This window comes from Papio anubis, chromosome 3 (assembly GCF_008728515.1).
Source record: "Papio anubis isolate 15944 chromosome 3, Panubis1.0, whole genome shotgun sequence".
In the NCBI taxonomy this organism is placed as follows: Eukaryota; Metazoa; Chordata; class Mammalia; order Primates; family Cercopithecidae; genus Papio; species Papio anubis.
In genome coordinates this window covers 95,892,830-96,037,008 of record NC_044978.1, presented here as the reverse complement: position 1 = coordinate 96,037,008, position 144,179 = coordinate 95,892,830, and the positions used below count along the sequence as shown (strand labels likewise).

Below are 144,179 nucleotides of genomic sequence, written 5' to 3'. Positions count from 1 at the left end.
GTGTGTGCGCGTGCGCGCGCGTGCACGCACGTGTGCACGCGCGCATAAGCACAGGTGTGTATGCACATGCACACACACTCTCAGTCATATCTCACCAAATGAGATCTGACCACAAAATAATATAACTGATATGTGAAGATTTCTGAAGGCAATTCCAAATGTGGAATTTCGAAAATATTTTGAGCCATAGAAGCATTATCTGAAACAGTGCATAGGTGCCTGACTTGACTACTCTGAAGGAAAATCTACAAGTTTAAACTCTGGTATGAATATTTGGGGAAAACAACCCCACAAAATCATTGCTTTCCAAGGATATATCATGACTCATTGCCTTGGAATGCCAAATACAAGCTGGCAACCCACAGACCTTCTGAAGCTGGCTGAGTTTTCACTTTGGTCTTCTGCAGCTCACTGAGTTTTTGTTTTTTTTTAACTTTTCATTTTTTAATTGCAAGATTTTAAGTTTTTAAAAATCTCAATGTCTCACTAATCATGAACAATCAGGAAAACTGTGCAGTCATGATCAAGCATGCTCTGCAGCTGGACTGCCTGGGTCTGAATCCTAGTTCTGCCACTTTCTACTTCTTTGACCTTCATCAAGTTATTTAACTTCTCTGTGCCTCAGGATTGGAAGGAACTCCAGCTATTTTCCTCATCTGAAAAATGGAGATAATAATAGGACCTCCTGAATAGGGTTATTGTGAGCTTAAAATGAGATCATTGATTTGTTTAGCACATACTAAACCCTTAGTAAACATAATCTATTATCTCCAAACACCAAACTTTATTCCTGAAGGAGTCAAGCAGCATCTGCCCTGTGTACATGGTGGGAAAGGGGCTCCAGTTCACCCATTTCCCATCTGTTCCACTTCTTCCTTTTACCTTATCTGCCCTGCCCCCTGTGGGCATTTGCAGTTTGCAACCCCGACTTTAGAATCACAGATCTGGTCAAATGGCCAGGTTTAAAGAGAAAGAAACCATTCACTCCCAGTTACAAAGTTGGTTAAAGCCATGCTCACATCTCCTGCCTGCCCATCTAGTTCCATTCTGGGTGCTCCTCATGTCTATAATCCTGGCCAACAGCAAAGGCTCTCCTCTACAACTCCAGTGAATTATAGCAGGGTCATGACATTACTCACAAGGCACGCAGATTTGCAGAGGAAATGGAATTTCTTTCTTTCATCTATAACTGATCGTCTTCCTGGGGCCCCCACCACCCTGGATAGCAGAAACAACTGAGACTTGTCAATGAAAAATATTTCTATCACTTCCAATCTAAATGGTTTCATCTCTATTTCCAATTTTAATCTTAAAAATTCACTGAACTCTCTCTTTTAGGACTAGTCAAAGCAGCCTCCCTGGAATGACTCACCTCTCTGACTTGTTTCTGCTTCATTTTTTTTCCTGGGCTTGGCATCTGGATATATGAGGGCACACTTTGTTTTTGAGGCTTTGAAGCATAGGGCTTCTCAGAGGTGGCTTTGCAGGAGGTGTCGCTGGACTGCTCAGTGACTGCTCATCTTATTGTCAGTCTCTGGCTAAAAGCAACTGTCACTTGTTCTGGCTTTGTCAAGGCCTGGTGACCTCCCCTGACTGACCTGCCCCCACCCAGACTCCCACAAGCACTGTGACCTGTGAAGTCTGACTCTCACTTTCTTCTACTCCCATCCCTACAGCCATCTGACACTCATTGTGGAGATCCTCTTTGACAAGGTCCCCAGGCCAATCCCTAACTAACTTCAACACACATGCCACTTGAGGCTGGGCTGCCTGGAAAAAGAGTCTGCAGTAAAACTTAAAAGCCAGTGTATCACTAGGGTGGGGTGGGGGTCAATCCTGAGGAAGCCAGAATGAAAAAAAAAAGGTAACTAAAGTAGGGACCAAGGGAATGCAGATACAAAGTAATGCACAAAACTTTTCTGCACGTCTGTGCTCCCAGCCTCTCTAGGCAGCACTGAGGGAAGTCGAACCATGTTGCATCTGACTTTGAACATGGTGGAGCTCTGGCTTCAGCAACAATAGCTCCCATAGGGCACACAGCAGGCCATTAAGAGGTAAGGTCAATAGCATCACCTGGGGCAAGTCATGCTCCTCCAGGTCAAGTTGGCCAAACTACAGCCTTACTAGCCCAAGGTACCTAAAATTAGAAATGAGGGGAAGAAATGGAAAGGATTTCCCATGACTGGCCACAGCCTCATGAGTGGGTCCAGGAGCACGTGGCCAGGTGAACCTAGGGAGGCACAGAAATGAGGCCCAGTTCACTCTCATCCTGGGTCTGGGTCAAAGCCACACCACAATGGAGCAGAGAGCATCTCTGGACAGCTGGCTTCCAGCCCCCTTCTCCTTCACTGCACTGCACCACTGGGCTTTCTTGGCTGGGGTGGCCCCAGGTTGGTGTCTGAGGTGGTTGCCTTCCCAGAGTCCTGATGCTGTCAGCATTTTCCTGGTCTGCTCTAATCCATATGTCTACTTCTGTATTGAGAAAGGCCATCTCACTTCCTCTCTTATCACCTCCCACAATCCCTCAAGGCAGGAAGGGGCAGGTTCCAATCTTTCCCTCCCATTATTTCATATCCTCCTATTCTCAGCAGCAAGCCTGTGGCCCAGGCATCACAGGCAGAAAAGGGATCATCCCTATTTAAAGATAATTTCCTTATTTAATGGAAGAAACTACCCATGCAGGGTCCTCTGAGACTGGTTCTGGACATGCTGGGAGGGGAGATGGTTATGTGGGTCCCCACCAGTTCTTGCTGGGTATGCTAAGAGTGTGAGGCTCTCATGCCTGTCTCGGCCACTCCTAGGGGTTATGTTTGCAGAGAGGAGCCTAAGGGATAAGGAAACATCTTACCCCAGACAGAGAGCAGGCTTGCTGTGAAAGAGGTCAACTCCCTAAGCTCAGTGTTCCTTGGCCATGATATAAACCATCCTCAACCTGCCCTAACTTTTCTTGTGAGTGTTTGGTCAGGTTTAGTGAAGAACTTGCAAGTGGGTTCAAATCCTGTACCTTCTGAAGTTTCTATATTATTATGCTAGCTCACACTCTGCTGTTGCGGGAAGTCAGGGATTCCGAACGGAGGGACCAGCTGAAGCCGCGGCAGAAGAACATAAATTGTGAAGATTTCATGGACACTTATCACTTCCCCAATCAATATCCTTGTGATTTCCTATGCCTGTCTTGTCTTTAATCTCTTAATCCCGTCATCTTCTTCCTAAACTGAGGAGGATGAATGTCACCTTAGGACCCTGTGATGATTGTGTCAACTGCACAAATTGTTTGTAGAGCATATGTGTTTGAACAATATGAAATCTGGGCATCTTAAAGAAGAACAGGATAACAGCGATGTTCAGGGAACAAGAGAGGTAACTTTGAACTGGCCGCTGGTGAGCTGGACGGAACAGAGCTATATTTCTCCTCTTTCGAAAGCAAATAGGAGAAATATCGCTGAATTATTTTTCTCAGCAAGGAACATCCCTGAGAAAGAGAATGTGCCCTGAGGGTAGGCCTATAAATGGCCCCTTTAGAAGCGTGCCATCTTTTATGGTCAAAGGGATGAAATAAGCCCCAGTCTCCTGTAGTGCTCCCAAGCTTATTAGGAGGAGGAAAATTCCCACCTAATAAATTTTGGTCAGACAGGTTGTCTGCTCTCAAACCCTGTTTCCTGATAAGATATTATCAATGACAATGCGTGCCCGAAACTTCATTAGCAATTTTAATTTCACCTCATCTGGTGGTCCTGTGATCTCGCCCTGCCTCCATTTGCTTTGTGATATTTTATGACCTTGTAAAGTATATGATCTCTGTGACCCACACCCTATTCATGCACTCCCTCCCCCTTTGAAAATCTCTAATAAAAACATACTGGTTTTACAGCTCGGGGAACATCATGGATACTGCCGACATGTGATGGCTCCCCCAGACACACAGCTTTAAATTTCTCTCTCTCGTGCCCTTTCCCTTTATTTCCCAACCCAGCCAAGACACTTAGGAAATAGAAAAGAACTCACGTTAAACATTGGGAGTGGGTTCTCCCGATACTCTGCCTTTAACAATTAATTAAATATCTTAGTTGAATTCTTCTTGCCAACTTGTATGGCATCTAGAAGCATCTGCCCTGGGCAAGGAAGTGCTCATGGCCCACTGCTCCTTGGATGTGCCTGTTGATTTTTAAATTTCAAGCTAGTTGCTTGCCCTGCAACCACTGCTCCCTGAGAGGCTCAAGAACAGTAGTGAATTTGCAGTTTCGCTGACAGCTCATTCTTCATTTGAATAAAGTCCAAAATGTTCAAGAACAAGACCACAGTAAACCAAATGAATAAAATGTTTCAGTAGTAAACAGAGATAATTGGAGAATAAGCCATCAACTAACATGAGAAAGTGATTGAATATTAAAAATATGCTAAGGAGTGGATTGGGCTGGGAATGAGTGGTACAGATGACTTGGCTTTTGTTAGAAGACTTTCTGAATTATACAATTCATATCACTGTGTTCATCTATTATTTTGATGAATATATAGTCTGTTTTGTTTTTTAATGGAGACAGGGTCTCACTCTGCTGTCCAGGCTGGAGTGCAGTGGCAGGATCTCAGCTTACTGCAGCCACCACATCCTGGGTTCAAGTAATTCTCATGCCTCAGCCTCCCGAGTAGTTGGTGTTACAGGCACCTGCCACCACATCTGGATGTGTGTGTGTATGTGTGTGTATATATATATGTATATATATGTGTGTGTGTGTATATATATGTGTATATATATGTGTGTGTGTGTATATATATGTGTGTGTCTGTATATATACATATGTATATTAGTAGAGATGAGGTTTCACCCTGTTGGCCAGACTGGTCTCGAATTCCTAGTCTCAAGTGATCTGCCTGCCTTAGCCTCCCAATGTGCTGGGATTACAGGTTTGAGCCACTGTGCCCAGTCAATATTTTAGATAGATAGATGATAGATAGATAGATAGATAGATAGATAGATAGATAGATAGATAGATAGATTTAGAGACAAGGTCTCACTCCATTAGCCAGGCTGAAGTACAGTGGCATGATCATAGCTCACTGCAGCCTCAAACTACTGGGCTCAAGGGATCCTCCTGCCTCAGTCTCCCGAGTAGCTAGGACTACAGGCACATGCCACCATGCCCAGCTATTTTGTTAAATTAATTTGGTTTCGTAGAGATGAGGTATCACTATGTTGCCAGGCTGGTCTCAAACTCCTAGGTTCAAGTGATCCTCCCATGTCAGCCTCCCAAAGTGCTGGAATTAATAGGTGTGAGCCACCATGCCCAGCATGAAACATATTTTAAAGTTATGTAAGGAACACAGAATCTTATTGATCGCTAAGTCATGAACAATAGGCAAAGCATCTCAGTCATATGTTGTTGGTTGTTGCTGCATTTGGGGGACATAGCATCAAAACAACAGAAACTAAATCTGTCCCATTGAGAGAATCTGCAACAGCTCTCCTCTAAGAAACAGAAATTAAGTCAAGAAGTGATGACTTACTATAAAAAGAGTTATTTTTATGAATCTTCTTTATTTGATGACTGAAAATTTTTGAGTTGTTTGTGGCACCAAGTCAACATCTATGAGTATCCTTAAAATTAGTCTGCATATAATTAAGTTGCATGAGATGAGCCATAATTATCAGGTCTCACATGTGGAGATCACTGCCCAGGCAAGCAGAAATACTGCACGGGTTACAAAAATTCATGATGGCTTCATTCAAGCATCATTCTAGCAAACACTTTGCCATCTGCTAACACCTAACTGTTACCTGGGCTGGAACCATAGAGTCCCCAGACAGCCTGGCACCTGTGGACAATCTGAGCCAGGTCAGTGTTCTATTTGTCTTCCCTTAGTTTCTTTAAACCATCATTTCCAGAAACACATATTTACAGAAAGAAATGGGTCCAATGGTAGGAAATGCTAATATCTTAACTGTTAGTACATTCCTTAGACACTTTCTATTTAGTTGCTTAGAACTTACAGGGTCCCAATGAGAAAACTCTGATGTTGCAAAATGACATTCAATCTATAACCTCCCTTCTTCCCAGGGACTTAGGGTTTGACACTGGGCCAGCCTTGAGCAGAAAAGGGCTTTGCCAAGAAAGGGATCCTTCCACTGCTGTGATCAGGAGAATTACTTACTGTCACACCCAAGCTCCTCTTAAGTCAGAAGCTTCTAGTTGGTCAGCAGCTTTGCATGATTCCACATTTCCCCTGTGACTAGGCTGCAGGAAGGGTTTTCTATTACAAAGTTGCCAAAGTGAAGGCTTTCCACACAGATGAGTTTCTAACCACAGCCAACGGAGGGAAAAAAACCACAATATTTTCTTTGGGTAGAAAGAACATTCTTCCACTGCATTAAAAAAATGGTATTTGATACCCTTACTGAGTGTATATGCAAAAGCAGTTTGTGAAGGTGCTCATTAGCCTAGAAGAGCTAGCTATGTGGATAAAAGTTAAGAGTATGGGCTCTGTAGCCAGATTGCCTGGGTTCAAATCTTGCTGCCTCTTATTATTTAATGTGTGATCCTGGGGAAATAGCTTAACCACTCTGTGCCTCTCATGCTTTCATCTGTGTAATGAGATTAATAACGTCTACATTTTTGTGTAAGAATAATAATATCCTAACACCTACCTCATAGTGTAGCGAGAGCTAAGAAGTTATTGCCTTCAAAGAGCTTAGAACAGGGCCTGGCTCACAGAAAGCACTCAGAAGATGTTACTTATGATTATTTTGGTGTCAAACTTTTCCTCTCAATTGCTTGTGATCCAGGAGGTGCCCTCTATGAGGGAGAGGGACATTAGGGAGTTCTGTAGGGTATTTGTTAACCAAGCCTTCATCAAAGCCCCTACCCCATAATGGATTTTCCAAAATTGCTCTCCCCTGTTCTTTGAGATCCCTGACAGCTCTGTGATTCCATTGTGACAGTTCAGGGATCTATCTGGATGCTTCCCATACCACATCTAAAGCTCTATGTTGTACTCATTGGCCCCATTCTTGAGTTACATTAGGGTTTATACAGTTGCAGGATAAATCGTTGCTGCTTTACATGTAGAACAAGAAACATGACCAGTACTTATATAGTGATTCAAAGGTTTTAGAACTTCAGTAAAATGGGTAACTTTGTATGCTATCATGTTAATATAAACTCTTTTATGGAAGTAGAATGCATATACCAGAAAATGGCACAAATATTAAATATACAGGTTGAGGAACTGCCATAAAATGAAGAAACCTATATAACCATCACCCTAAGACAAATTACTACCAGTACCTTAGAAATCCACCTTCCATCCATTACTCTCTCCTCACCCCATCTCAGAGGTTACCAGTGTACTGACTTCCAACACCTTAAGTTAGTTTTCCTGTTTTTGAACCTTAAATAAACAGAATCACAGGGAATGAATTGTGTCTGGTTTCTTTTATTTGATTTTGAAATTGTGATAATCATCTATGCTGTTGAGGGGTAGTTTTCTCTGAACATTCATTTCAATGTCATTAGATGCACTCATACGAGCATTTCTGATGAGTACTATATATACCTAGCGGGGAATGAGTCATAGGATATATGTATGTTCAACTTTAGTATATAATGCCAAACAATTCTGCATAGAATTTCTACCAAAGTACACTCTACTAGCTACGTAGTGGCTCCACAGCCTCACCAAAACTGGGTATTGTCAGTCATTTTAATTTTAGCCATTCTACCGTTAGAAGTGTTTCTCTGGTGGGTGGGGGGGTTACTCATTTGCATTTCTCAGATGACTGAATGCTTAATCATATGAAATCTTTTTTACTGTGTCTACTGAGATTATTATATGATTTTCCCCTTTATTTTGTAAATACAGTAGATAGCATTGATTGATTTTCAAAGGTTAACCAACTTTTCATTCCTAGAATAAACTCAACTTGATGATGTTTATATTTTTGCTCAGCTGAATTTGATCATATTTTGCCTAAGACTTTTGCACCTAAGTTTACAAAAGAAATTGACTTACAACATTGTTTTGTGAAGTTCTTAGGGTACACTGATGTTATAAAACAAGTTTCCAAAGGTACTGTTATATCTTCCTTAAATGTTTGGAAGAATTCACTGGGCTTGAAGTTTTGTTGTGGGTTTTTTTTTTTGTTTGTTTTGTTTTGTTTTGTTTTGTTTTGTTTTGTAGGAAGGTGTTGCTGCTATTAACTGCTTATTAAGTAGAACATACAGAAAAGTGCACATAAATTTATACACATAAAAGTGCACGTAAACTAACTCACATGGTGCAATACATTTTCACAAACAGAATTCAGTCATGTGACCAGTACCCAGTATAAGAAACAGAACATTATTACCATCCCAGATACCCATTTCCTGTCCTCTTCCAATCATTGCATTCCTTCCCAAAGGTCATCACTGTCCCGACATCTAAGGCCATGATTTAGAGTTGCTGTCTTGGTACTTTATTGGAAGTCTGTTGGGACTTGCTTTTTGTTCCAGCATGTGGTTGGTATTGTTACTGTTTTGTGTACACTTTAACAAATTGTCTAATCTGAAATTGTTGAAAGTAGTGTGTTGTATAAGTCAATTAGGTCAAGTTTTGTAAGTGTGTCATTTAAATGTTGAATATCCATGTTGTCTCTTTGTCTACTTGTTCTATCAGATATTGAGAAAGATGTGTTAGTATCTTCAACTGTGATTGCAGACTTGTCTATTTGTTCTTTGCTTCTATAACTTTTTGCTTCTTATATTTTGAAGCCATATCATTAGGTGCATAAAACAGAATTGTTCTATTTTCTATGGATTGAACATTTTACCGTTATGAAATGTCCCCCCTTGTCTTTAATAATGTGAGTTATGTTTAGAAATGTCAGTTGCCCAAAGAATCGCTTGAACCTGGGAGGCAGAGGTTACAGTGAGTGGAGACCGCGCCACTTTAGTCCAGCCTGGGCGACTGAGTGAGCCTCCGTCTCAAAAAAACAAACAAAGCAAAACAAACAAACAAAACAGGGACAGTGAGCTCCTCTAATGGGGAAGACACGAAGATTCAGATGAAACAATACCGGTCAAGTGTTGGTAATTGCATGTTTGCAAATGTTCATAAGAAGATTTAAAAAGTGCTAGCATAGACTTTTTGAAATGTCATTTCTTTGATACTCTAAGTGCTTGTGGGATTTTTTTTTCACACAAAAGCAAAAATTTTTAATGCTGTAAAATATAAATTGTCCAAATTAAAGAAAATAAGAAAAAAAAAAAAAGAGAAATGTCAGTTGCCTTAAAACCTACTTTGATATTAGAATTGTTTTACCAGCCTTCTCTTTGTTAATGTTTGCAATGATCTATCTTTATCTACTCTTTTATTTCGTTATTTTGATATTTAAAATTTGTGTCTTGAAGGCAGCACATAGGATGTTGTTTTTGTTGTTCTGAGTGTCTTTGTCTTTTAAATAGAGTAATTCATCCATTTGTAATTAATGTAATTACTGATATATTTGAGTTTAATCTACCATTTTTCTACTTTATCATACGTGCACATTCATTTTTGTCTCCTTTTATTATCCTCATTTTGATTACTTTTTATTACTAAATTACTTCCCTTCTATCAACATGTATTCTTACTATTTATATCTGATAAGATTTTACTTCAGCCTGAAGAAATTCTTTTGGCATTTCTGGTACTGTAAGACTGCTAGGAACATATTGTCATGATTTTCAGTTGTTTGAAATTGTCTTAATTTCACCTTTATTCTTGAAGTATATTTTCACTGGATATAGAAATTCTGAGTTGAAAAGCTTATTTTTAATTTTACCACATTATGGGTATTGGTTCCGTACTGACCTTCATTATGTTTGATGAGAAGGCAGTAGTAGTGAAATTGTCTTTCCCCTGTATATATGTATGGGTTTTAAAATCCTGGTTGCTTTTGATTTTTATCTTTCATTCTCAACAGTTTGACTATGATATGCCTAGGCATGGTTTTATTCATATTTACCCTTTTTTGGGTTTTCTGAGCTTCTTAAATATGTACATATATGTATTTCACCAACTTTGGGGAAGTCCCTTTAATTCTATTTTTTTCTCACCCCTCCCCTTGTTTCCTTCTGAAACTCCAATTATATATATGTTAAATCTTTGATATTATCACATAGATCCCTAAGTGATGTTCATTTTTTCTGTTCTTCATATTGTATTCATTCATTGATGTATCTTCATTCACATGAAATATTTCCCCTGTAAGTTTTTTTTTTAAGGTATCATATCTCTTGAGCACCAGAATTTCCACTCATAGTTGTATTTTCTTGTTACTATTTATTTGCTGAGATTTCCTATCATTTCACTTATTATGATCACATTTTTCTTTATATTATTGAGGAGCAAGTAATGATACTGCTTTAAAATTCTTGTCTACAAATTCTAACATCTGGATCACCTTAGGACCAGTCTTCGCTGATAGTCTTCTCTTTGGAGATTGGGTTATATTTTTGGGTTCTTCAAAAATTAAATAATTCTGAATATTATCTTGCATAGTGTGTTTTGTGTGTGTGTGTGTGGAAACTCTGGATTATGTCAAATTCCTCCAAAGAATGTTGATTAATTTGCTTCAATTCAAATCGCAAACTCTGTTGAGTGGCAACTAAAAATTCATTTTAGTAGTTTTGCCTTTAGCTGGGCTGCTTGCAACTCACTCTGCAAATGTGTGGTGGTCAGAAACCACCTGAAGATTTGGGTAGAGTTTATACTCAGAATTCGGGAATTCTCTCTAGCTGTTTCTGGGATTCTCTCCCTCACTTTCTAGAGGCTTGTCTTGAAATTGTCTAGAGTTGTCTTGAAATTCGTCCTTTGGTTCTTGGAAATACTGTGAAATTTCTATAAAAGTTTTAGTCATGCATGAGGTGATGACTGTGGCATGACCTAGGCTATAAACTGTAAAAAATGGGGAATTCACCTGTGCCATTCTCTTGACCCAAGTGTCAACTTTCCGCTTGAATCTGGCCGTCTTTGTTTATGCTCCAGTGCCTTCAGGTAATAAAAAATAATCAGCCCTCCTAAAAAAGGATAACTTGTTTTAAAAGGGGAAAATCAATAGAAAAATGACTCATAAGAAATTGCTTTTAATTTATCCATATAGTTTCTATCTATGTGTGGCAGCTTATAAGGATTTTTGTCTTTGTTTTTCAGAAGTTTTACTTCTATGTGTTTTACTTCTAGGTTTGATTTCTTTATATTTGTCCTGGTTGGAGCTTTGTAGCAATTTTGAATTGGAGTTTGTTGTCTTTAATTGGTTTTGGAAAATTCTTGAACATTATCTCTTTAAATATTGCTTCACCACTTTCTCTCTCCTCTTTTTGCAGGACTTTAATTTCACATACTTTAGACCTTTACACTGTGTCATAAATCTCTTGGCTCTGCTCTGTATTTTCTTTTTTGGTTTTTCTGTGCTTTAGCCTAATTTCTTTCTGGCCTATTTTCTTTTCAATAATTCTATCTATATTTTATCTAATCTTCTGTTAAATATAATCTACTGAGTTATGAATTATATATTTTGAATATTCAGTTCCAGAATTTTCATTTGATTCTTTTTCATAGTTTCCAGTTCTCTGCTAAAATTCTCTGACTTATAAATTCTTATCCAAATTAATTTATAGTAATTTAAACTCCGTAACAAATAACCCTAACATCTGAATCTCCTATGAGTCATTTTAATATTGATTTTCCCCTTTTTAAAAAGTTGTTATCTATTTTAGGAAGGTCTGTTTATTTTTTATTAATTGCTAACATTGTGTATAAGGAAATGTAGACATGGGTTGGGGGTGGTGGCTCATGCTTGTAATTCCAGCATTTTGGGAGGGTGAGAAAGGCAGATTGCTTGAGCCCAGGAGTTTGAGACCATTGGAAATCCCATGTCTACAAAAACTACAAATATCAGCTGGGTGTGACGTTACATATTTGTGGGCCCAGCCACTTGGGAGGCTGACGTGGGAGGATTGCCTGAGCCAGGGAGGTGGAGATTGCAGTGGGCTGTGATCATGCCACGGCACTCCAGTGTGGGGAACAGAGCAAGACCCTGCCACCAAAAAAAAAAAAAAAAAAAAAAGAGAGAGACATAATGTGCGGTTCTGGAAGACACATATTTAATAAAAGAAGTTTTATTTTAAGACTTCCAATTGTCCATCTTATAGATATCCAAACACTTATATCAAAAAGCAGAACAAAAACAGCTGGGAAAACAGGTTCTGGACCTGGAACTGTGGCCCCTAAAGCTGTCCCATTCATCTCTCAGGGAACTGTGCAACATCTCATACTGCTGTTCTTTGCTAATCAGCTTTTGCTTCTGACTTACTGGCATATAAACAAGGTAAAATGTCAATCTACCCCAAATCTTCATGACCTCTCATGCCCACCATCTATCTTGGGACTGGTGTGTGCTCCTGGTCCAATCATCCTTAGCTGAGAAGGTACGAGGTCACGTGTCCCAAAAAGGCAGCAAGATCAAGCTTAGAAGTCACTCTTGGCAGAACCCAAATGTAATCATATAGTATGAGAAAATTCACATCAGCATCACTAGATTTTATTTTCCTCATCTGTTAGCTTTGCTGAAGATAAATTGAATCTCATTGTTTTAAATTTGAATTCATTTTTCACAAGTGAGGCAGAATTTTACCTCATATATGTGTCACTCATGGGTGATGTATTTTTCCAGAAAGAAGTCACTTGTTGTTCTGGCAGATAGTTGGACTACAGGCAATCACCCCAATCTCATCAGGGACTGAGTTGGTTTAGAACTGAGATTTTGCTGTGAGTATTGGAGTACTTCTACTTCATCCTTACATAGACACCGCTAGCTTTTCAGGGCCCTGATCATATGTCTGGGGGTTTACCAGATCCCATCCTTTTTCGAAGACCCTGAACTCTGGGTTTTGTCCCTCTGTCCCAGTGCAACTTTCTAAAGTTCTTCCGAGCTCCTCAGCCTCTGCTTTCACTTTCAGAATTGACAACTGCATGAAGCAGGGAAAGTGGCCTTAAAGGCTAGGCTCATCTCTCTTGGCTTCTTTCTTCTTCCAGACGTTTGCCCCACAAATCTTCCCTTCCTTAGTAGATTTTCAAGTCTTTCTGTTTTGCAGTGGGCAGGACTATGCAAACCTACTCCCAAAAGTCTGAGCGAACTGAGAGAATAAAAAGACTGACAAATCCAGTTTCTTAGAAGCATTTAATAGGGACTTATAAACAGAAGTCTTGCCTGTGTCTTGGGTGGCAGCAAGATAAGATGGTGGATCCCTGCACCATTAATCCCCAGCCCCAGGGCTTATATACCATAGTGTGGAGGTGACTCAGAAGGCATGTGTAGAACAATCAAAGTGCAATAACGTCAAAGTTGTTTTGGCCTAAGGGCAAGATTTACAGTGCATGTGCTCTTACACAAAGTAAAATAGATAAACTGGCAATCTTAGAGGACTTGCCAGAAAAAAGTTAATCAGATGTCAGCATGGCGGATTAGCATCCAAGATCGAGTTGCTTTGGCCTCCGCACCTTCAAACAGATGTTTGAAATATTTTGCTTAACTTTTTTGTTTATCTTATCGGAGGCTGTCCAAGAAAAGGTAGCCACTTTTGGAAGTAAAACCCCAGAAGTTATCTATATACTTCCTAAGAATGTCACCATTTTAGAATAATAATTAGTCTTCTTTCCCAGGTCATTTGGTCCTCCATATTATGGTGGATCTCATAACTAACTTTTACATTAACCATTGCACCTGATGGTTTTTCTCAAGAGCTTTCTGAAAACATAGGTCAATGTGGCACATTATCTGCTCTTGCCATAAATCAGGTTCAGCCTGAGCAACTCATGAATGTGACAACGGGTTGTGTAGTGTGATATACAGATCTTCCCCCACCACAACCACTGATTTTATCTTTCATAAGAGCTGTGACTTCATCCACTCTGCCTGAGGTAAGGTAATAACAAATGTTAAACTAACGGGATAGTTGGCACAAACTGAGAAATTGGGTGGACTCTATCCATCACCATGGTGTGGGACTCTATGTAAGAAACTGTCAACTAGTGCAATGGCTCATACCTGTAATACCAGCACTTTGGGAGGCTGAGGTGGGAGGATCACATGAGGCCAGGAGTTAGAGACCAGCCTGGGCAACATAGTGAGATCCCATCTCTATAGGAAAAATATTAGCTGGGTGCGGTTGTGTGCACCTGTAGTCCTAGCTATTTTAGAGGCAGAGGCTAAAGGATACCTTAGTCTGTGAGTTGGAAGCCACAGTGAGTTATGATTATGCCACTGCACTCCAGCTTGGGCAACAAAGTAAAAAGAAAAGGAAAAAGAGGAAAAAAGAAAAGAAAAAGACTCTTGCCCTTCCTGCTGTTTCCTTATATGCCCAACCCCACAGTGCATTCTGTCTGGTGTGTCTCCCACAGTCATAATCATTAGACAGTGGCTGTGCTTCTCATAGACTCTCTGGGCCTTCTGTGATGTGCCCTTCGAGATTTCTTACCAAACAGGAGATCATTTTGTAAAGTAACAGGGTGGGCCAGGCATGGCCTATAATCCCAGTACTTTGGGAGGCTGAGGTAGGTTCGTCAGCTGAGGTCAGGAGTCCATGACCAGCCTGACCAACATTGTGAAACCCCATCTCTACTAAAAATACAAAATTAGCCAGGTGTGGTGGTGCATGCCTGTAATCCCAACTACTTGGGAGGCTGAGGCAGGAGAATCGCTTGAACCCAGGAGGTGGAGGTTGCAGTGAGCCAAGATCATACCATTGCACTCTAGCCTGGGCAACAAGAGCAAAACTCTGCCTCAAAAAAAAAAAAAAAAAAAAAAAAAAAAAAGAAAAGAAAAGAAAAAAAGAAAGCAACAAGGGTCACTAGCTTTCATTTGACTTTTCATATTGAGGAAGCCCTTAGAACATGTTTTCCCACCCACCCCGTTTACTAATATAATACCTTGATGTACAACCTCCCATCTTCTGATGGACCTGGTATTAGGATAACCTGGGTCTGTGGAGTCCATCCAGGTAGTCTCCAAGGTCTGGAGGAGTATGGGGTTGGATGATGACAGAAGAGGTCAACCACTACTTCTTTCTGTTTCTTAAATACATTGCCATGGCTATTCTGATGTCACAGTCCTGGGATAAAGTCAACAGACCCATCCTTCAGTTTCCTCCAACTCTCTACCAGTTCCATTTCTAGATGGCTCCCCATAATGTGTCCGAAACTGGTGGGTTCTTGGTCTCACTGACTTCAAGAATGAAGCTGCAGACCCTCGCGGTAAGTGTTACAGTTCTTAAAGATGGTGTGTCCGCAGTTTGTTCCTTCAGACGTTCAGATGTGTCTGGAGTTTCTTCCTTCTGGTGGGTTCGTGGTCTCGCTGTCAGGAGTGAAGCTGCAGACCTTTGTGGTGAGTGTTTCAGCTCTTAATGGCCACATGCACCCACTGAGCTGCAACAAGATTTATTGCAAACAGCAAAAGAACAAACCTTCCACAGTGCAGAAACGGTCCCCAACAGGTTGCCACTGCTGGCTCAGGCAGCCTGCTTTTATTCCCTTATCTGGCCCCACCCACATCCTGCTGATTGGTCCATTTTACAGAGAGCTGATTGGTCCACTTTACAGAGAGCCAATTGGTCCATTTTGACAGAGTGCTGATTGGTGTGTTTACAATCCTTGAGCTAGACACAGTCACAGAGTGCTAGTTAGCTAGATACAGAGTACCAATTGGTGTATTCACAAACCCTGAGCTAGACAGAGTGCTGATTGGTGCACACACCATCCTCTGGCTAGATATAAAAGTTCTCCAAGTCCCCATCCAGTTCAGGAGCCCAGTTGGCTTCACCCAGTGGATCCTGCAGGAGGGCTGCAGGCGGAGCTGCCCGCCAGCTGTGCCTGCACTCCTCAGCCCTTGGGCTGTCCACGGGGACCGGGTGCCACTGAGCAGGACGGGGCGCCCGTCGGGGAGGCTCAGGCTGCAGCGGGGGAGCCCACTGCAGAGGGAGGAGCTCAGACATGGCGGGTGCAAGTCCCCAGCCCTGCCCTGCAGGGAGGCAGCTAAGGCCCAGGGAGAATTTGAGTGCGGCCCCGGCGGGCCAGCACTGCTGGGGTACTGGGCGCAACCTCCACAGCTGCTGGCCCAAGTGCTAAGCCCCTCACTGCCCTGGGCTGGTGGTGCCAGCCGGCCCGCTCCGTGTGCTGGGCCCCCCGAGCCAGTGCCCGCACCCGCCGGATCTCACACTGGCCCGTCAGCACAGCCCAGGGTTCCCGCCCGTGCCTCTCCCTCCACACCTCCCTGCAAGCAGAGGGAGGAGGCTCCGGCCTCAGCCCGCCCAGAGAGGGGCTCCCACGGTGCCGTGGTGGGCTGAAGGGCTCCTCAAGTGCCACCAGAGTGGATGCCCAGGCCGAGGAGGCACTGAGAGTGAGGGCTGCTAGCACATTGTCACCTCTCAATAGGAGTGGTTGTCTTCTACCTGGTTAGACTCTTGGTTTCCCTCACTTTCTATCCTCCAGAACACCCTTCAGGATCCCCTAATTGCCAAGTGAGAATCCAGCCCTGGAGATGATCCAAGGGAGGAAACTGGTGGTACCACTAGGTGAGTCCTGCTTACCTAAGTGGTCATACAGTGTCTTTCTACCTTAGCATCTCGTTTCCTAAGGCTTACTGTATCCTTGGGAGAATTTGACCTCTTTTGATGTTTATTCCAAATTAGTGAGAAGTTTTGTATTCCTGGTATTGCAGTGCTAAGATTTAGCATGAACCTTGTCCCACTCTTCTGTTTTAACCCACCAGGTCATCCCCTCCAGTGCCCCAGAATAATCCCACAGATGCCCAACTTTCACTGGGCCTGCAGCTCAAAAACTATGGAGAGTTACCAACTAGACTACACAACTCCAAAAACTTAGAAAGTTTCTCATGCTGGCCTCAGCCTTTCCATGCTCTTTCTTACAAATGAGGTCATTCTGCCCAAGCCTACTGACCATTCTGCAAGGACTGTGCTGGACATAGGGCTGGTATGAGTTTGAAGACTGGTGGGAAGAGGAGCTCAATTCAACTCAGGAAATTTCCACTTTGTTTACCATCCCTTCACCTAGTAAACAATGCAAAGTATATGCAGTATTCAAGCATACATACATGATGGCTCGAACTAGTGAACATTGTTTCATTGTGACTTCCTTATTTCCTCAGAAGGCATGTTCAAAGTTAGGTGGTCTCAGCAGTTTGTACAGAGGGAAACATTTTCTAAACCAGAGGAGTTCAAAGCCCAAATCCTCCTGCCTTTAATGCCAATTTAGGTTTTGGACTGGAGCCTATCAGCTCATGTCACCTTCACCTAATGTCCAGGTTCTGAATTCATAAGTTCATTCTGTACCATAGTTACATACCTAGTCTCAATTCTCCATTTTATTTCTGTCTGGGCAATTAGATTTATTCCTTATCTTTTCTTTTCTTTTCTTTTTTTTTTTTTTGAGACAGAGTCTCGCTCTGTCGCCCAGGCTGGAGTACAGTGGCCGGATCTCAGCTCACGGCAAGCTCCGCCTCCAGGGTTCACGCCATTCTCCTGCCTCAGCCTCCGGAGTAGCTGGGACTGCAGGCGCCCGCCACCTCGCCCGGCTAGTTTTTTGTATTTTTTAGTAGAGACGGGGTTTCACCGTGTTCGCCAGGATGGTCTCGATCTCCTGACCTCGTGATCCGCCCGTCTCGGCCTCCCAAAGTGCTGGGATTACAGGCGTGAGCCACCGCGCCCGGCCTCCTTATCTTTTCTTACTCTTTTCAGGGGCATTTCCAAACTTTCACCTCTCTCCTTGGACTTTCTACCGTCTTCTCCATTCTCCCTCCATTATAGACTAAAATATGTCCATTGAAATCTATATGTTGAAGCCAAAACTCACAATGTGACTATATTTGGAGACAGGGCCTTTAGGGAGGTTTAAAGTTAAATGAAGTCATAAAGACGATAGGGACCTGTGATGGTAAATTCTGGGTCAAGTTGACTGAGCTACAGGATGGCCAAGTGGCTGGTAAAACATTATTTCTGGAAGTATCTGTGGTTATTCTAAAATATATTAGCATTTGAATGGGTAGACTGAGTAAACCAAATTTTCTTCTCCAATGTGGGGAGGCATGATGCAATCCATTGAGAGCTTGAGTAGATGAAAAAAGTGGAGGAAAGAAGGATTTGCTGTCTCTGCCTGACAACTTGAACTGGGATGTGGATCTTCTCCTACCTTCAGCACTCCTGGATCTCAGGCCTTCAGACCTAGACCAAAATCTACACCATTGGCTCTTCAGCACTCAGGCTTTCAAACTATACCACCAGCTTTCCTGGGTCTCCAGCTTACAGATAGCAGATGGTGAGACTTCTCAGTCTCAAGGATCATGGAAGTCAATACCTTAAAATAAATCTCTTTATATATACATATATAAAAAAATATATAAAATAACTCTCTATATAAAATATATGTATTTATATATGGGAGATTGGAATATTAGACTATATGTATATACACACATATATATGTGTACATATATATGGTCTAACATTGTAACTATATATAAAGTATATATATATATAGTCTCCTATTGGTTCTGTTTCTCTAGAGAATCCTGAGTAGTACAGATTTTGGCACCAGGAGTGGGTCTAGAGGAACAGAATTTTTTAAAGAGTGTTTTCTGAATTGGTTCTGTAGTTTCTAGAATCGGCTCTCTATTGTGATTAGATTTAAATATGCTAATGAATATATTTCTAGTAGTAAAGAAAGCTCTGATTGTCCATGTTGTAATCTGGCAATAGAGATATGCAAGATACCTGCACTGGATACTCCTAATCCACTGCTTATGAGAAGCAAGAAGCTGGGTGATTGTGTATATGATACTTTCCAACATTTTTCAAAAATTAATGAATATGCTAAGGTTGGCTGGTTGCTCTTAATGACACTGGAAAACGTGGTTAAAAAAAAAAAAAAAAAAAAGCTCAGGGATTTGTATTCCAGCTCAAGTGCCATATAAATGATCTGAAGGCTCTGTGTGTTTCCTGAAAGAGACCCTTATTTTCTGTAGCTGCAAGGCTGAGATGATTGAAATATCAAATCACATGCAGAATCTCATCCTGCAACTGGCTGAATTATAACAAGTTGAACTCCCAGCCTTGCAGAGTGTCTACCGTTAAAGTAGATTGGGATTAGGAAACAATGAGATCCTACAAATTGGAATAGTGACATGTGGGATAACCTTGATGAATGAAGCTGGGAACACTGAGTTTCATCAGTGAGTTTGAAGACTCATCAAAATTCTGATGAGTCTTTTCTGGAGTGTAAGATTTCTCCTCATCCCCAGTACAGGCAGTCTCCCCATCCCCAGTGGCACTGGTGTTTTCACCTCTGACTGAGGAAATAAACCCTGCAGTGACTGAAGAAACTACCATGTTCTCTCCTGAGGCAGTTGCCATGCAACACAATGCTGAGTCTCCTCAAGACCCATCCCTACCAATCCTCTTTGCTTCTAGACCTATAACTAGACTCAAGTCCCAGTGGGCCCATAAAGGAGACTTAAAAATGTGACCCATGAGGATGTGAGCTACACTCCAAAAAACCGACTCCAGTTTTCTAATTTATACAGCTAGACATCTGGGGAATGTGTGGGAATGGATATTAAGGGTGTGGGGGCCAGGCACCTTGGCTCACACCTGTAATCCCAGCACTCTGGGAGGCTGAGGCAGGTGGATAACCTGAGGTCAGGAGTTTCAGACCAGCCTGGTCAACATGGTGAAATGCCATCTCTATTAAAAATACAAAAACTGGCTGGGGCTGGTGGTGCATGCCTGTAGTCCCAGCTGCTTGGGAGGCTGAGGCAGGAGAAAATCGCTTGAACCTGGGAGGCGGAAGTTGCGGTGAGCCGAGTTTGCGCCACTGCACTCCAGCCTCAGCAACAGAGGGAGACTCTGTCTCAAAACAGCAACAGAGGGAGACTCTGTCTCAAAAAAAAAAAAAAAAAAAAAAAAAAAAAAAAAGGTGTGGGTTAATGGTGGAAGGAACAGAAGGAAGTGGAAGGAACAGAAGGATCAGGTTAAATTTACTGAGATAGCTTCACTAAGCAGAGATTCTGCATTTAATGCTGCAGTTCTGGGAGTTAGAAGGAGCTCTAAAAATTGGTTTGGTTGGGTATCTGAAACATGGACCAAAAGATGGCCCACAGTGAGCAATCTGGAAGTGTCCTACCTGCCCTGGTTTAATGCAGAGGAAGGGAATCAAAGGTTTAGGGAGGTTGATATGTTAGAATGGATTTGTTACTTAAGACATAGTCATTCACCCTGGGAGGATTCAGAAATCATACCTTTCATCAATAACATGAGAAATGAATTCGTGTGGGGAGCCTAACATTCTTGAAAAAGTTTGTGATTGCTCTTCTCTGTAGATGGGACCTCACTATGGGAACTACAGCCACTGAATTGGGAAACCTAAATGCAATGGGAATAATTGGATCCCAGGGAGGCAGGGGCCAAGTGGTGGGGCAGGGACTAAAGGTAGGTGGGCCTGGTAACCATAATGAACAACAGAGTCAGAGAAGCAATCAGAATAGTCTGACTCTCACTAACTTCTGCTATTGACTAGTTGATCACAGTGTGCCTAGAAGTGAAATAGATAAGAACCTACTAAATTCTTACCTCATCTGTATAAGCAGAAAACTTCCAGGTCAGGTAAACAAAAATCTAACCTGAATCATAAAAACAGAGAATGACAGCTACTCAATCAACCCCCAGATTTCAGCTAACTAGGATTCATGGGTCCAGGAGTCAAAGAGTAGAAAAGGGAGTGAAACAATTCAATATTAACCCTAGTGACAGACCCAGAACACCTTGAATAAAGGCGACACTAAATCCCTTTGAGGAAGGACTCCAGTACACTGTCAAAAATTTACACTATTAAGGCTGGGCGCAGTGGCTCACACATGTACATGTAATCCCAGCACTTTGGGAGGCCGAGGTGGGTGGATCATGAGGTCCAGAGTTTGAGACCAGCCTGGCCAATATGGTGAAACCCCATCTTTACTAAAAAATTAGCCAGGCATGGTGGTGCATGCCTGTAGTCCCAGCTACTCAGGAGGCTTAGGCAGGAGAATTGCTGGAATCCCAGAGGTGGAGGTTGCAGTGAGCCGAGATCACGCCCCGCACTCCAGCCTGGGTGATAGAGACTCCATCTCAAAAAACAAAAACCAAAAAACAAAACAAAACAAAAAATTACACTATTAATCTCCTAGTCTTCCCCAAAAGAGCTATGGTCTTTTACCAGGATAACTGCATTGAAAAAAAGGAAATAATCAAACATCTGTGGGACTACTGGACTCTGACTCTGAACTGACACTAATTCCAGAAGACCCGAAATATCTATATTTGTGGCTCACCGGTCACAGTAGGGGATTATGGAGGTCAAGTAATCAATAGATATTGGAGAATAACAATGGATTATCATAAGTTTAACCAGGTGGTGATTGCAATTGCAGCTGCTGTACCAGATGTGATTTCATTGCTTAAGTAAATTAACACAAATGATTTTGAAGGTTGGTGGGAATGGGGACTTAACTATGGAAACTTCCATTTTATTTACCATCCCTTCACCTAATAAACAATGCAAAGTATATGCAAATATTCAAGGATACATGATGATTCGAGCCAGTAGACATGGTTTTGCTGGGACTCCTTTTTTTCTCAGAAGGCATGCCCAAAGTGGAGTTGTGTCAGCAGCTTGTACAGAGGAAGAAATCCTCAAGGTCAGAGGAATCCAAAGTCCAAAGCCTTTTAGATTTGTCAATTTAAGTTTGGGGCTGGAGCCTGTGAGCCCATTTTGTGGGGTGACATAAAACACATTCTCTGGTGTCTGATTGACAGCCCCACTAGGCAGAGATTCTGCATTTAATGTTGCAGTTCTGGGAGTTAGGTCTTGTGATGGTTAATGTTGAGTGTCAAATTGATTGGACTGAAGGATGCAAAGTATTGTTCCTGGGTGTATCTGTGAGGGTATTGCCAAAGGAGATTAACATTTGAGTCAGTGGACTGGGAGAGGCAAACTCATCCTAAATCTGGGTAGGCACCATCTAATCAGCTGCCAGAATAAAGCAGGCAAAAGTTGGAAAGAGCAGACTTGCTGAGACATCCAGCCTTCTTCTTTCTCCTGTGCTGGATACTTCCTGCCCTCAAACATCAGACTCCAAGTTCCTCAGCTTTTGGACTCTTGGACTTAACACCAGTGATTTGCCAGGGTCTTTTGGGCCTTCAGCCACAGACTGAAGACTGCACTATCGGCTTCCCTATTTTTGAGGTTTTGGAACTTGGGCTCACTTCTTTGCTCCCCAGCTTGCAGACAGCCTATTGTGGGACTTAACTTTGTGATAGTATGAGTCAATACTGCTTAATAAACTTCCCTTTTTATATACATCTATCCTATTAGTTCTGTCCCTCTAGAGAACCCTGACTAATGCAGGTCTCTAACAGTTTGTTTGGTTGGCTGTCTGAAACATGGACCTGGTATCTGATATGCAGCTATTGATCTGATAAATTCCTTTCTCCATCCCTGCCAATAATCTCCACCAGAAGTTGTTTGTTTTCAGTGGGCAAAGTCAGCAATGCACCTTCACTGTCCTACTTCAAGGTATGTAAACTCTCCAGCTCTATGTCATAATTTAGTTTGCAGGGCTCTTCATCACTTTTCCCTTCCATAGCATATCACACTGGTCCATTACATCGAGGACATTATGTTGATTGGACCTAGTGAGCAAGAAGTAGCAATTACTCTAGACTTACTGGCAAGACATCTGTGTGCCAAAGATCAGAAAACAATTCAACAAAATTTTAGGAGACTTCTATCTTGGTGAAATGTTTCAGGGTCTTGTGGTGTGAGGCTTGTTGAGATGTCTTCCTAAAGTGGAAGATAAGTTTTTGCATCTAGTATCTCCTGCAACCGAAAGAGGTACAACACCACCTACTTCCTTTGTAAGAAACACTATTGGCCTGCTAGTGGGCCTTAGGAAACCTAGAATGGTTAACACATTACCATGAAACCTGGACTGTCCATCATGAACTTGGTGTTCTGTCCCACCAAGCCATAAAGTTAAGTGTACACAGAGGTACTCCATCTTCAAATGTAAGTGGTGTATATGGGAGACTGGCTTTGAGTAGGCCCTGATAGCGTAAGTTACGTGAAGTGACAAATGCCCATGCTTCACACTCCTGCTACACTGCCTTCTCTCTTCCAGCCTCTACCCAAGGCCTCATGGGGGGGTACCCTATGATCAGTTGACAGAGGAAGATTCAGGACTGGTGTACAGGTGATCCCACACAATATGCAGACACCACAAGAAAGTGGACAGCTGCAGCACTATGGCCTCTCTCTGGGACATCCCTGAAGGACAGTGGTGGACAGAAGTCCTCCCAGTGGGCAGAACACCAACCAGTGTACCTGATTATTCACTTTGCTTGGAAGGAGCAATAGCCAGTGATATACCGATTCATAGACTGTGGCCAATGGCTTTGCTGGTCAGGGACTTGGAAGGAACATGATTGGAAAACTGGCAACCAACTTATTTCCCCTGGAAATATGGGGAAGAGGGATGTGGTTAGATGTCTCTGAATGGGGAAAAAACATGGGAGTTGTGTGCTATTACCAAAAGGTGACCTTGGTAGAGGAGGACATGAATAAGTGGATAGATGACTGTTCTGAGACTAGTCAGCCTCTTTCCTCAGTCACCCCTGTCATTGCCAGTGGGCTCATGAATGAAGTAGCCATGGTGGCATGGATGGAGGCTGTGCATGGGCTCTGCAACATGGACTTTCACTCACCAAAGCTGACCTGGCTATGGTCACTGCTGAGTGTCCACTCTGCCAGCAGCAAAGACCAACATTGAGAGTCCCTGATATGGCACCATTCCCAGGGTGATCAGTCAGCTACCTGCCCATGGGTTGATTACATTGGACGACTTCCCATCAAGAAAACAACACCATTTCGTTCTTAGTGGAATAGACACTCTAGATATGGATTGGCCTTCCCTGCATACTTCTAACAAAACTACCATCCATGGACTTACAGATTGCCTCATCCACTGTTATGGTATTCCACACAGCATTGCTTCTGATCAAGGAACTCATTTCACAGGCAAAGATGTGCAGCAATGAACTCATGCTCATGGAATTCACTCCCTGAAGCAGCTGTCTTGATAGAATCATGGAGTGGCCTTTTGAAGACACAAAGTGGGCACAGTACCTTGCAGGACTGGGGCAAGCTTCTTCAGAAGGGTTATATCTTCTGAATCAGCATCCTATATATATGGTATTGTTTCTTCCATAACATGGATTCACTGGCCTAGGAATCAAGGGGTGGAAATGGGAGTGGCACAAATCACTACCACACTAGTGATCCACTAGCAAAATTTTTGCTTCCTGTCCCTGTGCCCTTTGCTCTGCTGTACTAGAGATCTTTGTGCCAAAAGGAGGAATGCTTCCATCAGGAGACAGAACAACGATTCCATTGAACTGACAGTTAAGACTGCCACTGAGCCACTTTGGATTCCCCATGTCTCTGAATCGACAGGCAAAGAAGGGAGTTACAATGTCAGCTAGGGTGACTGATCCTGCCTACCAAGGAGGAATTATACTTCTGTTCCAGAATGGAGGAAAGGAAGAGTATGTCTGAAACATGGAAGATCCCCTAAAGCATCTTAGTATTACTAAGTCCTGTGATTAAGATCAATGGAAAAGTACAACTCAATCCAGGCAAGATGACTTAGCCAAGTAGTGGCTAAGACCCCTCAGAAATAGACTGGGTCACCCTGACAGGTAAAGAACCATGACCAGCTAAGGTGCTTGCTTAAGGCAAAGGGAATAAAGCATGGGTAGTGGAAAAAAGTAGTCAGTCACAAGTACTACCTACGACCACATGACTAGTAAGAGGAATGAAGACTAATTCTCATGAGTATTTCTTCCCTATCTTGTCATGGATCTTTGTGTCAGTTTTAGTCTTACTTCAGGCTGCTGTAACAGGGTACCATAGACTGGGTGCCTCATAAACAACAGAAATGTATTTCTCACAGATCTGGAGGCTGAAAGTTTGAGATGGTACCAGTTTGACTGGATTCTGGTGAGGGCCCTCTTCCAGGTTGTAGACTACTGACTTGTCCTTATATCCTCACATAGCAGAAAGAGGTTGAGGAGCTCTCTGGGGTCTCTTTCTGTAAGGGCACTAATCACATTCCTGCAGACCCCACCCTCATGACATAGTGCCTTCCAAACGGCCTTATATTATCACATTGGGGATTAGGATTTCAACACATGAATTTTGGGGAGTCATAAACATTCAGTCCCTAACACACTCTATATGTTTGTTTTCTTCCTCCTCTTATTCTCTTACCTTGTGATAGATGTATTGATATAATAACATTTAAGTATTAATTTTATATCATATTATTTAAGTAATGGGATATTATGGAGAAGAGTAAATATCACTCAAATACCTCATCTTCTCTTCTGGGAAAGGAGTTGGTGTGTTTTCAGTTGTATGCAAGGTAGTTGTTATCGTGAAGTGAAATTACGACATTGTTATTGTCTTTATTTGGAGTTTATGGTTTAAGGAGATGTGTATGGGTTCCAAACTGACAAAGGGTGGACTTGTGACAGTTAATTTTGTGTTTCAACATGACTGGGCCATGGAGTGCCCAGACATTTGCCCAAACATTTTTCTGGGTTTATCTGTGAGGATGTTTCTGAATGACATTAACATTTGAATCTGCAGACTTGAGTAGATGGCACTCAATAATATGGATGGGTCTCATCCACTCAATTTAAGACTTGAAAAGAAAAGAGTAGAGGAAGAGGGAACCTTTCCTGCCTGACTGCTTGAGCTGGAACATGAATCTTTTTCTGCAACCAAACTTGGTCTGAAACATTGGCTCTTCTTGGGTTTTGAGTCTGCTGGCTTTTCAACTGGAACTACATCCAGTTCTCCTGGTTCTCAGGTTTTCAGATTCAAACTGGAACTTATGGGTGCTTGCAGATTTTGGGACTTCTCGGCCTCCATGACTGCATAAGCTAATTCCTTAATAACCCCACCCTCTACCTACATATGGTACATACCTACACATATGGTACAAACACACGCAAGCACTATTGGTTCTATTACTCTCCAACCTCCCACCTTGCCTCACAGCACCCTTTGAATCCCCTGTCTAAGCTTGACTTAACAGGGTACAACCATTCAGAGCTCCTCCATGGGTCTAAGCTTAAGAGCGGGGACCAGGTATTATCCCTAGTCCCTAACCCTCTGCCTGACAGTCAGTTCCTCCAGGGCTCACCTTCTGCTTTCCTGCCTGCTGAGTACTTGGCTGTCAAGATTTCTGTGCTGGCTCCCAGATGGCTTCGGCCAGACTATACTGAGGGCTGCCTTGTGCATTTCCTTTACTCCTTTGAGTGATGTTGCCCTTCGTCTCCTCAGAGCAGCAATGAGATCCTCCAAAGCTCTTTCAAAGTAGGGCCTAGTGGAGCCAAACGCAGCTTCCAGGATGTCAGGGCTAGACCTGGCCATCCTTAATTGGCCTTCAACATTTCACTTGGCCTATGGCTTTTAGCACTAATCACAGAGGAAAGTTGCAAAAGCACAGGGCATGGGGTTGGGGTGGCATGGAAGCAAGCACATAGGATTCAGAACTAGAAGATGCAGGCTCCAGGCATACTTCTTTCAGTTACTAAGTGTGAATTTGAATAAGTCACTGGAACTCTGCAACCCCTTTGTTTTTTTGTTTTCATTTGTTAAATGAAAATAATAAAATCTACCTCATCGGGTGGTTGTGTGACTAAAATGAGACTATGTAAAAAGCACTTTGTCAACTGTGAAATATAATTATAAGCCTCTCGAAATGGATCTATCCTTAGAAGTTTTCCAAAACTAAAGAAGGAAGAATTTTAGTGACAGCCTTTGAATTCCAAATATGTATGAGTGAGCCAATGAGGAAGAGAAGGCTACAAGGACACAGTGAACAAAGTGGACCAGATAGGTGAATATAAAATCTTATTTACATTGAAATCTATGTGGACAATCTCTAGTTATCAAATTATAGCTCTTCTTCACAAGAGCTGAAAAGGAGCAAGAAACATTCCAAAATACTCAACTACTATACTCTGAAGTAACAGACTGTCTGTAACCATTAGCTGGGAAACATGTTACTACAGACCTTGTAAAACATGTCACAGGATACTGTGTTTATTCGGTTAATCTGCAGAGTATGTTTGTTATAAAAAACTGAATTTGCTCAAACCATAAATGAGCTTACCAACCCTGGGTTAATTTGCTCATCACTATGTATTTGATGTATTTTGCAAGTCAGAAAGCATTCAGTACATACCTATGAGAATGGCTAAAATTTTAAAAACTGAAAATACTAAATGCTGATGAGGGTATAGGGAGCCACTAGAACTTTCATACATTGTTGATAGAAATGCCAAATGGTTATGACTTTGGAAAATGGCTTGGCAATTTCTTACAAAATTAAACATACACTTATCCTTTGACCCAGCAATCCTATTTGATCCCAAAATGGTCTAGAGAAATAATAGCGTATGTCCACAAAAATATTAATAATTGCCCTGAACTGGAAATAATCCAAACGTCCACCAACATTTCATAGCACATCCATTCAATGGAACACTGCTCAGCAATAAAAAGCAATGAATCAATGGTGCATGGCTAAATCCGAAAAGCATTACAAGTGAAAGAAGCAAAAACAAAAGGCTACATAACATAGGATTCCATTTATATGACATCCCAGCAAACGAGAAAAAATTAGAACTCACTGGATGCCAGGGCCTTGGGTTGGAGAGAGGGGATTTCCTGTAAAGGGCACTAGGAGACCTTGAATGAGCCAGACAGCATACAGACCTACAGAACTCAATCTTCTTAGCTCTTGTCAGACTTTTGTTTATTTCTTGGGGCTCCCCAAGGCGCTGGGGTGGAGACGGACTTTAGCTTCAACCTCAGCTTTCCAACTTTCCAGCTATGTTGACTTTAGACCAGTTACTTAAATTCTACTTCAGGTTCCTCTACATACTTCACCTAAGTGTTGAAAGGTGTTCAAGGAGGTCAGTATAAAGCACACTGGCTGGACACTTTTTCTCAAAGGAGCTAAATGATGTCAATAAGCAACCAACTGGTCTTCTTGACTACATCTCTAAAATCCATTAGAGCTTGCTGACCCATCCAGGTGTTGGAGCACCAACAAAACCAGATCCATGAGTATGCAATGTGGCATCACACCGATTCCTGATCTCTCCCTATTATACCATACTCTCCAAAAGGAACTCTCAGCTCTAGCCCAGTTGGTGTTTCTGGTCTACCATTTCTAAGTGTCTAAAGGCACTGACACTCAGTGGGCATAAGGCCTCCCATTCATAGGTCTTTCCTAATTCTTCAGTCTCTTGATTTTTTACTCCAGTTTCCTCTATGCACTCTTGTAAACTTTAATGCCTCTGTTACCAATTTCACATAGGAATTCTGCCTAACACACAATTAAAGTTTGTTGATACAATGATTATATTGAGAATCTGAAAACCTGATGTAGGCAAAATAAGGACTTGGAGGATTTATGAGCACTTTGAGACACACAGAACACAGACACACAGAACACAGACACACAGAACAGGCTGCTAGAAGGCATCTATTACTTTATTCAATAATTTTGGAAATGTGATAGGATTACAAACCTTGTCCAGGCCCTACTCTTACAATGGGATACATAGAAGTCACTACAGGTAATGAAGCTAAAATGAACAATAAGCAAGTAGAGACAAAGAAAATGCAATGACTTTCAACATGCTATTGAAAGTTGGCCCAAAACTTTTTCATGAATTATTTCACTGGTAATGAGTACAGCTGTAGCTTTCTATACCATCACACATGTATCCTAAGATTTCTAGAGAACACTAGTTTGTAATTTTAGATATTCACACTTAGGCAATTCTGAGATGTCTCTGCTGCAAAGTGTCAGAGGGAAAAACAAACCCTTTTCAGCTTCCTTTCTCACAGCCAGGATTCTTTACAATCTATATTCTTCAGAGAGTGATTGCAAAGGAATTTCTTTCAAAGGACCGAATACACTTATTGGAGAAGAGATTCATATTTTAAATGATGGTTTTTAAAGTTTCCATTTAATTACTATAGTCAATCTTTGTTTTTCAGTTTCCAATTATTATTCTCGGCATAGCCTACGTACTAATTCACCATGATTTCTAAGCAAGTACTTATATACATGGGATGATTTTATTTTTTGTTAAGGCAACTGGAAATAAATGCTAGGAACAAATTCTGGCAGAGAAAAAGCTAAACATTTTTCTGCTGAACGTGCCAAAAGTGGTGAACATGCCGATTTTGAATTACCTTCTGCCTTACCGGGCCAGAAAGCTTGATGTGTTACTTCCTCGCGTGATAGGTTTTTTTTTTTTTTTCTAGCTATAGTAAAGTCCCAAAAGCAATTCTTTTGTAAAGGAATCAAAAGCTTTCATCTTTTGCTTACTCTTCATGTAAGGATTTGGAGGTAACATTCCAATAACTCATTTCTATTTGATGCAACCAGTGACCATAGAAAAAGCATGTCCTGCCTTCATGTATGCTCAACAAATTAAGAAAGTCACTGTCTGCAAACAGCCAACTTTCTTCCTCACTTCGGTAGCCCTGGGGTTGAGCCAATCGTCTTCAATTTCTTCCTGTGGGTGTTTTTCATTTTTTCAGTTCACTTTCCTCTCCACCCCATCATTTCAAAGGGCTTAACAATGTCTTTCCTTTAGAGTGATCTTGTGTAAGTTTTTCCGTCATGGGTATGTCTGCAATTCATTTCTGCTGGGTTTTTTGTCTTGAGCCAGCATTCGTGGCTTACTCTCTCCTCAGTCTATCTTGTTCCAATTACACCGGAGAACTTTATTTCAATTCCCATGAATATACATGTAGAGTCCTAGTACTGTCCAGTGGAATAAATCTCATGTTCCTATTTTCTATTACTGGATAACATGTCTCATGAGTTTCTACTGTTTGCTCTGCCACAAGTTAAGAATTCCCTGTCCTAAGGTTTGTTGCCTCTCACTGCTATCAATTTGGCATTAAGCTTTTTCCTTTATCTCCACCTCTCTTGATGTCTAGAAGCAGAGGTATTTTCTTGGCGTGATGCTCAGCTTTTGGCCCAAATTATGGTTTAAAGAATCATCCACATTGACAATTTTAACAGTGTGCACCTGGATTCTAAGGAATCTTATTTTCTACTTCCTCTCTCTTGCTTTCAAGCTTATAAAAATAAAAATCATCCTCGATTTATTCTTGGATTTTCTAATCTTTACATGTTTCTTAGGTCCTGACAATTCTTTGCCCAGAGAGGAAATTCTGTTATCTGCTTCCTTCCATTTTCTGGCCATCTACTACATGGCCAGAGGTCCTCCCTCAGAAAGCTTACATTCTAGTATAGTGTAAGACAATTTTAGAAAGGGGTAGCCAGGGCTAATACACACATACAGATCAATTGGGTGGCAGCCTTGAGGGCAGTAAAAGTGGTCATTCCTGCCTGGCTTGTGGCCCACAGTATGTGCTTAATTCTTCTTAGCTCAATGTGTAAAAATATACAAAACACGGTGGGTTTTTAAAAAATCACGATTTGGCTAAGGAGTGACTGCACTATCTTTAATCAAAACATTTAAAATACTGTTTCTAGATTGGAAGAGACTAAAGAGGTGTAACAACTAAATACAATGCTTATCCCTGGATTAAAAAGATAACAGCTATCAAGACCATGACTGGTACAAATGGGGATATTTAAATCTGCACAGTTTATTATAGTATTGTACCACCATTAAACTTCTTGAGCGTGATCACTGTATCATTGTATCATGCATCATAGGAGAATGCCCTTATTCCAAAATATCAAGTGTGAAGTGTCATAATGTAATTTATTCTCAGAATCTATTTACAGAAAGTGAGAAGTACACACACATGTATAGCACAAGAGTAAGGCAGGAAATACGGTAAAATGTTAACAACTGAAAAATCTAAGTCACAGGTACACAGATGTTCATTATATTATTGTAGCTTTGGAAATTTTCAATAGAAAATTGGACAAAACAAACAAAAAAGGATGAAAAATGCTTTAAAGACTACCTTAAATGGTTTTTGAAGAGAAAGTCAGAAGAGAAGAAAAAATTTACACATCTGTTCTGAAACCAAACACAAATAATTTTTATTTATGGGATATCATTTTACATCAATTTCATTGAAACCTAAAACCAGTTTGCTTTACTCAAGTTAGGTGGCATAAGCTGGGAGTCACAGGACTTGCACACTTTTATGAATGTAATGCAAATACCGACGACATGAAGCATTCACAGTTATAGGTTACCTGCTGCCATTGAACAGTAACCCCCAATAGAAATTATTTTATGAAAAAAGCAACCCACGTTTTGGTCTCATTTACAGACACCCAACATTTTAGTTGGTCAATGAAATGTATACATTTATTATACAACATATGAAGGAATAAAGGATAAGGCTTACAGAGGTATTTTAGCAGTTGTAATAATAAAAACTAAGGACACAAACTAACTTTTAAAGCTTTCTGTATAAACTTCAAAAGCACTGTTAAAATGGAGAGTGAGAGACAAAATAAATCTATTGTGAAACCAGAATCTAGGTTTGTCTAGTCAGATTTATAAAAACGTAATTCAGAGTTCATGCTTCAAAAAAGGTGCATGTAACATTACAGTGGATGTTTGGGGCAAATCAAGTAATAAAATTTCTGACCTACTTCAGCAGCAAACATCTAAAGGTTGTATTCCATGACAACAGAGTATTGCAATGCGGAGTTCAAAACACAATAGAAAAAGAGAAAGGTTTGTAGACTTAGGTACTAAAGAAAACCCAGATGAAGGCACCCTAATTTATTCAACAGTAGCCAGTAAATAAGTTATTGATGATTGTTCAATTTTGTGCAACTTAAGAGAGGTTGTTAAGAAAATGTATTACTCTGACCCCTTTTTCTCCCCTTAGAAATAACTATATAAAATCAAGAAAACCAAGGGTAAGCACTCTGCCACTCTGCGGTCACAGAGGTTTATTTTTCAAGGCAATTTAAAGATTATTTGGAGCTTTCTTAATATGCAAGATTATCCCTTTGGAATACTTACTTTCTTATCATACATAATGCAATAGTTTTTATACAGTTTTTTCCCTACCATCAACATGTTGATTGTGGAGTAACTGTAACATCTCCCTCCTGTAACAATCCTCTCATTTTAGAATTAACTGTGCTTATTAGCATTTAAAAAAAAATCTATATTCTAGCATAATGTTTAAAATAACTCCATCTATGATTTACATTTGCTTTAAATAAAGCTACAGTTGATCAAATTTAAAGAACTGTATGACCTGTTGCCTTTAAAGTGTAATTTTTTAACTTTATGGAATGATTTTGAAAATGAATCAATTCACAGATCCAAATCTGCCTAGGCCAGCCACCACTGCAAAACAAATGCATCCATCACATCAGTTTTAATAGCTGTTGCTTGCCATCAACATGTTCTATTCTTTTCAGATATTGGTTTATGCAAACTGGTATTAATTTTTAAGGTTGAAAGTGAATCTGCAAACAAGGAGTGGTTACGTATGCTTAATCACTACAGGGTTTTTTAAACTTCTGGTTTATTTCACAGCAAATAAAACCTTTCGTTTGGTAGAAAAAGTCGTTGCATTCTACTATATCATGATTTTGTATACACACACGCACTGTATATACATACAAAATTTCTTTCTTTGGTGGGTTAGTTAGGGAAAAAATATGAAAATGTGAACACTGTTTGCAAAGAAATGGTAAAATAGTGGTCAAGAGTAGCATTGTCTGTGTGCTTTATTCACTTAATGCCATTTAAAGGATCACATGTCACCCACAAGAATTTTTAGCCAGACTTCCAAATAACCCAAACCTTTTCCAATCATCACATGCTTAAATCACGGATCTTGCTGATGACAGCATTTACTTCTTCAAATGCACCACTCACTCAAATCATTAGACTTTTGTGTTTTCACAGAACTTTAGGGACTGAATTAGTCATTCAATAGCACCAGATAGTTGGGGTGAAAATGTCATCTCTATATTTCCTCAAGAATGGCAAAAAAAAAAAAAAAAAAGACATAAAATACAAACCTAAAACTACCATTCTGTTTATTCTTGTTTCCTCATCCACAAAAATAATGGCCATCACCCTTCTGTACAAATAACTCAGGTAATGAAAAGTGGCCCCTCTAGGACAGGTCCTAGCATGTACTGGGTTAGCTCAATGCTGGTGGTTTCTTGTCCACTGCCTGCAATGGACATGCTGCCAGGAAAAGCCTAGCATGAAACAAACAAACAAGGAAAACAAAACAGAAAACAAAACAGCTCTCACTTATAGTATGCTTGTTTTCTCAAAAGGCTGGAAAATTACACACCATGAAAGCTTAATTGAAAATTCAAGCCACAACTAGAAGTGTGATGCAGTTATAAATAGCCAGCAAAACCATGAGGTTTTCATTGAGGAGGCAAAATAAATTTTACTTAGAGTGGCAAAGAAAGCATTAGCAGATCAATCACTGGCTAGAAGAATGCAAAAGGAAAAAAAGAAAACAAACGAACAAAAAAGTTAAAGAATGTTTACAAGAGTTTAAATCCCATTCTTTTAAGAAAAGAGGTGCAATTTGAGTTTGTTCATTGGTACCTACATTCAAGCTACTATAGTTTTAACACTAAAAAATAAACAACTTATATACCTCGTGTGGTGGAAATAATTTGTGGCATGTTACATATCTATATGTTCAAATAATTATAACTTTCATCATTTTAGAACACTAATATTGTTAAATATACCAAATGATATTTGGCATATGCCTCTGAAAAGTTATGACTCTTACCTCCTTCCAGAAGTTGGCCTCTTAAATAGTAAGGTTAATTCTGGCAATGTTTGTTCATGGTAACAGTTTTGTCGTGTTTTCTGATATGCTACATAGGAGACCAAATAAAGTATAATTGGTTCATTCAAAAAAGGGACTAGAAATGCCACAAAATTATTTTTACAATACATTTTTCAGAAATAATCTCTAGGTGAAGGTTTTTCCTTTTATACACATATACAAAATTTAAACAGCAATATACACATAATCACAGTGAGGACATTGGCAAATTCACCAATCTGTAGTGTAAATACAAACTGCAAAGCAGCCTTTGAAGAGAACAATGCCACACAGCAAGCAGAGCTGGCCAATTCAATAGCAAACACCAACATGTTCCTGCGAAAGGGAAACAGTGCAAGAAAAGCAGCATGCGCTTTGATACAAACAGCAATTTATGGCTAATGGGTGACATAACTGTGGTAACAGTGACTCTCTCGCTGCTATGCATAAAGTCCTAGGACATCTGTTTGTCTTTATACCATTCCACAAACTCGTCCAACAAAACTGGCCCTGGAGTGAAAGAGAGAAACAGTAGTAGTAGTAGTAGTAGTAGTAGTAGTAGTAATAATAATAATAATAATAATGATGTAGCCGAGGCTTTTCCCAATGAAGATGATATAGAAAGGTACATGAATGGCAGAAGGGTAGCGGCAGTACTTACATGCTCCATCTTCATCATAGTTGCTGAGGTCAAGATTAATCGTTCTGCTAAACTCTAGGACATTGCACCACTGGTCTTTATTAATAACTTTGTATTTTGATTGCTGATGGAGGGAAAAGTAATATGAATTACTGACACTTGAAAAAATGGGACGGTTTCAATTGCTCTATGAATCAACATTTAAGTTCATGTAAGGTTAACTCTTTGCATTTGAGGTTTGTTAAGCACCAATCTAGGAGGATGGTGAGGGAGAGTAAGAGTTGAATTTAAGATGACAATTGTCATTACAAAAATATTATAGGGTCTCAATACAAAATGGAAAGCACATCAAAATAACATGATTATACATCCCCAGAAGTGAAAATTCTAAACTGCAAAAGCTGTTTTATATAAAATGGGGATAACATCTACTTCATAAAGATATTGTAAGAATTAAAAGAGATGATTTACTAATTTATGTGAAACACTTCATTCAGTGCTTGGCACAAAGTAAGTGCTAAATAAAGAGTAGGTCCCATTAATATAACCCCTGACATAACCAGCACTGCCCATGGCCAAGCCTTTGGCTTAAAGCACACGCAGCAGCAGGTTACTTGATGAGACCAGTAAGTGCTGCAAGTGGTCTCAAAACTAGGTATTCTTGTCACAGAAAAAAATTACTGTTCTAATAATTCAAAACTGGAATCTGATCATAAAAGAAACTAGAATAGCTGTGAAATAGTTTTTCTATTCCTCTTGGACAAGAACTTTGCCATGTATCTATTTAAAAATACAGTATCCCTGTACAAAGATTCATAAATAAAATCCAGAACCAATGATTTTTAAATCCTCCCCACTAAAATCAGAAACATAGTAAAACAATACAAGTACATAAAAAGCAAAGAGATTTGGGCCAATGGTTTTGAGGATGCAAACACAAGAAAAGCTGAAATGAGAGGAATACTGTCTTTTTTAAAGAAAAATGCAGACTAATATAAGAGAACAAAGCACAGACTATAAGTTTAAGTTTCTAAGCAAGTAAAAGCAAAAACCAGTTCTGAAACAGTTGATGATGCACCTGGAATTATGCAAAGTCAGATTTCCTCCAGGCCAGGTCTTCCAGCTTAAGACTCTTTACACGCAGGTGCAAATCCAGCTAAACTCTCTGAGAACAGGAAACTATTTCTATTTATTTTTCCAAATAATGATAACTCATCTCAACGGATTGTCAGAGAAATCAGAACAGATTATATGTCGACATGGACTACTGGGTAAACAGATACTTACGTAAAACAAGTTTTTAAATTTTTGAGGAGTCCCAGTTAGTAATGTTAAAAGAAAATTTTAATAACAGTTCTCAAAGAATCCTATCAGATATTAAAATTTTCTGGACTATTACATAAAGTAAGTTGTGAGAAAGATTATTCAAGAGTGAAGCCAGAGTCATCATACAGCCCAGCATTTTCTCAAAGACCCAACACCCTCATCCTTGCAAACAAAGGACCGTTTTTAGAAGGGCTTGGGGTGGGAGGGAAAGGAGGATGCCATATATGACAACCCAAGTAACTCAAACTTGTATCCCATATACTTCCAGGTCCCACAAAATGACACTTCAACAAAACCAGTAGCTCAGAATTTCTGATCATTAATACTTAAAGCCCACAAACAATGATGGAATAAAGTGCTGGACTGTTTTGATACTGATCTGAAGACAATTTAAACTGAAGGAGATATTGTCAGTTTGCCTAATACTTAGATTGATCTAAGGTCCTCAAGTTACTTGGTGATAAGAGTAGATAAGAACAGATTATAAACTAATTTTGGTAAGAAGGCAGATGACTGTCTTTTAAACCTCTGCTTAATAAAAGTGGAAGTTCATCTAAAGTCAAAAGAAAGTAAATCTTCTTTTTCTATTGTTACAAAGAACAGAAAATATAAACAAAAGTGAAGCTTTAAAATGGGGATGAGAAAAGAGAGAAAAGGACAGAGCTGTGGCTGTTTTGGATGCATTTTTAATGTGGAATGAAGCAACACAACATTAAACGCATACACAGATGCACTCCAAGAAGACAGGTAGTTGCTGACTGACAGCAATTATGTCACCATAATTCCCACATAGACAGAAAAGTACAACAAACAAAAAATTACATACAATGGGTAAATAAAATTATTTGGTAGTTCTAAGCAAGCAAACATACATTTCATAAAACAACAATTTGGTACCTCTAAGAATTGGTGAAAAACTGGAAAAAGGGGCCAGATTTTTCCTAATAACAGTCCCAACATGCACTTGGCAGTGTTTATGTCTAGGCTGCGCTGGTCCTTTTCCTGTTTAACAAACAAAAACAAGGATGAGCCAGATGCCCCCAAATAATAAATTCCAATAATTGCAAATGTGTATTCACTTCAACAGGAAATTAGTAAACAGCTCATTTATCATACACCTTAAAGACCCTGCATCCACACTAAGGTTGGGGAGGGGAGGTAGTCAAACACAATGGAAGGCTTCTGCATTGCGATATTATATAAATTTACTGTGAGAAAGATTTATGTCAACTGAATGATCATCCTAACGCAAAATCAATTAGTTATGTTGTAGCAGTTTCTACAGTCTTTTCATGGGATTAATAAAAACTTGTAAGTCAATCACTTGCATGTTTGACATTTATGATAATTATCAAAATCCTAATTGTTGACCATAAAGCCTTTAACATAACTTAACGGAGCTTAAAGGTTTTGATGCCTATGATTAGGAATCAGGTTTCCTTAATAAAAATATTTTTTTCAACAATTTGATTTCATTGATAAATATTTTTCTTGAACCTAAACATGCTGGAATTAACTTCAGCTCATACCAAATGCTGGGGGCTCTGAAGTGTCTCTCTAAATCAAAGGATATATTCATCTACCCACTCTGGTGGAAGGCAGGAAGTCTATCAATACAGTCCTTCAATAGACAGATGGATAGATAGATTTCTAAGATGTAAATTTCCTAGTAGAATACACCTAACTAGTAACCAAGTGAAAGACAACATTCCGTAAGGACACCAGAAAAAAGATAAGAACATAAACCTAAATATGAGCAGGGTAAGCTCATTCCACTTACATTTGCAATTAAGGATCCTAATTTCTCATTCCCGTCCTTCTTATATGCTTCCATTCCAGAACTACAAGTGGTCAGTTTCCATGGAAAGGAATAGAGGGCCTGGGACCATAAGCGTACCTTACATATCCAAAGCTAGTTTTCATATGGTATCTTAACTACAGTGGAAATTTGTAAAAGTATTTTTCTACAAAGGGAGAAAGTGCCTGGCTAGTCCAGTGGAGTGGAATCTAAATGTTCAAATTAAGGGATGATGCTGTGACCACCACCTTAAGCCACATATGCAGCCATATATACCTCCTGATAAAATAAATCATCACTGCAAGGACTCTTAACAGTGAGGTACTCTTTAGCACACCATTTCTAGCCATGACCCTGAATTGGGACTTTATACAGCAAATGTAAGGGCCTCACTTAACAACAACAATCAAGGTAGATGAAGATAAGGAAACTTGTTGCCTAAGGAAGATGTGCAATAGATCTGGCCTTTTGGTCTAGGTTGTGAAGTGTAACGACTGTCCATGAATAGACCAGGTCAGATGGCTCCGCATCAATCTTCTTTCAGAGGTCACATAACTTAATTCTGATGAGGGCAGGTGTATCTCAGTTCCACAGTTCTATGCAAACAGGTGGGACCTCCTTTCCACAGGGTTCTCTGCCTGCCCCTTGGCCATATGTATTGTCCTGCTCAGGGCTGCAGTACGCACTCCCAATGGAGAAGAGGACAGGAGAAGAGGTCATCTAGAGACTGCCTGCCTTTTGCCAGCCAAACTGCATTGATTTGTTGTGTTTCAAGGGCTTACACTTCTGTGATGCACCGTGCAAGCAAATGCAAAACTTCCTCTTACCCTGTAACACAGGTGTGGCAGATGGCAACAGCACACCATACTATGAAGCAATCCACAAGATAAACGAGTAAACTGTTGAGAAACACACGCGGCACCACAGGACTGGGCCAAAGTCCATTTGTTGAACAACAGCTCATGCAGCACTGGGCTGACGACACTGGCGCTCTGGAAAAGTTTTCCCTTTGCCGAGTTTGTAATCATTCACTAAACCCCAAATCTCTAGTCTTGTTGTGATATATATTGTGCCTTCTTCCATCATCATCATCAATGCCTACGTCCCCGTCACAATGGACATACACTAAGGTGACAAAAAAGAAAAAAAAGATACAAAAGACCTGGACAGACTCTTTGCAACAATATAATCATCTGACAAACTGATGATCATGAAGGATTTCAATGCATATGTTTGGCAGTGATGCCAAAACATGGAGGAAAGGCATCAGACTCACAGGACTGGAAAGCTGAACAGCACTCACTTACTCCTGCTCTGCAAGGGTGCCAGCCAGCAGCTCTCAATCACTAACACCATCTTCGGCCTAGCAAATAAGAGAAAGATATTATGGATGCACTCACAATCTGAACAGTGGCATCTCACTGATAACCAACATTGCCTGTGAGTGGACTTGTGGCTATGTGCAAATGACCATGACTGGAAACACTCAAAATTCCCGGGAACAAGAGTCGAGAGCTCCCACAGCAAACATCTAATAAACATCAAAATTGGAGAAACTCGCAGGGGGTTCTCTACAACAATGATCCTAATGACATTCTCTGCAAAAGAGTTCCCAATTAAAAGTAAAATGAATCTCCCAGGATGCTATCAGGCAGCCATCGACTTTATAGGCATTTAAAAAAAAAAATCACCATAACAAATTCAAGGAGTACAGTGAAGACATCCAAAAGCTCTTTGTAAGAAATTAAAATTGTACGCTGTCAGCACCAATCCTGTGACCCTCTGCTCATGGAGCACCAAGGAGCAAGGGGCAGACCAATAGATTCCTGCATCCCAAGGTCAGAATCAGACAGAAGGTACCTTGAGAGCCTGCCAAGAGCCAACCAGCATCCCCAGAAGGCCCATCAAGGTTAAAGGAGAAGGAAATGAAAACATCTCTCCCTACCCACCTCTTGACCCAAAATGTGAATGTATTTCATAAACTTTAATTTACTAAGATAAAAAGAATTTTGTGTCATTTTTCAAATAGTAATACGAACTGAACAGGCTCTATACATGAAAGACATATCAATCCCCCACAATATACAACTAGATTCTACTTTGTGGTCTTCCTTAATGTAGATTAAAAATAGAAGTTACAGAATGATATAGTACAGCTGTAAAACCAAAGGATCCTACTCTAAATATTCTACGTTATGTTTTATAAATGGAATAAATATACTCCGTAAGCTAAAGACTAATAACAGCTAGTGTAAAGAACAGTGAAATTTTATTAAAATCTGATTTAGAGTTCTAGTATGAAATAAAAAACCAGTGCCTTTGTTTACATAATACTGTTTCTGTACAGGTCCTCCTGTTAAGAGGTGACAGTTAAGCATTTTTTTCTTAGATGACACAAATGACCTAACAACTGAAACAAAATAGTTAACTGTAAACATGTAAATATAAATATATTACAAAAATGACCTTTAAACATCTGAGTATCCAGATCTGTTAAATCAAAGACCTCTAACTATTTCAAAAGATGTATTTCCAATTTATACCAAACTTTACAGCTTAAGACTTACATATGAAAAAGAGGAACCCTGAATTATTAAAATTACAAAGAAAAAAATTCAACAGGAAAAATAAAAACCCAGAAGATTTTCAAGAGAGACTAGCTGGAATCAAGAAATAATATACAGGCAATCACAATTCCAAACATAAATGGTGAAGTCAGAAATTGGTACATGAAATCAAAAGGCCTTAAAAGTGAAGACCTATTACATGTGTCATGGTGTTCCAATTGAGGCCACAGGAAAAACAGACATAGAGAAAATGCAGTCCTCCTTAACCCAGCTACCTAAGTAAACAAAAGATAAAAATAGAGGGCTGTAAAGAGCTCATATCTTAAATATTGTGGCTCAGTTTATGAAACCAAAAATATAGCAAAACAATTTTTTGAATGGGAGTTTATGCTCTTAGAACTTAGCTAACATTAGTTGAGAGAAAACAATGTTTGCAAGGCAATCGATTAAGCTCAATTCTTGACACTTTCTTTAAAACAAAAGGAAAACATCTGCCAACTGGCACAGGAGTTCATTATTATTTTATTTGGTACAATCTGATTCTACTACTGTAAGCACTACTCTCAAAAAATGTCATTATTTGAAATGACATCTGCAGACACCTAAGTAATATCAGTGAAGAATTCAACAATTATTTCTAATTCTATGGTTAACTTTTCCTGAGAACTTACTTCAAGTTAGAAACTGTTCTAAGTGCCTTACACTTAAACTTATTTCACCTCTATTAGTAAACAGGGATTACTATAATCCCCAATTTATAAATAAGGAAACTGAGGCACAAGGAATTAAATACAGTCAACAAACGGTAGAGCTGGAACTTGAGCTAGGAAGTTGATTCCAAGCTGGAGCTCTTCACTGCCTACCAGGCTGCTTCCCTCAGAAGTAAGGAGGGAAGAGAGATTTCGATATGAAGAAACACACAGGCTAGTAGGCTCTACCAATAACTACTGAGCAAATTTGCCTCGCTCTGCAACAACTAAAGAGGAATCTTAAGGATAAAACTAAGATTTTCAGTGTAATAGATGTGGGCTTAGATGACTCCATGATATTCTTATTCTTACTATGACCCAGGTCTACCTTCTGTTTTCTTTGTAATTGACAATGAAGTATGAGGGAAAGTGTGAGGGGAGTGCGTGAGTGTGCACGTGGACACACGTTTGGGCGGTGGCGTTGTGTGGAGAAGGAAATTGGATGAATACATCAACTAACAAATGAAAGGCTGACTCAAATCAGAAGAGGAAGTGAATCCAAATGATTGCAGGAGATTTAGGTTAAGCTTCAAGACAAAATTTCTCTGATAACAGGGGTTGTTGAACACAAGACCTAGCAAAATTTTCCTTGGTGAATTCTATGAGTAATATCCATAATCATTTCTGGTTTGGCCATTGTGGTACTGAGAGGAGGACAGTGTACCAGCTTGAACCTGTGTGGTTGCTTACAGTTTCCTGAAACATGGCCTCAGAAACACTGGAGAAGAGCAGTCGGCCTGTTCTGCTGGGAAAGAGAGTACATGGAGGGGCTGACAGACTTGCTCTCTAACCTGCCACAAGATTATCTCTCAGTAAAAGCCATTCCCACTGGAGCGTTCTGCCTCTACAAGACTCTTCATGCAACTTCTTTAAGGTTTTATTTCAAGAAGTGAAAAGGTGACCTCTCCAGTGCCTCCTCCCATCTTCCCTTTCACTCGTTCCCCTTTTCCTGAAAGGCCTCCCTTTCTCTTCCTCTCTAGCAGCTTCTCCTAACTTTGCTTCCTTCTTGATCCTGTCTGGTTCACCTCGATCACTCCACCAGGGCTCCTCTCAAACTTCTCACTCTAAATCTGTCCCTTCCTGCATCAAGGCAGGACTGTAATGCTGGAAACACATCCTGCTCTGTGGAGAACAACAGCACTGCAAATCCACGGTCTCTGCTCTCACCTGACCCTCAATGCTGCTGATCAGCGCCCCACTCAACCCCACACACACCCTCCTCCAAATGCCACGCGCCAGCCTCTGCACAACCTTTGAACCAGCAGGCTTGTCTCCATCACAGAGAAGGTAAAATATCCAATGGACTGACACTTATAACTAGTCTCAGATCAATGAAAAATTATATAGTATTTTAGTCTATTCTCTTCACTTAATCTTGTTCTCACTAGGTCCTTTTTTAAAAAGGAAGCAAGGAAAAGTGGCTGCTTTATTTAAAAGAATCCATACAACAATACTTGTTTATATAATGAAATTTACATTGAGGGCCAAAAACCCTATGCATAAAAATACTGAGGCAAAATTCCAACTGTAGAAGAGAAATGATCATGTTGGCCCTTGTGTATATCCCACCGTCTTTTTCTAGCAAGATTCTACAGGGGGAGGAGAGCTTTGTGGAGGGAAAGGCAATGTGGCTCTGTGAAGGACACTGGCCTGGATGTCAAGGGCAGATGCAGGCCCTGGTGCTGCCCCCCCTCGCTGGCTCTCAATCTCATCATCCTACATTGATAGGCCTGGACCAGATGACTTCTGAGGATCCTTTTCAACTATAAGTAAGTTCAAGTCAAAGATAAATTAGGAGAAAAATAACACAACTTTATAGCCAAGTACTATTTTAAATTGGCTACAAGTTTCAAAGGGAAAGAAAGAAATGATCGGCTGATCATTTCTTGGGGCTGCAATTTTGGTAGAGAGCTGTTAAAGGGGCTATTTTATCATTTTCTGGTGTTGTACTGTAGTTTCTTTCCAGGCATATTAACGCAGAATTTAGAATAATTAATATATACCACCATTGTTAGTTGCAATATAATATTCAGGATATTAAAATTATATCATAAAGCTCAACTTTCATTAAAGTGTGATTTTTAAAAGGTTCACTGCTGGTTGAGTTTTTACCTCCAGGAGTTCACTTTTCTAATAGGAAAAAAAAAGATTTGAGGGGGAAAGAAATGAGGTTTGAGTTCTTCTTCCAACCAAGATAGGCTAACAGGCAAGATTTCCCTTTCCACTTAAAAACAACCAGCAAACTGGACAAAAAGATGAAATGATGGCTTTAGACGATGAAAAACAGGCAACACAAGACTGAGATCCCCAAGAAAAAGAAAATAAATAAGGTAAGCCCTAGGTTGATACCAGCTTACTCTGTGGAGGTAGTTTCTAGGCCATAGCAAGGGAGGGGGAACCCAAAACTGAGCCCAGCAATCTTGCTGAGTTGGACAAGACACAGCTTGGAGTTCGAGGTGGCAAAGATAACTATAATTTATGCAGCCAAATACTAGTGAGGTGGGAACTACACAAAGAGATGTGAAGGTCTCCAGAGTGGTCTCCTTGAGTCTTTGGCCATATAAACCTGTGAGAGGAAACAACCTGAGTCTGAAAAGAAACATTGCAAATGAGTGAGCCGAAGTCCCCAGGGTTTTTTCAGGACTGGGGACAGTTTGTAGTCCCACCAGTCAGCATGGAAAGATCTCATAGTACACAAGGCATTGGGTAGAATCCTCAAAAAAAATATTGCCTTAGTAGTGGGGCCAAATCATCCCTATCAAGACTGCTTTGGACCAGCCCTTCCAAAGGGTCAAGCTGATTCCAAGTAATTTATGCACTTAAAAAACAAACTCAACACTATCTAAAGGAATACAACAAAACCCACAGCAACCAAATACATAAAATTCACAATACCCAGCTCCAATTAAAAAAAAAAAAAAATACAAGCAATGCAAAGAAGCTGGGCAAGTGACTCACATAACCAAGAGAAAAATAAACCAACAGAAAGACACACAGAAATGACAGATGATGGAACTAGAACATAAGGTTATAAAAATACCTACTATAACAAGTTCTAGAAGTTCAAGGAAGCAGAAGAAAATATTATCATGATGGGGAGATAAACTGGAGACATAAACAAGACCCAAATGGAACTTTTGAAGATGAAAAATATAGTATCTGAAATGAAAAATATATTGGGTGAGATTAACACTGCAAAAGAAAAGATTAATACTGGAAGACATAGTAATAAAAATTATTAAAAATGAGACAGGGAAAAAACTGAAAAAATAAAAAGGAACACAGCATCAGTAGCTTGTGGGACACATTCAAGCAACCAAACATAGTTATAACTGTAGTCCCAGAAGAGCAGAGAGAGAACAGAAAAAATATTTGGAGAAATAACAGCAGAAAAAGTTCCCAACTTAATAAAAACTATAAATCCACAGATCCAAAAAGCTCAACAATCCCTAACCAAAATAAACATAAAGAAAATTATTCCAGGGAGTATTATAATAAACTTGCTAAAAAGCAATGGAAAGAGAATAAAAAGTCAGAAAACAAAAGACATGTTTAGAGGAATAAAGATAAGAATGACACCAGATTTATAATTACACATGATGAAAGATAATGCAGAGACATTACTGTAGTACTGAAAGAATAAAGTGTCAATCTAGAATTTTTTACCCAGAGAAGTCTCTTTCTAAGTTGAAGGCAAAATAAAAGCTTACAGAATTCATCACCAGCAGATCTATCCTATGAGAAATGTTAAAGAAAGTTTTTTAGGCAGAAGGAAAATGATACCAGATAGAAATCTGGATCTACACAAAAGAAATGAAGAGCATAGAAATGATATATTTGGTATATCTGAGTAACAATAAAAGACATTTTTGCCAATTTAAAGCAAAAGTTATAGCAGCATATTGTGAGATTTACAGCCTAAATAAAATATATGACAAAAACAGCATGAGGTATGAGAGGGCAAAATGAAAGTATACTGTTGTAAAAGATTCTTGCATTATACATGAAGTGGCATATTATATGAAGGTAGGCTGTGAAATTTAAAGATGTATACTTGAACGCCCAGAGCAACTACTAGGACAAAAAAGTTATTAAGGCAATAGTAAAAATAAAATGGAATGATTTAAAAAATTAATCTAAAAAGAAGGCATGAAAAGAGGAAAAAATGAACAAAAAATAGGTGGGATACATAGAGAAAAAATAGCAAGATAAGAGATATAAATTTTGACCATACCAATAATTACATTAAATGTAACAGTTTCAGCATCCCAGTTAAAACACATATTGTCAGACCCAACCATATGCTATCTATAAGAAACCCACTTTAAACGTAAAGAAACAAACAGGTTAAAAGTAAAAGATTTAAAAAAGATATAGCATGCAGACTTTAATCAAAAGAAAGTTGGAGTGAACACATTTGTATTGGACAAAGTAGACTTCAGTATAAGGAATATTACTAGAGATAAAGAGAGACGTTTCATAATGGTAAAAAGTCTCAATTCATCAAGAGGATATAACAATACTAAGTATGTCTAAACCTAATATCAGCGCTTCAAAACATGCAGCAAAAAAGTGATAGTGGTGACAGAAGAAATACAGGTGGAGAGTTCAACATTCCTCTCTCAGTAGTTGATAGAACAAGTAGACAGAAATCAGGAAGAATACAGAAGACCTGAACAACACTATCAACCAACTTGACCTAATTGACATTTATAGAACACTCCACTGACAACAGTAGACCATTTCATTCTTCTAAAGTACACATAAAACATTCACTGCAGCAGACCATATTCTGGACCATAAATCAAAGAGATTAAAATTATACAGGGTATGTTCTCTGACCACAACAGAATTAAACTGAATATCAATAATACAAAGAATATCTGGAAAATCCTAAATACCTGGAAAATAACATACTTCTAAATAATCAATGGGCCAAAAAAGAATTAACAAGGGGAACTAGAAAATATTTTTAACTGAATGAAAATGAAAATACAACATCTCAAAATTAGTGAAAATACAGCTCAACAAAACAAAGCAAAAAAGAACAGGATCCATTAAAAAATTTATCTTAGAGCATATTTTAGCTAAACTGAATCTATCTGGTAATTAGGCAATGATTAAATATGGTTGTTTTTATTTATTGTTATGTGAAAGGGCTTAATCCACCAATATTAATTGAGACTCTCCTTTAAAACAAAGGACGTACAAAGAAAGAAAGTACAGAGTCCCTCAATCTACCAGGAAAAATTAAGTTCTGTACTCAAACTTCAAAGTCAAGCAGAGGAGACACCAGGAGTATGTAACTGAAACCAGCACCACCCTGACAGGATGATCCCTGACAGGCTGACGGGCAGGCTGTGTGGAAGCAGAAGCACGTGGCTCAGACCCAGGGCCTGGATGGATACAACTATGCTAGTGCAAATGGGGTGCTAGGCAAGGGCCCAGCATGACCAAAGGCAGAATGCAGAGATGCCAGGAAGCAGGGCCAGTGAGCAACCGTTAATGCAATTTCATCACAATGCAGGCATTGCATGGGGAAGCTTGGGACTTAGTTGTGAGGGTCTGGAGTAACCCACACACTAGACCTGGAGACAGAAGGCCTCGGTTTGAGTCATGGATCTACTATGAACAACGTGGCCATTTCTCCCCTTTGCTGAAGCGCACTTTCTTACTCTGTGGACTGAAACCACCCCTGGCTGTCCCTCAGAGCTGCCGTGGGAACAACTGTGTCATACACACAGGGAAGTGTTGGGTCGATATAAAGACAGTGGGGAGGTACTAGAGGCTGTGGGGAGCAGGAAGGTGGCTGAGTGACCCAGGGGCTGAAGGAAGAGGAATGACACCCTAGTGATGTGAGCGCTGGGTAAGAAGTGAAAGAATGTGGACATGAGGCTACCAGAAGAGTGTTGGTAAGGAGAAGCACGGCCTCCACCGGTAAGGCTGCAGTGGAGGCACCAAGAAAAAGGTGGCCAAAGGAGCACTCATGAGATGGGCCAGGGTGACTGCCCCAGAATGGGACGGAAGCCAGGGAGGAGTAAAGCAGAACCTGGATCTAAAGCACATTGAATATCTGGGAGAACTGTGACCCCCCAATCAAGGAAGTTAGAAAATAGAGGTGATTTGAGTAGAGAAGGTATGATGTTTCCAAATGAATTTCTGCCCATACTATAAGAAACAGCTGACTTCGGGAGGAAAAAAAAAAAACCTCATGAAATAAACTATTTAATCCTAGAAATCAGTTAACTATTTTAAAAGCATTTAGCAAAAAAAGCATATGACAAATAACTTCCCTTTTCTTTTTTTAACCTCGAACTCCTGTTCTTAAGCAATCCTCTCACCTCAGCCTCCTGAGTAGCTAGAACTACAAGCATCATATCTGGCTAATTTTTAAATTTATTTTTTATAGAGACAGGGTCTCAGTATGTTACCCAGTCTGGTCCCAAACTTCTGGCTTTAAGTGATCTTCCTGCCTCAGCTTCCTAAAGTGCTGGGGTTACAGGTATGAGCCACTGTGTCTGGCCTGGCATGTAACTTTTATATACTATTATGTAAATGCCATTTTATCATACACTGTATCTGAATTTTACCTCATCATTTTTAACATCAATACATTGCTATGCATGGTGTGATTTTACTAGAAGGTTGTAATAATGGGAAAACACATGAATGAAGGCACCACAGAGAACGTTATTGCAAGATGTATCAAAATTCACTATCTCCTTTGGTGCTGAACTGGCAGAGCCAAAGAGAGTAAAAAGTGAAAAAAATCAATATGGTGGCAAGGAAAAAAGAATCATTTGTTACTGAGTTCTCTGCCTTAGAAAAAAAAAAATCATTAAAAAAAATGCAATCAAACAAGAAAGCCTAGTCACCTGAATCCACTAAACAAACAGACTTAACAGAAAACATCATTTCAGAATAAACTATAATTGTATGGGATACAGATTTTGTTTGAATTGAGTATGATGCCAGCTGGTGCTTCAAAATTCACTATGTGTGGTGACTAGGCTGAAAAGTAAGACTTTTATTTCACTCCAAGGGAACCACTTTCACATACTTCGACTTGACTCACTACGTGAGAAACAGGGTAATTGCTTTTCAAAACGATGATTAGAAAAATACATTTGAGTAATGTTCACTGAAAGTAGCTCAGGTCTAAAATTCACATGATTTCTAAATACAATAATAACACCCAGGGTGAATCTGAATTAGATATGATTAGCTTATTCTAGTAAAGTCAACAGGAGAAGGTTTGTTGTTCTGTGAGAAGGAAAGCTTTTCCAAGCTTATCTAAGAGACATTTAAGACAGTGTGTGTTGTATGCCCATGTTACTTCTAAACCAATTGCAAGAGCCAGTAAACGTCTGCCACTAGAGCTTTTTGCTGACTTACAAAATGTTTGCCCAGAATCAAACTTCGTTTTCAAAAGCATACATGTAGAAAGAAATGCTAACTAGCATCCTGGGAGTAACTTATTCAAGATTTTTTGCTGTGGCATGTAAAAACGAACCTCAAAAGGAAATTTTAAAAGCGGAGGGAAAAGAGGGAAACATCTCGATAGGCTCCAAAGAACTCACCCGTGCAAAGTCAAACGCATATCTGTAAATAAGTTTAAAGTTTGTAGAATCGTTTAAGAATGATCTTAAGTAATCCAAAGTATTTCTGAGTTTTTCTGTTGTATCACATCTAGAAAAACAAAATAAAAGCAAATTATGAACTGAGTTCATTTATTAATTTTTTTAATTGAGGCAGTAATATAAACCCAATACCAAATAAAGAACAAACCCTGAAGTTGAAACCCATCCATAATCTATTTTCTCTACACTTAAAAAATTTTTAAATGTACAGAAAAGTTGAAAGAATAGTAAATAACCACTCATATACTATCCCCTTGATCCAGCAATTAACTTTTTTTCTATTTATGCACTCTCTCTCATATACGTATACATTTTCTATACCATTTAAAAGTTGCAAACACAATGAAACTTCATCCCTAAACACTTCAAAACCATCATCAGTCTTACTACTGTATCAATGTTAACTTTCTTAGCTGATATACAATCCACATGCAAATTTCCCAGTTATTCCCCAATTTCTTTTATAGCTGTTTTCAACCAGGAACCAATCAAGGACCATGCACTGCTTTTAGCTGTCATATTTCCTTAGTCTCTAGAAGAGTGCCCTGCCTTTTTCTTTCTTGACAATGTCATTTTTGGAGACCAGACCACTTGCTTTTGCAGAATGTCCATCTGTCAAATAATTTCCCTATGATTATATTAGATCCAACACTTCCAACACTACATATGATCATAGGGAAATCATAATTTCCCTATGATTATATTAGATCCAATAACATTATTCATCATGTCTGTCTATCCCTGTCCCATTACTGGATTCCTGTTGTTACGGTGGTGTCTACCATTTTCCATTGAAAAGCAATTCTTCCTCTTTGAAATAGTAAGTATCTACAGGATGATCCCTTGAGACTATAAATGTCCAGTCCTAACAACCTTTCACTCAATGTGTATTGTATACTACTTAAACTTCCTATTTTCCTCCTGTCTCAATATCCCCACAAATAAGCAATGAACATCCTATCCAGGAGACCAGGTCCACTAGTGATAAGTCTGCCCCCTGCCACAGGGTCCCCTTCTTGCCCTCCCCTGACTATGACTGAGTGACATCCACACCCACCAATCTGACATCCAGGGAAGGAACTTGCCCATGGGTCCTCCCTCTCTCTAGGTTCCCCACCTGCTTAGCAGAGCCCACTCCCTGGGAGCTTCTCCCATATAGCTCCCTGTGTGGCATGCCATGCTTCCCTCTCTATAACCTGAGAATAAAATAAATCCTTTAATCTCCTATGCCTCTCCCAGTGGAAGTTCTGTGGCCATGCTGGAATGATCTTTAAAGACCTCACAAGGAGGACATACTCGGGACAACACACAACGCTTATAGCATCCATTGGTGATACCTGCCTGAATCAGTAACATCTGAAGATCCAAGATGGTGATTTTCTAATCCTATCATTCCTTTTACATTTATTGGCTATAATTCTTCTATAAAGAAGAGCTCCACACATGACCTTCTTATTTTCTGGACTTAGGATTTTTTGCGTTTAATTCAGTGTGTTATAATCTGTTACTGTCATTATTCTTTTTGACTGTACAAACTTTCCCCATTTGGGCAGTAGCCCCCTAAAGCTGGTTCTAGTTTCCTTCTGACATGTCCCCGCCAAGTCTCTGAGCATTACCTTACTTTCTGGAACAAGATGTTCCAGCTCACCCTGTTCTTACCCTATTCCAGACTTGAAATCAGCCATTTCTCCAGGGAGCCTTGGTGGTGATAATCTGTTTTTACCAGTAAGTGATACAGTGTTTACTTTTCATAAGCAAGCAGACTTACTGGCTCTTTTTACAAACTAATTTTCTGTTTGCAATATCTAGCCCTTAAAAATGAGAATCAAGAGCCACCATTTTCACCAGCAATATTAAAGATTTTCAATGCTGAATATGTATTGTGTTTCTCTATTATAGATCTTTAACCTACTAAGTACAGATAATACATATACCAAGTATTATCAGTATGTTTTATATACTGTATAAACTAAAATGGTTCATAATAGAGCACACTAATCTATTTTTAAAAACAAACCTGTTTTTAAAATCTGCTGCTTCTTTGTACCTAACTACAAATAAATCCTTATGATCTCTTTGTTGAGATGATAAACTAAGAACCTGCAATTAGGCTAAATGTTTAATTTCTATGAAACAGAACAATTTAGAAAGTCCTTTATTTCTTCCTAATGTGAAAAGTAAAAAAGATTAAAATTGGGTTATTTTAGAGTCGGAAAACACTTCTTCAAGAGAATGACACATAAGCTAAGAGTTGAGAGATAAGCAGGAACTAGATATTTTGGAGAGGTGGGAAAAGCTCTCTGTCTATTAGGAACAGCATATGCAGAGGCCTAGAAGCAGATAGGAGTATGGTGTAAGTCCAACAGACTAAAAGACAGCCACTGTGGCTGGAGGGTATAGAGGAAGATGGAAAGAGGTGTAAGATGATGCTGAGAGGAACACGGGGTCGGGCTCATAAAGGGCTTTTGTAGTCCAGAATGAGGGTTTTTAAAATTACATCCTAGGAACAAAGGAGGACACCTGCCGCTATGAGAAAGACCATGATCAGGGCTGCATCTTGACAAGCTCACTCTTGATCTCCATGGAGAAGGACTGGGGGGAAGGAAAAGAGATACGGAGAGCCAGTTAGAGATCTAGCGCCAGAATCCCAATGAGGGGGTCACAGGGACTAGAAAGATACACAAGAAAGCAGTAAACAGGAGTTAAGTCTGGAAGGCAGGGCTGAATTTACACTGGGTGCTTCTACTATAGGGTTAGTGTTTTTAATGGTGTGCATATAATAATATAATATTAATAATAATGGTGGAGGGTCACAGAGGAGGGAAACTGGGTAACCCAAAACCATAAAGTCCAGGTCCCTGTTCTTCACTGGAAAGAGGGTCAAGGACCAAAGCCACAGATTTGGCTGGCAGTTTAGTTTAGTCCTGTCTAAGAAGAAGAAGAAGAAGAAGAAGAAGAAGAAGAAGAAGAAGAAGAAGAAGAAGAAGAAGAGCAGTTGTTTGTTTTAACAGATTCAAGAGCAGGAAGCACTAATTTAGATAACTACCCCATAGTTAAAAGAAAATAAAGTTAGCTATAAATCTCCAGGCAGAGCTACTATGAGAAGAAATGTGAAGTTCTGCAGCATGCCTGGGAGCAAGTCCAACACCTTGGCAAAAAGATGTCCCTATGTTTGAAAGATGCTCAGAGATCCTGTCTGAAATGCAGGAAATGAACAGTTCTTGTGCTTTTCACATAAAATACACAAGTAATATTACTAACTCATGTACCCATTAAAAACCTGGGGTTGGAGCTAATATTGCCAATACAGAGTTTAATCTGCTTTAAAGGGGGTCTTGAACACACAAAGCCCCTGGACTGGCCCCCAATAGTGAAACAGGCCACTGAGTCACTCTGTCCAGAACCACAGGCTGCCATCTAGTGGCCAGTAAATATGCACATCTTCAGACTCGGTTCTAACAGAGCCTGGCTTGGGACATGTAAGCCACCAACGTGACTTTAGAAAGCAGCCACATCTTTAACTCAAATCTTCCAACATGTTTCTATGTACCATGTATAAAAAAACTTGTAGAAGTCACAGTGACAGTGCCACGCTTCTAAGGAACACCATTTCCCAACACAAAAAATGCACACAATGTTTTCTTTTTGAGTTTGCTGCTGTAACAGATTTGTAAGGACAGAAATCAACACAGTAATCTTCAAAGTTTATAAAATCAGAGGTAGCTTTCCCCTATTACCCAGGAAAAGGCCTCTGCCCCTTCACTTAGTCATCCCAAAGGTATTTTTCCAGGCCATCATCAGTTTATTGTAGTTACAATTCTCACTTTTTTTTTTTTTTTAAGTTTAAGCACCACAATTAGCTTAATTCATCAGACCAAAACAGGAGCTGTGTCTTCTCTGGCAGAGGAATGATCTCGGGAGTGCAAGGATAGATGTTCCCTACCAGCTGCCAGCCTAAGACCAAACTCTCACACCATTCACCTCCTGTTCCAGGTTCACAGGTCCTAGGGAAGCCAAGCACACAATTCCTCTGGAGAGCATCAAGGAGATTAATTTTTGAGAGCCCAGGCATAAGCCGTAAGCTGTACTTCAACACCCTAGTTTAATGATGCTACCAGAGACACCCAGGAAATGACAGAAACGATTGAAAACTCTGGTTTCACAGCCCATGGGCTTTCTGTTTCTACCACACTCCCACCATACGGTAACTTTTTTTTAAAATCTTTTTTGCAGCATTTTAACTAAATATAATGAATGGTCTGAACGTTTGCATCCTCCCTAAATTTGTAGGTTGAAATCCTCACCCCCAAGACGATGGTATCAAAAAGTGGTGCCTTTGTGAGATTATTAGGTTCTGGGGGCAGAAACTTCATGAATGAGATTAGTTAAGAGACCCAAGGGAGCTTGTTTGCCCCTTCCAACATGGGAGGACCCAGTTAGAAAGCACCATCTCTGAACCAAAAAGCAGGCTCTCACCAGACACCAAATCTATGGCGTCTTGGTCTTGAGCTTCTGGGCCTCCAGAGAAATAAAATTCTGTTGTTTATAAGCCACCCAGTCTAAAGCATTCTGTTATAGCTGCCTAAATGGCCTAAGACATGAATATATAAAAATAAAGATTTTGTTCTATACTTGTTAATTCCAGTTTGAGATCAAAATATTTCATTTAATACAATCAAAATGAGCAAAAATAGAAAAGAAATCCAAAACAGAAGACAAAGTAGTTTAAAAGATAGATTACTTTCTGCCTTTAGAGCATGTAAACGATTACTCTCTGGGTTTTCTTGAGTACTAGGTGCACATACCTCACAAATACAATGCTTATTTAGTTACTTTACTGGCATAAAGATAAGTGACCGTGTTACTTTTAGATCTTTTGCCTTAATATTGTTTATAAGCCCCTCCTCTTAATGGACTTTATCTTACTCATGGTTTTTGTTTCCCTAGGGTCTGGAATACTACACTTGGCATATCACTGCCATTCAAACATTTGCTGAACAAATGACTAATCTAGAAAGGCTGGAAAGTAGGGGTGGGAGGGTAGGCAGAGGTTCTTCAAACTTGAAGTTGGACTATTTTTGAACTACAAAGAAACTTAAAAGTTATTCTGAATAATTATCTCCACCTCATTGATGAGGACACCAACCTCAGAGTTTCACATCACAAAAAGCAAGCAGTTCCTCCATGTCTTTATAGTGGATCAGGCTTGTCACTAAACTCCGAATTGCAAGGATCAAGTGGCAATCACCCTGAGAACCCACCTGCCACCACCTGCATCATACAAAGTGGCAAGCAAGGTTCCCAACAAACAGCCTGAAGGAGTACCCTGCACTCAGAACGCGGACACAGACCTCTTCCAGGAAATTGCTTCTCACTTCCCAGGAGACATGGCCCTCAAAACACATGGGCAAGGTCTGGCATCAGGTAATATTCTTTTGCAGAGGGACATTCTTTTGTAAAGAACTTAGTACTATGCAAACTGGGTATCACACCTTCTTAAGACAAATAAAAATGGGCCTGAAAATGTTGATGGTGCCTCGTCTGAAGGCTGGAAATAAAATCCTGATATGCCCATGCATTCATCATCACAAGGACACTTTAAAATGGAGCCATCGGCTGCTCTACTCAGCAATGATGGCCAGGCACGGTGACTTACGCCTGTAATCCCAACACTTTGGGAGGCTGAGGTGGGCAGATCACTTGAGGTCAGGAATTCGAGCCTAGCCAACATGGCGAAACCCCATCTCTACTAAAAATACAAAAATCAGCCAGGTGTGGTGGTGCCCTCTTGTAATCCCAGCTACTCGGGAGGCTGGGGCACAAGAATCACTTGAACCCAGGAGGCGGAGGTTGCTGTGAACCAAGAGCACGCCACTGCACTCCAGCCTGGGTGACAGAGGGACATTCCGTCTCAAAAAAAAAAAAAAAAAAAGAAAAGAAAAGAAAAGAAAAGAAAAAGGAAGCAATGAAGAAAAGTGAGAAAAATAATGAAAGAGAGTGAATAGGATTAAAATCATCAGGAGCTGTTCCCCCAAAAGGACAAACAAGTTTTAAAACATTTCAGAGAATTTAACTCTAAAATTCTAGAACACACTCTGATAGGAAAGTATATTTGTAAAAGGGTGAAAAGGGTGGTTTGGCTTTTACCTAAAACTCGTTTGTCATCAGATAATATTGTTAGAAGGAAGAATATGATTTAAGAATGAGAAGTCTTAAGTGTTCTTCCCATCTCTGCCACATTCAGACATCACCGATCACCTCTTTGCCTCAGTTTCCTCATTTGTAAAATGTTCAGGATAAAATCTGATCTGTCTTCTTCACAAAGTAGCTATGAGGCATTCAAATGTGTGAACAGTGAAAAGTCTTCATAAACTACTAAAGCACAATGTGAAAGCACTCTTAACAATAACAAATGAACAGTGACATTAAAAGTGGACAAATTCCAAAATTATTTAAATAAAACCATTTTGACTCCAATTCTAATCCAGTAAAAATCAAGATCTATTATTCTTAAAGTGAAAAGAAAAAGATAAGTCATCCCAACTACTTTAGATTAAAATTACTATGTTAAGAATTAGCACTTCATCTTCAATGCTATTTGAAACATTTAGTCATCCACTTTAACTGCATCTTTCAAGGCCTAATATAGAATGACAATTTGTTTTCTTGAATGAAACTGAGCAAACACACAACACGCAGGCGCATGCACACACGCACATACTGTATGCACAAGGCAAATACATAAAACCACTGATTTTTCTTATCCTGGGTCAGGTTACACAAACCAAATCTTTATTAATTTTTTAAATCACTGGAGTAATGAAGTTTTACTTTTACCCAAAGCTAAAATCAGAATATATAAAGAGATATCAAATATTTTAACTTACAAGTTATATGTTACTCAACTTTTTCTCACTAACTATAAACCAGATGCCAGTAAGTCTTTGCCTTTTAATCTCTAAAACTGCACCGTCCAACTCAATAGCCACTGGGCACATGTGACTACTGAGTACTTGAAATGTGGCTAATACAAATGGAGATGGACCATAAAATACACCCCAGATTTTGAAGACTAACCATGAGAAAAAATAACATAAAAATATCTCATTGACTTCTTAAAAACACTGATTATATGTTGGAATGAAAATATGCTGGATTGTTTGGGGTTAATAAAATAGATTAAAACTGATTTTACCTGTTTCTACTTTTACATGCGGCTATCAAAAAATCTTAAATTACATAGGTGGCTTTGTCATATGAGAAAATGTTGGTCTATTTCTCTCGGAGAGAGCTGCTCTACAAGAATACCAACACACTCTGTCTCTCCACATACCTGTATAGACAGTTTATAAATTCGCCCAGAATAGTCCTCAAAATGGGTCTTAGTCTTTACATCCTTGGCCACTGAGGAAGCTTGGCCAGACCACCTGACTTCCTTCCACTCACTCAATCACCTGAAACCTGAAGTCCCAGGAAGAGGCAACCACCTGGGAAGGGCAGGGACCCCACGAGTGCAGCCTAGGACTTACTGGAGAGAAGTCATTCCTTTCAACCACTCCTGCAGAGTAAAATAGCCCATGTTTTGTGCATCCAATTTCCAAGCTAGGACAAGCATAACTACCTGTTAAAAAAATACACAATTAAAAAAATATATTAGACAAATTAAAAAAGAATAAACAAACAGATCTGTCATTAATACATTAACGTTTTGCCAAATGCGTCTGTTTACAGTAGTTCAGTCACTGAAATATGAGCAGAGTTAACTTCAAAAATGAGTTCTAGTTTGGCAAATATCCAAAAAATTTGACAATATCGTCTGCTGATAAGAGTTTGGAGAAGCATGTATTCTCCTGATGTACAATAGTGGAGGTGTAGGGTGATCACTCTCTCCAGAGGGCAGTATCAAATGTAAAACCAGTTATTGACAATTCCACCTATGGAAAGTTATCTTATAGGTCTACCTGTAAACAGACACAAAGATGAATAGTCAACAGTATTTACTGCAGTACAATTTGTAGCAGTTAAAGACTGAAAACAACCAAATGTCCATTAATAAGGGACTGGTTAAATACTTCTTTGCTGAATACATTCCATATAAAGGAATACTATGACACCACTAAGATGAACGAAGTAGAACTAGCTGGACAAATATGGAATAATCTCCAAGATGTATTAAGTGAAATAGCAAGGTGTAGAACAGTGGATTAAAACATAACAAGGTGGACAGCAGGAGACACGCAGTGGAGTTGTAGCACATATACTTTAATGTTTGTGAATTCACTATATACACTGGTTGGAAATTATTTTAAAGTAGTTCCACATTCCACTTAAGACAGCACTATGCCTGGAATGGGCCCAGGGTCTGTGGCATGGTCCCATCACTTGTAAAGGAGGGTCAGGCCCCCAGGTGCCACCTGTGCTTTTGTGACGCTTCTGAAACCATGCAGGTTTCAGAAACGGTGACAACTCTGGTTTATGCCACTGCTTGCTACTGTTTCACTTAGCTATTTTAGAGAAAAGATAGCACAGAGAACTGATGGTGAGTTTTAATAAATACCTGAAGGTGTAAAGACAAAATGACATTTCAAAGGTGCACCCAGTTTTAAGCTATCTGGAATGCTACATAGGGACAGGGCTGAGGCCATGTGTGACTGGGACAAGAGGAGGAAGCCTTCCTTCTCATCTACCTCAAAGAGCTAGAAGAGGTGAGAAGTAACTAAAAAAGAATGTCAGTCCTAAAAAGGTAAAGAGGAGGGACAGGGCCTTCTTAGGACCATTCTGCCAGCCACTCTGTAGAACTGGTTATCTCTGGACGGTCATTCATATATAAGGAACATCCAAGTCTTACAATGGGAATCAGGTACACACTGTTAACAGGCTCTCTCTCTGTATTGAAACAGAAAAAGGCAATGGGTAGAGATATATGTTTCTCCAAGGACTAGGATACCCAACATTGGCAGTTAATTCGATCTCTTTACTTTTAAACCTAAGGCTTCATTTCAGCTACTGAAAGAATCATTCAAAACCATTAAAACACCATCCCTGTGCCCAACTGGGTCAGCTGATGGCTGTGGTAAAAGGAACTAGGATGATATAAAAACATGAAACATGAGGCAAGAAATCATTTTTAATGACTTCTGAGCCTCCGAGAGCCAACATGTCCATTAAAAACTCTAGAACAAGAGTAGTTAGGAGATTCAGAAGCTCTTCTTAAATTGTCTGCCAATAAGCTAGGTTGTAGGCTAAAAAATCTCTAGCTTTGTCTAATTTACATCTAGAGTAGTAAGGAGAAGCTTTCTCTTGATGCTTTATGGTTTTCCTCACCGGAAATTAGTATCAGTGAGAACCTACGAAATTTTTAGGATCTTTCATCAAATAAATCAGTACATATGAATTTTTGAAAGTCATTAGGTTGTTTTAGATTAAAAAATTTAGATTACTAGGTAAATCACTAGGACTGATTAGTAATGATTGCTTACAAGGCTAAAACATGATTGTTAAATAGGTTAGAAAGTGGTGACTTAAGAGACCGAGGGGCTACTAAGAATTTCCCAAAACGATGGGGTTACAGTTCTTCAAATTATTCACACATTAGTGGATTTTCTCCTCATCCCTCAGGTGTCTAGGAATTCTGACTCTTGCATATCAATTTACCTAGGACAACTAACCAGCTCATATTTTCGAATGCAAACTAGGTATTCTCAAACCATCTCTATTCTACTCTCTACCAAAAAGATTTAAAAATTCTACATAAACACTTGTTAAGTTAAAAAAAAAAATGGTGGGGGCGGAGCAAGATGGCCGAATAGGAACAGCTCCAGTCTCCAACTCCCAGCGCTGCAGCCGCACACAGAAGACCGCATTTCTCTTTGCATTTTCAACGAGGTCGGGTTCATCTCACTGGGGAGTGCCGGACGATCGAGCTGGCCAGCTGCTGCAGCCCCACCAGCCAGAGCTGAAGGAGGCTGCAGGCATCGGCCACCTGGAAGCGCAGTGTAGCGGAATCCCTTTTCCTAGCCAGGGAACTGAGACACAACACCTGGAAACGTGCAACCCCACCCCAATATTGCTTTAAGCAAACAGGCAACACCAGGAGATCATATCCCACACCTGGCCGAGGGTCCCATGCCCACGAGCCTCCTCATTGATAAGCAAAGTACAGCAGCCCGCATCTACCTGCAAGGCAGCAGCCAGGCTGGGGAGGCTCGCCACAAGCTGGGAGGCTTGGTAGAAACGGGTGTCATGGGAAGCTCCAACTGGGTGAGCCTCACAGCAGCTCAAGGAAACCTGCCTGGTCTCCGTAGACTCCACCTCTGGGGACACAGGGCACAGCTACACAACAACAACAACAACAAAAAGGCAGTCCCTGCAGACGCAAACCACTCTGCCCTATTGCTTGAAGAGAGCAGTGGATCTCCCAACACGGAGGTTGAGATCTGAGAAGGGACAGACTGCCTGCTCAAGCGGGTCCCCTGACCCCTGAGTAGCTAATCAACTGGGAGACATCCCCCACTAGGGGCAGTCTGACACTGCACACCTCACAGGGTGGGAGTACACCCCTGAGAGGCTCAAAAGCGCAACTGTGATGGTGGCACACTCACACCAGAAATATTCTCTATCTCTGCAGCCTCTGCTGCCATACCCAGGCAAACAGGGTCTGGAGGACCTCAAGCAATCTCCAACAGACCTATTACAGCTGAGGTCCCAATTGTTAGAAGGAAAACTCTCAAACAGGAAGGACACTTAGCTACACCAAAAACCCCATCAGTACATCACCATCAATAAAAGTATCTCAGAGGCAGATAAAACCACAAAAGATGGGGAAAAGCAGGGGCAGAAAAAAGCTGGAAATTCAAAAATAAGCAGAGCAATATCTCCCCGCAAAGTGAGCAGCTCATCGCCAGCAACGGATCAAAGCTGGACGGAGAATGACTTCTGACGAGATGAGAGTAGTTATTAAAGGTCAGTCCATCAAATTCTCAGAGCTGTGCTGAGGAATTACGCACCAGCAGTAAGAAACTAAAAAATCTTGAAAAAAAAGTGGAAGAATTCAATGGCTAGAGTAATTAATGCAGAGAAGGTCATAAAACTAAAATGAAAGAGATGAAACCACACACTAGAAATACGTGATAAATGCAATGCTTCTAACCTACCCGATCAACTGGAAGAGTATACCAGCGATTGAGGATCAAATGAATGTGAAATGAAGCAGAAGAGAACCAAAAGAAAAAAAAAAAGAAGAAAAGAAATGAACAAAGCTCACAAGTAAGAAGTATGGGATTATGTAAAAAGACAAATCTACATCTGATTAAAAGTCTTGAGGGGGGAAAATGGGAACCAAGTTGGAAAACACCTTCAGGATATCATCCAGAGAACTTCCCCAACCTAGTAGGGCAGGCCAACATTCAAATCCAGGAAATACAGGAGAACGCCACAAAGATACCTCGAGAAGAGCAACTCCAAGACACATAATTGCTGATTCACCAAAGCGAAATGAAGGAAAATCTTAAGGGCAGCCAGAGAGAAAGGTCGGGTTACCCAACAAAAGCGGGAAGCCTACCAGACTCACAGCAGATCTCTCGGGCAGAAACTTCCAAGCCAGGAAGAGTATAAATGATATTCAACATTCTAAAGAAAAGAATTTTAAACCCAGAATTTCATATCCAGCCAAACTAAGTTTCATAAGTGAAGGAGAAACAAAATCCTTACAGATAAGCAAATGCTTAGAGATTTTGTCACCACTAGCCTGCCTTACAAGAGACCCTAATAGCACTCAACATGGAAAGAAACAAACTGCACCAGCCATTACAAAAACATGCCAAAATGTAAAGACCATCGAGGCTAGGGAAGAAACTGCATCAACTAATCCAGCAAAATAACCAGTTAATATCATAATGGCAGGATCAAGTTCACACATAACAATCTTAACCTGAAATGTAAATGGACTAAATGTCTAAATGAAAAAAGACACAGACTGGCAACTGGATAAAGAGTCATCAAGACTCCATCAGTCTGCTGTATTCAGGAGACCCATCTCACACGCAGAGACATACATAGGCTCAAAACAAAGGGATGGAGGAAGATTTACCAAGCAAATGGAGAACAAAAAAGCAGGGTTGCAATCCTAGTCTCGATAAACAGACTTAAACCATCAAAGATCAAAAGAGACAAAGAAGGGGCCATTACATAATGGTAAAGGGATCAATTCAACAGGAAGAGCTAACTATCCTAAATATATATGCACCCAATACAGGAGCACCTAGATTCATAAAAAGCAAGTCCCAGAGTCTTGAAGGCAAAGAGACTTAGACTCCCATACAATAATAATGGGAGACTTCAACACCCACTGTCAACATTAGACAGATCAACTAGTGACAAAGTTAACAAGGATATCCAGGAATTGAACTCATCTCTGCAGCAAGCAGACCTAATAGACATCTATAGAACTTCCACCCCAAATCAACAGAATATACATTCTTCAGCACCACATCGTACTTAATCTAAAATTGACCATATAATTGGAAGTAAAGCACCTCAGCAAATGTACAAGAACAGAAATTATAACAAACTGTCTCTCAGACCACAGTGCAATCAAATCCAGAACTCAGGACTAAGAAACTCAATCAAAACCGCCAACTACATGTGGAAACTGAACAACCTGCTCCTGAATGACTACTGGGTACAATCTAAATGAAGGCAGAAATAAAGATGTTCTTTGAAACCAATGGAGAACAAAGATACAACATACCAGAATCTCTTGGACACATTTAAAAGCAGGGTGTAGAGGGAAATTCTATAGCACCAAATGCCCACAAGAGAAAAGCAGGAAAGATCTAAATTGACACCTCTAACATCGCGAATTAAAAAGAACTAGAGAAGCAAGAGCAAACACATTCCAAAGCCAGCAGAAGGCAAGAAATAATTAAGATCAGAGCAGAACTGAAGGAGATAGAGACACAGAAAACCCTCCAAAAAAATCAACAACAAACCAGGAGTTGGTTTTTGAAAAGATCAACAAAATTGGATGCACCACTAGCAAGACTAATAAAGAAGAAAAGAGAGAAGAATCAAATCGACGAATTAAAAAATGATAAAGGGGATATCATCACCACCCACCCCACAGAAATACAAACTACCATCAGAGAATACTATAAACACCTCTTAAAGAAATAAACTGGAAAAAACCTCAGAAGAAATGGATAATTTCCGGACACTGTTATCCTTCCAAGCCAAACCAGGAAGAAGTTGAATCCTGAATAGACCAATAGTAGGCTCTGAATTGAGGCAATAATTAATAGCCTACCAACCAAAAAGTCCAGGACCAGATGGATTCACAGCTGAATTCCTACCAGAGGTATAAGGAGGAGCTGGTACCATTCCTTCTGAAACTATTCCAAATCAATAGAAAAAGAGGGAATCCTCCCCCAACTCATTTTATGAGGCCAACATCATCCTGATACCAAAGCCTGGCAGAGATTAATAATCGAAAAAGAGAATTTAGACCAATATCCCTGATGAACATCGAATGCAAAATCCTCAATAAATACTGGCAAACCGGATTCAGCAACACATCAAAAAGCTTATCCACCATGATCAAGTGGGCTTCATCCCTGATGCAAGGCTGGTTCAACATTCGCAAATCAATAAACATAATCCAGCATATAAACAGAACCAAAGACAAGAACCACATGGATTATCTCAATAGATGGTGAAAATAGTTTTGACAAAAAATTCAACAGCCCTTCATGCTAAAACCAATAAATTCGCTGGGTATTGATGGAACGCACTCAAAATAATAAGAGCTATTTATGACAAACCCACAGCCAATATCATAATGAATGGCAAAACTGGAAGCATTCCCTTTGAAAAATCCCAGCATAGGATGGCTCTCTCTCACCAATTCTATTCAACATAGTGTTGAAGTTCTGCTAGGGCAATTAGGCAAGAAGCAAACAAAGTATTCAAGCTTAGGAAAAGAAGAAGTCAAATTGTCCCTCTTTGCAGGTGATGACATATGATTGTATATTTAGAATAATTCCCATTGTTCCCAGCCCAGAATCCTTAAGCTGATAAGCAACTTCAGCAAAAAGTCTCAGGATACAAATTAATGTGCAAAAATCACAAGCATTCTTCCATATACACCAATAACAAACAGAGAGCCAAATCATTACCAACTCATTCACAATTGTTTCAAAGAGAATCAAATACCTAGGGAACTAAACTTACAAGGGATGTAAAGGACCCTTCAAGGAGAACTACAAACCACTGCTCAAAAGTGAAATCAAAGAGGACACAAACAGCCTGAAGAACATACCTATGCTCATGGATAGGGAAGAATCAACATTTGAAAATGGCCATACTGCCCAAGGTAATTTATAGATTCAATGCCATCCCCATCAAGCTACCAATGAGTTTCTTCACAGAATTGGAAAACTGCTTTAAAGTTCATATGGAACCAAAAAGAGCCCTCGTGATCTCCAAGACAATCCCAATCAAAAGAACAAAGCTGGAGGCATCACGCTAAATTCGACTTCAAACCATACTACAAGGCTACAGTAACCAAAACAGCATGGTACTGGTACCAAACAGAGATATAGACCAATGGAACAGAACAGAGTCCTCAGAATAATACCACACATCTACAGCCATCTGATGGACAAACCTGAGAGAAACAAGAAATGGGGAAAGGACTCTATTTAATAAATGGTGCTGGAAAATTAATAGCCATAAGTAGAAAGCTGAAACTGGATCCTTTCCTTACTCCTTATAATTTAAAATTAATTCAAGATGGATTAGAGATCTAAATGTTAGACCTAATACCTCATAAAAATCCTAGAGGAAAACCTAGGTAGTACCCACTCAGGGACATAGGCATGGGCAAAGACTTCATGTCTAAAACACCTGTAAAAGCAACGGCAAAAGCTAAAATTGGACAAAATGGGATCTAACTAAAACTAAAGAGCTTCTGCACAGCAAAAAGAAACTACCATCAGAGGAACAGGCAACCTGGGCTAGAATGGGAGAAAATTTTGCAATCTACTCATCTGACAAAGGGCTACCATCCAGAACCTACAAAGCAACTCAAAACAAATTTACAAGAAAAAACAAACAACCCCATCAAAAAGTAAGGCAAAGGATATGAACAGACATTTCTCAAAAAGAAGAGTACCCCATACAGCCAACAGACACATGAAAAATGCTCATCATCACTGGCCATCAGAGAAATGCAAATCAAAACCACAATGAGATACCTCATCTCACACCAGTTAGAATGGCAATCATTCAAAAGTCAGGAAACAACAGGTGCTGGAGAGGCTGTGGAGAAATAGGAACACTTTTTACACTGTTGGTGGGATTGTAAACTAGTTCAACCATTATGGAAAAACAGTATGGCGATTCCTCAAGGATCTAGAACTAGATGCGTACCATATGACCCAGCCATCCCATTACTGGGATACCCAAAGGATTATAAATTATGCTGCTATAAAGACGCATGCACACGCATGTTTATTGCAAGCACTATTCACAATAGCAAAGACTTGGAATCAAACTCCAAATGTCCATCAGTGACAGATTGATTAAGAAAATGTGGCACATATACACCATGGAATACTATGCAGCCATAAAAGGATGAGTTTCAAGGCCCCTATAGGGACATGGATGCAGCTGGAAACCATCATTCTGTAGCAACCATCACAAGAACAGAAAAACCAAACACCGCGATGTTCACTCATAGGTGGAACTGAACAACGCAGATCACTTGACTCAGGAAGGGGAACATCACACACCTGGGCCCTCCATCATGGGGAGGGGGAGGGGGGAGGGATTGCATTGGGAGTTATACCTGATGTAAATGACGAGTTGATGGGTGCAGCAGACCAACATGGCACAAGTATACATATGTAACAAACCTGCACGCTATGCACATAAAATCTCTACAACTTAAAGTATGATAATAATAAATAAATTAAAAAAAAAAAAAAAAAAGAAAAAAAGAAAAACCTAATCACAAGAAAAAATAAAAAAAAAAAAAATAAACAAATAAAAAATAAATTAAAAAAAAAAAAAAAAATGGTGAGGTGCAAGAACACACACACACAAGTATGAATGAAACACATAAGCAGCCAAAACAGATACTCATAATGGGCAAGTTCCTAAAAAAGAGACTTTCATAAGTTAACTAACAAGAAAGCTAAGTACTTAAATAAAGAATTTTGCTGTTATCTTGGTAAATGAACGTAGACTTGAATTTTACAAGCCTGCTTAATTTCATAAGCTACAAATATCAGGCAAGGTGAGGGTTTTAAATACTTTAAACGTGCTTGCCTATCAATGCAGACAAGGCTTGAAAACACCATATTTCACCACTTGTTTTACAAACGTTAATGTCTTTGAAATGGGAATGCATCCACAATTGATATAGCATGTCAGAATTTATTTAGCAACACTTTTTCTTTCTTAGTGATATAAAATAATATAACTTCTATTGGTGACAGCTTGGAATTGAAGTACATACAGTGTAAATATTTGGATAATATTCTTTTTTTTTCTTTTTTGAGACAGAGTCTTACTCTGTTGCCCAGGATGGAGTATAGTGGTACGATCTCAGCTCACTGCAACATCCGCCTCCTGGACTCAAGCGATTCTCGTGCCTCAGCCTCCTGAGTAGCTGGGATTACTGGCACACGTCACCACACCCGGCTAATTTTGGTATTTTATTAAAGATAGGGTTTCACCATGTTCTCCAGGCTGGTCTGAACTCCTGACCTCACGTGATCCACCCACCCACCTCAGCCTCTGAAAGTACTGGGATTACAGGCATGAGCCACCACGCCCGGCCTACATACTTGGATAATATGGCCTTTTAGTCTTTAATATGATTCTAAATTTTACGGCTATTTCTATTCCTACAGAAATGGAGTTCTTTTTGTTTGTTTGGAGACGGAGTCCTGCTCTGTCACCCAGGCTGTAGTGCACTGCCATGATCTTGGCTCTGCTCACTGCAACCTCCACCTCCTGGGTTCAAGTGATTCTCCTGCCTCAGCCACCCAAGTAGCCACACCCAGCTAATTTTTGTATTTTTAGTAGAGATGGGGTTTCGCCTTATTGGCCAGGCCAGTCTCGAACTCCTGATCTCAGGTGATCCACCTGCCTTGGTCTCCCAAAGTGCTGGGATTACAGGCATGAGCGCCACCATGCCAGGCCAGAAACAGAGTTCTAAAGGACTCATAACCACCAAAAAAGAATGACAATAACTATCTTTTATTGAGTACTGGTATTTGGGGGTGAAGAAACTTGAAGAGCTGGGCCTCCCTTTCTTTTTCAGTTAGAATCAACATCAGTGCTCTCCCATCCTGACAGGCTTTTCTGCCTCTGAGACTAAATGCTCAGCTAATCCCTCACATACCAGCGAGCCCTTTGTCTCCCAATCTTCTCAGCCTCTAACTTCAAGCCCAGGCCCTGCTGCCACTCCTCTGTCATATACTTATTACGGTACCCTATGTGGAACCTCCAGAGCCCCTCTCAAGCCCAACTCACTCTCAGCCCTCTGACTACACTGTTTAGAAAACACTCTGCCACGCTTGGCCCAGCTCTCATAGAAAACTTCCTTCTTAAATTCAATGTAATGGTCTTTTCTTGTGCCTATGGCCCAGTCTATGGTAAAATACTATTGACCCAGGTGTCCCGAAACCTTCATGCCAAGTTGGGTAATTTATTGAAATACCTGAACTGGAATACATTTAAACACACACACACACACACAAGATAAAAATCTATGTAATAAGTGAAAGACATTCCAAAGGCTCTTTAGAAAATTTAAAGCATTGCTGGGGGCCGAGGTAGATGACAAAAGCACAGAAATGGTAAGGGTAAAATAAAAAGTTTAAAGAAAAAAATGTGATTTTTGCTAGTTTCTTTAAAAGCATGACATACATGCCTGGGCAGATGTCTTCGAAACAGCCTGAATAAAGGGAATGATCTCTTGAGATCTCTTCCAGATCATAAATTCATTTAGGGTCTTGTACATATTTGTTAAACTGGAGCTAATGTAATATTAAACTGCATAGTTAATGAGGCAGTGCATGTGTATAAGCATAGTTTTTCATTTTAGTATAAGAGAGGTGATGTGGGAACGGAAAAAAATATTCAACAATAACATGTTAAGAATTAGGCAAAAATAATTAAGCCTATAAAAATCACTCTAATTAAAAATAAATATCTAGGGCTTTTTACATTATAAAAAGCAATCATGGCTGGGTGCTGTTGCTCACACCTGTAATCCCAGCACTTTGGGAGGCTGAGCCAGGTGGATCACAAGGTCAGGAGATAGAGACCATCTGGCCAATATGGTGAAATCCCATCTCTACTAAAATATAAAAAAAATTAACCAAGTGTGGTGGCATACACCTGTCATCCCAGCTACTCAGGAGGCTGAGGCAGAGGAATTGCTTGAACCCGGGAGGCGGAGGTTGCAGTGAGCTGAGATCATACCATTGTACTCCAGCCTGGTGACAGTGTGAGACTCTGTCTCAAAAAAAAAAAACAATCACTTTCTGAACTAAATTCAATTGGAAGTAAAAGATCTGTGAAAAAGTCTTGATAATTACAATCTACTCAAAATCATGGTGAATAATTTTAAGTCCTACATTGACTCTACATTAGGCTGAAACAACTACTGAGGGGCACGAAGGTACACAGTGTACAATGTGGCCTCCAGTTGATCCGTCATTGTAGGCAAATGTGGCCACACCATTTTGTAAGCATCTGGCTTACTGTACCTTTTACATACAAGAAATCAAATGAGAGAAAAAATAACTGTAGTTACACCATATCACTTACAAGAATGGAAAATGTGCTTATAAGTCAAACTAGAATTGGAATTTATTTCTTAGATTGCTTCATAAAAACTAACATACCATTAGTTTTTATTTATTTATTTATTTATTTGCTAAAGAACAAAGATTTAAGTAAGAAAAATAACCAACGGATTCACCCAACTCAGTAAGTTAGACTCACATTTTCTGGTTCAACACCAATGTCTTCACAAAATTTCTCCATGCCTTCAGGGCCTACAACATCATCAGTTCCTGTGAAATACAATCTTATGTAAATTAAATCTGACCATGCATACTACTCTATTACCACTGTAGTAGTAATATACTGTCAACAAGTAAGACTTAAAGGCCATTAACTCCTTTTGGAGAAAAAAAATCAAGTATAAGTTGAAAAGTATTCTGGAATTCCAGTATCTTTGAAGGACTCTACTTTGTACAATCATTTAAATCAACTTATCACCATGTCCTTCAATCGTTGGAATATGGTATATACCATTTGTCTAAAGTTAAGGCTGAATTCAATTCCTCCTCTTTAAAACAGCTTAATCTTCAACTCTTACTTGGGTAATAATTTCAATACATAAAATAATTTTTGGAAACACAGCAAAGAACCACATAATAGTCTCTATAAAATTAAATAAGAAAAAACATAAATGTTTCTTTTACATAGAAAAAAATCAAGTTATCACTCTGTTCTTGATAAAGTCAGTAAGGTCCCCTTTTTCCGTTCTAGCATTAGCCCTGATTCTTCCTGAAGGAAGCGTCCACACATTCCATCTCTAATTTATCTCCGTTTCACTTTGCAGCCATTGGAATTTGGTTTCTTCTTCTCCTAGCTCTCCACTGAAATTCTTTTTGCCAAGGTCTCTGATAACCCCCTAAATGTCGAATCTAACAGACAAATTCGGTCTTTGTTTTAACTGACCATTGTGTGATATCTGAAAATCTGAAGCAGTTCTTTCTTCACAAAACTGTCTCTTCCCATGACTTCTGGAAGCACCCTCTCTCATCTGGTTCTCCTTCTTCCTCTCTTCTTTTGGCTTCTTTATGGGTTCTTCTGCTTCTCCCAGATGGTTAAATTTGATGTGCAAAGATTCATCCTTAAACCTCTTCTAGTGCTTGCTATATACATTATTCTCAGGAAATTTCAATCATACTCAAGGTCTCAGGTCCTACCCAAATGTCTTTCTAGACCACATTTTCCCCTTACTTTTGAACTACTTGCCACTTTATTCACTAGCTGCTCTACCTCCTGTTTAACTGCCATAACTACACTCTTCTTCTGCTTCACACCTACTCCTCCTGAATTTCACATTTTCAAACACTGCCTCACTAAAATGGAGCCCAATGTCTCTCCATATCAGGCCTGCTTATCCTCTGGTATGCTGTCCCAGCTGGTGGCACACCCAGAAATAGAAACCTGGGAGTCATCTTGTATTCCTCCTTTCTCCCACACCCAATCAATTATCAAGTGTACTACCAATTTTACCTTCTAATTATTTCTTAATTGTGCCTCTCCTGCACCATGCTCTTTCAAAGCTTTATTCTTGACAACTACAGCAGTCTCCTCATGATTTCCTAATTCCAGAGTCTTTCCCCCTTGACCCATCCTGCAAACAGCCACTGAAGGGATCCACTTCAAACGCAATCCCATGCTGGCTTAAAATCCTTCAATGGCTCCCTAGAGCCTAAAGATAAAATCCAAAGTGTCTGGCTTATCACATAAGGTTCTCTATGATCTAGTGCCTTTCTTCCCTCCTCAGTCTTATATCTTTCTAACTGTAAAACAAGTTTCTCAGAAATAAATGAATCAATAAATATTGCCGGATGAGTAAAAATCAAGGTCCAGAAACACCTACTTAAATGTGGCTTCACTCTGCACCACCACCGAACACACACCCAGCATGGTATTACTCTTTGTGTCTCTGCCTATCTTCCTCTAGTCCCCTTCCTGTCCCCTCCTCTCCCTTCCCCCAACTCCCCTGGCTAACTTATTCAACCTTTAAGACTCAGAGCAAAGGGGCAGTCCTCTCAATCTCCCCACCTGCAGAGGCTGGGTCAGGCGGTCCTGTGACCCCTCACAATGCTAGGAATGGTTCTCACACATTTAGCACACTGCATTCAAAGTCCTAGCTCATCTGTCTTTCCCTCTAAGCTCAAGAGCAGTTCTTTTATTCTTACAAGTTCAGCATACCATCTGGTATATAGTAGTTGGTCCAATAAAAACTGAATGAAGGAATAAATGAATGGCTGAATACCAGAATATATAGGAATCGCTCTACAATCCTCCCATACCCTCTAGATCTAGCAAGTCACCAAGTCCAGCAGAATCCACCATCTTAGAATGTATCCATTTCACCGTGTTAGCCAGGATGGTCTCGATCTCCTGACCTCGTGATCCGCCCGTCTCAGCCTCCCAAAGTGCTGGGATTACAGGCTTGAGCCACCGCGCCCGTCTCTACTAAAAAAATACAAAAAAACTAGCCGGGCTAGGTGGCGGGCGCCTGTAGTCCCAGCTACTCGGGAGGCTGAGGCAGGAGAATGGCGTGAACCCAGGAGGCGGAGCTTGCGGTGAGCCGAGATGGCGCCACTGCACTCCAGCCTGGGCGACAGAGCGAGACTCCGTCTCAAAAAAAAAAAAAAAAAAAAAGAATGTATCCATTTCATTACCATAACATTTACTAGACACATTCTGGAGCTATGCACTGCAGTAGCTGCCTAGGGTGCAAATGGTCCCTGCCCTCCATGAAGGGAGACAAGGCACAGGAGTAACTTCAATACAAAGTAACAAGACTTTCACTAACACAAAGTATATGGTGGCTGTTCTTAACAAAGGAGGAACATTAAAGTCACAAGAAGCTCCTGCTGGAAAGTCTTAAGTCATTTTTCTGCTTCGAATCCTTGGCTCTCCCTAAAGTTCAAACTCAGGCCCTTCCTCATAATCTGGCCAAAGCAAATACTTTTCTCTCCTTGCCATTATTTTCCTTTTAATCACAAATGTTCTACTTTGTTACACAATGTTTTGCTTCATATATTCAAATCTGTTACTTTTTTCTGGGATTTTGTCCCCTTTTATCCCCTTTTTTATATAAATGTATAAACATAAATATAAAAATATAAATTTTTATATAAATATATATATTTTTGTATTCCTAGTTTTCTTGATTATCAGAAGAAAACCAAGTAATATTTTAGTTTTGTACATTAATACATAAACATGATAAAAAGTTTCATTTGAAAATAAAAAATAAAGATGTTCCAAAAGTGAAGTTATCCCCCTCTAACTCCTCCCTACTCTGCAGAGACAACTATTTATTAAAGAGCTTCTTTAACAACACTTCCCAAAATAAGCCATCTCATAGAATTGTATAGGCATGGAATGTATACATATTTATTGTTTCTAAGTTTGCCCAGGCATTCTCTCTGGCCTTCCAAGTGTAAAGTAATTTAATCATTTCATCTGCAATGATCATTTCTGTCTCCTCCTTTCAAATATTTACACTCCTCCTTTTTCTTGTCTAACAGCAGTGGCTAGTAGCTTCCAAAACAATGGCAAATAAGAGTAGTGAGAGTGGACATTCTTATCTCATTCTTGACTCATATAGGACATTTAGCATTTTATCATACAATATATTGCCTGCTTTCTTTGGTTTGAGAGTGCATATATCCACATGTGCACATTCATGTATGTATTAGACACACGACACATCAATTCATTCACATGATAAAATATCCAAATAGAGAAGATACAGAGTAAAACAAACAGTTAAATAAGAAAGTTGCCTTCTCCCTTTCTTTACCAGATAGACATGTATCCTCCTGGACCTTTTTGCTATATATAGGCAAATATATACTAAAATGCAGTTTTCAAATTTGTACATAGGTTTGTGAGGTACCTGTAATTCTACACCTTGCCTTTTTCACTGTGTCTGGTAATCTTCCTGTGACAGGACCCATATATCTACTTCATTCTTCTTAGCTAATATTAATACATTTTATGTTATCCCATTGTAAGTGTATATGTGTGTATTTATTTATATGAATCAAAGTTCTTTTCATCATTCTACTACTGTAAAGTATTTAGGCTGTGAGATTAAATAATAATTATTCTGATAAGGAAATATTCATCTATTCCTATTTTGTGTTGTTTCTAGCAACAGATACTTTTTGGTATCTACTGATATAGCTTATTGAGAAGTAGTTGCATAGAGCTGGGGGCAAGTTACTTTGTAATTCTTTTAAAATTCTCTTTGGTTTCTATTCTTCCTGATTTAAAAAAGCTCTTTCTGTACAACTTAATTTTTTTTTTTTTTTTTTTTTTGAGACGGAGTCTGGCTCGGTCACCAAGGCTGCAGTGCAGTGGCGCAATCTCGGCTCACTGCAAGCTCTGCCTCCTGGGTTCATGCCATTCTCCTGCCTCAGCCTCCCGAGTAGCTGGGACTACAGGCGCTCACCACCACGTCCGGCTAATTTTTTGTATTTTTTAGTAGTAGAGACAGGGTTTCACCGTATTAGCCAGAATGGTCTCGATCTCCTGACCTCGTGATCCGGCCACCTTGGCTTCCCAAAGTGCTGGGATTACAGGTGTGAGCCACCGTGCCCGGCCTGTGCAACTTATTCTTGAGCCTAGCAAGCCGCCTGCATTTGCCATGCCTCTGCACAGGGCTTGGGTGTTACCCGGCTTCCCCTCCCCCTCGTGCATCCTCCAACTTGGCTGCCGCCGTCTCTTTCTGTCAATGTTCACTATAAAGATAATGTTTCTCACTTATTTGCCTGTTTGCCACATGGGAAAATGAACTCTGAGCAGAGTGCTTCTGCTGACTGCACCCCAGACCTCAACAAAAGTCTGCTGAGGTATACTTTGCAGGGGTTATGTAAATTATTCATGCTTTTTCTTTTTTCCCAATTTTATACAGTGTTGTTGTACTACTTATATATACGCATGTCTGTGTTTTAGAAGAGCAAGATTTTAGAGTATAATTTGCAATGGCATGACTGTCAAAAGTAATATCTTATCCAAAATCGTTAAAATAGTTTGCCAATCAACATTATTTAAATGCTACCAATAACCCTGCCATCTTAACACTTTTTTTAAGAGATGGGGTCTCACTATATTGCCCAGGCTGGTCACAAACTCCTTAGCTCAAACGATCCTCCTACCTCAGCCTCCCAAAGCGTTGGAATTACAGGCGTGACCAACTGCGCCCAGCCCTAACACCTTTCTTCTCATCTTTCCCATGCACACATTTAAATCTAGTTGTAATCACATGATTTGTTGGGATTCTAGTTGCATTTTACACTAAATTTACCTGTAGAATTAAGGTAATTACCTCTGTCAAGCAAGCTAACAAATATGCCACTGGCTAACACAAAGTAGGTTAGAAGTGAAGTTTGAGTTTTTTTTTTTAACTTATATCTAAAATAATAAGCTATAAAATGCCCTAGGTGACAAGATACTGGAGGTACATCTGGTAAGGCTGATATATTGACAATAATCCAGAAAGAAGTGGTCCTTCCACTTTCCCTGCCATCTTAAGCAGGGGCCCCTAACTAAAGGTATTTGACCTTTTCATGATGGCCCCATAATTACAGCACGCCACATCACGGAGGCAAATGGGGCCCACATGGTCTCTTTGGTAGTTTTTTTTTTTTTTTTTTTTTTGAGACGGAGTCTCGCTCTGTCGCCCAGGCTGGAGTGCAGTGGCCGGATCTCAGCTCACTGCAAGCTCCGCCTCCCGGGTTCCCGCCATTCTCCAGCCTCAGCCTCCCCAGTAGCTGGGACTACAGGCGCCGCCACCACGCCCGGCTAGTTTTTTGTATTTTTTAGTAGAGACGGGGTTTCACCGTGTTCGCCAGGATGGTCTCGATCTCCTGACCTCGTGATCCACCCGTCTCGGCCTCCCAAAGTGCTGGGATTACAGGCTTGAGCCACCGCGCCCGGCCCTCTTTGGTAGTTTTTAACATCTCTTCCTTCGCTATCAGACCAGTTTATTATTTGTTACAACTGTCCATGACTGACTTTATTTCTGGTAAACCAAACAATTCTGCTATAGAACTTAATCCAAAATAGACTAAGGGCCTACAGTCAGAACTTGTAGAACTATTATGACCTATGTATATGAGCTTTGGTATAACTGTAAAACCAATGTTGGCACCTGTGTATTTGGTTTAATTCATTATTCTTAGATACATTTCAAAAAGTGGAAGTTATTAGATAAATTATGTAAACTGGTTGCCTTCATTCTTTTTTTTTTTGAGACAGAGTCTCGTTCTGTTGCCCAGGCTGGAGTGCAGTGATGCAATTTTGGCTCACTGCAACCTCTGCCTCCTGGGTTCAAGTGATTTTCCTGCCTCAGCTTCCCGAATAGCTGGCACCTCAGGCGCATGCCACCATGCCCGGCTAATTCTTTGTAATTTTAGCAGAGGCGGGATTTCGCCATGTTAGCCAGGATAGTCTCGATCTCCTGACCTCATGATCCACCCGCCTTGACCTCCCAGTGTTAGGATTACAGGCGTGAGCCACCATGCCCGGCCTGGTTGTCTTCGCTTTAATGAAACAAAATGGGAGTCCAGGTTCAGATCAAGGTCTAAATAAACACTTCCCCTAAACCTCCCAGCTAATCCTTTCTAAAGTCACAGAGAGCTAAAGTACCAAAGTGCAAAAGGGAGTAAACCTACAATCAGACAACAGGAGGAAAAGCCCCCAGCGAAGGACGGTTTATTTATTACATTTCTGGAGATCAGAAATTGAGCTGGTGGAGATTTTAGAAAGTGAGAAGCTGCATTCTAGAATATGCAGTGGACGACTGGGGTTAACTGGCCAGACATAAGCTTGGAGGAGCTGGGCTCAGGCCTCAGGAGCCACGTAAAGCAGAGAGCAAGGTACAAAGTGGAACTGAGAATGCTGGAAAGAGCTGAAGGTCCATCCATGTGAAATCATCACACACCAGGACCCTGCTGCCCCTCCACTCCAGTGTCCTCCAGATTAAAAGGCAAGGAGTCAGCATTTATCCTCAGCCCAAACCAGCCTGCTCTCTTCTATGGAAAATGAACATGGCTCAAGTTCACTTATAAGCCCTCTTTGTGCTGGTATCTAGGGGGCCTGTGGTGTCACAGCCTGCTCCCACAGACTCATCCTACAGCACAACCTGTTAGTCACACTGGTTCTTCTCCCGATTCATTTTTCTTGACTAATACTGACCTACAGTTTCAGTTCATGTGGTTGAGAATACACAAAATGAAAACACATGCCAATGGGGCTTTCAGTTATTCCCAATGCCAGTTATTTTCCCCATGGACAAGCTATAGCAAAAGGGGGAAAAAGAAAGGGATGGCTAAGGGATGAGTTAAAATGAACGACTTAGCAGGGATTTCAAGGAACCTAAATAATGTAGCTTAATCTTTATGTCCAAAATGTCACCTTTCTGCAGTCAGAGAAAGACAAACAAGAAGAAAAGTCATCCCTTGCTATTTTCTTAGCTTCTGTTATGGAAAAATCTGTTTGCTTATAAAGGAAGGTACACCAAAAGATCAGAATAACTATGCTATGGTGATGGGATTAAGTGTACTTTTTCTTTGTTTAAAATTTCCTTCTAATAAAACATTTTCATAACAATAAATGTGAATCAATATAAGAAAGCAAGAGATCTTCATAATCAATGTGATAAGAATATGAGAATGCTCTTCATTCATTCAGAACCTATTTACAGAATACCTGGCAAAGTGTCAATTACTTTTGGTTTTTGGAGACAAAGTCTTGCTCTGTCACCCAGGTTGGAGTGCAGTGGTACAATCTCAGCTCACTGCAACCTCTGCCTCCCAGGTTCACGTGATTCTCCTGCCTCAGCCTCCTGAGTAGCATGGATTACAGGTGCATGTCATCACGCCCAACAAGTTTTTTTGTATTTTAGTAGAGACGGGGTTTCACCGTGTTGCCCAGGCTGGTCTTGAACTCCTGAACTCAGGCAATCCTTTTGCCTTCGCCTCCCAAAGTGCTGGGATTTCAGACATGAGCCACCGCACCCAGCTGTCAATCACTTTTACTAGAAATTCTAAAGGTTTCCAAGAGATTCGGGTTCAATGAATCAAACAAATTCATGTTTGTCTGTAAACATGAAAACAGACAAATGCTAAAACCATCTATGTGTTTGCACTAGTGTCCATGCCTCGCGAACAAAATCCAGATCAAAGTTGTTAAAGGAATGACGGAGAATTCATTAGAAAGATGTTGGGGTAGCTCACAAAAGTCCAAAGAAGAACTACAGGAATCGGAACTGTAGCCTCTCAAGTCCTCCACCAGAAGAGAAAGACATGCTCCTCCCAGCTTCAGTCTGAAAACCCCTGGGAAGACTTGTCTGACTGTCCTGGCCTGGGTTATGTGCCAGTCACCTAGACCAATCTCTGCAGACAACAGGGGCAAGGCTCTTATCACAAAAAGGGTTGGGTGGGAAGAGGAGAAAAATAGCCAGATCAGGCTACAGGGGGAATTCCTCATTTTGATACCAACAAAAGGGAACCAAAAAAAGTTATAAACACTATCCTGTGAAGTACAGAAAAGGCTACTAAGTTAATTAAGGGTTTAAAAGATGTATAGAGCATGTTAGATAGAAAAGTGGAGAAAATCACTTCAGGCAAAAGCACAGGGAGTTCACTGTCTTTTATCCTGCAGATAGCAAGGATTTTTTTGGCCAGGAGATAGGGTTGGGGTTGGAGGGGAGCGGTTGGGGTTGTTAAGGAATGCATGTATGATCTGCTCAGCTTAGTTTTAAAAAAATAAGACAACAGTGGCACATGGCAGGCTGTCTGGAGAAGAGATTGATGACAGGAAAATTGGTTTGAAGGTTGCTGGAATAGCCAGTTGGTAAGTTATAAAAGAACCTGAAGTAAGGTGAAAAAGAAGAAAGGTGAAAGAGTCTTCAGCTTGAGCTTGTTTGAAAATTTTTTCTTTTTTACACCACACAAAGCCACAATAACAAATAAGCCCCAGGTTGCAACATTATATTACCCAACCAATTATAGTAAGTTGTAAAAAGACAGCCTAAATTTAAGACATTTTAAGTGACAAAACAAATGTTTTCTGCCAAATGATCTTTCCAAATAGAAACACTTAATATAAAGAAATTTCACTGCTCTAGGGGTTCAAAGCAGCAAAGCTTATTTTAACAGAGGTGCTTTGACCAATAATCACCCACTATCAGCATTCTAAATAGTTTTCCTAGCAATCCAAAGTACTTCTCCCAAGTCATTTCATGTTTTCAGTTCCTTTCTAGTGTTCTGAATTATTTGGCTTAGCTGCTGGCTATAAAAATAGGCCATTTGGTGATTTGTTAAAGCTATGTCCCTCTCTCCCTCTAACAGGGACACACACACACACATACACACACAAATTTGAAATGTACACATTTTAAAATTCTTTAATTACTTCTAAGGTACTCCTTATTGTCATAAGGATCAGTCTTAGATGATACAAATGATTACCTACCTGCATATTCATAGAACCATTCTAAGCACCTTTTACTTGAAAAGGCTTCTTCTTCAGTCTTTATTCTAGTTGAATCATATTTTCTATACATGCTAGAAATTGAAAAAGCAGTTTTAAGTTATTTAAAGATACTGAGTTCTTTTAAGTAGCAGATAATTTATATTCTTTTACCCAAACCAGACATCTATTCAGTCAGTATTTTAAGTATACTTTAAACATTTTATTTCCTGCATTTGCAGGCTTCAGCTTTTAACTACGGAGTTTAAACACATTCACTCCTAATATAGAATTGGTAAGCACTTAATGTCAGTTTTTCTCTGATTAAGAAATAATCAGTAAGAACTGAGCAGAACAGGTATTTGATATACTCCCTTCTACCTCACCAGCCAGAACTAACTACAAAATAATGGTGAGATACGGCAAGAAATGTCTAAGGTGTTTTCCGCAATTAATAAGCCTACAACTCATGTCTGACTTCTGTGTCTTACAAGTTAGGCTGGGCACAGAACACAGTCTAAGGAAGAATCTCTCAATATTAGACAACTCAAGAGAACACTAAGCAAATAAAAAGAAACATCAAATCATGTCCAAGCTTCCAGGAAAAAAATAAACTTTGATGTAAGGCTGACAAAGACAATGTCCCTTGGGTGGTTTCTTGATTAGTATAACCTTAGAAACCTCAGGAGACAGAAGTATAGAGAATCCAGCTTCTGCCTTTGTCTTCAAATTCTAGCCTTGTGGACAGCCCAGCATAAACTGGAGAACTGAATCAGGAAGCACAGCAGCCTCCTGTTGCAAGTGTGACCTTCCACAAAAATGACATACTCATAATAACCAGGGGCTGAGGAAGGTAGGAAGGTGATACTCCCTACATGGAGAGGGAAAAGGAGGCAATAGCTTTAAAATGATGATCTGGATATAAAAATTGTAAGTATACACATTTTTGTATCCCTTATTTATAAATTACCTAGTTGTGTATATAAGCATTTATAAATACAGTTTTTATTTATACAGTATGTAAGAATATGAAAATAATATTCATTAATTCCCCAGTCTATGCAGGGGACTGGTTCCAGGACCCCCACCTATACCCAAATCTGCACATACTCAAGTCCCCCAGTCAGCCCTGCAAGACCTGTGTATACCAAAAGTTAGTGCTCCATACAGGTGGGGTTTCACATCTCTCAGTGGTATATTTTCTATCTCTGTTCGGCTGAAAAAAATCCACATAAGTAGACCCGTGCAGTTTAAACTTGTATTGTGCAACAGTCAACTGTATAATTCTTTTTTATTGAACACTGATTCATGATCTAGACACTCACCTGATTATCAGTATATACCTCTGATTAGTTTCTGGGTTTTAACACCAAAAAAAGAACATAGTTATAATAAGGTGTTAAGTTACTGAAACTGCAAACCAGCAGTTCTGTATTTCTTCTATAAAAGGTAGCCATACCACCTGGAAACAAAAGTGGATACCGGCCAAGTGTTCAAATAGATATGTTCTAATTCTGGGCCCAGGCATTCCTATTTCAGCTTGAAGCCTGTAACTGGTCAATAACTTGGAGACACTATATTAATTATTGAAAAATACATAAAAAAGAACCCAGAGTATACAATGTAATATCATTCAGCAAATAAAAGGAATGAAATACTGATATATGCTATTTCAAGCAAGAATCTCAAAAACATCCTGCTTAGTGAAAGAAGCGAGACACAAAGACCATATCCATAAAACGGAAATCTGTCGAGACAAAGTAAATTAGTGGTTGTCTAGGGCTGGGAGTGACTGAATGGGGATTAGGGATCTTACTGGGATAATGGAAATGTTCTATATAACTGGTTTGTAGTGATGGTGTGCACAACTCAGTTAACTTAATAAAAATCACTAAACTGTGCACTTAAAATGGATGAACTTTATGGTATGTAAATAAAGTTGTTTATAAAAATAAAGTTGTTTATAAAAGAAAGGGCAAGAATGAAATTCAGAAACTGTAACTATACTGCCAGTTTAAAATCTGGCTTTATCATACTATATTTTATTAGACTATGGTGAGAAAATACTAAGTGCTATAAAGTCACAAAATGTTGTGTGATTGTCAGAATTTAACAATTCTGACAGTAACATCCATACCACCAAAAAAGTATCAAAGTAGCCTGCCTTTGTAAAGTTGAAAAATCACTGGCCTAAAGATTGCTGGTGATTATTTTCTAAATCACTACTAGCTTCTTTTAGATAATATTTTCTATTCATTTGAGATATAAACAGTGACATTATTTTTACATTTTCAGAGTCTTTCTTATTCCTCTGAGTTGTAGTATACAAAGAATCACAGCTCGAAAGAAACAGAAAAATCCCACTTAAATTCCCTGGATTAACAGATGTGGAAATTCAGGCCCATTAGTGATGTGACCCACAAAGCCAGAATGGGGAAAGATAGAGAAAGGTAGAAAAGACTAGACAATGATGTTCGTTCATTGTTTCTAAAACAAGGAAGAAAAAACTACTTACTAGACTCAGGGTGAAACAATAAAGATGTTTGAAATAAATGAATCTAACATGCCCTTGGAGTTATCAAAATTAGCAAGTTCACTTATCTGAAAGAGAAGCAATTTAAAGAGTCTTGTTTTTCACAGTTCTATCAAATTCTCATCCATGTGAGAATAAACCTCAGCTTGGCTGATATTCTGGGCAGGCACAGACCATTAAGTACAGGCAGATCTCTCCAGCTCTGTGGTTGAAGTGAATGAGTGAGACCCGCTTAAAGAACAAGAGACCAATTCTGTGGTCCTCAGCAGGCACAGACAGTAAGGCTTTAAATGGAAAGAAATCAACTCTGCACCAGTTTTGGGCGATCAATGGATTAAGATAAAACTTTAACTTCTAAGAATTCAAATTACCGAATTTGTTTTTTTGTTTTTAAACTAAAACACAAAATAAATGTGATCAAATAATTACATTTTGAAAAATTGACTGGCAAAGCCAAAACAATATTCCACTTGACATCTGCACACTTAGAAGACCCATACTAAATTAGGTAGAAATGTGCATCTTCGACATATGTATCACTGATTCTGATCCACTGTCTCTACATCATACCTATCATGTCTACTTTTCTTGGCAGATAAATCATCTCCAGAGGCAGGTCTTCTCTTTTTCCTTGGTGGCATCACTTTATTAAAGCAGTCTGAAGAACTGCAAGACCGCAGACTTCCTACAAAACAAATTCAAAGAGCACAAAATTAAGGTATGCTACATCCTAACTTCATACTTCCAAAGAACAGTATTGCTAAATTAAACACTTCCACAGCTTGTATTGTAAAGAATTTAGATGTTAAAGAAAAGATGGGCTTTCAGTTCCTTTTTGAAAAAAATGTTATGGTCAAGAAATAAACCTAGTGATGACACAAATAAGTTAATACGTCCACCAACCCAAATCACACTAGAAATAGAAGTTATTATAATTTCAATTGACTCTCCAAAAATACTCATCTAAGTCATTTAACCTTTCTGTTTCTCCTATGTCAATGTTCTCTCAAAACGAACTACAGAGGTAACAGGTCAGCTCAACGAGTAACCCTGACTCTAAAATACATGTAGGCACAACAGTCCCAGTACTCTTAACCTTCAAGAGATACCTGATTTAAAAAAAAAACAGGATTTGGGATTTTTTAAGCAGAAGTCTGACATGACCTTCAGCAAAATGTCCACAACAATTTTGTTGATTTCTGCCACTTGAAGATTTTGCCATGTTCAGTCAGGGTTTTCAGTAAGGAAACATAACTTGCATTTGGTAATTGTCTGATATTAAAATGTAATAACAGATAATAATAGCCACTGAACACTTATGGAGGTGGAGGGGGTTAGGTAAATGGCAAAGCTCTTGCTTCAGGCCGTCTTAAATTATAAATTACAAGACAACTATAAGATGATTAAAATACCCCATCTTGGTACAAGTGCCCTCAAATATATTATGTCATTTGGTTTCTACAATAATCATGAATGACAGGCAGGGCAAAGATAATTATTTCTACTTAACAGACAGGGAAAACTAAGGCTTAGGCATTCGAGTGACCTCCTGAGGTCTCAGGAGTGAAAAGTGGTGAATTCTGAATCCCATGCCTTTCTTCCTTGCACAAGCCCTTGGCTGAAGACCCACAGCTCTCAGGGAGTGATGAGGACAGGAGACCGTGAAGGGTGCTGGCGACTGAATGATCTGCAGTCAATGAGTGAGTTTCAGTTCTTTACCTATGGGGTTCTATCAGTCACTAACCTACCTGGGGTCTCTCATTCACCATTTGAAGAATAAGAATTGTTATATAGCTACCTCTCAGGATTTTTATGAAGGAAAAAAATATCCATTCAATAAGTGTTTAGGCACCAAGTGCTGTGTTCAGGTGTTGCTGAAATAAAGAAATTGGTTCCGAGCGGCACCGTGGAAGGAGGCATGCGCACTGACCTTATGGCGGCCTTCAGCATTCACTGAACTCTCAGGACATGATTCACCAGCATGTAACATATTTTAACAAACAGGGAAATCAACGCAGAGATAGATTGAGTGACAGCTGGAAAGCAGCACGTAAAGCCAAGGTATGAACCCAAGCAGCCCAGCAGCAAAGCCCAAGCTCTCAGCCACCATTTGCTGCCACTTCTATGAGGCCATAAAAGCGGAAACTGGGAAGCAGAGAACTAAGGACAGAGCCCTGGGAAAAGAAGGTAAAACCTAGGCAGGGAGGAAATCCAGGAGAGTGTCATGTCCTGGAAGCCAAAGGAGGAGAGCATGCTTTGAGAAGGGAGTGTCCAATTGCAGCACAGAGGTCAACTCAACTAAGGAGTGAAGGCACACATGAGATTTAACAATCAAGTACAGTGTCCATGGATCGGTGGGAGTGCAGGCCAGATTGCAACGGGCTGTGGAGAGAAGTGAGGTGAGGAAGTGGACACAGTGAATGTGAACAGCTCTTTCCAGATACCTGCTCTGAAGGCAGAGAGAGCTGTCAACAGCCAACAGTCACAACCCTGCTAAGAGCAATGATCAGAGCTGAAACCCAAATCCCAGTTCATATCTGGGTTTCTATCACTGTGCTAAGTTCCTGGGGTGACATGCTTCAGCAACATAACAGTCCAAAGCACCTTTTCCATTATAAATTGTGACTCTGGCCCAGATGAGGGTCCTTCCCAGACCCCAGTCTTGGACAGTGCCCAGGCTCAAGGATCCTGCCTGCTCCTTCAGCACACCACCAGTTCAGGTCTAAACAGATGACCCTCAGTCAACATTCCTGGGGACCCAACCAGGCTCTTTCCTTCCAAGGATAGGAGTAGAGGGCTCTTCAGAGACACTAGGCACCCCCATATCTCTCTTCCCACACCTGCAATGAGAACTGGAAAAGAAAGAATCAGGGAGAGTGCTGCCTACCACCCCACACACCCCATTCATCTTCCCTGTAAAATGTTGCCCCGTTCACAAACACCACTAAAGCATACTAAAAGGTCCAAAGAATTGCAGTGATCCAAGCTTCTGCAGATTGCCAACATACAAAAACAAAGATTTATTCATATCTATTAATGCCCTAGGGCAGGGCTTTCAGAATGAAAAACATGCCCTGCTCAGCTGTAAAGCGTGTTATATTGCCCAGAAATGAAGAGTCTGTCCTGATCCTCAAGGCTGGCGTCTCCCTCCTTAGTGGTATATGTGGGAATAAAAGACATTTTCTTCCAATAGCAAAATCATGGTTTGGTTCTTAGCTTCTGGTCTAGCAGTAACCCCTCCCCTTCCACATGTGCAGAACACAGAAGAAAATGCATTTGTCTCCTCAATCCATAAGAAGAGAAACACTGTTTAAAATACTGTCTACACCAATATTCACCAATAAAAGTTCATTCATTAGCTCCTCTACCACCTGCTTCTTCCTAGACACACACTGGTACAACATTTGGTTTCCACTGAATCCTACTTGTCAAGATTAGCATGTTTTTGGTAAATACACAAACATCATAAGTTAACTAACATTTTCAGCTTTCTCTTATGTTTCTTTCTTATTGATAAATGCTTTCTATTAAAAGTTTCACAAATACTTTTTTCTTGTGTCTGTGGAAAACTTACTCATCTTTGAGACCCAAATCATCCCAGATTAGCAAGTGATCTGTCATTTATTAAATTTTTTATCTCCTAAGAGGCATGACTTTTTTTTTTTTTTTTTGGTAAATCTCTCCACTCTAATCATCAGCATAAGCAAGTGACAGTTAAGGGGTCATTTTTTCACAAAGAAACTGTGTCTATCCACCTGCCCCAACAGTCATTTAAGTTCAGGCACTGACTCGCTGACTCTCACACAGCTGGCCGACAAGGAAGATGAAGCAAACTCAGACCCAGGAAAGGGAAGGGAATTGACTGAGGACCACACAGCACAGCTGGTCAAGGTAGAGTCTCCCTGGAACCCATTCAGGCTACAAAAAAAGCAACTTTTTAATGCTTGGGAAAACAACTTTACTTAAAATAGTAATTTGCCAAAGTGAACTAAATCAACAAAATACACAGAAAACACTCAATTCAAGTCTGTTTGCCTCAATCCTGCTCCCCCAATAGTTGCAGGGATCCCAACTAAGCAAGAGCAACAACTAGGATTTCTCGAGTGTACGTAAAATGGCACATACTGCTTTACGGGGTCCTACTTGGTTCATTTGTGCACACTCATCATCTAATACAGTATCTTATTACAGTAATAATAAGATACATCATTACTGAGTCATACGGTAAACTCTCAATAAATATTTGTTGAATAAATGCTCCTAAAACATATATAAATCAGATTCTGCTAAAGAAAAAAAAAAAAGTACATTTCCAGAGACTTAAAACACCTATGAGTAAATAAAACACCATCATTTCATATTTATTCCCCATGTGTCACTAAAACAGTTAACTTTAAATTTCTTACCAGATAGGATTTTTTAAAAGACATATTCAATGAATGTTTGCTTCTTAAAATAACTCTGTGATGTTTTTATGATAAAAATACTTAAATAGAAATAATTTCTACAAATTTGTATTTATTTGTATCATTAAATTTAGACTTCACTGACTCAGAACTTGTATCTTTGCATTACTTGACTTCACAAGTTTATCTTTCAGCTACAAAAAATATACAAATAACATAAACAAGAATGTTATGGAATATTTATCTGCTTCAGAAAATGAGCTATTTTAACCATTTTAAAGTACCTACTTAGGTACAAACATCTGGCATTAGAGGTAGAAGCAAGACATTAAGGCTGATGTTTTAGTAAATCTGAAATCAATCCTCCTATCATTAGAAGCTCTTTCTTAATGTTTTGGTGTTTACATGACACTTAGGAAAGCAATCAAAATTGTGTGCAATTTTTGCCCAAAGATTACTGTTTAAGTTCAGGTTCATTTCTTTTGGGTTCAGTGTTTCAAGAGAACAAATTAAATATTTTTTAACGGACCCCATCTGATTTCAAATAAATCAGTCAACGAATATAGCTTTTCTTCCCACATTAACCAGAAATACTGCCAACATTTTTTTCAACAGGTCTATCCTAGTATTTATGACAGAAAGTACATTTTAAAGGGCACCTTGAGTTCATCTGGTTCAGACTAAAGGCCCTTTATCATCTATCCAGTTTGCTATTTTCATAATAATTTAATTACATAGCACATTTTTCTTAACGAATAGTGCCTAAATATGTGATTCACTTCCTTTTTTTTTTTTTTTTTTTTTTTTTAATCTTTCTGCTCCGTGGTCCTCAGGTAAAAAAGAATACAAGAGGTCTACAAAATTAGAGAATATTTTTTACTTCTCCAAACTTAATACAAATAGATGTGCCAATACAAAAATCTCACTGTCTCATGTTTCATTTTAGTGAGCTGATTGTATCATAGCCTTGTTTCATTTGCTAACATTTTACAGAGTTCATTCTGCCACTTTAGTACTTTTTATATAGCTATTTCACCTCACTTTTCATTGAACAATGTCACAAAGATAGTTATTTAAGTTGATAAATAGATTGCCTCTTAAGATCTTACCAGTAGCTAATATTTTTATTTCATTTTCTTGAACAGATCATTGAACTGCTAAAGACAAAAGAATTTTTTCCTCTCTCTAAATACTTCTGACATCTATCATCTTCATCCTTACTCATTTATTTATTTATTATTTTTTATTTGAGATGGAGTCTCTCTCTATAGCCTAGGCTGGCGTGCAGGGGCGTGAGCTCAGCTCACTGCAACCTCGGCCCCCCGGATCCGGGTTCAAGCAATTCTCCTGCCTCAGCCTCCCGAGTAGCTGAGATTACAGGCATGCACCACCATGTCCAGCTAATTTCTGTATTTTTAGTAGAGACGAGATTTCACCATGTTGACCAGGCTGGTCTTGAACTCCCGACCTCGTGATCCACCAGCCTTGGCCTCCCAAGGTGCTGGGATAACAGGCGTGAGCCACCGTACCCAGCCTGATTGGCTTTTTAAAATTCACTACTATTTTGTGCTCTTTCTCCAAGAGTAGCCACTAATTCATTCTGTCTTTTTCCTTTTGGTGGGATGAAGACTGGGACACACAAAAGAAAGGCATGAGAGGAGGCAGAGCAGGAAGATACCCAACCTCTGTGACTTAGGTTTGGCTCTTCTGCACACAGTAGCATTGCCCAGACTACTGTTAGGTCGAGAGACTTAAAGAAGTACTACAATGACTCAACTTTCTCAGATTTCTAAACATCATAGATTTTATGTTGCTCAGTTTTTAAAGTATACTCTGTTGGGTACAGGAATCACAAGCGATGCTATAACCAGATGGGAAATGTTAATGAAGTTGACTACTCCAAGAAATTACTAACTGACATTGACTGGGCACTTACAAGGTACCAGGCAATAAACCAGCACGTCATACTGATGGCAGCAGCAGCCGCCTGGAGCAATCACTGTCATGAGGTGGGCTGCAAAGGAGGAGGAGCAGCAGGTGCTGCACCCTCCACGGAGCTGGGAACAGGCAGGAGCCCCACCCCGTTCTGAGCTGTGGGGGCAGGAGTCTCGCCCTCCCGGCACAGCTGCAGCCGCCCAACCATGGCTGCAGACCCAGGCATCCCTGCACTCTCAGGGACTGGGAAAGCTCCCTGCCCCCACAGCCTCAGAAGTGACTGCTTCTACTTCCTGGCATCTCCCCACTCCAGGTGCCTTGTCCAATATCAGAATAAAGTTGAGGCTGAGCCCAGGCACTGCTGTGACCTAACCAGGTGTGCACATGCTTGGGGCAGCACTAACACACCATCCCCCTGCCGCCTCAGCCCCCTTCAAACTTTGGGCACCAACAAGCATGAAGGGGAGGCTGGGGGGTGCTGAGAGCAGCTTGGTGCAGACCTGCAGGTGCCGCTTGGCACAAACAGCCTGAGTGCCATGGGCACCATGGATGGCAAGCTGATGGCAGCAGGAAGCAGACAAGTTTCTGGGCAGAAAGGGGTGGGTCCCTGGTAAATCCCCACCTTCAAGCCTGGAATGGCCTGAAGCCTGGAGGCTGGGCTGCCAGTTCCAGGGACTAGAGTGAGAACTTATTTTGCTTTTTCCAGGCCAGCTCATGGCCACCCATGGACCAATTAGCACGTGCTTTCTCCCCTCTGAAGCCCATTAAAAACCTCAGACTCTGCCAGACTCGGGCAGAGGACAGGACAACCTGCCTGCAGATAGGAGCTACTCACTCCAGGTCTCCTCTCCGCTGAGGGCTGCATAGATGTCGGGATGACCTGCCTGCAGAAAGGAGCTACCCACTTTGGGTCTGCTGAGAACTGTTCTGCCACTCGATGAAGCTCCTCTATACCTTGCTAACCCTCTAGTTGTCTGCATACCTCATTCTTCCTGGATGTGGGACAAGAACTCAGGTTCCGCCAAATGGCAGGACTAAAGAGCTGTAACACGAACAGGGCTGAAACACACCCCTTGCCACTTGCCACATTGTGGGCGGTGAAGAGAGAAGAGCTGCAACCCTTTGGGGAGCCCAGACCTAGGGGATCCTTGAGCCAGGGCTGTGACACCCTTTTTGGGGTTCTGTGGTTCCTAGAATCTCCAAGCTTCTGGGCGCCACCTTGTTCCCCTCGTCCAGGTGCAGGTGCCCACAGAGGAAGCCACATGCAGTACATCTGGTCCAGCTGCAGCCTCGCACAGAGCTGGCGCCTGTACTAGCGCCCGTGCTGGCACCTGGCGCTACTTGCCCCACTGCAGCAGCCAGCGTGCCTGGCTGTGTGCAGTGATTGGACCGGGTGCTCGCTTGCTCACACACTGCTCGCCACTCCGTGCCTAACTCGCACTTGGCAGGTGTGGGATCCAGGCCAGTAGTGCGAGCTGAGTGCAGCCTGCCTGGCCAAGTGGGTGGAAGGAGCCCAGCAGATACAGGCAATATTCAGGCAGAAGGTGCCACCAGCCACAGAATTTTCCGGCTGGCGAAGCAACACCCAAGAATCCCATGAAAAGTACTCCCAGTATTAGACAAATCCACTGTAACCAAAGCAAAAGTGGAGGCATGAGTCCAAGTATACTTTCATTTAACTGAATTTCAACTGCCACACTTTGGGTTAAATATTTACATGCAAAATTACTATACTAACAATAATTATCTAATTTAAAAGTTCAAAAGTAACTATTAAAACTGGTCCAAAAGTTATATTCCTGCATTACTGGCGGTGGCTAAAAGTTAAACACATACATGTACATAAATCAACAGAAGGAAGGAACATATTATAAAATATCCATTGATTGGAAAATTACACAGCCATTAAAAAAGAAAGCAGATACTTTATAAATGTGTTAATATGAAAAGATCTCGAAGACATACTGAGTGAAAAAGCAGTAAATGTAAATATACACTTGTATTTAAGGAAAAAAATACATCATCATCATCATAATTTGGTTAACAAACAGAAGAAACTTAAGTTACCTCTGGACTACTAGTGGGGGATGGAAGCTAGGGGTGATAAACTGGGACAGAAATCTTCACTTTTTGTTTTATATTTTTTCAATACTTCTTTCAAAACCACAGGGACATACTGCTTTTAAAATTATTAAATAAATTGATTTTGACTGTCCTTGAGTTGATCTATATTTGCCAATACGGAAGGATCAGGTGAAGGGACCCTTAGTACCCCTGAACTCCTAGAACACTCCTAGCGCAGTCTCTGCCCCTCTGTCTCACTCCTTTCCCCCGGAAGAAGGAGTACCTGATCTAAGTGCTGAGAGACTGAATGAGCAGAGAGCCTAACCCCTCGAACTCCCTTTCAGATCTGCCTGCCAGTGGAGCAAGCTGAAAGTCATAATGCAGGGTGTGAAGGGTCAGCAGGTGTGCTGGCTTGTGCTTATGTAGTTGTGACAGTGATTCAGGTGAAATGCTGAAAGTCCTGTGCATTCTTGCTGCACATCTAAGTTGTGTTTTCAAAAAACACTGTTACTTCAGTCTCCATCTTACACCTAATTTTCAATTGATTTTGAATCAATTTAGAGGAGAAGGTGGGGACAGTCCTAAATCTCAACAGCCCCCAAAATGCACCATTAAATGAAAAAGAAAAACACACTATAACATGTACAGTATGATATCACGGGATGCTAAATTAAAAACCACTACTATAAACATATATGCATGCATACAAATGTGAGAAAGGATCCTGCACCCTCTCATTCCCTCGGCTCTCTCCTTCGCTCACCTTCTTGTACTGCCATGCCCTTCTCTAAAGAGATACCTGCCATTTCCCCCGGCAAGCTCTCTGGCCTGTGGAGGAGGTCAGCATGCAGCTCTGCCTTGCCCAACTCTCCAAGCATACTACAGCCTGACCTGAAGGCCTGCACAGGCTGCAGGCTATGACCTGTACAGTGCCTATGATGATATAATACCACCTATGGAGAAAGTTCTTGCAAACAGACATTTAGATAGCTCCTCCTTCCAGGTGTTGTGGAAGAGTAGCTCCACACTGGCTTGGCTGCAAAACACTATAGATGTAGGAGGTGGTGTCATAGAGGAAGATTACAGAGGAAATGTTGGTGCTGTACTGTTTAATTTTGGCAAAGAAAAGTCTGAAGTCAAAAAAGGTGATTGAACTGCACGTCATCTGTGAACAAATTATTTACCCAGAAATAGAAGTTCAAAGCTTTGGATGATACTGAAAGAGGTTCAGAAGGTTTGGGTTCCACTGGAAAGAATTAAAACTTATGCTAAGAATAGAAAATAAGAAATCATACTTTTTTCTTAAAAAATAAAGAGTTTTTGCTTTGAAAAAAATGTCTGAAAGAACCAATGTTAAACCGTGCGCTGGCAGATAGTGATAGGATTAGGAGACATAAAAGACAACTGTCACTTTTCACTCTATTTACTTTTGTGCTATTCAAAATTCCCCAACAAGCACTGCTAAGGCCTCAATGTTTTTGTCCCTCCAAAATTCACATGCTGAAATCTAATCTCCAGTCTCTTGGTATTAAGAGGTAGAGTTGGGAGGCAATTAGGTCAGGAAAGTAGAGCCCTCATAAATGGAATTAGTGGCCTTACAAAAGAGGTCTGAGGAAGGTGCTAAACTTCCAGCAAAATTATTAAAACACATTTTAAAGTGTTTGAAAATGGCCTGCCCCTTCTGCCATGTTAAAATGCCTGCCCCTTCTGCCATGTTAAGATGCAGTGAGCAAGAGGCACTATCAGTGAGGAACAGACCCTCACCAGACACAGGATCTGCTGGTGCCTTCACCTTAAACTTCCCAGTCTCCAGAACCATGAACAATCAAGTTCTATTGTTTATAAACTACCCAGTTTAAGGGATTTTGTTACAGCAGCCCAGACTAGGACAAATTTCAATTCATCTATTACTATGGCCATTTTCAAACACTTTAAAATGTGTTTTAATAATTTTTGCTGGGAGTTTAGTAACTATAGATCAAATGTAAGTTTCTGAACTTATGATTACTAACAGTTGAGAGAAGTGGTTCTCAAATTGTGGTCTCCAGACCAGCTCCATCAGCCCCACATAGGAGCAAACTCTGGTGTAGCCCCACCCCAAGTCTACAGAACCAGAAACTCTGGGGTGGAACCTAACATCTGTACTTTAAACAAGGCCTCCCCACAGGTGATTATAATGCCAGTTAAACTCTGAGAACCACAGACTTAGAGGACACCTTACACTAATCAAGCTTCAATTTTCCGATTCCTAAATCCTCAGTAACTATAAACACATACATACACACACATTAAATCATTTTTCAGCTCAATTTCTCAAATATTTGTGGAATACCTTCCAAACTGCATTACTGTAGCACCTTTTTAGTATAAATGAAAATACTGCAGTAGAGAAAAAATGGTATCTTGAAACAATTATTCAAGAGAATCTCGAGCCTCTTTAAAGGCATTAAAAAGTGCTTCCACAAGAGATTTCCTACTGGAAAGAAGCTATAACATGGCTGCCTTCATTACTCCCTGAAAAACAACCTCAGCCAAGGAACAACTTGTTAATGGAGTACATTATGACAATACAGGACATTCATAGCTAGTATTTCTCTTTCCTAATTTTACATTAAGAAGTTATTTAAAATTAAGTAGTGTTAGCATTTACAGATACCTGTTTGGTGATCGTCTTGGCCAATGTCTTCTGTTAGGTTCTGAAAGAAATATGTTCGTTATTACCAAGAAATCACACACCGTTAGCATTTTCATAAACTGATATCCTAGTATCTAGAATCTAAATTTTTATCAAATACTCTTACACAAAATGACTACTTCAAACAGTTGGTAATTTTGTCTTTAAAAGAATGACTTACCAGCTTATTAAGGGTGTGGTAGATCTTATGAATATTTGCCAGTGTTGAGAGATGAGAGTTCAGCTGAAAATCTTGAAAAGAAAAAGGAAAAATGTCAGCCTCATTTATTTCCAATATCATAAAAAAAAAACAAACTCAGAAAATAAGCAAATGTTTTGAAATAATTAAATACTATCTCAATTAACTTGACACTAAATTGTTTTAAAAACATGCAATTAGTGACCTACCTCCTAGAAATAGTCTGACAACAAAGTTAAATTCCCAACCAAATGTTAAAAGTTCATGAAATTTTCATGTGAATTCTAAGGTAAAACAAAAAATACTTCAGTAGTTGTAAAATCCTGTCAGCAGTGAACTTGAACTTAATAGAAAGACATCAATGTTAGCATATTAAACAAATCATAAAAACAGATTAGTCTCAAATGAAATGTTCACTTTCCCCTCTCTTCTCTAGAAATACTGGTATAATTAAGTAAGCTCATGGCAAGAAAATGATAGAAAAGCATCTCAACATTAGTATTTCTTTTTTCTTTTTCTTTTTTTTTTTTCGAGACAGGATCTCACTATGTTACAGCCCAGGCTGAAGTGCAGTGGCGCAATCATGGTTCACTGCAGCCTCAACCTCCCAGGCTCAAGTGATCTGCCTGAGCCTGCAGGGTAGCTGGGACTACTAGTGTGCACCATCATGCACGGCTAATTTTTCTTTTCTTTTTTTTCTTGTAGAGACAGGGTCTTTCTATGTTTCCCAGGCTGGTCTTGAACTCCTGGGTTCAGGTGATCCTCCCGCCTCAGCCTCCCAAAATGTTGGGATTAAAGGTGTGGGCCACCACACGCATCCTCAACTTCAAGTAAAGTATGTTTGCATACATATTGGGCAATAAAAATGTAAGCTGAAAGTTTATTAATAATTTCATATATAAGCACCACTGGAAGTATTTCCATAAAATATCAGGATTTACATTAGTTCCTTCTTTCCTATTAGTAAAGGTTAGTATAAAAACGACCATGAAAAGATATTGTAACTCTCCAAGTTATACCATTCTGATAAAAAGAAAGAAAGAAAAAAGCACCCTTTACTGAAACACTTTATTGAGGACACGTATCAGATCCAAAGAACAGACCCAAAGAGCAGGTGCTACAACATCAGGTGTCTGTGCTTGGGCTGGATCCTCTGGGCTGTTACTCTGAACCCTGAAAGCAAGCTGGCTTCCCTGTTCACAGTTAGAAAGTTTTACTTTCTCTTCTAAAGCTTGTTGGGCATCCAGTTCTGAGTAGGTCTGCAGGGCAGAGGGGTTGGCAGAAGCAGAGCCCCTAACATTCACATGCGGTGTCAGGAACAGCAGGCCATACCTGTATACATATACGTGCATGTGCATTGTTCACAGTCATAGCCATCTAGAATGGTCCCAAAAACCAGCGTTTTGTGCTGAGAGACAGCCAGAGCAGGGCCTCAAGCTCTAAATGGCCCTGCAATACAGATATGCATGAATTTCTTAGCATCTGAATAGCCTAGCCATGCTTAAGGTAAATGATGACATAATGTGGCTCAGAATCTGGATTTTTCATCTAAATACAACTGCACAGAGGTTTAGAAAAGTATGTGCATTGTATACTTATTTATTTACATTTATATTTACTAAACAAGAACGGGGTAGAAGCTAGAAGCAACAACCCTCTCACCAGCAAGAGGCATCTCAGGACCAGCAAAAGGTGCTGAGGAGCTTGAACATCCAACTCTTGCACCTCCACCTGATCTACTACCAAGCCATAGCCCCTTTTTTGTACTCTCTCAGATTAAATATAGGAAGACAAATGATACATTCCATTATCACCTTAATATATGAAGTTAAACTCTTGGGCTACCAAAAAGACAAAAAGCAAAAACAGAAAACTTTAGGCTCTGCATTCTGTTTTCACTGAGGACAAGGGAGGGGAGAGAAAAAGGGGCTTGCTAAAAGCTATTCCAGCAATGAGGTCTCTTCTAACTCTCCAGGCTATGCTTTTGTCATTTCACCACCCTGCTGTTAATTCAACTCCCAAAATTTCCATAAGAGAATCTAAATAAACCAAAACTGTTGTATGTTTCTCCCTCCTTTATATAAATATGGAAGAAGTAGACAAGACAAGAAACAAGTTATCCTCAATCTGGAATTCCAGGACTTTCGTGGGTTGGGCCCAACTCATACTCCAAATATCTTCACCACCCCACTCCACAAAACCCTTCCTTCCAACCCCACATTCTGCCCACTGCCCTTCCTACACATAACAGAATTCAAATGTGTGCCCACACATGCGTGCGCACACACACACACACAACCACTCTATTCCTGTCAAAAATCTACTTTGCTTCACAACCTGAGTCTGGAGTCTTAACAGCTGGTTCAAATCTCAGGTCTACCAGTTATTTAACCTAATTCCCAATTTTCTCATCTGTAAATGAGGATAAAAAATTCTCCTTCATAACGTTGTTGTATGGTTGAAAATATTTATCAGACACCTATTACAACGCCTAGGTATGTCAGGTACCCATTACAATACCTGGAACATAGTAAGTGCTCAATAAAAGACATCAATTCCCACTATATTTACTTATACCATTCTCCATACCACACAGCTGTCTAAAATAGTCTCTAACTTTTCCTCAGTCCAATTCTCGCCTCACATTAATGATCCCAAGGTCAGAGCTTCCTCTGTAATTGAGGCAGGTGGCCTGGTACATCTTTATAGCCTATGATGGTGATAGAGTTTGGATATATCTCCATCCAAGTCTTATGTTGAATTGTAATTCTCAATGCTGGAGGTGGGGCCTGGTGAGAGATGTTTGGATCATGCGGGCGGATCCCTCCTGGCTTAGTGCTGTCTTTGAGACAGTCAGTGAGTTCTCATGGGGTTCAGTCATTTAAAAGTGTGTGAGACCTCCTCTCACCCTCTCTCTCTCTCCTGCTTTCACCATGCGATGTGCCTGCTCCCCATTCACCTTCCTCCATGATTATAAGCCTCTCTAGAAGCCAAGCAGATGCCAGCACCATACTTCCTGTAAAGCCTGCAAAACTGTGAGTCAATTAAATCTCTTTTCTTTTATAAACTACCCAGTCTCAGGTATTTCTTTATAATAATGCAAGAATGGCACTGCTACTAGTATACCAGCAACTGATGTTCATAATGTTGACTGCAGATAATCACAACACACAGGAACAAAAATACAGATATTATGTTTAAAATCAGGTTCCACACATGAAGTTTTACTTTACTAAAGGCAACAGGAGTAAACAGGTTCATTTCACAAATACATAATATATGTCAGCAATTCTCCATTTCTATATCCAATCCCTATTGCTACCACACCATCATCACTTCAACCAAAAAAACAAAAAGGAAAAGGAAAAAATGAAACCAGTAACATGGATAATTTTTCTTTCGTCTCATCAACATAAGGAAAAGTTAAGAAGACACAAATTCAGGAGGAAAAAAAGACAAAAATGGCATTAAAAGATAGATTCACAAAGGTTAACACACATTGGATTTACAGTTCATCTGTTCAATGCTCATGGCAAGTAATAGACCTTGAAATCTAAAGTAGATTTCACCTCCTTAAGGCATAGATGTTAAGGATAAAGATCAAATGCTTTACCGAGAATGTATTCTGGAAAGCACTAACTGATTCATAAAAATTTCCTTCTGCTCATATTTCAATTCCAAAGGATAAATGCTAGGTTTTGACTGCATTCCATGATCAAATGGCTCTCCAAAGTAAAGCAGTGCTGAGTCTGACTCTCCTGGGTGACATGGCAACTCTATAGTCTGTATTAAAAGCAGCAATCAGCTCTGCAAAGGCAGAGCGTGTTTGATAAATAGCTTGCCTACGTTATCTTCTGGATTTTCTTAAAACTACCAACAACTGCAGATTGGGCATAAACTTGTCTGGGTTATCTGGTTTTTTTTTTTTTTTTTTGGCTTGTTTTAACTACCATTTGCTGTGACCTACACAAAAGAAAAAAAACGAATGCCACTGAGGGTGTCCAAGTCCATTCCCCCAAACTACTTTAGGTAAGAGAACTCCACAATATAGGCAGAGACATAAACATTAATAAAACAATTATTGATAAGTTCAGACAATGACTGTCAATTGAAAGAAACAAAAATTAACAGTCCTAATAGTTTACTCTCATAAGAGGGTTAGAAACAGAATTTAAATCGATAAAAAGCAAAAACTTCCCTTTATACCATAGTCACTTGGAAAATATAACTGGGACAAGATCTCAATTATAATGGCAACAAAAAGCAATAATACATATAGGAATAAACTCCAATATGTATGATTTTATTGTTCAAAATGAACAATAAAAGTTTACTGAAAGATATACACATAGAGAGATATTTCTGGAATAGAAAGACCCAACGTAAAGCAATCACTTCTCACTTCACTAAACCACAAATTAATGCGATCAAAATTCCTATTCTGCTGGCTCCCCAGTTCTCCACCCCAAAAAAGAGGTGGGGAAAAGAAGGAAGTCAGGCAAGCTTGGCAAATTGATTCTAAAGTTCATCTGGAGAAATAAACATGTTAGCCCTGCCAAGAAATTGTTGAAAAAGAAGAATGAGGATGAACTTGCCCTATCAGATCGATACACAGTATAAAGCAGAGCCTGGTAAACTCTGTGTGAAGGGCCAGATCCTAAGTATTTCTGGATTTCTGGCCCATACAGGCTCTGTTGCAACTACACTGCCATAGTAACTCAAAAGCAGCCATAAACAATACATAAATATGGCTGCTTTCCAATAAAGCTTTATTTATAAAAACCAGGTGGTAGGCTGGATTTGGCCCATGGGTCATTGTTTGCCAAGACCTGGTATAAAGGTACAGTAATTAAAATGTTATACTATGTGTGCAAGAAGAAAAATCAATGACAGAGAATTGACAAACATATACGTATAAACATGCATACACAACATATAATTAAATGGCATTTCAAATTCAATGGAGAAGAGATAATAATTCAGTAAACAGAGGGGCAACTGGTTAGCATGTAGAACAAATTAAAATTAATTCCACCTCACCCAACAGTTACAGATGGAAGGGGAAGCTGTTCAAAGCAAAAGAAAACTTATTATGGGCTCAGGGCCTTGCACACTCTGCATCTACTAATCTCTCCAATCTCATCTTCTACCCATCTTCCCCTTGTTCATTCCACTCAGCCACAGTGAGCTTCCTACTGTTTCATTAACACTCCAAGAACACTCCCACCACAGGGCCTTTGCACGTGCTGTTCTCTTTACCTTGAGCCCTCTTCCCCCTAATAATAATATGGTTGCTCTCACACTTCATCAGGTTTCCATTTAAATATCACCTTTGATGGATATGTTAATTAGCCTGATTTGATCACTCCACAATTATGCACATATCAAAACATCACATTGTACTCCACAAATATATACAATTATTTGTCAATTAAGATAAAATTCTTAAAAATCACCTCCTCACATAATCTTGCCAGATCAACAGAGCCCCCTCTTCACTCTATCATCTTACCATGCTTTGCTTTTCTTTACAGCATTAATGCCATCTGACATTATATATTTGTCATCATCCTCTCCCATTAGAATGTAAGCTCCACAAGGGCCTGTGAATCCTGCTTGAGCGTTTAGATTTAATCTCCTAAGGATCTGTACTTCGAACAGGGGCACCAGAGACCATGCAAACGTAATGACAGGCATGGCACATTCCAGCAGCATCAATTCTAATCAACAATAATATGACAGTCTTACATGAGAACAAACATAATCCCCACATCAAGCTGTGCTCCCGGAACCCTGAGACAACTTAATTCACCAAACTCTGCACAAGAAAACATTGGTGGGAAGTCTGAGAAGCACTCCTGTGAGTCTTGGTGCCATGGAAGTGTTCTGATCAGGAGAGTTATTTAAAAAGATCACTCTAGGACAAGTGTGCAGCAAAGATGATGGGTGATCTGAATTTAGAGTGGCCATTTATGGAGATGACTAGAGGTGACTGAGGTGGGAAAGGATTAGGGCCATTAGACAGGGGCTGTAAAAGTGGAGAGGAGAGATTCTGAGTACACTGGAGTTACAGAAAATAGACATTTAGCTCACACAAATTCAACTCTTCTCATTTGGTCAAAAAAAAAAAAGGAAGAAGCAAGATGAAAAGAAATTTCAGTTGTCTCAGTAACAGCCCACCCCCCATCTACTTAATGAGCATGAGACGTGACACATGAATAGTCACTCCATTGGTCTGTTTCCACATGCCAATCAGATTTTGTGCATCTCACAATACGGGATGAGTCGAGTATTTAAAATGATGTATTTTCATAAAACATGGTCCCTAAACTGAAGTTGAAGCCAAGGCCAGATGCTCAACTGGTGCTCAAATAAACAGCCAGCGATCTATTCCAATGCTGGAGGAAGGAATGGGCTGTGCTGGATTCTTCTGAGGCAGCTTCCAAAGGGGAATCTTCTGCAAGTGTTTCCAATGGTATTTTTAACACCAATGATCTTCACCTTATATAGGGACTTTAGAACCAACCTCTATATAAAATGTGATTGCAGTGTAAGGAAAAACTAACAGGACTGCACATGAGAGATGAGAGCGAGTGAGGCACTCAATGGTTCATGTTCTTTTGTCCAATTCTCATTTTATTAGCTTGAGCAGAGTCAGAGAGCTAGCTATGGCCAAGCTAGGCAAAACTCCTATCTTCTAACTCCTAATCCAAGGCTACTTCTTCCATTCTAAATTATTTCCAATCAAAGCAAAAATATCAATCTCTCTTCACACTCTGTAATACGAAAAAAGCAGCAGCATTTCCTACCCAAAGCTGTCAATAAGCAAGCACATACTTAAAATAATTTAATATTAAAGAAAAAAATTTTTACACTGGCTGAATCTAAAACAATTCACCATTTTCCCCCCAGGGAAATAATGGTACAGAAAAGATTTAACACTAATGTTAAATTTCTATTTTTAAGCACAATTCACTCTTCTGGTCACTAAAGTGTCATCAAAGTGTTTTATTATTAAACTCCAGCTGAGCAATTCTCTCAGGTATAAAAGTTTTAAATAGTATTACGGTCTTAATAAATGCTTTTTGATGATGATGAAAATGACGAAATAAACCTGTAAAGGTGGCAGAAGGGCAAAATAATGACCATGTTATTGCCAAAAAAGCAAAATATTACTGGACAAAATTAAAGGTTACCATCTAACCTCGGCACTCATCTAAATGTCTCTGGAACAGAACAAGAACACAACTGAGGTACAGGGATCTGCCTCTCTAACTGGGATTCACCAGATAATGCTTAAGGGTATTTCAAGCCATGGGTCACATGGCTCAGGTTCCTGAAAAGTCAATTTTATAACGTGATATGGGAAAATAAAACAAAAATTGTTAAAGCCAAGGGTGCACTGTGGTTGGGAGCCACTGTTTAGATTTGCCTTGTTTCCTTCCTTCTAGAAATACATGCCCTCTTTTCCCATGGGTTTCACATAGACTAGGGATGAAAATGTCAACGATGTGGAGCAGACACCCATTCCAACCCACAAAGGATGCGTAACAACCACTTACTTGAATCACTGAGATGTTGTATTTGCTATTGCAGCATAAAAGAAAAAAAAAATTCTAGTCCTCACAAGGCTCTACGCGATCTGACCTAAGTCATCCCAATACATTATCCTTGCCTACTCCATTCTAGCCACACAATTCGTGAATATTCAAGTGAATTCCTACCTCAGGGCCTTTGCATTTACTGTGCCCCTCAGCCTCCATGACCCTTGATAGCTGTCCTCAACAGCTATCTTTCCTGAAATATTTATTTAAATGTCACCTCATCAGAGACATCTCATCTAATTTCTTTATGCAAAATAGTATCTCCATCTCCCAGTGGATTTAGATTTTTTTCATAGCACTTATCACCTTCCTGATATTAATAGCTTTGTTGAAATATAATTCACATAGCATGCAATTCACTCATTATAGTGTAAAATTCAATTGTTTCAGTATATTCGGAGTAGTGCAAACGTCACCACAATCTAATTATAAAACATTTTTTATTAGCAGTCATTCCCCATTTCTCCCTTCACCCCTCTTCAGCCCCTAGGCAACCACTAATCTACTTTCTGTCTCTCTAGATTTGCCTACTCTAGACATTTTATATTAGTAGAGTCATACAACAGGAAGTCTTCCATGATCCTAACATTATATTATATATTTATTTATGTCTTTGTCACTCTTCCTAGAGCCCAAACTCCATGAGGATAGGGTCTTCCTTTTGCTTTATTCACTACTCTATCTCAATATATTTTGGAGTATCCCTTATCAGAAATGTTTGGGACCAGAGCATTTCGGATTTCAGATTTCTTCAGGTTTTGTTGTTTGTATTATACTTACCAGTTGAGCATTCCTAATCCAAAAATCTGAAAAGCTACAATGAATATTTCCCGTAAGTGTAATGTCAGCACTCAAAAGTTTCAGATTTTGGAGCATTTTGGGTTTCATATTTTCACATAAAGGGTATTCAACCTGTACCTACAACAGCGCAAACCTAGTACAAGGCAGGTACCAATAAATGGGGGAATAAATGCTTTAAAAATAGTTACTAAATTTAGCAACATGAAGGTTACTCCATGACCTCAGAGAAGACTGCAATGACAGAACTGAGACCAGAACAAAGTGGGCTGAGGATAGTATGAATGATGAAGAAATACAGACTATTTCAAGCAAAGACAACTTGTTCAGTAAGTTGGTTATAAATGGGAGACTAGAAATGCATGTGGGTTTGAAGGAGTGCTGAGTTTGGGTTTTACCATGGCCGGATTTGAGCATGTTTAAAATGCTGTTATTAGTTTTGCTTAGTATCCTGGAGAGTTACAGTAGCCAGACTGTGAAGAGGCAGGTCAGATCACAAGTCAGTGAAGATCTAATACACACTCAAAGATCATAGTACATATATTTTCAAAAAGTACAAAATGCAATTTTAAGTAAAAAAGATCACATTAAAAATGAGTTACATCTCAAATAACCTGAAATATAAAATGTACCATAAAGTAAAATCTATGTCAAAACCATAAAAAAGTAGTGTTTTAAATGATTTACAATACCAATTTACAACTCTGTATATTAACTGATAGTCACTAGCTATATGACATGGCACAGGTCTCAGTTTCATTTGTAAAAACAAATACATTCACATTTCAGACTAAATTATTAAAATACAAAGATCTGAAATGTTTTCTATACTGTAAACCTAGGAAAAACCAAAACCTAGGTTTATGGGTCAGTTTCATACTACATGTCCTTCATGGCTACAAGCAAAAATTTCTTGTTCTACAAAATGGATCATCACAGTGCCTGCCTCATAAGGATATCATAAGGATTAAATGAGTTAATGCTGCACTGTGCTTCAAACAGTGCACGGCACAGGGGAAGCACTACCAAGTATTGGCTTTTATGTCATAGGCGAGCAGGAAGGGTCTGTGTAATCTGGCCAGTGCAGTGCCCATGGCGGAGCGGTTGCATCTTTTGAGCCCCATCCCCACAGCCCAAAATAAACTCAGCTTCCTAATTAAGCTATTAATGTTTAAATGAAACAATTGGCTACACAGTGGAATCACTTAAGAAGATTGAAAAACACCAAATACCAGGGTCCCAATCCAGATCAATTAAATAAAAATGGGAGTGGGGCACCACGTGCTTCTCAAGCAGCCCAGGTGATTCTAACATGTAACCAGAGAAGTAGATTCTATCCCCGACTCTCAACTCAATCCCTGGCCTGCCAGTAGCCAGTCTACTCCTGGAACAACCTCAGCACCGCTAGACAGGAATCTAACTCATTCACCATACCCTATCAGCACATGATGAAAAGGCCAAGGTCCAGGAAAAAGATTGCAGAGCTGAAAAGCAGGGTAAAAATCAAAAGAACTGAAAGTAGCAGGTGAGGAAAGTGTTAACTAACTTCATTCTCCTCATCAATAAACGCTATGTACAAGGCACAAAAGCCAAAAGCCAAGGGAGAAAACTGATAAGGGAGCGGGTCATTCAAAGTGACTCAGCATTTTCACTGAACACAGATCCAAAATTAAAGCCATCCAAGCATAATGCTGCTGGCTTTTTCTTCCTCTTGCAGGACTCAAAAAAGGGGCTGGGAGAAGGAACCATCCGCCCAAGGGAGGCAGCATCCATTCATCGCCCACCACACTGCCTGTGCCTACTGGTGCTATCCCAAGGGACTCAGTCACTTTAGGACACCCAGTCTGGCTGCACTCCCAATGTGACACGGTACAAAGGGCCCTAGCTTCATTCTCCTCACCCCACCTACCCACTGAAGGTGAGCACAAATAATCTGTGCTACCCACTGAAGAACACAGAATCACTGGATAGTTCAGAGTAAAAATCCTTTCATTTCACTAATGTTAAATGAGCCCAGATTTTGGTTAAAGAATGTCAATCAGCTCTGATAACAGAAAGCCCTGGGTTGGAGTCAGAGCTCCAACTGAGTCCTAACTGAGTGACCCTGTACATGCTTCCAAACTTCACTGTGCCCGTGTCCTCACCCATAAAGCCGAAATAACACAACCCTCTTTGCGAGGCTACTGTGAGGATTATTAAATGAGATGGTGCATGCCAAGCACTTAGCACAGTGCTGGTCCATATTATGTGCCAATCAAGGTTAATTGTTTTCATCCCTATTATTACTAGAACGTAGAAGACACTGAGACAGACTGAACCTAGAACTGCAAAAAGACAGGGCAGAAGAGATCACAAGGTGACGGTGTTTAAAACTACTAATTCACTAGCTATTGGACTTAAATGTACAACTATCCCGTTTCCTGTTTAATTAATAATTAAGAAGTGATCTGTGGTTTAATTTTGGGAATTGCATATGTAGGACAAGACATTAAACTTACCCTAACCTATAGGAAAAAAAAAAGAGAAAAATAATTTCAAAAATGTTAAGCAAAAATGATATTAGTAGTTGTTTTCTAGTTTTGCTGCAATGTCATTGAGATCTCCTATATTTAAAAATAACAAGTCTATTTAAATAAAATCTAAGAAAACTAAAAATGACTATTTCATTAGAGTATGCAAATACTTTGCCACAATTCTTCAGTTTCCCACTTAAAATCAGTTTTTAAATGCCTACTCTCATTGTAAGCAAACCGGCAAAAATGAGAGGAGATGAAGAAGAATGGGAAAGAAGAGACTCAGAAATCCCAGATCCTGATCCTGCTGAGACTCATTCCAAGAAGAAAAGAACCAAGACATAATCACATCAACTGGCTCTGTCATCATCATTCATAGGCCAGTGACAAAAGGAAAAAAAAAGAATTCCAATATACATGCAGTGAGTGTTCCAATCAGGGTTCAATGAAAAGCACAAACAAAATGTTAAGAATGATTTCAGTGGCAGTAGAGGGTTACCAAGACCACAGAGTCAGAATGCTTGGGTTAGAATCTCAATTCACCACTTATAAGCTGTGCGACCTTGAAGAGGTGAGTGATCCTTTCTACACCTCAGCTTCCTCATCTGTGAAATGGAGATAATAACAGTCCCTAACTTACTGAGGGCTGCTGGGAGGATTAAATGAGTTAATAGAGGCAAAGCAGATGAGGCAAATCCAAGATTATCACTGAATTTGTGTTAGTCCCTCCCCATTCCCCTTTGCTCCTCCTCCCTCCCTGTGCCCCACCTCGGAGCTTTCTTCTCTCAGTTCCTTTCCACTCATACACTCTCTCCCTGGTGCCTCTTTTGAGTCCTTCCCACCGCCCACCACCCCACCCCTGCCACCAGCTCTTGCCTAGCCCTGCACCTCACCTTCCCCTCCACTCTAGCCTACCAAACACTCACCCTCTCCTGCTACAGTTCTCTGTCCCCACCATGTTGTCACTGGCCTTGGAAAGCTCCCACCTGACCCCATGTGCCACCTGCACATGCACACAGATCCTGTTATTCATATAATAAAACGTCAAAAGCTACACAACTCACATGACAACTGCTAACCATTCCCCACATGTTCTCAAAGCCCCCGCTGGGCATCCATCTAACCTAGCAGGCATCACCAATCCATGCATCCATTCCTTCTCTGTCTCCACCCTGAACTCACTGAAGGAAGCTCCTGAAGCCCCGGTCGGTCTCCCCAACGCAGTCCTGCCTGTGACAGCAGCACCTGGCAGCAAAAAAACCCTTGAATGTCTGCTGAATGGCTGAGTGAGGGAATGCCTCATTTGGTTCTGTTCTTTCTTATAACCTCTTTTCTTCTCAAGAGTTATTTTTTAAAGTCTACCTAGGAGACTATCATCACACAGTAATTATAAGCAACAAAAACATGTTATGTGTTTCATCTCATTTAATCCTTGGGACTACTTATAATCTTGCCTCCTACTTTCTTCCCCCTGCCTGCCCCCACACCTCTACTCTTAAGCACCCCAGCCTCTACTGTTCCTCAAATACAGGCCTGCTCTCCACTCTGAGCTTCTGCATTTATGTTCTCTCTGCCTGGAATGGCCCCTCACCTCCATCAGGGCTTAGCTTAAAACCTCCTTAGTGAAGCCTTTCCTGGCTCCGCTATTTAAAATTACAACACCCTCCACCCCACCCGACGCCCGCACACAGGGGTGCCTGCATGCACTCCTTCCCTGCTGTTTTTCTCTACAGAACCTATCACCATCTGACATACTACACAATTTACTTGTTATTATCTGCCCCCTCCCCTACACCAGAATGAAAACTTCATAAAAGATGAAGAGCAGGGCCCCTACACTAGAATGAAAACTTCCTGAAAGATGAAGAGCAGATACATAGTAGGTACCCAATAAACACTTGGCGACTGAACAACTCCACAGCCTTCAACAGGTAATTTTTAGGTGTGAGGGCTCTGAAGCCCACACAGAGCAGCTGGGTAACTCTCCTCCAGTCCCTCAGCTAGGAGATGACAGAGCAAAGATTTGAATCCAGCCATTTTGGCTTTCCTGCCTCCCAACATGACCTAAATAACAATTAAAAGACATCATCCCATCCATGGAGAAAACCTGAGCCCTGCATGTCTACAGGCCACAGAGAAGCCAGAAAAGCCATCCACTGGAAAGCCGCTCACTAGAACAAGTCATCTAACTCAAGACACTTCCATGCGGCAAAGTATTATTTATCAGATTGATAATTTATACAGCACTGATAGTTTTCCTTTGGATTTCATAGTTCAGTAAAAATGAGAGATTTATCATGCCTTTATTATACTGTAATATCCTCAGGAACAGCAAAGTGACAATTCATCAACTAATATGGAGGAGGCCTAAGATGACTAAAAGCCAACAATTATGGTAGTGGGGCAGGGAGAGAAGCACTGACTACAAGGGGGCCCAAGGGAACTTTTGGGGTAATGAAATGTTCTATATCGTTAGTAAATTCACCAAACACTTAAAATAAGTACAATTTTATAATACATAAAATTATACCTAAATAACGTTGACTAAAAAGGTATTTGGTACATCAGATGTAATTTTTGGCTAAACAAAATAAACATTCCACTAAAACACACACACACACGCACACACATATTTCTGTAGCTAATATTCCCATAGAGCCAAAAAAAAAAAAAAAAATTGCACGAGGAGTTACATATTAGCTCCTAGGCATCCCAACTTTTGGGGGACAAAGAATTAGGAAAAAGCAGCAGTAGAGTGGCACATGATGAGACCCAGTGTGTGGTTTGGAGTACTGCCTGACCACCAGCAAACACAGTTCCCACACCCACAGCTGGTATCGACTGTGTCCTCCTCCGGTCCTCTGGGTCACCTCTGACCAGAATGTACAGGCAGCCAGGATGAAAAAAAAACATCACTGCTCTTCACAAGGGCTTCAACCACCTATGTGACCAGCAACAGTGACAAGTCTGGATGCTGAAGTATCAGAATTCTTAGTGGAGGGCATCAGAAACTAATTCTAGCTAATTTAAACAAAAAAGGATTTATAAAAAAGGGGGAGTGCTATTACACAGTTTGCAGAATCTCCCCCTGGTCATAAGGGCACACAGCAGACTGCATCATGATTACAGCCACAACTAGACCTTGCCTCTAGAAGCAGCACGGCAGCCACCACTGTGCATCCCTCCAGAAAATGGTCACATGGGCTACTCTTCTTTCCTTGCCTCCAGCCTCAGGTTCACAGTCTCAGGTGAATGTGTCTGAGAAGATCTGTCTGCTAGGGTAAGAATTCTTCAACTAGACGAAGAGTCAGGGTCCCACAAGACTGACCGTGTCCATTACAGATACAAATGGATTACTCCCCATCTCTGCAAATCTACTGATACAGGCCAGCAAAAAACTTCACAAGGAAAAAAAAATCCTCGAAGGCAGAACTAGAATAAATGATACCACAGGTAATGCTATTTGAAGAGGGCTGGGGTCTTTTTTATATCTAGTGTTTTATTAAGTACATTAGTTATAAGCGACAAGCCTATCTTCCTAGATTGAACATAACTCATTAACAGCATTTTCTGATTAAAAGCAATTCAAACCTGAAGTAGCAAATACTTTGCTACATCTAAAACTGTCATACAATGATTGTTAAAATACCTAATTCTATTTAAAATGTATTTCAGTGTTTTTCTTCTTAAAACACATTTTTAAATACATGTTCTGCTTAGAATACTTCTCAAGAAGTACTTTTCCTAATGTACATTTCAAAAGAAAAAAAGCAAGCTATGAGAATTAACACCAATTGAAGTTGACTAACTATAAAAACTTACCAGCATTTATGATTCATCAAAGAAAATTTTACTGTGTAAATCTGAACTTCAACTTACAGTCTAAATGAAGAAAGACTTTCAGCGATCTCACTATATTGTTAACTTAAGAAATAAATCCTTAGGACCAGAATATGGATATAAAATAAAAAGAAGGGAAAAGGACAAACACTCTAGGCCCCTTAACATCAGACCTGTTAATGCTGCCTTAACCTTCTGCAGGTAGGATGCTGACACGAGAGACCAGAAATGGATGTGTGCACATTCACAAACGCTCCTTCTGTTCCCTCAGCACATTACTAGCATTTTACTCTCTCCTTGAGAATTTCTCCATGCCACATTCTCTAAAACTGATATTTGCATATATTTGAAAAAGAAATATTAGTTTGCATACAACTGACTTTGTCTAAAAAATGCAAAGAATGAATAGGTGAAAGCTTGTGTTCCTTAAAGAAAAATCTAAAGATAATGAAAGACAACAGCAGCAGGAAGAATTACTTTTCCTACATAATGCACAAGTTATTCAACAGTTGATCATTTAAGTTCAATTCAATACATATTTGGGGACCTATGCAAGGCATCATGCTAGATGCTAAAGTGGATACTAGGTAAGACATGGTCCCAGATCTCAAAAAGGTAATAATCTAATTGGGGAGAGTAAATAAAAGTAAACAAGCAGCTATTGTTATGTAACACAAAACTGAGTAACAGAAGGAAGCACTGCTTCAGAGATTCCATGGAAGGAGAGAGTCTGCCAGAGAGGGAGCACAGCAAAGAAAAATTCTAAAACAGCAGCACTGAGGGCAGCTGGAGCCGGGTACAGTGGTGTGCACCTATGGTCTCAGCAACTCAGAGACTGAGGTGGAAGGACCCCTGGAGCCCAGAGTTTGAGTCCAGCCTAGGCAACATAACAAGACCCCACCTCTAAAGAAAAAAAAAAGGGAGACAAATGTATTGCTGGTTATTGTAACACTGTAAGAAAGGCTGTCTCAGACATAAGGCCATGGCAATAGGTATGGGAAAGAGAGGCTGGGCATGGGAAGAGATGCAATCTCTCCTTGCCACTGACCAGGGAAGAAGAGGATAAGAAATGTCCAGGATCTCAGTGTGGGTTATTAAAATTACTGCAGTTTCATTTACCAAATGAATAAAATTTATTAGTTTTGTTCTCTTCTTTGTTTTGACTATTAAGAAGCTCAGTGCCAAATATTTCTAACACATGGCAAGTGTTTCTGTGTACCTTATAAGTCTATATATAGATTTTCCTTCTCTTCACAGGATTTTATCTATATTTAGCAAGTCACCCCTAATTCTTTTAGAATAAGGCAGAAATGAAATCAACATAAAGGTTGAGACCAAGCCAGAGACAGCTGGCCAAAGTAGCTGGTTCAGGGATATAACCTGCAAGCTGCCAACCCAGCGCATTCTTCTCACCCTTCTTCCACCCTATGAAAGGCCATATCTTACAAGAGATGCTGGAAAATGCCAGACATTCACTGCCTCAGCCTCCCTCACAGCTAGCAGTGGCATGAGATCAGTTCGATCCAATGACACTGAAATGAAACTCTCCAAAGTGAGTTTCTGCAAAAGACTTCTCCGTTAACAGGGAGTTATAAGGAAATATGCACCTTCCCTGCTTTCCAATCCAGGCATGATGTCTGGTGCTACAGCAACCATACTGCAAACATGAGGCAAATGAGCCTGAGGAATAAAAGCTAAAACACTTAGAAGAAGAAAAAGATGCAAAGAGCCTAGATCATTAATGACATTATTAAGCCACTGCACCAGCTTTAGAACCAACTACTTCTAGGTTTCTTGCTACTGAACGATAATAAGCCCTATTATTTAAGCCATTAATTTGAGCATTGTATTGGCAAAGGCATCCTAACTGATACAACAAGAGATCATCATGAGGTCAGTTTCTCACAGGTTGATCTTTATACTGCTGAGTTACCAGGGTTATTAGATATTATTAGTTATAATTAGCAGATGATGATGACTGAGATAATAATGTAAACATGTAGCCAGGAAGAAGGTAGTAAGCCAAGAAGAGCTGCTGGGAGCAACTTAACATAAAAACAGAAAAGGAGATAATGATAAAGTTTGAAAAAATATGATTAAGTGTCAGTAGGGGTACATAGAGGTTAAGAACAGAGGAATAAGAGAGTAGATGAATAGAAGTCCACTAAGATAGAGAAAATGAGGCAGGCCTTCTTTTCCGGCAATGTGACAGACAAGATTACCTAAAAATTCTTCTTAATATAAAACAGTAAAAAATTCTAGGTAACGTGTAAGAACCATCTGTTTAAATGAACAGCTAGGTTCACAAGAAAATAAAGGACCTCCCCAAGGGCCAAAAATCAAAAAGGAACCTAAAAACCAGAGCAGAAAGTGTACAGTGATACTGTGTAGGAGCCTAGGGCTTTGGGGAATGGATGGAGGTGGGCTGTATGTGTATAAAAAGCACCTGCTCTTTGGGATGTAACAGAACAAAAGAAAAAGAGAAAGCTATGACTAGCTTCATATTTTCTTTAAAAACACCATTTTGAAGACAATTATAGCTCTTGCATGTTTTTCAATCTCATCACTTTACCCTCTGCAAGAAAAAATTCCAGAGCTAAATGCATATTTTTGTACATATTTATATATTACCAAGAGTTTCCTGGATATTTCACCACACGATTATGTAAAATACGACAGATAGATATAAATGATCTCCACAAGAACACCACAGACTGCCCAATTTTTCACTCATCATGAAAAGAACCATCAAACAATCAAGTATCCAAGTTCAGTATATTTGTAATCACACCAAAAGGTTTACAAACCTTAGGACTTCTTGGTAATATTTTTATCATCAGAAAAATTACAATATTCTTCTAATGACCATGTTGCCAATAGTTTCATAATACCTTATATTTTACATACAAAAATCTATCATCTCTGCATTAAATCTTAGCCTTCTACATTACAGATTCTGGAGTGCCTTCCCTGTAAACAGTAAAGGGAACTGGTGAAGGATGTGATGTTTAGGGAGTCTACCTACAGAGAGGAAGGTTTCTAATATTAAGGAGAGAAGGAATTGCAGCCTGCAGCTAAAAACAAAGCAAGCAAACAAAAAAAAAGTCTTACGGTTCTCCACTTCTTACAGTTTTCTTCTATTCTCATTTGCTTTCCAAGCTTCTTCGAAAATTGAAGACATCACATATCACCTTTGCTCACCTTCATATTTCCACCCTAAATTCCATTAAGCCACCTCCATCATTCATTTCAAGTGGGTTATTTTTTCAAACACCCCAAGAAATACCAACACACAGTCTACATTATCTTTACGAGGGTTACATGTACCTCCACTGTGTTCTCATATTTATATAAGGCAGTGTTTGAACCCAGTGCTTACATACACTGGATGCCATAATACACCATTCTAAAGGTTGCTTTACATTGTATTGCTTCTTGAATGTTTTCCCACAACCTGTGCGCATGATGGTTCAAGACCAAGCATTTATTCCACGAGTGAGGCCAACAAAATGCAGGGGGAAATTCACTTGGGGATCAAGAACCCAAGCCTGAGAGGGCTGCGCCTGGCTTGGGCTCTCCCTCTCGCAAGGGAGAAGGGCTGGTGAGCCGCTCCGTCTCTGGGAACTCAACCGCCTCCCGAGAGCGCGGAGGGGCTGGCCAGGTAATAAAGCACAAGTTCGCCGAGCAGGGAGGCTCCGAGGGCGCGCTGCAGGCCGGGACTCGTTTCCACAGTTACCCACGTGCACCCAACCCAACCGCGGTCCGGCGCGGCCGCGACTACAAGTCCCAGAATTCCGCGGAACCGCATTTCCCCTTCACACCCGTTGACTGGAGACAAACCCTAAAGGAAACCCCTCAAGCGCCCTCCCAGCACGCCTGGGAGAAGTCGCGCCCCCAGGGCGTGGCGCGCGGCCTAGGGCCCAGCCATCCCTCCAGGGAAGCGGGTTCCATGGTACCAACCCCCACACCTAATAGCCAGAAATTAGACAACTGCGTCACAGACTACCAAACCCACGGACTGCCAGGGACCCCGACATCTCCCCCGCGCCAAGCCCCGGACCTGGCCTTCAGGGCCCGACCCCTCCGGCTCCTGCGGCGGAAAACCCGCAGCCCGCACCCCTGCCCCGCCTCCTAGTCTCGCAGCCGGAGCCCGCGCCAGCGCCGACCTCGCTTCCCGCCGCCCCGGGGGAACCGCGGCCAGTTCCAACCTTGGGGCACTTACCTCGTCCCCTCCACCTCAGCACCGCCCCCTCCTCTCTCCGCACCCAGAAGCTTGGAATCCCCACTCAAGGGACCCTGCCTCGACGGGGAGAGGAAGCACCTCCCCTAAGCACAGTCTGACACCCCCTTAGCCCGGCTCCGGACCGAATCTGGACATGACAATCCTCCTGGCCAACTCCGCCCCACCTCCTCTTCCTCCCCGACTAGCTCCTCACCCCCACTTTATTTCTCTACCCCTGCCCCCACTCTGCCACCCTAAATCCTCCCCACCTTTTTCTCCTCTTCCTCCCAATCGCCCTACCGTTGTACACTTACCCCATCCCATTACCTCAATATCTTTCCCTACCACCACTCTCCGCTACCCACCGCCCTTCCAACGCCCCTCCCGCCTCGCCGGACTCCCCAACTACCATTACACCCCAGTCCCTCCCACCACCTCGCTCTCCCGTTACATCAGCCCTCATCCCCTCGCCCGCCCTCCAGCCCCGCTCTGTGGCTGCCCCCATTCCCCCAACCCATTGTTCCCCCCACCCCCGCCAATCAGCCCTTCTTCCAATTGTCCCCGCCCCCGCGCCCCCCTCTCACTCACCCGCCTTTCTCACGGAGCCGCCCGCACCGCTCAGGCCTTTGGAAATCCTTTGGAATCCCCGCTCGCTCGCTCCCTCCCTCTCCTCGCCGGTGCCACCCTCCCGGCCCTGCCCGCTAGAGCCCAACGCCGCCTCCACCTCCATGCACCCCGGACACTCGGGTCTCGGCCCTTCATCGCAAGTCCAGCCCTCCCTTCCCCCAACACTGAAACAGAGCCAGTCCCCCCCCACCTCCGCCCTCCCCGCAGGCCGGCCCCTTCCCCCTACGCCCGCCCCCGCCCCACGCCGCCCGCCCGCCCGCAGCGTCACCGCCCGCCCCGGCCCCGGGAGGGGAAGGGGTGGCTCCCGGGCAAGGGCTCCCGGCGCGTTTCGGGACCGGAGGCATGGGGCGGGGACTGCAGGAGCCGAGTGGCTAGTGCTGGTAGCCGCCCGGCCCCGGCCCGCTGGCTGGCTCTCCGCTACTCACTGACAGCGGCGGCATCCGAGTGCATTTTCAGGCAGCTCACACCCCGCTCGCCGCCCAGGATTCCGCGCTCGCCTCGCGGTCCCCGGACCAGCTCACTGCACCTCGGCTCGGAGCTGACGACCCGCCGCCAGGCACTCCCAGCCCGCCCATCTCGCCTTCTCCATTGGCTAAACCGCGGCTGAGAGGCCGCCCCGCCGCGTCTCTCATATGACAAAAGGAGTGCCGGTAGCGCTGGTCTGGAGCTGGCAGCGAGGCCCCGCCCCCCACGGGCCAATACGATTGGTCCTGGGGCCTTGTCTTCGTAACGCCCCAGGCGGAGGCCACGCTCCGGAGCAGCGGGTTGGGCCCGGCTGCTGTCAGTCACCCCCAGGGGTCCGAGAGCGCGTGTAGGGGCGATGCTGGAAAATTGGTCCACCTTGACCCTGAAACCCCGCCCAGTGGCGGGCGTGATTGGTGGAGCTGCAGACCCACCAAGAAAGATGGATCGGCGTCTGAAACAAAGCTCGCGAAGTGTTTCCCAAAGAATCGAGCAGGACAGCGCAGTTGGGGCGGCTCGTACCCGCTGCTGGAAGTAGGGAAGTGCGTCCGTCCCTAGCGCCCGGCGCGACGCGGCCGGGTCTCCCGCCACTTGTCCCACGCCTCCGGGCGGCTCCTTGCAGGAGCCCACTTCGCTCCGAACTTGAACTGGGACTTCCCTTGCCCGCTGTTTCCTACTGCAGGAAACTGGATTAAGAATTGCCGCGTCTTCATTTCCAGCAAACCCTGTGGTGAGGAGCAAATTTCCATTTCTCCTACGAAGATCCATCCCCTCCCCACTTTCGAAATCCACTTCTTTTCGAGAGTCCGCACACTTGTTTCCCAGAGTTCTCACACTTCTTTCCTCTCGTCACAAACGTCTGTTAAAGAGGCTTCGAATGCCACGAGCGTTGTCCGTCACACATATCTGTATGCCCCAGACATCAGACAGAAATACAGGGCCGCGCTCTAAGCTGCGGACTCAGCCTGACACATGGACGAGTCCAGGGGGCAGGCCACCAGCCCGCGAAAGACCCCCCGCGGCATCTAAGAAAACCTGTCACTCACGCGGAGAGGCCGTCCAGAAATTGAAACTGGCTGTTATTTGGCACAGAGAGACGTTAATTTTGGTGAATTCTTCTGACCCTAAGTCAAGAATTTGCACCATTTCCATGAGTTCTGCCCTGGTTTTTCAATACTTGAAACTAACTTAACACGCTGCGTTATAGCAACAGAATAATATTTCGAGATATTAACGGAGGATTCCCCCCACCCCAACCCACCCCTACCCTACCCTGCCTCCATCCCCATCCCCACCACCCACTCCAACAACAACATACCTACAAGGCATCCCCATATCCCAAGGCCCTGCCCCATCTGGGAGCCTCAAAGAGTGGTGACACCACAAATCACAGGTAACAGAACGCATGGTCTTTTTGGTTTTAGATTTCTACAGCCAAGGCTTTTGGGTTTCGAGGCTCTGAAATTTAGATTTTAAATCAGGACACAGATGTTATGCTATTTGGAAGGGGCTCAGACAAACCAGTTTCTGTGTCCCACAGCACTCCATCTAAATCTCTCCCTCCATCTTAATCTCTAATTTCTCTTTAATAAATTACATCCTTATAATTTTATTTATATCATATTTTTATCATTCAAACATTTATGAATCACTTTATGGAATCTCAGAACTGTACCTGAAGTTATTTATTATTTACTTCAGGTTCCTTCTCAAGACAAGAATCTCTCATAGAACATCCTTATTGATCACCTTTATCACGACAGTGCCTCAGCAGGGCCCCACAGTGATGGATAGGTACCTCTGAACTCTTGAGATAGCAGATTGCTTGTTGGGCAGATCTAGCAGTAAGAATGTCCGCCCTTACTCTGAGCAGGGACGCTGCTTCTGCATTCTTCTATTTATGTTTCAGCTTAATCTACATCTAGCAAATAGTAAATTATATGTCTTCTTATACAAGTTTCAAATCTTTTGTATGTGTAATATTTATGGGTTTTTTTTTTTTAAACCGTTTACATGGTACTTCAAAGGCTGAGACACATGTTATTTTGCACAGAAAAGGGCTTCCTTCGTGACACCTCTAAATTACAATAAGCCCACAATTGATTATAGCTAGCCATTTGCTGTATTAATTTATTTGCAGCATACTTTATAATAATGTGTATAAGAGTTAAGCTAGATGAAGGATGGGTTGGCTGCTTTGCCCCAGCTCCCAACACTGGCCTGGCATGTACATGGTGTCCATAAAAATTTATGGAATGTACAACCTGTTATTTCTCAACATTGCTTTCAGTTGAGTCAGTATGATTATTTTCAAGTAAAAAACAGACTTAGAGGTAATTTACCCAGATCTTTATAATGAGTCAGCTACAGCCTCACGATTAACAGGCAAAGCTTATTCCTAGTCAGCTGAGCCTCACTGCCCCCACGTTTTATGAAGTATAGTAAAATGACTACATAATGCTCTGCAAATATTAGCTGGTCATTTAAATAATCCATAACATATAAACCTTTGAGATCAGGAAACTTGTTATAGTTATTTTTTTATTTGCCTAGCACCTAGTACAATGCTTTCAAATATTGTAGTAGGCACTGGTTAACCATACCCCTTAAAATGAATGTTTACTATAAATGAAATTTTAGATCTGGAAAAGAACCTTCGTGATTATCAAATCCAATGTCCTCGTTTTGAAAATATGAGACTTGAGGTCCAAAGGAGTTAAATGTCTAATCTGAGTCATTCGGCTAGTTGATAACAAAACAGTGCTTAAATTCAGGTTTCCCAACTCTTAGTCTGGGTCTATCCTCTGTACCACACTGTCTAATATCAAAGCTTCAAGTTCCAAAGATAGGTAAACTACTCTCCCTCCCCATCTGAAAGTTACTATGCCAATCTAATACAAGTCTGCTTCATGGTGGAAATGTTGCCTTCTTTTTTATGAATTTCATTCAGGATTTTTTCAGTATATAATTCAATACTTTACTTTTTTTTTCTCGTTGGTAGTATCCCCAAAGAACATGATCCCCATGGAGAGGTTTACTGAGATAATAATGTTATACTTCTGTACATTTATATTTGAATCCCTGGAGAAAAAAATTAATAATTGAATATCTTGGGACTGTGATGGGTAGAGATATTTGGAGACGCAGTCTTTATGCCATTTCATTTCACCCAGTTAGTGCCTTAGGGTAATATTGAAGCAAGTTACTTCATGTTAATGATACCTACTTTAATTGGAATTTTTCTACTTTATTAGTTGTACAATATTAATTTTAATCAGATATATTTTGAAATGCCCTAAGCCTAGATTAGAATGTGATATGGAGAAGTCTAGTAAGAGAAAAAAAAAAACAGCAGAGCTCTTCTATCAAATGTTAAGCTTTCCCCTAAATTCTGCTAAGCCCACTGTAGCATGCTTTTCCTGCGTGTGTTGGGATTGGGAGTAGAAGGAAAAATAGCATAGTCCTCAAGACTGAAATTAAGTTGGGGCTGCACAGACAGATAAATGTGTCCCTGGTAAGATTTAAAAAGAATAAGAAAGAACACAGTACAGGGAGGAATTAATTTGGCCTTAAATTACAGTGAGAGAGTTGGCGGAACTCCTTTAGTAATAAAAAGTCAGGCTAGGTGGGTTTCTAGGATTTGGAAATGAAAATAAACCCCCTCAAAAAGGAGAATTTATCCATAAAGGGCAGGATAGTTTTCTTTCTCCAAATATGACCAACTGAATTTGCTGTCCCAAGTGACAACAGATTCTTTCTTAATGCTTCCTATGTGACAGGCACTACTCTGATAGTACTGTACTGGTAAACCAATCTACTTAATCTCACAACAACCCAGTGGAGTACTAATAACTAATAGTATCCCCAATCTACAGGTAAGTTAACTGAAGCTTCAAGAGCTTTGATAACTTGCTACCCAGCTAATAAGTGAACGTGCCCCTAAGTAGCCAGACTCCCTGTTTTTAATATTCCTGTGCTGGGCATTTCTTGCTTGCTTGCTTTCTTGCTTTCTTTCTTGTTGGTTTTCTTTCTTTCCTTCCTTCTTTCCTTCTTTCTTTCCTTCCTTTTTTCCTTCCTTCCTTCCTTCTTTCTTTCCTTCCCTCCTTCCCTCCCTCCCTTCCTTCCTTCCTTCCTTCTCTCCTTCCTTCCCTCCTTCCTTCTTTCCTTCCTTCCTTCCTTCTTTCCTTCTCTCCTTCCTTCCTTCCTTTTCTCTCTCTCTCTCTCTCTTTCGAGATGGAGTCTCACTCTGTCACCCAGGCTGGAGTGAAGTGGTGGGATCTCCATTCACTGCAGCCTCTGCCTCCTGGGTTCAAGTGATTCTCCTGCCTCAGCCTCCCAAGTAGCTGGGGTTACAGGTACATGCCACCACACCCGACTATTTTTGTGTTTCCAGTAGAGACGGGGTTTTGCCATGTTGGCCAGACTGGTCTCGAACTCCTGACCTCAGGTGATCTGCCTGCCTCAGCTCCCAAAGTGCTGAGATTACAGGCATGAGCCACCACGTCTGGCCAGTTCCTTCTCTTTTTAATCAGGTTAATATATGCCCCATACACCTCAGAGATTATTTATAAGAATACAATAATATGGATGTTAACATGCTCTCAAAAGATAGTGAAACCAGGCTGGGCACGGTGGCTTATGCCTGAAATCCCAGCACTTTAGGAGGCCGAGGTGGGCAGATCGCTTGCACCCAAGAGTTTGATACCAACCTGGGCCAACACAGGGAGACCCTATCTCTACAAAAAAAAATGCAAATTTATCTGGGTGTGGTGGCAGCTGCCTGTAATCCTAGCCACTCAGGCAGCTGAGGGGGGAGGATCCCTTGAGCCCTACGGGTGGAGGCTGCAGTGAGCTGAGATCACACCACTGCACTCCAGCCTGGGTGACAGAATGAGACCCTACCTCAAATAGATAAATAATAAATAAATAAATAAATAAATAAATAAATAAATAAAGTGAAACTAGGCCTCTTTCTAGGGATGAACATCTAGCCACTCAGACTCCTTTTATAGATGTATATAATGAAAAGTATGGGTCAGAAGGATTACTTCCAGGTTACTAAATTCTTATCTATTTTACCCTTTGGCCTTATTCCCACAGCAAATGAGATTATTTATTCAGCGTGTTTAATGAAGCTCTGCTGAATGTTATAAATTCTCAACTTTGACATATCACTGAGAACCCAGGCTGGAGTGCAGTGGCATGATCTCGGCTCACTGTAATCTCCATCTCCTGGGTTCAAGTGATTCTCGTGGCTCATCCTGTAGCTGGGACTACATGCGCGTGCCACCATGCCCGGCTAATTTTATATTTTTAGTAGAGACAGGGTTTCACCATGTATGTCAGGCTGGTCTCTAACTCCTGACTTCGAGTGATCTGCCTGCCTTAAGCCTCTCAAAGTGCTGGGATTGCAGGTATGAGCAATAGCACCTAGCCTTATACTTTTAAATTTTCTAAAAAATTCGGATTTCTTTCTTTAGAAAGAAGCCATCTTAGAAATCTCTCAGAAAAGCTAAGAATTTTCCAATTATACTTAGATGTGACATCTGTGTTTCAATTTTAATTTCATTTAGCAATTTTTTTTTTTTTTGCCTCTCCTGGATATGGAGAAAATATCCTTTATTTGTAAATTATTTCTAACTTCTAAGATTTCTAAACACATCACTATCAGGGTAGCATTAGTAGTCTTTTTGCTAACATTTTATTCCAGTACAGCCATAGAATTCTTAAACTGACTTTTTTTCCTTTTTACTCAGGACCTTTTATTTTATGGAAATCACACCTGCCTAGGGAATTAACAAAGTATTTGAATAAAAATATATTCATTCATTACCACATGTTCTTCTCTGAATTGAGTATTTTCACCTTATTCTGCATTGAGCTAATCAAGTCCTAATGATGCTGCATTAAATTTGATCTCAGAAGGTGCAATTTTCCAATTGAGTCTAAACAATGCATGACCTTTATGGTGTTTTCCATAAATATAGCATTGCTTCAATTACTCCAGTTAGCAGGGGCTGGACGAAAGAATAATCATTTTATTTGGATAATGGCATCTGTGTATGATCGGGCTCTTCATTTCTCCTTGCCTTCTCTAGCCTGCTACCATGAATACAGTGTCTTTCTAAGATCCCTCTCAGGGCAGTACAGGAGACCCCATCCATCTCTGGTTGTTGGTGGCTGCATGGCAGCTGAGCATCTCATTATGGCAAAGTGAAGCATTCTGGGAAGTGGATGGGGAAGGCAGACAGCAATAGGAAATGGGGTAGGGAAGGGAGGATGGGAGCTGTGGAAAATATGTGCTCACTTCCTTGGTGATGATAACGTGTTATGGAAGTAAGAACCTCCTGTCCTAGGGGGGAAGAACATGCAGTACGTCAAAAACCCATGAGTAAGCAGATTCCAGACCCTACAACCAAGTTACAGCCACCTCAGCCACCCCATTCTGCCCAACACTCAGATCTGAACCCCAACTGAATCTACCACAGGAGCTATGCTGGTGGGAGAAATGCAATGAATCAAAGCATTGAAGAAAAATCTATGGTTCCAAAATTGAAAAAAAAATAAATTTGGAGACACACACATATGTTCATTTGCAGGCATGCACACAAACACGTGCAAATCACTAGCTTACCCCACTGAAAAATATTTATTTCCAACTAACCCTAATGCTTACATTTTACTTTGTTATACTGCCTCAGCCAAGACAGGTTAAAGCAAATGGCCCTTAACATTTTAGGGGTCACAGACTCCTTTTAGTAATCATTCACAATGATGATTATCAGAGGCCTGCAACCCTCTCATGCCTACCCCACCGGCTCCTGAGTTAAGAATTCCTAGATTAAACATTTGAGTTAACGAGTATTTCATTTTTAAAAGCCAGGGGCTTTGGGGAACAATCCATGGCTATCAGTAATTTTGTTAGTGAGAGATTAGTTCCACTTTGTTAGCTTTCCTTCCAAGTCTGGTTGACATCCGAGCCTGCACTCAAATGATGGGAATTCTGTTAGGGGGCTGGTGGGTGAAGTGAACAGTTTCAGGCTGTAGAGCAGTGGGAGGAGGAAGGCTTGGCTTTGGGGGCCAGCATTTTAAGGCAGTGGGAAGGTACTGGACATGAAGCAAGAGAGGAGAAGAGCTCTTGGAGACGAAATGCCAAGAATAGATTTCATCTCTTTCCAAATTTTACCCACTTCCAGTTCGAAACAGGGGTCTAGTCAAAACTGCTTCCTGTGCAGCCACCCACACCCAGACTTGGGTACCCCCACCCACGGTCTCCCTTTGCCATCTCTCTCATCTCATCATGGCATCCCCTCACCCTCAACCTGAGACCTCAAGCAGCTCCTCAAGCCCCAGAAATGCCCCAGACCTCCCAGCTGCCCTGTCCCCATCCCACAGGCTAATCTTAGCCTACAAGTCCAGCCTTGGGCCCCCACAACAACTTATCTCTTATTCTTTACTCTTCCATCTCACAAGCACTTTTTCTGACTTCAAAGCACCATCACCACAACCTCAGTGGTTCCTGAACCTCCATTCACATTTTATAACTTTAGCTTTGAGAAACATTTCAAATCCACAGATAACAGATTGGGGAATAGAAATATTGGCAAACATTTTATGTACCACTCACTTTGTACCAGGGTACTGTTTCAAGTACTTATGTTAAGTCATTAATCCTCCCAACAATCCCAAGAGGTAGATATTTTTGTAAAACTCACTTTATAGGTGAAAACACTGAAGCACAGAGAGGTAAAGTAACTTTCTCAAAGACACACAGCTAGTAAGTGGTGGAAGTCAGAGAATGAAATCCTAGCAGACCAGCTTCAGATCGGTATTTTTACTCACTGTGCTATGTTGCCTCTTTGATAACATTTTACAGAGGGCTGCTTGGCCACCCCCAACACAGACTCCAAATTCTTTAATGTGAAAGCTGTGCTTGTATTTCTAGCATCAGTAGATACCTAGCATAGTCTTTGGAGTCCACGGCAAATCTCCTGTGTTCTCTCTGCCCCCCATTGGGGCAACATGAAACACAGTTTCCCCAGTATCAGGGTATGGGCCTTTATTCTCTTCCTTGATAAGCAGATTAGAGGATCTGGAAACAGGACCACAAGTTGGTATATGTAAAAGTAGGTCCCTAAGTAGCAGAGTGTAGTTGCAGGCAACGCGACTTTAAAGGATTGCCATTGTGCGTGGATCAGAAGTGCGTCATTTGCTCCCATTCTCCCACATCCTCTTTGGGAGCCTCTGCTTCCCTTTCCAGATTCCTGTCCCAGGTGCCCAGGGCCTCTGACCATGGCTCCTGGTGGGTGGCCCTCCTGGACAGACTGCTCCCATTTTCGGGACAAGGCCCATTCTCAGCAAGTAAAGGCAAACCTCACTCTTTGTTCCCTAATCTTATGAATAGGCTGAAGATTAAAAAGAGCTTGAGCAACATCCTTGAAGAAAGCCACAGAGAAGAAGCCTGAAGACTCAGAAGGAGAATAGACGAGTGCCAAAATTATTCTATTTTAATGATCTAGGGAAGGGTATAGGGCCAGTTGGGTGTGTAAGAGCCTCATGTCCTTTTAGCATCATGAAATGGAGATGCTTCTTTCTTCCCTGCCTCCCTGAAGCGCTCTCAGTTTGTGCTACTGGAGCACAAACTACCACCCTCCAAAACCCCCAGCACACATACAAAGTATAGACCCCAACGGAAACAGCCTAATTCAGATACCCTAGAGACATTTGCATTTAGGACCTATTTTGATTAATTTGCCCTTATCAAAACTTGCTTTTCCAGTGTCTCATTCCCTCAGATCCTTGTGGATGATTGGCTTGCTGTTCTTGGTTAGGGGAAAAATATAGACAAGTTAAGGTATTATCCCGTACAAACAGATTTACAGCAAAAAAAGAAAAAAGAAAAAGAAAAGAAGAGAGAGAGAGAGAGAGAGAGAGAGAGAGAGAGAGAGTGAGAGGGAGAGAGAGAGAGATTTCTAACAAACAAATGGCTCAACACCAAAATCTAATATACTTCCCCAAGCCAGGCTCCCACTCTCAAAATCTCCCCTCCTTCCGCTCTCGGTATACAAATCCTCCTCCACCTTGATGCCACAGCTTAAAGCTCACCTCCATTAAGCCTTCCTTCACTGAGGCTCCCCACAGTCATGTCTTTTTCCACTTACTGCCTCCAGCACTAGAACAGAATTTTGCTGGAGAACCAGAACCGGAACAAAAGGGAATGGAATCTTGGGGCTAGATAATCTCAGAGGTCAGCTCAGCACATTCTCTCCTTTCACAGGTGAGGAAAGGAAGACACAGAAGTGGCCAGCCTGTGGACATAAGTGGGCTGTTTGGGGGACATCTGGAGTTTTTTCTGTTTAGCCCTCCCATCTTTGGCTGAGAAGGACTCCTTTGTCTATTGGGAAACTGTTTACTCCACCATTTATGCAACTAAGTTTTATTAGGGGTTGCCAGTCAGGGAGACTCCCACTCCCAGAGAGCATGTGATCTCAGCTGGACCAATAAATATCCTTTCCTGGAATTCTAAAAATTAGAATTAAGGAGAAGCAGCCTTCTGTGGCTGTGAGCTCATAGCTACCAACAACCATGGCTCCCACCTCATAGAAAAAGCTAGTCTAAGAGAAATAGTCGGAAACACTCATTTCCTTACATACTCATTTCATTCATGAAACAACTATTATTTATCCAGGGCCTTCAATATGTCAGACACTGCCCTGGGCTCTAGACATTGTACATTGTGCAAGAATGTACCCAGTTGCTGCCTTCATAGAGCTTGCCTTAAATAATCATGTAAGCAAAGTAAAACTACCATTTTAACAAGTAGTGAGATGAAAAAGTGCACAGTTTTTTTGAGAGATGTGGAATCTGGCTCAGTTGCTATATACAGTTGTGCAATTTGTGCACTTCATAAAACAGCATGAGCAAAGGGGCCAAGCAGGCTGAAATGTCACTTACACTCTGCTCATCAAGCCAAGAACCCTGGTGAGAAGCTGTGTTTGCTTAGAAAAAGGGGCACTCTGTTTTTCACATACTGGCACTGTCTAGCCAAAGGGATCACCTTTTTCTAATATGCCCAAACACTTGAGTGGAACAGCCAGGAATCTAGGTGTGATCCAGTCAGGGAGTTGAGTGGTAGGAGGGGGAGGCTTCACTGAGGAGGTGACTGGAATCACATGAATGATGAGCAAAAGATAAACTAAATTGGAGGAAAGAGCTTTCCAGACACAGAGAACAGCCCACGCAATGGCCTTGTCTTGATGATGACTTTCTAGCCTCTGGTTTCAATCACTACCAAGGCCTGGCCAATTCTCTGTCCTTCCAGTGCATTGGTCTCATGGCAATCCTTCCCCCTCTATAGTTCAAGTTAGGTTTCTGTCCCTTGAAACCAGGAAAGTCACAGCTCATAGAGCAAAGCTTGTCCAACTCTCCTTCCTCCAAAGTCCAGGGAGCCTCCATTATCTCTACCAGACCTCATCCTTCCATGATAGAAACTTCTACTCTGTATGACTCCCTCTCCTTTAGAGCAAGAACTCTATCGTTAATGATTTAGCACTGTCTCTAGCAGATAATTGAAACTCAGTAAATATTTCACAAATCAAGATTTGAGAAATTCTTTGCCAGTAGTCATTTCATCCACCATGGCCGGATGATGTGGTGAAATATTGAGGGATAGATTGGCTTTTCTGTACTTCTCTCATCACCCTCCAAGTTCATCCACAGGTTTCTACTGGTAATATTTCTATATGCAGTCTCGGGCTTATACTTACGTTAGTAGATGACTCCGATTTGAGTCTGATGACTCTAGAATTTGTCTATGGATAGCTAGAGGGGTTGATTTCATGAGGAAAAGAGTCTGCAGCTTTTGTTCTGTCTCAGTATGTTGAGTGCCAGTGGGCCCCCTTTAGGTTAAGATGCTTTTCAGATCTGAAAGTCTATTGCTGAATGTTAAAGATGACTTTCACTCTGTGCTTAATATCCACTAGGGCCCTGTCTAGAGGTGTCAGGCAACTCGAAATCCTCTGTGGTTTTGTCATCCAGCAACAGTCTGCGTTCCCATTGGTCTTTGTATTATTCTCATACTAAAGGCAATCACTCTTTGCGGCATATCCTTCCCCTGCAACTCCAGGGCCTGAAGAATTTCAGCTTCTTACTGCATCTCGTGCTGTTGCTGCTGCTGCCGCCACCATTGCTATTAGTTTTGTTAAAGAAGCTGGTGTTTGAGGCTTTTTGTTTAAAAGGCTGGTATTTGAGGCTGATATTTGAGTTGGTATTTGAGACTCATGTCCCTTTTTAATAAGCCAGACTCTATTGACTGAGACCCAGGCTGGCCTACAGAGGCTGCTGAATAAACCAATATTTGGGTATACGAATCATAGAATTAGGTTGCTATTCTTCCCAGCATCTTGGGATCCAAGGGTTTCGAGAGTATCTGTCATTCTTTTCACAATTCATCCCATAAGGGGATAAACATGAAGACAATGCATCCATCGGATTCTATTCACACTTTCTCAAAACTATAGAACCAGCAAATCTATTGAAGCCAGGTGGTGGGGGTTGCAAAAAGATGCTACACCTAGATTTTGCAATCAAATAGCCAAGGTGTGAACTTGGCTCTTCCACCCAACAGAGGACATTGTTATACCGCCTTTCTAGGCAAGATTTTTCTATCTCTAAAATGGCCGAATAGCGCCACCTGCCTCACAGTCCTGTTGTGGGGACTCAAGCAGACAATTCATAATGCGAAAGACAGAATAATGGCAAAAGAGACTTTGTAGATGTAATTAAGGACCCTGAGATGGGGAGATTATCCTGGATTCTCACTATGGGCCTTATGTAATCACAAGTGTCCTTAGAAGTGAAGGAGGGAATCAGAGAAGAAGATGTGATAGAGTCAGAGTAAGGCGATCTCTGGAAGGAGCCAGGAGCCAAAAGCTAATGAACGTGGTGACCTCTAGAAACTGAACAGGGCAAGGAAACAGATTTACCCTAGAGCCTCCAGAAGGAACACAGCCCTGACAACACCTGGATTTAATCCCATGAGAGCCATTTTGAAGTTCTGATTCGAGAACTGTAAGACAATAAATATGTGCTGTTTTGAGCCAGTAAAATTTGTGGTAATTTGTTATAGCAGTCATAAGAAATTAATACGGCATGTAAAACACTTATTCAGGTACCTCATAAAATTTCATAAGTTGCTGTGGCTTTCACTATTATTTTTGTTTCCTTTAGTCGGATTACTTTTGTGGTAAATGATAAAAGTTCAACCTTTATAGCTTAGGAAAAAAAAAAAAAAAGGGAGTAATCAAGACAAGGCAAAGCAGGTATACTAATAGGAGAAAATGTATTTATTGAGCACTGGCCCTGACACTGAGAAAGGGGCCTCAGTGGCTTGCCTGGGACCATGTAATAAAAAAGCAGATACTCTTGCCCAGGACTTTGCACCTTTACAACGTGTTGCAAAGGTACAAGAGTGTATTAGAGATAGTCACTTGACTCCAGCAAAGTTGAGGGTCTAACAGAAAAGCAGAGAATTCAGAGGTAGCAGAGTCCAGCATTGTGCAGGAAGTGTCTGGAGCACTGGCCTGGTGTCAGTGGCAGCATCCTAAGTGGCCCATCTCTGTGGCAAGACTTAAATTATGCTCTAAACTGCTTGGTTCTTGCATAAGCTAGGGTTTTCAAACTTTCCATACATTCTATGAACTCCCCAGTGCTTTCCCACTAAATAAATCATCTGTATAAGTTAACCAGAGTCACTTTTGTTGTGTGCAACCAAGAATCTTGCCAAGTTCCACGAACATAATCTAGCCTCAGGGTCAACTTGATCCAGGAACTAGAACTCAATGGGACCCCTCTCATTGTCTTGTTTCCACTTCTATGTATGTTTTGACTGGTTTTGGTTGTGATGGTGGTTTTGAGTATTTTGTGTGTGTGTGGTTTCACACACTTCTCATTTTGGTAAGGATATATTATCTTGCAGTTTAGGGTCACTCTTTAAAATGTGTGATCTCAGGATCTTGATTGGCAGGGCTTAAATCATGTGCTTATATCTAAGCCTATGGCACAGCAGGCGATGGAATAGAATAGGCCAGGACTGAATCATGTAACTTATTCTGGGGCCATTGGATACTAGGATTGGGAGCCCCAAAGGAACAACATAAAGTTAGTAAAGAAGGGGCAGTACTCAAAAGAAGGCAAGAGGCTGTTTCCAGAAGAATCGAGGAAAGAAATGCTAAGCAGGAAATTTTTTTAAAGATGTCTACTTTTTAATTGTTATGTTATGACAATGCGTTCATTTGTTCTAACAATACTTGTTGAGCACTTGCTATGTACCATGCACTGTGCTAGACTCTAGGGATACAGCAATTAGCAAAACAGATAAAAAGTTGTGTATAGAAATTCAAGGAACACTGGAAACTCAAAACAATATTGAAAAATAACAACAAAGTTGGAAGCTCACACTTTCAGATTTTAAAACTTACTACAGGTCTACAGTAATCTAGATGATGTGTTGCTAGCATAACGATAGACATGTAGATCAATAAGATAAGATTCAGAGCACAGAAATAAAAATGTAAGCGTTTATGGTTAATTGATTTTTGACAAGGCTGCCAAAGCAATTCATCAGAGAAAGAATAGTCTTTTCAATAAATAGTGCTGGACAACTGGATATCCACAGGCAAAAGGATAAATTTGCCCTGCTACCTCACACCATATACAAAACATAACTCAAAATGGATCATTGACTTCAGTGTAAGAGCTAAAACTGTAAATAAAGGCTTATAAGAAAAAGGCATACATTTTTTGTGAACTTGAAATAGGTAATGGTTTCCTAGATTTAACACCAAAAGCCCAAGTGACAAAAAATATACAAATAAACTGAACTTCATCAAAATTAAAAACTTTTGTGCTTCTAAGGACACCATGAGGAAAGTAAAAAGGCCATGCACAGAATGAGAAAAAAGATTTGCAAATAATATATCTTACAAGGTATTAGTATTATGAATATATAAAGAACTCTCACATCTCAACTTTAAAAGGACAACTAACTTCAAAATGGGCAAAGGACCTGAATAAACACTTCTCCAAAGAATATACACAAATGTCCAATAAGCACGTGAAAAGTTTCCCAGTATCTTATTAGGAAAGTGCAATTCAAAACCTCAGTGGGATACCCTTTCATACTTAACTAGGATGACTCTAATCAAAAGACAAATGATAAGAAGTCTTGGCAAAAGTGTTACAGACCAACACATCTTGGAGAAATTGGAACCCTTATACACTGCTAGTGAAAATGTAAAATGATAAAGCAGCTTTGGAAAACATTTTTTCAAAAGATGGAAAAAGACGAGGGCATTATATGACAAAGAGTTCAATTCAACAGGAAGATAAAACTACACAAAATATATATTCACCCAACTCAGGAGTACTGAGATTCATAAAGCAAGTTCTTAGAGACCTACAAAGAGACTTAGACTCACACACAACAGTAGTAGAAGACTTCAGTGTCCCACAGACAATATTAGACAGCTCATCAGTACAGAAAATTAACAAAGATATTCAGGACCTGAACTCAGCACTGGATCAAATGGACCTGAAAGACGTCGGCAGAACTCTCCACCCAAAAGCAACAGAATATGCATTCTTCTGTCAGCCACATGGCACATACTCTAAAATTAATCACATAATTGGATACAAAACATTTCTCAGCAAATGAAAAATAACTGAAATCATAGCAACTACTCTTTCAGACCACAGTGCAATCAAATTAGAAATCAAGACTAAGAAATTCACTCAAAACCATACAATTACATGGAAACTGAATAACCTGCTCCTGAATAACTTTTGGGTAAATAATGGAATTAAGACAGAAATCAAGAAGTTCTTTGAAACTATGAGAACAAAGCTACAACATACCAGAATCTCTGGGACACAGGTAAGGCAGTGTTACAAGGGAAATTTATAGCACTAAATGCCCACATCAAAAAGCTTAAAATATCTCAAGTTAAAAACCTAACATCACAACTGAAAGAACTAGAGAGCCAAGAGCAAACAAATTCCAAAGCTAGCAAAAGAAAAAAAGATGAACCAAAATCAGAGCTGAACTGAAGGAGACTGAGAAACGGAAAACCATTCAAAAGATCAATGAATCCAGGAGCCGGTTTTTTGAAAGAAATTAATTAACTGGACCACTAGCTAGACTAATAACGAAGAAAAGAGAGAAGATTCGAATAAACACAATCAGAAACAACAAGGGGGATATTACCACTGACCCCACAGAAATACAAACAACCATTAGAGAATATTATGAACACCTCTATGCACATAAACTAGAAAAGTCCAGAAGAAATGAATAAGTTCGTGGGCACATAGACCCTCCCAAGACTGAACCAGGAAGAAATTGAATCCCTGGACAGACCAGTAATGAGCTCTGAAATTGAGTCAGTAATAAATACTCAACCAACCAAAAAAAAGCCCAGAACCAGACAGATTCACAGCTGAATTCTACCATATTTACAAAGAAGAGCTGGTATCATTCTTTCTAAACCTATTCCAAAAAACTGAGAAGGGAAAGCTCTTCCCCAACCCATTCTATGAGGCCAGCATCATCCTGATACCAAAACCTGGCTGAAACACAACAAAAAAGAAAACTTCCAACCAACATTCTTGATGAAGATTGATGCAAAAATCCTCAACAAAATACTGGCAGGCTGAATCCAGCAGCGCATCATAAAGCTTATCCACCACGATCAAGTAGGCTTCATCTCTAGGATGCAAGACTGGTTCAGTATACATCAATCAGTAAATGTGATTCATCACATAAAGAGAACTAAAGACAAAAACCATATGATTATCTCAATAGGTGCAGAAAAGGCTTTCAATAAAATTCAACACCTTTCAGCTTAAAAACTCTCAATTAACTAGGTATTGAAGGAACATACCTCAAAATAATAAGAGCCATCTATGACAAACCCACAGCATACATCATACTGAATGGACAAAAGCTGGAAATATTCCTCTTGAAACCCAGAACAAGATGTGGATGCCCTCTCTCACCACTCCTATTCAGCACAGTATTAGAAGTCCTGGCCAGGGAAATCAGGCAAGAGAAAGAAATAAATGGCATCCAAATAGAAACGGAGGAAGTCAGACTATCCCTATTTGCAGATGACATAACCCTATATATAGAAAACCCATGGTCTCAGCCCAAAAGCTCCTTAAGCTGATAAAGAACTTCAGTAAAGTCCCAGCTTACAAAATTATTGTGCAAATGCCTCAAACATTCCTATACATCAACAACAGTCAAGCTGAGAGCCAAACATGAAATGCAATCCCATTCGCAACTGCCACACAAAAGTAAAATACCTAGGAATACAGCTAACCAGAGAGGTGAAAGATCTGTACAATGAGAATTACAAAATACTGCTCAAAGAAATCAGAGATGACATAAACAAATGGAAAAACATTCCATGCTCATGAACAGGAAGAGTCAATATCACTAAAATGACTATACTACCCAAAGCATTTATAGATTCAATACTATTCCTATTAAATTGCCATTGACATTCTTCACAGAACTAGAAAAAAACTATAATATTTTTAAGTTCATGTGGAACCAAAAAAAGAGACTGAGTAGCCAAGGAAATTCTATGCAAAAAGAACAAAGCTGGAAGTATTACACTACCTGACTTCAAATTATGCTACAGGCCTACAGTAGCCAAAATATTATGGTAATGGTACAAAAACAGGCACATAGACCAAGGAAACAGAATAGAGAACACAGAAATAAGGTTGCATACCTACAACTATCTGATCTTCAACAAAAATAAGCAATGAGGAGAGGATTCTCTATTCAATACATGGTGCTGGGGTAACTAGCTAGCCATACGCAGAAAGATTGAAACTTGACCCCTTCCTTACACCATATACAAAAATTAACAGAAGATGGATTGAAGACTTAAATGTAAAACCCAAGCTGTAAAAACTCTGGAACATAACCTCGGCAATACTATTCTGAACCTAGGAATGGGAAAAGATTTCTTGACAAAGACATGAAAAGCAATTGCAACAAAAGCAAACATTGACAAGTGGGATCTAATTAAACTAAATAGCTTCTGCACAACAAAGGCAATGATCAACAGAGTGAACAGACAACCTACAGAATGGGAGAAAACATTTGCAAACTATGCGTCTGACAAAGGTCTAATATACAGCATCTATAAGGATCTTAAATTTACAATGAAAAGAAAAACAAATCCATTAAAAAGTGTGCAAAGGACATAAATGGACACTTCAAAAGAAGACATACATGTGGCCAGTAATAATATGAAAAAAACTGAACATTACCGATCATTAGAGAAAGGCAAAGCAAAACCATGGTGAGATACCATCTCACACCAGTCAGAATCGTTGCTATTAAAAGTAAAACAATAACAGATACTGGCAAGGTTGTGGAGAAAAAGGAATGCTTATACACTGTGGGATTGTGAGTTAGTTCAACCATTGTGGAAGACAGTGTGGTAATTCCTCAAATACCTAGAAACAGAAATATCATTCAACCCAGCAATCCCATTACTAGGTATATACCCAAAGGAATTTAAATTGTTCTATCATAAAGACACGTGTGTGTGCATTCATTGCAACACTATTCACAATAGCAAAGACATGGAATCAACCATAAATGCCCATCGATGGTAGACTGGATGAAAAAAAAATTGTGGTACATACACACATGGAATACTGTGCAGCCATAAAAAAAGAATAAGATCATGTCTTTTGCAGGGACATGGATGGAGCTGTAGGCCATTATCCTTACTGAACTAACACAGGAACAGAAAACCAAATACCACATCTTCCCACTTAGAAGTGGGAGCTAAATAATGAGAACATATGGACGCATAGAGGGGAACAACATATATTGGGGCATATCAAAGGGTGGAGTGTAGGAGGTGGGAGAGGACTGGGAAAAATGGCTAGTGGGTACTAGGCTTAATACCAGGGTGATGAAATAATCTGCACAACAAACCCCCATGACACAAGTTTACCTACCTATATAACAAACCTGCACATGTGCCTCTGAACTTAAATAAGAGTTAAATTTTATAAAACAGTTTTTCAAAAGTTTAAACATAGAATTATCATATGCCCCTGTAATTCCTCTCCTAGGTCTATACCCAAAAGATATGAAAACATATGTCGACATAAAAACTTTCATGAATGTTCACAGCAACATTATTCATATCCATTAATTGATGAATGGATAAATAAAATGTGATCAATCCATATAATGAAAAGTTAATGGTAAGGAATGAAGTGTTTTATACTTGCTACAATATGGACCTTGAGAAGATTATGCTAAAAGGAGCCAGTCTTAAAAAACACATATACTATAATTCAGACTTTATGAAATGCCCATAATAGGCAAATCTACAGAGAAAGAAAGTGGATTACTCATTGCCTCTGAGGATGGAGAGAAGAAGTGATGGCTAACAGCAATAGGGTTTTTTGGCCAGACACACGTGGTTTACACCTGTAATCCCAGCACTTTTTGAGGCCAAGGCAGGTGGGTTAGTGGGAGAGATAAAATTAGATTTAAAAACTGTTATATAAAGGGCTTCTCAAAAGATACATGATAATTGAATTTTACTGATAATGATGATGAACGATGTTGCTGTAACAGTGAATGCTGTGATGCATCATCTAGATCCTCCTTCAGAGTTATAGAACTTATTTCCCCACCTGATATCAGTGCTAGTGTGGCAGATGGCCCTCAGCTGTCGGCTGTCTTTAAGGATTATCATGGCTAAGGAGAGCTGCCTTGCCCAGAGTCAATGTCCCAGGGTAGCCCACATTGAATGACTTGTCAATGGAGAGATATAAACTCCCAGTCCCTTCATCCCAATGAGGGACAATTCTGAAGGGTCATTACAATTGCAGAGCCAAGACCTTCATTCAAACTGCAAGTAGCTTAACATCTCCCTCTTCTTTGCCCTGCTTCCTCCCCACCCTTCTACTGGTGCAAATCTCAAGAGCACTCCTTTATAAACCTGTGCACACCGATCTCCCTCTCAGCGCCTGGTTCCTGGGGAACCCAACTCAGGAGAGTTGGTAACGAGGGTGGTATAAGAAAGCAAATTGAGCTTGGGCTTTGAAGCTGAAGGGCTCACTACCACACTGGCAAAGAGGACCCCCTCACTTGTGCTAGATAAAACACAGGTAGCAGCTGGCACAAGGAAGTAGCACAAAAGTTAAAACCTATATACTGGTGAACCAGAAGACATATTGGTGGGAAGGAAAGTACTAGCTGGTGAGATACATAGCAGGCATTTGGGAAATATGGGGTGGGGAGAAGAAAGAAACTATAAAGACAGGGGGACTGGGTGGCTGACACTTTGAAAAAGGATAAAGAAGGGCCAAGCGTGATTAATTGGCAATTAAAAGCCCAGTGTGAATGTCAGAGGACCTCCTTGGTAACACACAAAGAGCCTCTCATCTCCTGCAATTGGAGGTGAGAGAAAGCTGAGGAGCAGAATCAGGACTTAATTATAACAATGACAGAGCTTCACAGAAGATTAAACTCTCAACCAAGGCAAGTGTGCTCTGCCAACATCAGAACCCTGGTCAGGAAATGAGACTTTGACACATGACACGAAAAACGCAAGCAATCAAAATGAAACAGATAACAAACTTCATTGAAACTAAGATTTTTTGCACATCAAAGACACTACCAAGAAAGTGAAAAGACTGTCCATAGAATGGGAGAAAATATTTGCACATCATGTAAAAGTCTGGTTTCCAGAATATATAAAGGACTCTTGCAATTCAACAATAAAAATATGAACAACCCAATGAAAATCTGGGCAAAGCGTTTGAATATATTTCATCTCAAAGATGTACAAATGATGAACAAGCACATGAAAAGATGTTTAACGTCATTAGTTATTAGGGTTTTGTAAACCAAAACCTGAATGAACTATCACTTCACAGCTATCAGAACACTAAAATAAAAATTAAAAAATTTAAATCTGACAATACCAAATGCTGGTGAGGCTGCAGAGCTCCCATCCTCCAGGGGTGGAGAATTAGACCCGGGCCTAAGTCAATGAGCTCATTGAATTTCTTTGGCCATTGTAATTGGTTCAGTGACAGGCACATGACCTAAGTTAAGTCAGTCAGAGCCAGCATGTATTTGAGGTACTGGAGTCTTCATCTCTCCTTCTGTATTAAACCTGGGAGAGCTACCTGAGCCATCTTGCACTTAGGAAGGAAAACTTGTCTAAGAAGAGAGTCAGTACACCAGAGGACAGAGCCAAGAGATAGAGAGAAGGAAACTGCATCCAAATGAAATAATTGAGAACTTAGTACGTTAGGTTGGGATTTAAGAGTCTTAATGCAATAAAAACAGTCTTAAACAATGCAGTTTAAGCCATTAGGTTTACAGAAGTAGTTTCCCTTAATACTTTAAACTTTTGATAGAAATGTCAGCAGGATGTGTTGAAGGCTATTCAAATACTATCTTTTTAATTACAGGAGACTTAGAGACTTCCTATTCATGTTAGGTTAGTTGACATCCTTCATTGCTATTATTTCATAACTCTGTATAAGTTTTTAGTACCCAGGAATAAGAAAGACATAATCCTATTCTTTTTTTTTTTTATTTTTTAAATTTATTTATTATTATTATACTTTAAGTTGTAGGGTACATGTGCATAACGTGCAGGTTTGTTACATATGTATACTTGTGCCATGTTGGTCTGCTGCACCCATCAACTCGTCATTTACATCAGGTATAACTCCCAATGCAATCCCTCCCCCCTCCCCCCTCCCCATGATAGGCCCCGGTGTGTGATGTTCCGCTTCCTGAGACCAAGTGATCTCATTGTTCAGTTCCCACCTATGAGTGAGAACATGCGGTGTTTGGTTTTCTGTTCTTGTGATAGTTTGCTAAGAATGATGGTTTCCAGCTGCATCCATGTCCCTACAAAGGACGCAAACTCATCCTTTTTTATGGCTGCATAGTATTCCATGGTGTATATGTGCCACATTTTCTTAATCCAATCTGTCACTGATGGACATTTGGGTTGATTCCAAGTCTTTGCTATTGTGAATAGTGCTGCAATAAACATACGTGTGCATGTGTCTTTATAGCAGCATAATTTATAATCCTTTGGGTATATCCCCAGTAATGGGATGGCTGGGTCATATGGTACATCTAGTTCTAGATCCTTGAGGAATCGCCATACTGTTTTCCATAATGGTTGAACTAGTTTACAATCCCACCAACAGTGTAAAAGTGTTCCTATTTCTCCACATCCTCTCCAGCACCTGTTGTTTCCTGACTTTTGAATGATCGCCATTCTAACTGGTGTGAGATGGTATCTCATTGTGGTTTTGATTTGCATTTCTCTGATGGCCAGTGATGATGAGCATTTTTTCATGTGTTTGTTGGCTGTATGAATGTCTTCTTTTGAGAAATGTCTATTCATATCCTTTGCCCACTTTTTGATGGGGTTGTTTGTTTTTTTCTTGTAAATTTGTTGGAGTTCTTTGTAGGTTCTGGATATTAGCCCTTTGTCAGATGAGTAGATTGCAAAAATTTTCTCCCATTCTATAGGTTGCCTGTTCACTCTGATGGTAGTTTCTTTTGCTGTGCAGAAGCTCTTTAGTTTAATGAGATCCCATTTGTCAATTTTGGCTTTTGCTGCCGTTGCTTTTGGTGTTTTAGACATGAAGTCTTTGCCCATGCCTATGTCCTGAATGGTACTACCTAGGTTTTCCTCTAGGATTTTTATGGTATTAGGTCTAACATTTAAGTCTCTAATCCATCTTGAATTAATTTTCGTATAAGGAGTAAGGAAAGGATCCAGTTTCAGCTTTCTACTTATGGCTAGCCAATTTTCCCAGCACCATTTATTCAATAGGGAATCCTTTCCCCATTTCTTGTTTCTCTCAGGTTTGTCAAAGATCAGATGGCTGTAGATGTGTGGTATTATTTCTGAGGACTCTTTTCTGTTCCATTGGTCTATATCTCTGTTCTGGTACCAGTACCATGCTGTTTTGGTTACTGTAGCCTTGTAGTATAGTTTGAAGTCAGGTGGCATGATGCCTCCAGCTTTGTTCTTTTGACTTAGGATTGTCTTGGAGATGTGGGCTCTTTTTTGGTTCCATATGAACTTTAAAGCAGTTTTTTCCAATTCTGTGAAGAAACTCATTGGTAGCTTGATGGGGATGGCATTGAATCTATAAATTACCTTGGGCAGTATGGCCATTTTCACGATATTGATTCTTCCTATCCATGAGCATGGTATGTTCTTCCATTTGTTTGTGTCCTCTTTTATTTCAGTGAGCTGTGGTTTGTAGTTCTCCTTGAAGAGGTCCTTTACATCCCTTGTAAGTTGGATTCCTAGGCATTTAATTCTCTTTGAAGTAATTGTGAAAGGAAGTTCATTCATGATTTGGCTCTGTGTTTGTCTGTTACTGGTGTATAAGAATGCTTGTGATTTTTGCACATTGATTTTGTATCCTGAGACTTTGCTGAAGTTGCTTATCAACTTAAGGAGATTTTGGGCTGAGACAATTGGGTTTTCTAACTATACAATCATGTCATCTGCAAACAGAGACAATTTGACTTCTTCCTTTCCTAACTGAATACCCTTTATTTCTTTCTCTTGCCTGATTGCCCTAGCCAGAACTTCCAACACTATGTTGAATAGGAGTGGTGAGAGAGGGCATCCCTGTCTTGTGCCAGTTTTCAAAGGGAATTTTTCCAGTTTTTGCCCATTCAGTATGATATTGGCTGTGGGTTTGTCATAAATAGCTCTTATTATTTTGAGATACGTTCCATCAATACCGAATTTATTAAGCATTTTTAGCATGAAGGACTGTTGGATTTTTTATTGCGTCTATTTGATTCTTCTCTCTTTTCTTCTTTATTAGTCTTGCTAGCAGTCTATCAATTTCGTTGATGTTTTCAAAAAACCAGCTGCTGGATTCATTGATTTTTTGGAGGGTTTTTTGTGTCTCTATCTCCTTCAGTTCTGCTCTAATCTTAGTTATTTTTTGCCTTCTGCTAGCTTTTGAATGTGTTTGCTCTTGCTTCTCTAGTTCTTTTAACTGTGATGTTAGGGTGTCAATTTTAGGTCTTTCCAGCTTTCTCTTGTGGTCATTTAGTGCTATAAATTTCCCTCTACACACTGCTTTAAATGTGTCCCAGAGATTCTGGTATGTTGTATCTTTGTTCTCATTGGTTTCAAAGAACATCTTTATTTCTGCCTTCATTTCATTATGTACCCAGTACTCTTTCAAGAGCAGGTTATTCAGTTTCCATGTAGGTGAGCAGTTTTGATTGAGTTTCTTAGTGCTGAGTTCTAGTTTGATTGCACTGTGGTCTGAGAGACAGTTTTGTTATAAATTCTGTTCTTTTACATTTGCTGAGGAATGCTTTACTTCCAATTATGTGATGAATTTTGGAATAAGTATGATGTGGTGCTGAGAAGAATGTATATTCTGTTGATTTGGGGTGGAGAGTTCTGTAGATGTCTATTAGGTCTGCTTGCTGCAGAGCTGGGTTCAATTCCTGGATATCCTTGTTAACTTTCTGTCTCGTTGATCTGTCTAATATTGACAGTGGGGTGTTGAAGTCTCCCATTATTATTGTATGGGAGTCTAAGTCTCTTTGTAAGACTCTGAGGACTTGCTTTATGAATCTGGGTGCTCCTGTATTGGGTGCATATATATTTAGGATAGTTAGCTCTTCCTGTTGAATTGATCCCTTGACCATTATGTAATGGCCTTCTTTGTCTCTTTTGATCTTTGATGGTTTAAAGTCTGTTTTATCAGAGACTAGGATTGCAACCCCTGCTTTTTTTTTTGTTCTCCATTTGCTTGGTTTATCTTCCTCCTTCCCTTTATTTTGAGCCTATGTATGTCTCTGCGTGTGAGATGGGTCTCCTGAATACAGCAAACTGATGGGTCTTGACTCTTTATCCAGTTTGCCAGTCTATGTCTTTTAATTGGAGCATTTAGTCCATTTACATTTAAGGTTACTATTGTTATGTGTGAACTTGGTCCCGTCATTACGATATTAACTGGTTATTTTGCTCGTTAGTTGATGCAGTTTCTTCCTAGCCTTGGTCTTTACATTTTGGCATGTTTTTGCAATGGCTGGTACCGGTTGTTCCTTTCCTTGTTTAGTGCTTCCTTCAGGGTCTCTTGTAAGGCAGGCCTAGTGGTGACAAAATCTCTAAGCATTTGCTTATCTGTAAAGAATTTTATTTCTCCTTCACTTATGAAACTTAGTTTGGCTGGAGATGAAATTCTGGGTTTAAAATTCTTTTCTTTAAGAATGTTGAATATCGGCCCCCACTCTCTTCTGGCTTGGAGAGTTTCTGCCAAGAGATCTGCTGTTAGTCTGATGGGCTTCCCTTTGTGGGTAACCCAACCTTTCTCTCTGGCTACCCTTAAGATTTTTTCCTTCATTTCAACTTTGGTGAATCTGGCAATTATGTGTCTTGGAGTTGCTCTTCTTGAGGAGTATCTTTGTGACATTCTCTGTATTTCCTGGATTTGAATGTTGGCCTGCCCTACTAGGTTGGGGAAGTTCTCCTGGATGATATCCTGAAGAGTGTTTTCCAACTTGGTTCCATTTTCCCCCTCACTTTCAGGCACCCCAATCAGACATACATTTGGTCTTTTTACATAATCCTATACTTCTTGCAGGCTTTGTTCATTTCTTTTTCTTCTTTTTTCTTTAGATTTCTCTTCTCGCTTCATTTCATTCATTTGATCCTCAATCACTGATACTCTTTCTTCCAGTTGATCGAGTCGGTTACTGAAGCTTGTGCATTTGTCACATATTTCTCGTGTCATGGTTTTCATCTCTGTCAGTTCGTTTATGGCCTTCTCTGCATTAATTATTCTAGTTATCAATTCTTCCACTCTTTTTTTAAAGATTTTTAGTTTCTTTGTGCTGGGTACGTAATTCCTCCTTTAGCTCTGAGAAGTTTGATGGACTGAAGCCTTCTTCTCTCATCTCGTCAAAGTCATTCTCCATCCAGCTTTGATCCATTGCTGGTGATGAGCTGCATTCCTTTGCAGGGGGAGATGCACTCTTATTTTTTGAATTTCTAGCTTTTCTGCCCTGCTTTTTCCCCATCTTTGTGGTTTTATCTGCCTCTGGTCTTTGATGATGGTGATGTACTGATGGGGTTTTGGTGTGGGTGTCCTTCCTGTTTGTTAGTTTTCCTTCTAGCAGTCAGGACCCTCAGCTGTAGGTCTGTTGGAGATTGCTTGAGGTACACTCCAGACCCGCTTTGCCTGGGTATCAGCAGCAGAGGCTGCAGAAGATAGAATATTGCTGAACAGTGAGTGTACCTGTCTGATTCTTGCTTTGGAAGCTTCCTCTCAGGGGTGTACTCCACCCTGTGAGGTGTGGGGTGTCGGTCTGCCCCTAGTGGGGGATGTCTCCCAGTTAGGCTACTCAGGGGTCAGGGACCCACTTGAGCAGGCAGTCTGTCCGTTCTCAGATCTCAGCCTCCGTGTTGGGAGATCCACTGCTCTCTTCAAAGCTGTCAGACAGAGTCGTTTGCGTCTGCAGAGTTTTCTGCTGCTTTGTTGTTGTTGTTGTTGTTGTTGTTGTGTAGCTGTGCCCTGTCCCCAGAGGTGGAGTCTACAGAGACAGGCAGGTTTCCTTGAGCTGCTGTGAGCTCCACCCAGTTGGAGCTTCCCAGCAGCTTTGTTTACCTACTTAAGCCTCAGCAATGGCGGGCGCCCCTCCCCCAGCCTCGCTGCTGCCTTGCCGGTAGATCACAGACTGCTGTGCTAGCAATGAGGGAGGCTCCGTGGGTGTGGGACCCTCCCGGCCAGGTGTGGGAGATGATCTCCTGGTGTGCCTGTTTGCTTAAAGCGCAATATTGGGGTGGGAGTTACCCGATTTTCCAGGTGTTGTGTGTCTCAGTTCCCCTGGCTAGGAAAAGGGATTCCCTTCCCCCTTGCGCTTCCCAGGTGAGGCGATGCCTCGCCCTGCTTCAGCTCTCGCTGGTCGGGCTGCAGCAGCTGACCAGCACCGATCGTCCGGCACTCCCCAGTGAGATGAACCCAGTACCTCAGTTGAAAATGCAGAAATCACGGGTCTTCTGTGTCGCTCACGCTGGGAGTTGGAGACTGGAGCTATTTCTATTCGGCCATCTTGCTCCGCCCCCCTTCTTTCTGGTTTTTATTAGGGGACATTTAGTTTTTCACTATAGGCCTCAATGGGCTCCCAAATGTACTTCATAGATTCTCCGAAGAAAGTTTATCCAACATCCTGAATCAAAAGAATAGTTTAAATCAGTGAGATGAATCCACATGTCACCAAGCGTTTTCACAGATAGCTTCTTTCTAGTTTTTATTGCAGGATATTCAGTTTTTCTCTGTAGGCTGCAATGGGTTCCCAAATGTTGCTTTGTAGATTCTACAAAAAGAGTGTTTCTAACTGCAGAATCAAAAGAAAAGTTTAACACTGTGAGGTCAATCCATACATCATAAAATGATTTCAAATAAAGCTTTTTTCAAGTTTTTATCGCAAAACAAGTGGTTTTTCACTATAGGCCCCAGTGAGGACCCAATGTACTTCATAGATTCTTGGATGAGAGTGTTTCCAATCTGCTGAATCAAAAGAATAGTTTAACTCTGTGAGATGAATCCACACATTACAAAGCATTTTCTCAGATAGCTTCTTTCTAGTTTTTATTGCGGGATAGTCAGTTTTTCTCTACAGACTTCAATGGTCTCTTGAATTTCCCTTTGTAGATCCTAAAAAAAAGAGTGCTCATAACCACGTGAAACAAAAGAAAATTTTAACTCTGTGAGGTGATTCCACACATCACAAAGCATTTTCACAGACAGCTTCTTTCAAGTTTTTATTGTAGCGTATTCTGTTTTTCACTAAAGGCTCTATGTGCTCCTAAATGTCTGTGCACAGGCTCTACGAAAATAGTGTACCCAACCTGCTGAATGAAAAGAAAGCTTTATCTCTGTCCAATGAATCCACACATTGCAATGCGTTTTCACAGATACCATCTTTCCAATTTTTATAATGGAATATTCGGTTTTTCACTATAGACATCAATGGGCTCCCAAATGTTTCTTTGCAGATTCTACAAAAAGAGTGTTTCCAACCTGCTGAAACGAAAGAAAGGTTTACTCTGTGAGATGAATCCACACTTTTCAAAGCATTTTCACAGACAGATTCTTTGTATTTTTTATCGTGTGTTATTTTTCACTATAGGCCTCAATGGGTTCTCAAATGTCTCTTCACAGATTCTACAAAAAGAGAGTTTCCAACCTGCTGAATCAAAATAATGGTTTACCTCTGTGAGATGAATCTACACATCACAAACCATTTTCACAGACAGCTTATTTCTAGTTTTTATCTCAGGATATTCGGTTTTTAACTACAGGCCTCAACGGGCTCTCAAATGTTTTTTTGTAGATTCTACAAAAAGTGTTTCCAATCTGCTGAGTCAAAATAAAAATTTAACTCTGTCGGATGAATCCACACACTGCAAATCATTTTCACAGACAACTTCTTTCTAGTTTTTGTCATGGGATATTCAGTTTTTCACTATAGGACTTAATGGGCTCAAAAATGTCCTTCGTAGATTCTCCAAAGAAAGTTTTTCCAACCTGCTGAATCAAAAGAAAGGCTTAACTCTGTGAGATAAATACACACATTGCAAAGCATTTTCATAGATAACTTCTATGTTTTATCACTGGATGTCTATTTTTCACTATAAACATCAATAGGCTCCCAAATATCCCTTTGCAGATTCGAGAAAAAGAGTGTTTTCAACCAGCTGAATCAATGGAAATGTTTTACTCTGTGAGTTGAATCCAAACATTGCAAAATGTTCTCACATATAGTTACTACCTAGTTTTTATCATAGGATAGTTGGTTTTTCTCTTTAGGCCTCAATAGGCTCCAAAAGGTGCCATCGCAGGTTCAACAAAAAGAGTTTTTAAACATATTTAAAAAAAAAAAACTCAGTTTCTGAGATGAAGCCACACATCATAATGTGTTTTTACAGATACCTTCTTTCTAGTCTCTGTCATGGGATATTCAGTTTTTCACTGTAGGCCTCAATGGGCTCCTAAATGTCCATTCACAGATTCTAAAAAAGAGTGTTTCAAACCTGCTGAATCCAAAATAAGGTTTAACTCTCTGAGAAGAATCTACATAATGCATAGGGTCTTCATAGACAGCTTCTTTCTATTATTTATTGTGGGATATTAGGTTTTTCACTCTAGACCTAAATAGGCTCCCAAAACTTCCTTCGCAGATTCTCTAAAAAGTGTGATTTCAACCTGCTAAATCAATGAAAGGTTTAATTCTTTGTTTTATCCACACATATCAGAGCGTTTTTACAGATAGCTTCTTTCTAGTTTTTATCACAGGATATTCTGGTTTTGGCTACAGGCCTCTATGGGCTCCAAGATGTCCATTCGCCTATTTGACCAAAAGAGTGTTTCCAACCTGTTGAATCAACAGAAAAGTTTATCTCTGTGAGATGAATCCACTTATCACAAAGAGTTTTCACAGATAGCTTCTTTCTAGTTTTATTGCTGGATATTTGGTTTTTTACTGTAGGCTTCAATAAGCTCCCAAAATGTCCCCTCACGATTCTACAAAAAGAGTGTTTCCAACATGCTGAATCAAAAGAAATGTTTAACTCTGTGGGATGGATTCACATATCTCAAAGTGTTTTCACACATAGCTTCTTTCTAGTTTTTATGGGGGATATTTGGTTTTTCACTACAGGATTCAATGGGCTTCCAAATTTCCCTTTGAAGATTCTACAAAAAGAGTGTTTCTAACCTGATGAATCAAAAGAAAGGTTTAATTCTGTGAGATGGATCCACATATTACAAAGCATTTCCACAGATTGTGTCTTTTTAGTTTTTATTGCAGGATATTCATTTTTCCACTATAAGCCTCAATGGGCTCCCAAATATCCTTGCACAGATTCTATAAAAAGAGTGTTTCCAACCTGCTGAATCAAAAGAATAGTTTAACTCTCTGAGATAAATCCACACATCAAACAACAATTTCACAGATGGCTTCTTTATAGTTTTTATTGCAGGATATTCGTTTTTCTCTGCAGGCCTCAATGGGCTCCCAAATGTTTTACACATACTGTAAAAAAGGGCTGTTTTCAACTTGCAGAATAAAAAGAAGATCTAACCCTGTTTGATTTATTCACACATTGCAAAGCATTTTCACAGCTAGTGTCTTTCGAGTTTTTATTGCAAGATAGTTTTTTTTTTTTACTATAGTCATCAAGGGGTTCCCAAATGTTCCTTCAAAGATTCTACAAAAAGAGTGTTCCCATCCTGGTGAATCAAAAGAAAGAGTTAACTCTGTAAGATGAATCCTTACATCACAATGTATTTCCAAAGACAGTTTATTTTTATTTTTTAAATATTCATTTTCTTCACTATAGGCCTCAACAGGCTCCCAAATGTCCCATCGCAGATTCCACCAAAAGAGTGTTACACACTTGCTGAATCAAAAGAAAGTTTTAACTCTGTGAGATGAATCCAAACCTTGCAAAGCATTTTCACAGATATCCTCTTTGTAGTTTTTATTTCAGGATATTCAAATTTTCACTATAAGCCTCAAGGAGCACCAAAATGTCTCTTTACAGATTCTACAAGAGGTGTTTCCAATCTACTGAATAAAAAAATAAAAACGGTTGATCATTGTGTGATGAACCGACACATTGCAAAGTTTTTTCACAGATAGCTTTCTTATAGTTTTTATCATGGGATATTCTTTTTCTCACTATAGGCCTTAATAGGCTCCCAAATGTCCTTAATATGTTCTCCAAAGAGAGTGTTTCCATCCTGTTAAATTAACAGAAAGGTTTAACTCTATTAAGTAAATTCCCATCTCACAATGCTTTTTCACAGATAACTTCATCCTAGTTTTCATTGTGGGATACTCAGCTTTTATAGACCTCAGTAGGGTCTCAAATGTCACTGCACAGATGCTACAAGGAGAGTGTTTCCAACCTGCTGAATCAAAAGAAAGGATTACCTTTATGAGATGGATCCACACATTGTGAAGAGTTTTCACATATTGCTTTCTTTAAGTTTTTATTTCTGGGAATATTTTTTTCAGTACAGGCCTCAGTGGGCTTCCAAATGTCCCTTCACAGATTCTACACACAGAGTGTTTTCAACCTACTGAATTAAAAGAAAGGTTTACATTTGTGTGATGAAACCACACATCACAAAGCATTTTCAGATAGCTTCCTTCTAGTTTTTATCATGAGATATTCCGTTTTTCACTATAGGGTAATAAATGTTCCTCATAGATTCTCCAAAGAGAGTATTTCCTACCTGCTGAATCATAAGTTTACCTCCACAAGATGAATCCACACCCTGCAAAGCATTTTTCCAATTAGCTTCTTTTTAGTTTTTATCGTGCAATGTTCAGTTTTTAACTATATGCTTCAATGGGCTCCCAAATGTCCCTTCACAGATTCTACAAAAATAGTGTTTCCAACCTACTGAGTCAACAGAAAGGTTTAACTTAGTAGATGAATCCACACATCACCAATTATTTTCACAGATAGCTTCTAGTTTTTATCACGGGATATTGAGTTTTTTTACTATGGTCCTCACAATAGGCTACCAAAGGTCGCTACACAAATTTTACAAAAAGAGTGTTTCCAACCTAATAAATCAAGAGAAAGTCTTACCTCCATGAAATAAATCCACACATCACAAAGCATTTTCACAGATAACTTCTTTTTAGTTTTTATCACGGGATATTGGGTTTTTAACTACAGATTTAAATCATCTCCCAAATATCCTTCCACAATAATAGTGTTTCCAACCTACTGAAACAAAAAGGAGGTTTAATTCAGTGAGATGAATTCACCCATCACAAATCACTTTCACAGATAACTTCTTTCTAATTTTTATCACAGGATATTCAGTTTGTCACTATAGTCCTCAAGGGGCTTTCAAATATTTCTGTGCAGATGCTACAAAAAGAGTTATTTCCAAACTGCTGAATCAAAAAAAAAAATTTAACTTTGTGAGATGCATCCACACAACTTCAAGCATTTCCACAGATAGATTCTTTTTAGTTTTTTGGGGGGAGTATTCTGTTTTTCACTATAGGCCTCAATGAGCTCCCAAACATCTGTGCGCAGATTTTACAAAAAGAGTCTTTCCAACCTGCTGAATTGAAAGAAAGGTTTGACTCTGTGAGATAAATCCACACATCACAACGTGTTTCAACAGATAGCTTCTTTTTAGTTTTTATTGGGGAATATTCTGTTTTTCACTATAGGCCTCAATGGCCTCCCAAATGTCCCTTCACAGATTCTTTAAAGAGAGTGTTTTTAAGCTGCTGAATCAAAAGGAAGTTTTAACTCTGTGAGATGAATCCACACATCAAAAAGCATTTTCACAGAAACCTTCTTTTTAGTTTTTATCATGGGATATTTGAGTTTTTACTGTAGACCTCAAAGGGCTCCCAAATGTCCCTTCAAAGATTCCATGAAAAGAGTGTTTCCAACCTATTAAATCAAAAGAAAGTTTAACTCTGTTAGGAAGAATCCACGCATTGCAAAGCAATTTTACAGATGGCTTCTTTTTTGTATTTATCATGCGATATACGGTTTTTCAATATAGGTCTCAATAGGCTCCCAAATATCCTTGTAGATTCTCAAAAGAGAGTGTTTCCAAACTACTGAATAAAAAGAAAGGTTTAACTCTGTGAGATGAATCCCCACACTACAAATCACTTTCACAGATAGCTTCTTTCTAGTTTTTATTGCAGGATATTAAGTTTTTCATGATAGGCCTCAATGGACTCCTAAATGTCCCTTTGCAGATTCTACAAAAAGAGTGTTTCCAACCTGCTGAATCAATACCAAGGTTTAACTCTGTGGGATGAATCCACACAATGCAAAATGTTTCCACAGATAGCTTCTTTTTAGTTTTTTTTTTCAAGGAATATTCAGTTTATCAGTATAGGCCTCAATGGGCTCCAAAATGTCCTGTCACATATTCCACAGAAAGAGTGTTTCCAACCTGCTGAATCAAAAGAAAGATTTAACTCTGTGACTTGAATCCACACATCACAAAGCATTTTCATGGATAATTTCTTCATAGTTTATATCATGTAATATTCAGTTTTTCACTATACACCTCAATGGGCTCCAAAATGTACCATCACAGATTCTACAAAAAGAGTATTTCCAACCTATTGAATCACAAGAATGGCTTACTTATGTGAGATGAATCCATACATCACAAAGTGTTTTCACAGATACCTTCTTTCTAGTTTTCATCACGAGATATTCAGTTTTTCACTATAGGCCTGAAGGGGCTTCCAAATATCCCTTTGCAGATTCTACTAAGTAAGTGTTTCCAACCTACAGAATAAAAAGAACAGCTTAATTCCATGAGATGAATCCACACATCACAAAGGATTTTCACAGACAGCTTCTTTCTAGTTTTTATCAAGGGATATTCATTTTCTTCACTATAGGCCTTAAGGGGCTTCCAAATGTTCCTTTGCAGATTCTACAAAAAGAGTGTTTCCAACCTACAGAATAAAAAGAAAAATTTATGATTGTGACATGAATCACACATAGCAAAGTGTTTTCACAAATATCTTCTTTCTGGTTTTTATTGTGAGACATTTGATTTTGCACTATAGGCCTCAAGGGCCTACTAAATGTCCCTTTGCAGTTTCATTCAAAAGAAAGGTTTACCATTGTAATATGAATCCACACATCACAAAGCGTTTTCACTGATAGCTTCATTCTAGTTTTTACCGTTGGATATTCGGGTTTTCACTAATGGCTTCTATGGGATCCAAAATATCCTTCGTAGATTCTCTAAAAAGAGTGTTGCTAACCAGCTTAATGAAAAGAAAGGTTTAACTCTGTGAGATGAATCCACACATCACAAAGTACTTTTTACAGATAGTTTCTTTCTAGTTTTTAGTGCAATATATTTGGTTTTTCACTATACACCTCAATGGGCTCCCAAATGTCCTTTGTAGATTCTACAAAAATTGTGTTTCTACCTGCTGAGTCAAAGAAAGGATTAACTCAGTGAGATGAATCCACACATCACAAATTGTTTCACGGATAGCTTCTTTCTAGTTTTAATCGTGAGATATTCAGCTTTTCACTATAATCCTAAGTGAGCTTCCGAATGTCTCTGTGCAGATGCTACAAAAAGTGTTGAATAAAAAGAATTTTTATTTCTAGTTATTATCTTGGGATATT

General features: G+C 40.3%; 1 protein-coding gene and 1 pseudogene across 13 annotated transcripts; one reads left to right on the top strand and one right to left on the bottom strand.

Moving 5' to 3' along the window:
* Positions 1–30,815: 30,815 nt before the first annotated feature.
* On the bottom strand, positions 30,816–120,080 carry DCUN1D4 (defective in cullin neddylation 1 domain containing 4). Of its 13 annotated transcripts, XM_031664449.1 has the most exons (13): positions 92,156–93,843; positions 91,033–91,107; positions 90,806–90,876; positions 90,607–90,646; positions 82,150–82,397; positions 80,116–80,230; positions 77,016–77,107; positions 67,716–67,786; positions 56,228–56,319; positions 48,639–48,747; positions 36,842–36,946; positions 34,640–34,742; positions 30,816–34,488 (listed from the first exon to the last, which is right to left on the bottom strand). In XM_031664449.1, the coding sequence occupies exons 6-13, from the start codon at positions 80,184–80,186 to the stop codon at positions 34,433–34,435; spliced, it is 699 nt and encodes a 232-aa protein (XP_031520309.1). In that variant the 5' UTR covers positions 80,187–80,230; positions 82,150–82,397; positions 90,607–90,646; positions 90,806–90,876; positions 91,033–91,107; positions 92,156–93,843; the 3' UTR covers positions 30,816–34,432. The 13 variants fall into 13 exon arrangements, with proteins under 13 accessions (XP_031520309.1, XP_031520308.1, XP_009205383.2 ...); XM_031664448.1 differs by lacking the exon at positions 82,150–82,397; XM_009207119.4 differs by lacking the exons at positions 82,150–82,397; positions 91,033–91,107; positions 92,156–93,843 and adding an exon at positions 119,995–120,080.
* On the top strand, positions 88,654–89,210 carry LOC108586003 (annotated as a pseudogene).
* Positions 120,081–144,179: the final 24,099 nt, after the last annotated feature.

Excerpts from the sequence above, each read along its gene's own strand:
- DCUN1D4 (XM_017958826.3), bottom strand. The coding sequence starts at position 110,530 with ATGGAGGTGGAGGCGGCGTTGGGCTCTAGCGGGCAGGGCCGGGAGGGT. Across the intron at positions 90,647-90,805 it reads ACCACACCCTTAATAAGCTG|AACCTAACAGAAGACATTGG; the intron begins GTAAGTCATTCT and ends TATTTCTTTCAG. Across the intron at positions 56,320-67,715 it reads TTGGTGTTGAACCAGAAAAT|GTAGTTATGCTTGTCCTAGC; the intron begins GTGAGTCTAACT and ends TTTTTTTAACAG.